General features: G+C 29.6%; 1 protein-coding gene and 2 long non-coding RNA genes across 3 annotated transcripts; all 3 read left to right on the top strand.

Annotated features, from left to right (window-relative positions):
• Positions 1 to 32721: 32721 nt before the first annotated feature.
• LOC147802451 (uncharacterized) lies at positions 32722 to 53710 on the top strand. The gene is made up of 3 exons (XR_015430028.1): positions 32722 to 32879; positions 35886 to 36052; positions 53570 to 53710. It is a non-coding gene; the product is annotated as an uncharacterized LOC147802451 (long non-coding RNA).
• Positions 53711 to 53875: 165 nt separating this feature from the next.
• On the top strand, positions 53876 to 85080 carry LOC107456035 (barH-like 2 homeobox protein). Its single transcript, XM_016073800.4, has 3 exons — positions 53876 to 54320; positions 78653 to 78887; positions 81460 to 85080. The coding sequence occupies exons 1-3, from the start codon at positions 53882 to 53884 to the stop codon at positions 81812 to 81814; spliced, it is 1029 nt and encodes a 342-aa protein (XP_015929286.1). The 5' UTR covers positions 53876 to 53881; the 3' UTR covers positions 81815 to 85080.
• A 17469-nt stretch (positions 85081 to 102549) lies between these two features.
• Positions 102550 to 132515, top strand: LOC107456034 (uncharacterized). Its single transcript, XR_001585658.4, has 3 exons — positions 102550 to 102804; positions 131891 to 132057; positions 132168 to 132515. It is a non-coding gene; the product is annotated as an uncharacterized LOC107456034 (long non-coding RNA).
• The last annotated feature ends 11664 nt before the right edge of the window (positions 132516 to 144179 follow it).

Genomic DNA, 144179 nt, shown 5'->3' with positions numbered 1-144179 from the left:
ACAAAGTAACTCATTTATGGATATTTTTTTTAATATAATTTGATAGTTTTATAGTTAAAAAATAATCATAATAGTAAAATATTTAAAGAATAAAAAAATTTTGTTTTTAAATAAAAATATTTTTTAAAAATTAAACTTTGAAAATAATTAATCGTAAATGGGTACTTGCAACTCGAGAAGAAGTGAAGTGATGGGATTTAAACCAGATTTAATTGGATGCATGTACGAGACGTCACTCGTGTTTGTCGAACCTGATTGTCTACTGAATAGACAAATTAAGGCTTCTATGCTATCAGAGCTGACCTATCAAGCAATATTGGAGCAAATAAGTTCGCAAGTTAACGTTATGTTAGTATTGTGCTTATGTTAGCTTTTTGCTCCAAAAATAGATAATAAGTCGGCCTGTCTAATTCAGGGGCTCTAAGACAAATGATTTACTTACGATGACGTCACCAATCAGGTATCCAGTTAATTGTGAACAGGAAAAGGGCAGGAATCACCATATCAAGGTGCAAGTTCATATTAAGGTGCAAGTTGCGAATTGTTTATACAATGTGGCTTTAAAATTGCAATTGTGAATTGTAAACATAATGAGGTTTTGAAATTTAAAAAAAAAAAAATAAATAAAACTTTAGGGAAAAACATTCACAGAATATTTTAAAACATTCAAAAACATTTTAAGAAATTCATAGGATTTAAAACTTTGTCAGGACAGCAAAGTATTTCAGCATTTATCCGTAAAAGTTATGATAACTTCTGATCTATTAGTTGCATCGACATGGGTGAGATTGTATTCGATTCAGCGGGGGGGGGGGGGAAATAAATTATCGGATTAAATTCTTAACTAAATTGCAGAATTACAAGAAATTACGAAAGAAAGAAAATTGTGATTGTATAATTGCAATCACTGGTTACCCATAGGTCAAATGTTTCCTTCATGAACAAAAATTGTCCTCGGTTGCAAAAACTGCATCAATTGATTTGTCCTCTTATCTTGGTATTTTTAATTCCATTCAATATATATTTTTTTAGACGACACAAAATTCTTTCCCTTCTTCAGTATTCATATTTTTATCATATAAAATCACCGCCAAAACAGTAATTATAAATAAGTAAATCAAAAATTGAATATTAAAATTATTATAATTAACCTTACATAAAAACATTGAAAATATTCGCTGGGGAAATTAAAAGAGAAAACTCAAGAGGTGAGAACAATCAACTCCAAGAAACTTTTTTATTTTTTAGTTGATCTTGCTGTGTCGATTTTTTTTATTAATGCTTATGTTAGCCTGATTTTTTATGACTTGTGCAATTGGGTATAATATAGCCTACGTCACAGGTTGTGTTGTTCCTACTAAATTTAACCCATGAACGGCATTTTCTGCGAGCCTAACTTCAAGCCACAAATAAACAAACGAAGTGTTCGATCGTTTAAATAGCTGCTCGGCAGATTTTATTGCATTACAAAGAAAAGTTATTGAAACTAAATACAACTAAATAAACAACAACAACTAAGACAAATAACAACAACTACTAATAACAATAACTAAATAAACAACAACTAAATTCCATTCGTTTAGCATTGCGTCATATGTTGTTCCTACTAAATCGAAGTAGTTGTGTTTTTTTCATATTATACCCAATTCTTTATTTGAGATAATGGTTTTGAAGTATGCTTATCAGTTCATTTTAAAATTTGAACTGAAGACAATATTTAAAAAAAATTCTAAAAAAAAATATCAGTTAGCAGCGGTCGCCCAACGCATGCAATGATGACGCATGCGCGCTGTTCACTATTACTCTTGAACACAGTTGAAAAGTGCGATAACGTCCAAATAAGGTGCGCACGAAATCAAACCTAAAACAACACCCATTTTGACAATGGGTAAAAACACTTCCTAACAATATGATATTTGCCTAGATAGCAAAATGCAAGTCAAGACCCATCAAGAGCGATCAATCTCCAATCAGTATCCCCAAAGGTAGGATTTGTTATGGGAATAGAGGATTTTGTGACCCGAATGATTTAACGTTCACCAGTCACCATTCACTACATGGCACTTTTCGCAGGTGGGGATCGAACTCACGATCTCTCGGACATGAGCCCAACGCTCTACCAGCTATAGTATTTATGTATTAATAGTTAATGTAAACGTAGTAGAGCCTAAAATAATAGTTAGTGTCGCGATTCACTCGTTTCACAAAAAGTGTTACCTCATGTAAATCTATGTTCCCCCCCCCCCCTTCAAAATATCAGAGGATCTGTAGTTTTTACCTCCCAAAACTTCGAAAAAAAGGATTTTCTTTTTCTAAAATAAAAAAACACTTGTCCAATAGTTTTTCATAAATTATAATGAAAATTTCAAGAAAATAAAAAATGTCAAGTGTGCAAGCTTGCCTCACTCTTTAAAAAATTAGCTTTTAAGCTGGCTCTCCCCTCCCACTCCCTCTCCGCCCGAAAATGCTACGTTCTACGTTTTACGTTCTATGTGTAACAAAAATAGAATTACTCTCTTTTCCTCTTTATTAAATTTAAAAAACGTTGTTTCCAAAAAAAAAAAATATCAATTACGGATCTAACTTGGCAAAAACAGGCACATTAAATTAGATCTTAAATACTGCATAAATGATTCAAAATAAATTAAACAATTCATTTACAGCACATAGCTTGTAAAACATTTTGACAAAACATCACAATACAACGGTTATTTTTATGACATCCACATAAAACCATTCTTTGTTCAAAAGTCACACCGCTCATTTCACATCAATTAGCAGAAACGGAAATTCCAAAAAGAATAACCCTCCAAAGGAATAATAATAATAAAAAAGGAGGTTTACCTACAAACCCACAAATAAACGTCCTGTTGGCGACACAATAGCCAAAAACTAATCCCACTACAGAATATTGCAAAGGACAGTCGGTTGACTATTCATTCAATTTATTCTCTTTTTATCGTCCAAAGTTGATACGTGCGCATTCAACTTTTTTTTATTCCATTCTATTCTATATGGAATAGAATAAAAAGAGGATAAAGAGATAAAATGAAAATTCTTTTCACTTGAAAGTGAATGTATTTGGTTTCGCTTAAAAAAATGAAAAGGGGCGATTTTCATTTTTGAAAGTATTACTAGCGGAACCTGTTTTATCTGTTGAAAGAAAATGAAAGCATTTATATTGTGTGCCTCTTTTTTTCACCCTTTGTTGAAAATAAAATATGATTTCAGTAATGACTTTGAGCCTGGAATCGTTCGAAAAGAATATTTTTAGGGTGCTGCTTGTGATGGCAATAGAACGAAATTCTGTTTGGATTGAAATTTATCCATACTACAGTCAACTCCCGTTATAGTGAACATGGTTTATAGTGAACTCCCGGATATAGTGAACGAAATTTTCCGGATATAGTGAACGAATTTTGTTTTTACTACTTATTGTTTTTTAATCATTTTTGTAATTTTTTTTATTGGTCATTTATTTAAATGATGAGTAATAAAATTGAGCAATTTGGAAAAATTTTGTTGAAATTGTTAGCACCACGGATATAGTGAACTCCCGGTTAGAGTGAACTGAAATTTCGGTACCTTGAAAGTTCACCATAGCGGGGTTTGACTGTATATTTATATAGACATAAAAAAATACAGAAATAAAAAAAGTAAAATGGAAAGATTGTTTAATAGGTTTTTAATGACAAAGCAATAAAAATTATAAAGGAAAACAATTAATTGAAAAAATTAACAACGAAAAAAATTTCTTTTTCAACCTATACGATCAAATTCTTAAAAATTAGTGCTATCTGATATTGTAATAATATCGCCGAAGTTAAATATGTGAGACTAATTCGTTAACACGCACACAATACCATTATCACTCTTTAAGAAATCGCTAAATTAGCAAAATTTTCCTCTAGTTAAAGATCAGAAATTTCGATGATTAACAAATTCTTTATCGTTTTATGAGTTCAAAAATGCAACTAAAAAGTATTTATTGAAACATGAAAAAAAATTATGAAATGAATTATGAAGACTGGCTTTTATTTAAAATTCGGTAGACTCTTCTAAGGTTTCTGCAATAAAATTGATACATAAGCCGTATAGACTACAGTTTTTTGTATAAACTTTTAATTTTTTCTAACATGGTAGCGAAATTTGACTTCATTAAAAAATTATTAATTCTTTAAATAAAGATTTGAGGAACAATTACTTTTCTCAAGTCTTACTATTTCTACGGTTACCGTTGCCATTTTTTAAATAAAAAAAAAACCTAATATTTTTTGCTGATGTTGGAAACTTTAATGCAGCAAGATTACAATCAAATTATCACTTTTTTTTTTACAATTCAACCTAATGATACTTAACTAAAAGTATCAGAGTGTCGCACTGAAAAAAAAATCGATTTACTCGCTTTTAGGCCGCTATTAATGAAAATTAAACAATGCCCGCAATCGACCAAATTAGCGAAATTTCCTGAAGTATTTGAATACTCCTATCATTTTTCCCGACACGGTAGCCAGATTTCGCTTCATTAAGAAACTATTAATTCTTTTGTCGTTTGCTCAAAACTTGTTTATTTTCACGGCTACCGTTGCCATTCTTTAAATAGTAAAAATAAAATAAAAGATATCGTCTGGTCAGACAAAAGAAATGTCTAATGACCGTTGAGAATTCTCCTTTTTGGATAGTGAGCCTAATTTAGTGTAACTGAGCTAGTCTGGACAACAAAGACGGTCTAAAACGAAATTAGGAAGAAGTGTTCATTGTTGGTGTGGTGTTAAATGAACCATTGCATACCATAATGATGAAATAGTGCCGTTCGAATGCACTCTTTTATTTCTGCGAATGAATAAAAAGAAAGATGTAATTTGGTTTTATCCATGTCTAATAGGCCATACTTTGCTAACACTTCAATTTGTCGTTTTCGTTTGTTTTCAACTTCAATTTGTCGTTTTCGTTTGTTTTCATACCACGAGAAATAATCCAATTAATAAAAAATGTTATTTTTCGCTTTTTTTGTATTATTTGTTTTATTTTTATTTTTTTGCACTACAATTTATGTTCCGGAATTACTTTTTCTCGAATCTATTTGATTTCGGGGTTTATCTTTTAATACCTTAGAGTTATAACACTCCAAAATATATATACTAAAAAGTAACGCTATTTTTTTTTTTTTTTTTTACAGAGATAAATAAATGCAACCTAAAAGTAAATTTTTTTTCTTGCACTCTTTTATTTCTGTGAATGAATAAAAAGAAAGATGTAATTTGGTTTTATCCATGTCTAATAGGCCATACTTTGCTAACACTTCAATTTGTCGTTTTCGTTTGTTTTCATACCACGAGAAATAATCCAATTAATAAAAAATGTTATTTTTTGCTTTTTTTTGTATTGTTTATTTTATTTTTATTTTTTTGCACTACAATTTATGTTCCGGAATTACTTTTTCTCGAATCTATTTGATTTCGGGGTTTATCTCCAAAATTATATACTAAAAAGTAACGCTATTTTTTATTTACAGAGATAAATAAATGCAACTTATAAGTAATTTTTGATTATTATTATTATTATCGCCATTAAATACAAATATAGTCCTAAGTAAACTACAAGAAAAATAACACCGATGGTTGATTATTATATTTGTTTTAATACCACTTTCCTTAATTGTCTTTCTAATTTATTTATCAATCGTTATTTTTAAATTTTGCGATTTAATATAATATCGAAATATTTATACTTTCGATAGTAATGCTTTTTTCTATTTACAGAGATGCGACTTAAAAGTAAGTTTTTTTTTTTTTATTATTATAAACATCGCCATTCCATGACAAATATAGTCCTAAATAAACTACAAATCAATAAATAAATAACACCGATGGTCGATTATTGTTACATTTGTTTTATTACCACTGTTCTGAATTTCCTTTTTAATTTATTTAGCAATCGTTATTTTAAATTTTGCGATTTAATATAATATCGAAATATTTATACTCTCTAAAGTAATGCTATTTTCTATTTGTAGAGATAAATAAATGCGAATTAAAAGTAATTTATAATTAATATAAACATCGTCATTCCGTACAAATATAGTCCTGAGTAACTTACAAGAAAAAATAACACCGATGGTCGATTATTATTGTATTTATTTTAGTACCATTTTCCTGAATTTTTTTAGAAATTTATTTAACAATCGTTATTTTAAATTTTGCTATTTAATGTAATATCGAAATATTTATACTTTCTTCGAGACCAGGTCACCCAAAAAATTGTGAAGTTGTTTTACAACATGACTTGTGTACAGTGTAGTACATTCTACGAAATATATATATATATATATATATATATATATATATATATATATATATATATATATATATATATATATATATATATATATATATATATATATATATATATATATATATATATATATATATATATATATATATATATACATAAAATACACTTTATAGCAAAAAAATCGACGCACCAAGAAGGAGTTGTCCGATTGAAGCGAAAATTGGTGGATAGGAAGACAATGTACAGAATAGTAAATGATTAAAATTTCAGAACAATTTAATAATTTATTGCAGAGTTACAGTAACAAGTTCAATAAGGTGTTGACACGCCTCTAGCCTGGATACAAGCTGCCACACGTTGAGGCATAGACCGATAAAGCTCCCGGATGGTCTCTTGCGGTATTTCCTGCGAAATTCGATCCAATTGTCGAACGAGGTCATCAACATTCCGTGCCAGATGCAATCGCCTTCCCATTATATCCCAGACATGCTCGAAGGGAGAGATATCTGGAAGGCCAAGGAGGAGTTTGTCAAGCTTGCAGACAGCTCATAGCAATGTGGTCTGGCATTGACCTGCTGAAAAACCAGCCCAGGGCGCTGCAAAAGGAACGGTAGCAAAAGTCTTAGGATGTCGTCGACGTACCGTTGTGCAGTAAGTGTACCTCTAATGACGACCTAAGGGGTCCGGCTGTCAAAGGAAATGGCACCCCAGACAATAATGCCTTGTTGAGGGCCGGTGTGGCATGCAATAGTGAAGGCAGGATCCCCCCTCTGCAGAGATGCCAACTGCTCCGGACACGCCAAAATAATTAAGAAAGCGGTAGATAATTACGAAGTAAATTTAACAATTATTTGACTATTTTAAATTTTTTTTAAAAGGTATAGTATGACATACGTTCAATAAAGTGGTGAATTATATAAGCCACCGAATTACTTAGAAATAGTGGTGGATAAAAATCTACTAAATCGATATTATTAAACCAAAAATCACAATTGATAAACTACCACCTTAAAATACGCATTTGCTGTCCGGAGCAAGTTGGCATCTCTGCCTCTGCCCTGTGCGTCTCCAAACACGTCTTCGATGATCGCCAGGACTCATTTGGAAGCGGGATTCGTCGCTAAAGACTATACGTCCCCAGTCGGCATCATTCCAGCCTGATCGAGCGTCGATTTTGCGTGTCTTAGTGCGTTCTTGGTGCGTCGATGTTTTTGTTATAGAGTGTATACATACATATATTCTCTTTTTAATCTTATAAATGTTTTTATTTTATGTAAAATGCACCTATACAATACATAACAAACCTCAAAGAATTTTAAGAATAAGTCTATTACATGTAATATTTTTAACAAATATTCGATTTCCACTATACCGAATTCTCCGTTTTATTTCATTTTATAACCGGCGTTGAACAGCCAACCCAATTTTGAGTTTACGACTAACACTGTTCAACTCTGTAGCCTAGTAATTTTAAACTAAAACCAGATGACAAGTATTGGGACAAATTAACCTTAGTGGAAGACTTTTTCATGGAACTAACCCGCATTTGCATTACATAGAGAGGAAACCCTCCCATTGTTAACCCGATGACAAGGGAATTTCAATTCAAGAATATTCTACATCAACATTGTGGTCGGCATGAGAAGGAAGCAGAATTCGTACCAAACAGCCACCTCTGGGATTCAAACCTGGTCACACCATTAAGAAGCGAACGCTTTATCCCCTGAGCCACCGTGGTTTGAACTCTCCGTTTCTGAATTTTATCCTCATAGTTGGTGATTTAAAAATTATAGAAATAACTTTTTTATTAATATTAGTCTATTGAATCTTGATATCTGATAATTTTTATAAGTTCTTAATTTTTTTTTAAAATTACGGTACAAATTAACGTTGATTTTTAAGCTTGCAGCATCTGCAATGGGAAAAAATTTGAGAAGAGTAAAAAGAAAGATTTTCCATACCAATTTTTTAAGGAGTAATGTTTTAATTAACTTTCAACAAAACTTTAATACAATTTCCCAATAAGAAGATAATGATTCTCAGTTTAAAATTCATTCTTTTAGTAACATCCACTGCCGATCAGCCTGTGTTGGTGTTAAGGAACTGGCCTTGCATCAGAAAGGTTCTGGGTTCGAATCATGGGTGATCTTTCCTTCTCTGTCCTTACTGTGGGGAGCAACGTTGGCCCAACTAATCTGGTGTCCCTGAAAGAGTGGCCAACAAATCTGCCCTTCAGATGCCTGTATGACGAAAGGAAATTCTCCAGGTGGGCATTGGGGGGGAAAATTTTTTAAAAAATAGAGAAATCAGCTAGCTCCAGAAAATTGGACCGAAAAAGCGCATGAACTGGATAATTAAGATACGGTTAATTGAATATCATACTAATATATTATCTTGAGCAGCTCATTTTATGTTTTCAAAAATTTGTTTTATTTCTTCGACCAGTTCTGGAAAATTCGATGGAAATTTGGTAATAATGACTCGATTAATTTATCACACTAGCAGTCCATCTTTCTCATTTAATAGAGACCTCTCGGCGACTTGTATTATTTTTTCTTTCACTTCTCTGCAGAAAATTAAGTAAAGAAATCTTATGAACTGGATAATTAAAGCGTAACGAGTTAAACATCATACTAACTTTCTTATCTGGAGCGTCCGATTTTATGCAAATCAAAACTTGTTTTATTTCTTCCACCAATTAGTTCTAGAAAATTAATAAATCAAATGAGCTGGATAATAAAGACTCAGTAAATTGAAAATCATGCTAGCAATTGATATTTCTTCTAGTGGAGCTGGGTTCCAAATTATTTCTTCATCTAATTAGCTCCAGAAAATCAAATGGGAAAATCAATAAACTGGTTAATACAGACTCGATTAGTAGAATTATTCTCATCATCAAAGCTGACCTCGTTGCATTACAGTGAAGTATAGAATTCTGCAACTTCCGAAAAACAGTAAAATTAGAATCAAGTTAGCTACAGAAAATCAAATGGGAAAATCAATAAACTAAATAATAAAGACTCGATTAATTGAATCATTCTCATCTATAAAGCTGACATCGTTCTTCGTTGATCATCGTTGTACCACAATCAGAGTGCGTAGCATTTTTTAAAAGGTGTTTATTTTCGATTTTCGTTTTTAAAAGCCCTAAAAGGTGCTTTTTTCATAGGATGTTTCTAAAAATTGCTTAATTTTCTCTTTACCATGTTGATTTTCGCCACGTATTATGCAAAAAGACACTGTTCATATTGTTCTATTTAAAGTTTTCCCAATTAATTCAACCCCTATCTATTTCGGCGTACTGTCGGTCCTTAGAGTATGAAAACGCCATTCGTTTTGCAATTTAAAATGTCATGATTTTTGACAGTTGTCAAAAACTATGCCAATTTTTTTTTCTGGCATGACGGTTAAATTTCCGTCAATTGTCAAAAACTTGTCAACCATGCCTAATTATATTTTTAAAAGTGCTTAAAAATATTTTTGAGTGCTTGAAAAGTGCTTAAAGGGTGCTTATTTTTTGTTGAAAAATTTGACTACGCACCCTGACAGTGAAATATAGAATTCTACAACTTACGAAAGACAGTAAAATTAGAATCAAGTTAGCTCCAAAAAATCAAATGGGAAAATCAATAAACTGAATAATAAGGACTCGATTAATTGAATCATTCTCATCTATAAAGCTGACATCGTTCTTCGTTGATCATCGTTGTACCACATTCAGAGTGCGTAGCATTTTTAAAAAGTGCTTAAAGGTGCTTATTTTCGATTTTCCTTTTTTAAAAGCCCTTAAAGGTGCTTTTTTCATTGGATGTTTTTAAAAAGTGCTTAATTTTCTCTTTACCATGTTGATTTTCGCCACGTATTATGCAAAAAGACACTGTTCATATTGTTCTATTTAAAGTTTTCCCAATTAATTCCACCCCTATCTATTTCGGCGTACTGTCGGTCCTTAGAGTATGAAAACGCCATTCGTTTTGCAATTCAAAATGTCATGATTTTTGACAGTTGTCAAAAACTATGCCAATTTCTTTTTGTCAGGCATGACGGTTAAATCCGTATAAAACCGTCAAATGTCAAAAACTTGCCAACCGTGCCTAATTATATTTTTTAAAAGTGCTTAAAAATATTTTTGAGTGCTTGAAAAGTGCTTAAAGGATGTTTATTTTTTGTTGAAAAATTTGGCTACGCACCCTGACAATGAAGTAATATAGAATTCTACAACTTACGAAACACAGGCTAATTAGAATCCAGTTAGCTCCAGAAAATCAATAAACTGGATAATATAGACTCGATTAATTGAATCATTCACAACTACAGAGCTGACCTCGTTGTACCACAATGAAATACAGAATTCTACAACTTCCGAAAAACAGTAAAATTAGAATGAACGGTAATCGGAAAACAAATGAAGACAAGTTCCTCCCCACCCCTAGTAAGTTGGGGGTCGGTAATGCTTTTATTATAGGACTCTCAGTGGGGTCTCACCGGAAAAACAACGGAAGCCCTCAAGTGGGGGGTACTCTCCGGGTTAAAAAAAAAATCCCGCAGAGGCCGTATGTCAATTTCCTGGATTGCCCATTCAGCGACTACTTTTTGCCCTTACCACCCACTTGAAGAAGAAAAGAATTGCCAAATAGATCGCCAACTACCTGAGATGGCGGAACAGGTAAGTAGTAGGGGGATATTTTGCTTGTTTGTTCGATTTACTTGTTATTAATGTTGTTAACGTAGTGAGGGGGTCTTTTAGTTCGGGGAAAGGCTAATAAGCTGTGAAGAATGGCACAAATGGTTCTTTCGAATAAAACCGCCAATTTTTCCTACTCGCATTAGTGTTCGTTGTTTTTAGTTCTATCATCCGAATATTCAAGGGCGAATATGACGATTCTTCAATACTTGATGCTCATAATATTTTTATTTATAACTTTATTAATACAATTTTAGAAATGAAGTTTTTAATGCTTGACTTCGTCGACTTAAAATTAGCAAATTGTTGGTTAGATAAACCAAATGCTAGCTACAGAAGAAAGCAGTAGCAAAAACTGCTAACTTGGATTTTCTATCGTTTTTCCGTCTTTTTTCGTGTGATTTTTACAACATGTGTAATTTTTCATATCTTATTATGGCACGCGAATTTCGACTTAGAGTTATCATTTCTTGATACTCGTCAGTAACGACGATTCCATATCCTCAAGTTTTCCGATCATTTTTTTTTTTATCAATAGTTATTTATCTTTTTTTTTTTCGGAGATCTCTTCGTGGTTTTTCAAATTTTGGTATTTTTAATAAGATGCTATTGCGAGACTCGAAATTAGAGTTTGAGTAATCACTTTTTTGATGGGCATGATTCACTACTATTCCGTCGCTAATTCACGTCATTTTCTGATCGTTTAATCCGCAGTTACTTTAGCTACTTTTCGTTTTTACGGCATTTTTACACAGTTATCAGAATTCTATTTTTAATACAATGTTATTACGACAACCATCCGGACTGTGTAGTGTTCAGGGAGCTGAAATCGCATCAGAGAAGTCCTGGTTTCGAATCCCGGATAAGGCATGGATGTTCTTTCATTATCTGTTCTTACTGTGGCAGCAACGTTGGTCCATCTAATATGGTGCCCCTGAAAGAATGGCCAACAAATCTGCCATACTTATAACATGGTGGGAAAAATCTTTTTACGAAAGTTAATTTCAAATTTGAGTAATAATTTTTTTTACGTACTCAATTCACGAAGGTTCCGTCATAAATTCACCTCGATTTTTGATTGTTTTTTGGGAATTATTAATAGATTTTTCGGCCATTTCAAAATGTTTATTTTAATTCAGATTTTTTAGTACGATATTTCGTCTCCCGTATTTCGAATTTGAGTTATCCTTTTTGACGTGTTTTTTTCACGACAATTCCATCTCTCATCTATGTCGTTATCCTACCAAATTCTCTGCAATTATTTTTAGTTTATACAGTCTTTTTCACTTGCTTTTTAAAATAACGATTTTTTTTTTAACATGATGTTATTACCACACGAGAATTTCAAATATAACTAATAACTTTATGACGCGCTCTATTCACGACTATGCCGTCGGGAATTAACGTCATTTTCTAATGGTTTTCTATGCAGTTATTAGAGTTAGTTGCCTTAGTTCAGGCCCAGCAATTTCCGCATCGAATTTTCTGCATCGCAAAATATATTGCTATACCGCTTTAAAAAATACTTGTAAGAACTCTGAATTTTAGGATTAGAAACTTTGCTTCTGATTTTGATCATTGAAATCATGCTCTCGTGTTATATCCTAAAGTAGCAACCATAAGAAGTATTTCTAACTTTTTCAACTAAGATGCAGACCACTTGACTGCGTTTTCACACCCTGTTCTTTCCTTTATTCGAACCCCAACAACAAAAACTGCGCATTCATTTTTCCGAATCAAAAGGTGGGGGATTAACCACTATCAAGTCGTTCAGGTCTCGTGCAACTTGAAATTTGACTCTATTAAATAAAGGAAGAGCAGAAACAATGATCCAAAATGGTAAAAAAGAAACCGAATGTTCGTGCAAGGAATGGAAGACGAGATGATGCCAAGTTGGCGTGTTGTCCATAAATGCCAATTAGGTGTTTATCGCGGGAAATGGTCACGTCAGCCTTTTGTTTGGGCTCATGGCTGGCTGCTGATGGTAGGACCTCCACCCTTCCTTTGCACATGTCGTCCGGTCCTTGGTCACCTTATGGCTTTCTACACTACCATCCTTCTTTTGCTCTCTTATCTTTTTGCCAAAAGAAAAGGTGCGTTGCACTGCAAAGATCAAATGCAGTTTCGTGTTTTTAAACATTTATTTGTTAATAGCATTATCATTATTCGGCAAGTTTCATGTTTCAAAAGGAAGTATTTAATTTAAGAAAAGAAAAGGGTTGAAAATTTTTAAATTTCCCTCTTACGACCAAATGGCATATTTATTTTTTTAACAATATACAAAATGCAAACGATTTATTTTTTTAATGGCATACATAAAATATATTCGTTAAATAGTATACAAATGATTTATTCGTTAAATATGCAAATTGTATCGTCTTTAAAAAAGGAATAATTTTACTATATAAATAATATAAAACTTAAGCCATTTAATAAAATATAAACGATATTCTCTTTGAATAGCATGCAAACGATACATTTTTTAAATTGTATGCAAGAGATATTTCCTTTGACTAGCATGCAAAGCAAGCGATATATTCTTTAAATAATATGCAAACGATAGGACAATATTTCAATTAATCTCATTAAAAATTAAACATTTTAATGAGATGCAAGCAGCTAATTCTTTGTATAATATGAAAACGATGTATTCTATATGCAAACGATGTATTCTATATGCAAACGATGTATTCTATATGCAAACGATAAATTCTTAGAATAATGTGTAAATTAACATTACTAATAAATCAACTAACTTTTAAATTTATTACAAACTATGGGCTAGTTAAGCAATGAGGATTAATTTAAAGATGCTGGAATTCTAATATATTGTACAAAATAGACACATTTTTTAATATTTTTTAAAATACATATAGATTAAAAGTGGAAATCGAAATTTATAATCCATCAGTTAAAAACTTTTTAATTATCAGTAATCAAAAAGGACCCTTCAACATTTCTGAAAAATATAGTTTTATTTTTTTTTATTTTTAAATTAGAGAATTTTGTATATTATTTTTTCTAAAACCTTATTTTTAACCCATAATTTAAAAACTGAAAAGTTCCCATATGACTACTAAATCTCATATCGCAATTTTAGAAGTCACAAACAGCTATTATCCCCCAATTTGGGAAATTAGGATACTTTTTGTAATATATTCTAAAATTTTGTTTGTAACCAAAAATTGAAAAATAAATAAATTAAAAAATAGATTAATTAAAAAAATTAAAAAAATACATAAATAACAATAAATAAATAAAAAATAAATAAATAAATGATTATTTACAATTTAATTGCAGCAACGATGTATCAATGTTGCATCGCATTATAAGCTCACATGAATTGCGCGATTTAATGGTCAATTTTCAGCGATACATCAGTATTTGTATTTTTTAGATTAACAAGTCTCAAATGCGATTTTATCATTCATAACCAATCATTATCCCGATTATGTTTTTAAAAAAAATACATGCAACCTCTCTAGATATATTTTATAGTAAGTCAAAGGGATTACATAACCAAGCTGTATCTAAACAAATTTAGCGATGTATAGATGTTTCATCGCGATGTAAGCATATTTTAATAAACACTTTTCAATGATATGTAAAAATTTATATTTTTGATATTAACAACTCTCAAATCGCTAATTTATGAATTACAAGCAATCAATATTATTCCCGATTTTATAAAATTTTGATAAATGTTTTTTTCAAATATGTTTTTTTTTCTTCTTTTATTTATTTATTATTATTTTTAATTCCTTGCTATTTTTTCGAATAAACAACAACATCGTATAACCGGGATTCTATAGTTTTCAACAGTAAGCTACGATGATCAATAATATAAATGGTAAAAAGAAATCTAAGATTTATATACATTGTTTCTTATGCAGGCCAAATGAGATACCTTTTGTCATTTGCCTGAGCGCAACAGGTGGAGAGCGAGCGAGTGTTTGAGAAGGAATCACAGCTCATGAGCGCAGCTAATAACCACTTTGAGCTGAAAAGCGCGTGCATTGAGATAGTCAATGACCACACATAGCTACTCTCTTACACATCAAGAAAGCCAGAAAAAAAGTACCGTTTTTGTTCCAAACCGACGAAACTGCGGGAGAAAAATAATAATAAAAAGAAAAAAAAAATATCGTCTTGTTTTTGCATTTCCTTGAGAAACAGTTAAGATGGTTTCTCACTAAATATATAATTTGTGTTTTTTGGAGAAAGTGGAGTCTAACCACTATATTTTCTAATAATAAAAATTATAATAGAATATTTTTAAATAAATAATAAAATATTAAGTATATAATAGAATATTTTAAATAAATAATAGAATATATTAAATACATAATAGAATATTTTTAAATAAATAATAGAATACATTAAATATATAATAGAATATTTTTAAATACACAGCAGTTTTAAAACTCTTGCAATAAATTTTTTTGTTCGCCGAGAAAAATCAATGATGTATCAAATTTAACTCAAAAAGTTGAAATTATTAAAAAGAAAACCGTTTCGAATATTGGCTATTAATATGATCGTTCACCATTCTGTCGATAAAAAAAAGATTAAAAAAAAAACCTATTAGTTACGAGATTTGAAGAGTACTGATATACATTGTTAAAATTTTTAATTAAAATTTAACTAAATTTTATTACCATAATTTTATTAAAATTTACAATTTCTATTATTAAAATTTAACTAAAATCTTTATTTATTTTTTGTACAAGAATTGCCTTCCAAAATTTAAATTTTAAATTTCATTCTAAAAACACGTTTCAGTTAGCTTCGAAATAGTACACAAATTTATTTAAATTTGCTATTCTTTTATATTCTCGAGGCGATTACAATTCGCTTGTAAATTTTACTTAACTTTCTTTAATGAAACTATCGATTACTTTCTATAAAAATACGTTACAATTAGCTTCGAAATTGTACACAACCTTATTTAATTTAAAATCAAAATCTATTCTCTATAAGAAATGTGTTATAATTAGTTCTTCAAACATTACTTAACCTTCTTTAGATTACTTTATATAAAAATACGTTGTTATTAACTTTGAAATTGTAATCAGCCTTATTTAATTTAACTATTCATTTGTTCTATTAAAAAAAATACTTTATGATTAGCTTATGAATGTTACCCAATCTAGAAACTATTACTTTAAAATAATTTGTAACACAAAAAAATATATTTCTATACTTTTTTTATATTTAGTTTATAGTGGAATACTATGTATTTAGTAAAATATCTAATATAGTAGAATAATGTATCTCGGTATCAAATGAAATATCTAATGTATTGGAATGATATAGCTAAGTAATATATCTAATATAGTGGAATAAACTACTTGATAAAAATAATATCTAGACAGTTTTTACAATAAGAATTATTACAGGGCAGTTATATATTTTATGTGAATTTTGCAAATTTTAGGAACTAATTTTGTTCTATATTTTTTTTTATTTTTTTAGAAAATGAAATAGTTGAGATTTCTTGCGTATTAAAAATATTAGATAATAGGCCACAATATTTAATAAAAAATTGGTGACGATATAAAAAAAATTTATGCTCGTTTCTTCATATTTTCATTAATTAAAAAGTAAAAAAAATGTATGGTCACAAACAGTGGCGTACGCAGAATTTTTTCAAGGGGGGTGTTCATAATTTTCTGAAACTACTAAAAGAAATTCGAGTCTGTAATACAGCACTATTATTTCCCTAATTTAGACAGCTAGACAATTTTGACTTTTTATTTAGACAACATTGTTTGGTTAAATTTTAATTTGATTTTTTAAGTTTAAGAACATAATGTAATATCTTCTGAAAAAAGTCCAATGTCATATGGGTGGGAAGTAACACTTTGAGGGCCACTTTCACATTCATCTGATTTTGTTATGCTAGAAACGTTTTCTTCAACGAAAGTATCACATTTCTGTACAACAGAAAAACTTACATTGATACTAGATGCTGTCACCTCACTAATTTCAGGTCGTGATTTTTTCTCAAAATAATTAAAAATTGTTAAATTCTTACGTTTTGACATCCTAAAGATCCAAGAACAGTAAATATATATACTGGCACACAAATAAATGCTATGCTCAGAGCCGGCGCTTACGCGGGGACCTAGGCCATTCAAATTTTTGGGGCCCTTCGATTAAGTTGTTTTTCTCGTATATTTTTTATTTATTCAAATATAAAAGTATTTATATATCTTTTCATTTCAGAAAGCATGTTTAAAATTAATAATTAATATATTGAATTTTACTTTATTTTGTTAAATTAGAACTAAATTTTAATCATAACATTTTGAAAAAATTTTAATATATATTTAAAATTGATTTTTTTAAAAACAATCATTGTTTTTCTTAATTTTTTAAAATTTATTTTCAAAAAAATGCATTTTAAGGGGGCCCCTAATTATTTGATATTACATCATCCACTGTACTCCGTTCCCCCTTTTATATAATTTTTCACCGCATCTCCAAAATTCTCGAATTGTCTCAAAGACGATTAAGACAGCACGTCTAGGATTCCAGAATCATCGCGTAAAGATCTCGCGAATGACAGCCAGTCTCGAAAACTATACTGACAGGACAGAAAGGAACCAGTCCGTAACAGTATCACGTGAATTTGGTTTCAAAAGTACAGCCCTATTATAGTAAATGTTTTTTCAGTATTCTGAGAAATACCGTGACAAAAAAAAGTAGGCCTAAGGCAGATTAAAATATATTGTCTTAAAAAACAATAGCTCGCATAATTTCTAATAAAATTTCTATTTTTGCCATTTTGTCTGAGCTCAAGGGGGGTGTTTAAACCCCTAAGCCCCTCCCTTGCGTACGCCACTGGCTCACAAATACCATAATATAGTAAAATTTACAGTGTTTCTAACATTTTGGAAGGACCAATAAGCTCAATAATTTTTACCGAAGCACTTTAGTAAGGATTTTGCTACTATTATACTATAAAACAAGGTTTAATAATGTGTCATAAAAATGGGTAAATGTGATGAAATGTAGTAATTTTATCACGATACTACAGAGCATGGCATAAAAACCATTCATTCAGTTAAATTTGCTTCTAAGTTTTGTATTTTTTTCTAAAGGTGTGAACGGAAAAATTACAAAAAAAATGGTTTAAGTACCGAATATTTTGATTTTACTTTTGGTTTTAATTTAAGTACCGAATATTTTACGAGAAATGTCAATGCTATACAGTGCGGTAGTTTTACCGGAATTTTTTTCTCCGTGCACATTCATAGAAAACTCTGTTTAACGTTAATCAATATCTATGAACCTTGATCTATAAATATAGTTCAACTTTTGCTATAACCGTTTAAGGTGTTAAATTGAATCATGCATCTATTAAAGTTGAACCATAATAACATATAATCACGCATTCAAAGTACGTTCATGTATTTCACCTTAGCACCATATTAAAATTTGTAGAATATTTAAAACAATCTTAGGGTTCAAAATGCATCAATATTTCGAACCACATACTTGAATAAATTAATTTTAACAAAATTACTATTAATTAAAATTTTTACAAAATTAATAACAAAATTACTAATTAATTAATTATTATTAATTAATTTTACATAATTACTATTTAATTAATTTTACAAAATTTTTAACAAAATTACTTATTAATATTAACATAATTAATTATAAATATAATTAAAATAGATTTTAGAAAAAATCTATTTTACACGTGAGCAATGTTACAAGCTTATTTATTTATAACTTACATAATTTATGTTAATGATTTTAATCATTAGCACAGAAATTATTATACAGTTTTAAAAAACGTTATGAAATAAAAACGAAACCAACGTAAAACTCATTTCATGAGAAACAAATCACGAAAATTTTTTATCTTAAAACTAGCTTTATCATAAAATAGAAAGAATGTGAAACCTTAAAAAGTTATACTTTTTATTTCAAAAACACAACAATGCCTAAAAAAGTAGCTTGTTAATTTATCTCAGAACATTAAAATAATGGTAAGTGATTAAATAAAATAAATTTATTCAAGTATAACAATCTGTAATATTTGTGTTAGATTTCCATTTATTTATTTATTTATTTTTGTGGATTGAATGTGTTGTGACAAAATTTAAAAAAAAAAAAAAAAGAAGAAAAAAAAAAGGGTTTTATTAATCAATGATCAAATAATAGAATATCATAAGAAAATTTGTAAATTTTTGCATTAGCAAAATGAATATTCAATATTTTATTTTTCAATAATGTATTATATTATAGTATTAGTAAGGGCATATTTATTTTTATTTTTGGATATGGTTACGAAAACACGTGTTTAAAAAAGCCCTTTATTTTAAACAATGTAATAGTTTTGAAATTATTACAATTATCGTGATCATTTTATTTTTTGAAGACGAAATAATTATAAAGCACTTGCGTTGTTAAAGCCTATCGAATAATAAAAATGGTTTTATTCTTAAAAGGATTTTTTTTTTTGGCATTACAACTTGTTAGGTTGTTGTAAAATAATGCATTTAATTTTTAATTATTAAAAATAAGAATTCTGAAATTGAGTGATTTTGATTAAATAATTATGATATTCAGATTGATTTAACATAAAAAATTTTGCATTCAATATGAAAACTTTAAATTAAAATTGATCTGAGATACAAAAATGTCGTATTTAAATATAAAATATTGGGCTTAAAAAACTATACAAATGAAAAAATTACACTGTAGAAATATTTTTTCTGTTGCATGAGATTTAATAGATCATAGATACTTTTGGGTCGTTGATTTCAGATCTATAATTGGTTTTTCTCTCCGTCATTTTTTTTAAAAATGACATTTTTAGTCTACTTTTTGCCGAAATGTACAAGTTTAAAAACTTAAAATATATCAGGGAATCGCAGAATTATTACTTATGAAAACGTTGTCATACGCCGCTAGTGGGGCTTTCCTATTACGAAGTAAAAAAAAAAATTTCCTTTTTTTTCTTTTTTTCTTTAAATAGCTGTAAAGTATCTAAACAATAAGCACTGTTAAAAAAAAATTCATAACGAAGTTACTAGAAACTTTTGAGTAATGATACACTGTTAGAAATTACTCGAAAAAATTGCTAAATAACAAATTATTTAATTGTTATTCTACTATATCCAACCAAACGAGTCCATTAACCACAAAAACGATGGTATCCAAAATGTTAATGATCGTTTACTGATTGTTTTTTATGCGGTTAAACAACCAGAATTTTATCCTCAGCATCAAGGCTCACTTCCTTTGAGAATCAAGTTCACGTTCTTCTAAGGCTAGAAGCTAAGCCATGTGATAAGAATTACGAATTCATATTTTTATTTTATATCTATGAATGTCTAACACAGCAGCGGGTGCCTAATAAACTTGTAGTAATAAATGAGCAGGTAACGCCTTATGAAGCAACTTATTTCCTCGCAAACTTGGTAGTGCATATTTTATCCCAAAGAACTAATCTGTCACTCTCAAGACTGGTTTCTCAATTGGGGACCCTGGACTATTGGAACGCAAAACTCTCATTCACGCATTGATCGCATCATCACAGAGCTGCTTAACTCAAACAATCTATCATTTCTCCTCTTTCACGATACATGATCGCACCAATAGATAAGTTAAGCCACAAACCATGATTCATTCGACAAAACACAACCTAATTCCAACACCCAGTATCTAACAAAAAGTCTAAAATAACCTAACTCCACTAGTTAAATTTTATTTTTACATTTTTGACACGTTAATTGTTAATGGTTACAAAACCTTATAGATTTGTATTAGAGGTTTTTTAACCATATCTGTTATAAACGGTTTCAAACCCGCATGGGTAAATAAATGTTCCTATCCGTAAAATTTATGATTAAATATATAGACAGACTATGGTCGTTTGTTTCATTGTAAGTTTGTATGAATCGAAAAAGTGTAACAATGTATTAATCGAAATATGTAAAAACGAAGTTCTTGTCTACAGCAGAAATGCAAGTAATTTTTCAATCGACTGTAACTTTTTTCTGTATTTCCTTAAAAGAAATTATAACAATTATAATAACACTGATTTGTAATTCTGAAAATCTTAAATCCAACAAATGCTATAAATGAAAATATAATCGACATTTTGGATAATATCGGTTATCGATTATCTTAAATAAGAATATACTTCACTTACTTCTATGAAAAATATGTCGAGATATTAAAGTGCGAAGTATCAATTTAAATTATATGATATTCAACTTAAACAGAAATATCATTCAATTTATTTTTATCATCTCATCTTTCAAGGTTTCCACAAATTTGTATTGGTATTACGAATCAACTTTAGTGGAAATGTGATTTAACTCAACATTTTACAAAGATTAGAGCAATTTGTACTGATACTATTATTCAATTTAAAAAGAAACATGATTTAATATTCCTTAATACGGTTGCACCAAATCTATAATGTTACGATGATTAAACTTAAAACGGAAAATATGGTTCGACTATCGACTTAACATCTCATTAAGGTTACAACAAATTCAAACTGATATTATGATTCAACTTAAACGGAAATATGGTTTAGTCTAACATCTTGTTTAGATTTTTTTTTAAAATTGCACCAAGATTCAAAAAAGGTACTATAAAGTGCCTAACTATCAACTTTGAGTGGATATTCTTAAAAGCATATTGTAAAACATCTGCTGTAATTCAATTTTGAGCAGGACTTTAAAGTCGAAACTGCGAATTAGAATTTTCCAGTTTTTACTTTTAAAAAATTTTAAAATATAATTAGCGTGTAAATTAGGACTTGGTTTTCAATTTTACTGTTAATTTATGCATGCTAGGGAGAATCAAACAAAACCATTCTTTTTCCCCTGTGTTTAAGGCCTTGAACTTTTCGAAATTTTCTACCATCCCTTATTAACATTCTTTTTCAAAAAAGAGAAACTTTTATGTTCAAATGCATCAAACACCATTTTTCGCCTTTATAAAACTTACACGCAACACTTAATAACTTTCACAAACTTTTCTCCTTACAAACACAATTACGAACGCACTGTTTAAACTATGCGTTCGTAAAAGAGAAATCTTTTCCGGAAAATCTACGACTGCTTTTAAGTGAAAGAAACAACAAAGGCGACAAAAGTAATGTTGCATTTAAAAGGATGTAGAAAGAAGAATTTATTGTTTAATTTTTTTCTTGCTGAAAAACAAAAGGCGGGAATACACACACATGAAAACGTCCCCAGTTAGAAAATTCTCTTTCTCCAGATTTTTAAAAGAAGGTCGCCCAAGCGTTTTTCTGAAACCGCAAAATGAAAAGAGACTTTTAATCTTAAATTAAACTTTTCTCACGGATGGGTTAAGTTGTGTTTTTGAACAGTTTTGTCACGAAAAGCTGTGAATCGGTTTGGAACTAATAAACTTTTAGCAAAGAGGACGTCGCCTTGAAAAGGAATTTATAAAAGCGAATAATTCGTTGCTACAAAGTTGACAACTTTTATTTTCAACTTGCAAGATTGTAATCGGTGGAAATTAGTTTTTTCATTCATTTTCTTTCGTTCTCGCTTTGCTTACAGCTTTCAGCTACCAGTCTCCTGATTTAAATGTTGCGGTAAATGGAAGGGATCTTTCTAAACATGTCTGTTCCAGTTTTTCGAAATAATTTGAGCGTGTAAGCTTTTAATAAAGATATATTGCGATGATTTAGAAAGTTGCGGATTTTTTTTTCAATAATTTGTTTGAGTATATAGATTTTAAAGTCTCAAATCATTTTATGCATTTAAGTAACATTTCAAACTAATTACTATCAGATTAAATAAATAATCCCCAAAGCTAAAGCGGTTAGATATTATCTGATTAAAACCTCCATTCGCTTTAAACATATATAAATAGGAAATAACAGTCGGCATGTTTCAAGCACTCAAAAATGACACTCAGAAATCTTCAAGCACTCAGAATTTTCAACGATGATTAACTTTCTCTTAGATCTAAATAATTGCAAACAAATGCAAATTTAAAAAATTATTCTTAAAGTTAGCCATGTTTAAAACATTTTACCTTTAACGCAGAAAAAGACAACAGTGTTTCAACACACTGTAATATAATAACTTCTAAGAACAATAAATACGAATACTAGTCTAAAATGGAAATTATGAATCAAATTAAAAATTCACTATGCAAACATAAAAACTTTTTTTTTATTTGCTAAACAATTTAGTGTTTTGTCATATAACTACATATCACACTGTTAAAAACTTATGAGAATTTTTGAGTAATAAAGAGCGGAAATATTGCTTTTGTCCGCACTATCCTCATGCTCACACCAGACCTCATGCCCTACATAACTTTTATAACTTTGACAAGAATTCGTAAAATATACATTAAGAGTGGAGATTACGGAACACTATGTTAACACGAAACTAGGCTGCTTTTAAATATTTATTTTTGCTGCTGTTTGGTAAATCTCATCCACTACTTCCTGTTAGATGCTAACAAAATACCACTGAAAATTTATTAAATTGGACTAACTTATACCCGAACTAAAATATAAAAATATAAATAAAAATGATTCATTTTTGGCAAAGAAAAAGATAAAATATTTGAGTAGACTGTATCAAAGTGATGAAAAACAATTTTTCGGGCAATCGCCTCCTTAAAAAAGACATCATTTTTTCTAAAAAGAAAAAAAAAGTAAACATAGCAGCTTAAGAATCACTCACGAAACGAAAAAGAATTATATCTTTTTCAAAATTCGTACGACTCTATTTTAACTTCTTAATGGTCTTTGTGAAACTACCTTAAGATCATTAAGAAACATATATATGATATGTGTGACAGTTACGATTAGAGTGTATGATTTTTCTGAGTTAAAGAATAAGAGAACATCAGTGACACAAGCAAGCTCACTATAGCTGCAAAAGTGCCATTATTCACGCCCCGCGTTTGATGTATAATATACGGAAAAGCCTGTTAGAAATAATAACCATGATATCACCATGAAAAAATTCTGGTATTTTAATGTTTCATACTGTGAAAAAGTATGTTTCATTTGAAAACTTTTGCCATTTCTCTCAATTTTAATGGATTTTTTTACAATTTTAAATTGTTTTTGAACCTTATTTAATGCTCTTATAATTTTTTTATTTCGCTTTTATTAAGACATTGTGTGTTGATTTCAATGTTAAAAAAGACCATTTTACTTTTTTGATTGTTTCATGAGTGTCTTAAAATGAAAGCAAATTGTTTTTGCTTGCATCAACAATTGGAAAAATTACTTAATTCAGATCTTGTAAGATAATATTTTTTTAAAAAAAAGCTTGAAGTTATGTTTTTTTTGTTGCATTATGATTACGAAAGTGCTTAGTCTGTTTTTACCTTTATTGAAATCAAAGAAAAGGAATTTCTTCAATTTTATGAAAGCTTACTATAATTATAAGACTTGGAGTTTTATAGAACATTTTTTACAATTAATGCCCACAGTAGGATAATATTCATTGGATATTCAAATATCGATTACAAAGATGCATTAGCCGACCATACTTGTAGGGTTCAAAGAACTGACCTTGCATCAGAAAGGGTCTGGGTTCGAATCCCAGACAAGGCATGGATGTTCTTTCATTCGTTGTACTGATTGTCCCTTCTGTGGAAACAACGTTGGCTCACCTTATATGGTGCCCCTGAAAAAGTTGCCAACAAATCTGCTCTTCAGATGTCTGTACTGACGAAAGGTCATTCCCCAGGTGGGCACTGGAAAAAAAGATGCAGTATGAAATTCATTAGTTAACGGTGCAATGTGTTAAATTCATAGTAGTATGAATTTTGAAATTACCACAGAAAATTTTTGTCTTTTTGTTTTATAGCACAAACCAGGACTACACCAATCCGAAGATGATATCTACCAGGATTACAATACTATATATTATGTAAATAGAATGCAGATTTAGAGATTTTTTTTATTTCCATAGTTTTTTAAAAAATTGCTCTTTTACTTCTGTTTTTTTCTCTTTCCATGAACAATATTGTTGCTATGTTTTTTTTTTTTTAATTTTAGCTAAAAATTAATTTAGCAAAAAATATTTTTTACAATGGTCTATGTTTGAATATCTTCTACAGTTCTTTTTTATGATTCGGCTGACTTTACTAATATTTTTGATTTCTTCTTTGCATGAATATTAATTTGAGATATTTAACATGTAAATAGTTTTGGTTTTAATTTTGAATTCTAAGAATAAAAATGTGATTGCGACACACCCTATTTGTTAAGTATTATTGTGAATCGAATTTGGTGAGAGAAATTCGATTCACTTTTTATAGTACTCGACAATTATTATGTCTCGAAGATCAATTTCAAGAATGTCCAAAAATGTGCCAGAGATTTTAATTTTGCAGTAAAATGTAACCAACAAATCGAATAGGACAAGTGGCTGATATGTATCAGCCGGATCATACTTATTTATTTTTTATGTTACTAATTGGAAACCCGTTCTTTGAATGGGGGTAATATTGTAAAAGTGAACAATCAATAAAACAGTACTGAACAACAACATTACGAAATCATGTACATATACAAAAATAATTAATAAGTATAAAATAATTAAAAAAATTTCATCTATTATTTTTTGCTGGTATTGCTAGTGGCTTTACGTAATAAGAATAAGCAAAACACGTTTTTAGTTGTTTATACTATCAAAGTAAAGGTGAACTATATTCAGCATCATTTGGCATGTTGCTGGAGGCCAACTCAAAAGAGTCAAAATTTGCCACAATCAAGGATTTTTTTTCTGGTAATAACCCTTTCGAAGGTCCATAAAAATACTCTCTCTAAAGTATTCGTATTGAAACTGCACAGTATTTATGCAATTTTAATAGGTACCGTATATATTAATAGTATTCGGGAATCACATTAATCGACAAACGAAGAAAATATATTCTCAAAGTCTTAACAAATCTTTGCATAAGCACACAATATAGCAATTTTTGCACAAAAATAGGCCACTACAATTTAGAGGAATAGCAAATGAAATAGGTAAGGTTATTAATGAAACCAGAACGAAATGAATGATCTTGTCAAAGTTGGAAGAAAGAGAACAATTAATTATAAGATCTAAAAGTTGATGATAAAATTTTTAAGGATGCAAGTATTTTTGGTGAAACTCATAATTGCATAATTAAACAGATAAAAAGGGGAAATGAATCAGCATTTGGAAATAATTGATTACTAAAAAGAGAATTAATTTCAAGAAAATGTGAAATACAGATGTATAAAACCCATATTAGGTTAATCGTAAGATATAGATCTGATACCTGGGTTTTATCGAAGAAAGAGGAAAATATATTAAAGGGAATAAAAAGCTTTTCATTACAAAATGTTCGATATTTTTTTTTAAATAAATGTATATTGCGACCTGCTTCATTCTGATCAATTTGACACCAAGTATATAAGATAATACTTTAACTTCCTAGCAAAAATACTGAAACTGAGAAAACAGAAAAAAAGCGCTCCCGTTTTCTAAATGGGAATTGTCTTCTAACTGTAATATTTTGTTCAAAGTAATTTATTCAAAGTTTTGTTTTTAAATCTGTTTTTCTCAATTTAAATGTTCTACCTTGCGCTCCAAAATTTCTCAACTTCTAATAAACCTATTAAGTTAAAACTTAGTTATTAGTTTGAGTACAGTTTTCCAGTACTTGTTTTCCAGTGGCTCCATCTATGGCCCAGAATTTGACTTCTGCAACACTCGTTTATAGTTCCGTCCTATAAACGGGTGTGGCAGAGACGGAACCATTCATTCATCCACACATCGTAATTTTGAACAGAACCAGAGAAGGAGCTTTCTCCAATTTATTACCCCCTATAGGTATTGATTTGTTATGGGAACATGGAGGGCTTTGTGACCCAACAGATTTATCGTGCGCCAATGACCATTCACTACACCAGGAGTATTTGACCGGCTGGTTTCGAACTCCCGTTCTTACGAACCGGAGTCCAGCTCCCTATCCCGGTCCCAGTATAGCATGTTGTTTATATTCATTGACTTGAACATTGGTATTTTTTTTGCATAGTTTTTGATAATAAAAAAGAAATTTAAATTTTAAAAAAAAATCAAGTTTTTTTTTTCCAATTTAAGAAAAAAAAATTTCTTAAATTTCTTTAAACTACTATGGTTTTAAAAGGAGAGAATGCGGCAGTTTTTATTTTTGTTCTCTATAATTTGGTTTCATGTAAATTATCAAAAAATGTAACTATTATGTGATTAATTTCGTAAACATAGCAATTTAAAATAATTTCTTTCATTTTATAAAAATTAAGAATTTTTTTTTTTTCATAAACCAGCAAAAAAAAAATTTTCTTCCAAAAATTAAAGAGCATTGTGGAAATCTCTTTTCCCAATTTAAGAGAAGAAAAATCACTTTCCAAACGACCTTTCCTCCTTCGCCGACCCTTTCTTCTCCCCCTCCCTCCTCTTACCAATATTACCCTTAATATTCTGAACTGTCATAAGGCATAGCATTTATCTTCCCCCGATTACCGTACTTAAGAAAGGGCTTTCTGAAATTAGCGGGTACTTGCCAACTCTCCCGTAATGGCCAGTAGCCCGTTTGCCCGTGTTTACGCCCACATTCGAAAGTGTGAATAGCGTATAAGAGAATAAACGTTTAAGGAAGAAAGAAATTGACCCTTTGGCTCTTTTCTTTTTTTCATTATTTCATTTCACTTCTATAAACTCTCTATCGTGAGTTTAATTCGGTTCTAAAATCGTCTGCGGAGACCACCATTTGATGCTGGCTGTCTCCTTGTAATTTAAGTTTTGCCGAACTTTCGCTACCAGTCGAGATTCATTAAATTCGCAATTTTTTTTCGCCATTTATTTATTGTTTAACACACAGTTTTTCAAACCATTTGACTCGGAATTTTTATTAAACATATTTTCCATATTTTTTCTTATTATTTTACATTAATTTAGATCAAAATAAAGTGAAAAATATTATACTTAGCATTATAATAATTTACTAGTGGGCTGCGCCCCCTGCTCGCTAATGCTCGCCAACCCCCGAAAATTGCTTCGCAAACCAAGCTCGCTTCGCTCTCTACAAACTTAGGTACATTTCAAATGCACAAAATTCTAAAAATTCAAAACAATCATTCAAATCCATATAAAAACTTTCTTTTCTAAAAAAAATTGCATCTTTTTAGTAAATACTAAGTCATTAAAATAAATTTGAAGGTATTAGAGGCTATAGAATGCCTAGGTATTATATACAATGCCTAGGGAAATTATCTAAAACTTCTCATATTTCATACCTTGCCTAAAAACATCCGGCATTATATACAATTAGTGGGCTGCGCCTCCTGCTCGCTAACGCTCGCCAACCACCGAAAATTGCTACGCAATCTTATATGGTTTGTTTCGCAAACCAAGCTTGCTTCGCTCGCTACTAACTTGCAAACATTGCAAACGCACAAAATTCTAAGAATTCAAAACAATCATTCAAATCCATATAACAACTTTCTTTTCTAAAAAAAATTACATCTTTCTAGTAAATATTAAGTCATTAAAATAAATTTGAATTCAAATAAATGACATGTAATTCGTTAAACCTATTAGAAATGTGCTGTAGTATAATTCGTGATATAAATCAAAAATCGTCAAATAAATTCGTAATTTATAAATTCGTGAAAAAAAAGCGCTTTCGACAAAATACTAAAAAAGAGATCTATCGACAAAGACTACTCACATCTGCCTAGCTTAATATTATGAGATTGCCGCAGCTGATGCTCTCTGGTTATTTTAGTTTTTAAAAGCGCTATATGTTGAGCCACCTCTTCTAGATTTGGCATCGGACATTTTTAGCGGCAATCATGGGTCGATTCGCCGTGTAAGAGAAAGAGTAACGTAAACAAAACAAGGCAAACGTTGCCACCGGCGGAAAGGAAATACAGCCAAAATTTGGGAGCCACGTAAGAGAATTATATATATTAGATGGTTATGAAATATAGCATGAGACACGGGTGTCTTTTTCCGCGTTAAGTGTAAAATCTTCCAAACAAGACTCATTTCCAATCAAAACTTTTTCAAATTTGCCCTTGTTTGTAGTTATTTAGATCTAAGCGAAACAAGTTCCATTGAAATTTCTCTAATTTACGAAATCAATTATCGATAAATTCTTAAGTGGGAATAAAAAAAAAAAATTTTTTTTTAAACTAGTACTTTTTTTTAAATTTTATATTTTTGTATAAATATAATTCCGATAAACTAAATTATTTTTTTCGTAACTACTAGACTGTTTTTTATGATTAAAAATCACCGAAATATATTTTTGCTTGTAAATTAGCGCGTCAGAAAAAGTATGTATAAAAGGGACAAGGGTGTCCCATCTGTTTCAAGGAATTAAGAGGGTATATCTTTGATCAATTTTGAATAAGGAATTGAATTTTTTAGAAAAGACATTTAACCCGATTTTTTTACAGTTTTTACTAAACATGTATTTACAATTAATAACGTTCCTCTTTAAAGAATCTGGTCCCGCAGTGGACTGATCGTTAAGACACTGTTCCCAGCTGATCACCGAAGTCAAGTATCACTGGTTGCGGTCAGTGTGCGGGTGGGTGACCACTTGGATTAGTGTGCGTAGGGACCAAGGGTGTGCGGTATTGGTCCTCGTTAAACTGTTCTACCGTAAAGAGCTCGACTTCGCGAGCAGGTCATTGAACTACCGAAGCAGGGGTGCCATCCCGTCTGTAGAGAATCAAAATTGCGATGGCATGTCTTCAGATCATCCTCAGGGATGTTTCCCAGACGGTCGCCAATAGCCCATTGTGCAGCTCTAGTGCAATGTAAATGAACTACAACAACAAAGAATCTGAGTTTCACATGGGCTAATCGGTTTTTGAGCACTGCTATATAAGGTCTTAAATTCCCAATACTAAGTAACCATTTCAGCATTTAATAAACCTTTCTGACGTATAATGTAAAATATATATAATGTTAGCGTGGTATTGGTTGTTACCGTCAGACTAGAATTACACAGATGGGCTATTGGCGATGGCAAAGGATTGATTCATCCTCAATTATGATCTGGTGACCATACTGGCACATACAAACTCAACCTTAATGCAATTTAAATCAAAGGGTAGGTAGTGGTAGAAAACACCCGCTCTACGCACCATGCTCCCAACCACTCAACCTTGCGAAGTCTTTCTCGATTCTGAAACCATCGGAAGAAACCACTAAAACAAGATTGGGGAATGTGCAATTCAACCAGATATCCAGCAAGGAGAATTGAATCACAAAACAAGCCTTGACCGGCCAAGATCATAGGTTTCAATAATTATAGGAAAACCCAGCTAAATTAGCGAAAAAAAGTTTTGCTATTTTTAGAAAGAGTTAATATAGTACAGTGCGCTAAAAAAAGAAAAGAAGAAAAACCTTAATTACCCTGGGTGTTTTTTGATGTAATGATCGGACTTTCAGATACTCAAAGAAAGTACTTTCTTAAGTCTGTGATTTTGACTTAAAATATCGCCTGCACTGACTCATAAGCATATCTGTGGTCATTCCCTCAAACCATCAAGATCGTGTCCTAGTATGCGAAAATCCGATCATTAGATTTTGAGTTATACAAACCAATTCTCACCTCTCTTTTTTTTTTTTTTTTTTTTTTTTTTTGCATAGCAAATTAATATAGCGTAAAATCTGCACTAAGTTTTCAGATCTTTTTAATCAGGGTCAGGTTTTGTCTACCTTGTAAATTAAAGGACAAAACAATGCTAACTACTTAAATTCTGAAACGCGTTTGGTTTGTTTTATTCGCGTGAGAATTGTTTCAATTTGATTGGGCGTTTGAGGTCATGTGACTAAGTTAATACGATCACGAACCACTACAAAGAGAGAGGAATATTCATGGCCCATTTATTGTATATACCAGTGGTGTCCAACTGGCGGCCCGGGGGCCGCATCCGGCCCGCGAGCCCATTTTTTGTGGCCCGCGAACTAAAATACATTAGTTGTCATTTTTTTGCGGACAATTTTCGTAAAAAATCTATGTGGGTTTAAAACACTTTTCTCGTAAATAAAAACCTAATTTCTTCGTTTCTGTGAAATTTATCATACCAAAGGTGCAAAAAAAATTAATTCTCAGGTTTTGCATCCAAGAAAATATTTATTCAATACAAAAATAATCGTGTATGTTGCTCTTTTTTATTTAATTTTTTTTTTTTGTATTTTGTGAATATAATTTAGCATGTGTGTATCAGAAATTTTCTCGAAGAAATTCTCTGATTTAACTTTTTTAAACCACTTATTTTGGACGAAACTATTTACACACACATTTGTAAATTTTAAATTTAAAATGTCAATATCTATTCTCTGGTGGTTGCAGCAGACAAATATCAATTTTTTCATCGAACATTTTGTGTGCTACTATGTAAGTTTTAATACCAACCTTTTTAAAGTTTTATATCTTAACTATTAGATATCTGTTTCACATTAATTGCTTAATGCATGGGTGCACATTAAAGTTATTGTAGCCCGAATTTTTTAATATGCAATTAAATATTTTTAAAAATCTACTTCCTATTTTAATTTGTAATTCAATACTTTTGTTTTGTAAAACTTGATAAAAATCTGACAGTAATATTTAATGTTCCTTCAAACATGAAAGAGATCTACATAAAATTGTGACAAAGTTGTGGCCCGCCATTTAATTTATGTTTTTAATTGTGGCCCCCGGCCTCATGTAAGTTGAAAACCCCTGGTATATACGAAGTTTAATTGGCTTACTTAATTATTTATATTACGAACTCTTACATAAATATTTACTGTAATGGACTATTATTTCTTGTTACACACAGACGCGCATGCTCATTAAATGTACAAATGTACAAGTCCTTGTTACGTCATAGAATAGACGAAAGAAGTTTGAGAGGCACATCAGAGAGATACTTTTAGGATTACGGTGAGACTCGAACCCTCTACCTCCCTGCTACAGAGCGTTTAGCAGAAAAGTGAACCTGCTTCGTCAGGAAGATCTCAAAACGGATTTTGTGTTGAACTAAACATAGTGCCTTTAAATATAAAATTTCTAATCGTCTAAAATTAAGTCGTCCCCCAGTGAACTGATCGCAAAGAGATGGCTCTCAGCGGAGCACCGAAGTCAAGCATCACTGGCTGCGGTCAGTAAGCGGGTGGGGAACTACTTTGATCAGCCTGCGTAGGGTCAGAGGGTGCGTGGTATCGGTCCTCGTTAAACTACTCTACCGTAAAGTGCACGATTTCGCATGCAGGTAGTCGGGCTACCAAAGCAAGGAAGCTATCCCCTCTGCAGGGTATCAAAATTGTCATGGCATGTCTACGGATCATACTCAGGGATGTTTCCCAGACCGTCGCCAATAGCCCATTGGGCAGCTCTAGTGTGACGTTAATAAAGTACTTACCCACATGTCTAAAATTAAGTCAGGAATCGAACCCGATACCTCCACAATTTTGACAGAGGTACTTGGCTGTAAGATACTTCGGCCTCGGAGGCCCAGATTACACTTCATCTTTCACTTGTCGTTTGCGGGTGGGTGACCACTTGGATCAGTCTGCGTAGAGACCGAGGGTGTGCGGTATTGGTCCTCGCTAAACTGTTCTACCGTAAAGTGCTCGACTTTACCTGCAGGTCGTCGGGCTACCGAAGAGGGGGTGTCATCCCCTCTGCAGAGGATCAAAATTGCGATGGCATCTCTTCGGATCATCCTCAGGGATGTTTCCCAGACCGTCGCCAATAGCCCGTTATACAGCTCTAGTGCGACGTGAATGAACTACAACAACAACATTCACTTGTCGTTTAACATCAACACTTCTCTCGGAGCCAGATAATCATTCCATGTTCAAAGATTATTGTTTTATCCCGGCTTGCAGCAATATCTGTAAGTTAACAAGTTTTTTTTTTATATATATAAACTTTAACGTTTATAAACTTCAAAGTTTGATTATTTACTGAAGACTTTATGTTTTAAAATATTTATATTTCATTCTGATATATATATAAGTTTTTAATTCAAATTCTAGTTTAGTTCTTAAGATATATTGAAGTTGACAATTTTTAATGATTTCTGTATAAAGAGTCAAAGTTTTGTTACGTTAATTGTTAAGTTAATTCCAGTTAGTGAAAAAAGAAGTTGTCAAACAGTAGGGTATCGAAAAAGTGTCGTAACATGATTCTAAAGAAATGGCTCGACGTTCCGATTTTATGGCAAATTTCGTTTCAATTTTCCAAAATTGTGTTTTAAATCCGATGGTGCATCGTTCCAATGTGATGATCGCGTGTTAAATATTGCGGTTCGACATTCAATATACTTGGATGGTTTCGTAATTATAATTAGATATAAGGATATTTATAGCGTTCTAAAATTCATATTAAAAGTATTGATGTGCCGCAACTTCTCGATAATTATATGATAGTACAAAATTAGAGCAGGATAATTTAATATTTTAATACCACAAATCATTGTTCCGATAAATAAATTTTTCAATGTGATAAATTATTGTTCTAATATCATGGTTCTTCACTTTGTTATGAATGATGTTTTGTTCTGAAATTCCTGTTCATTATTTTAATATGTTATGACTTTCCAATCTGACTATATAATTGACGGTTTTGACAACTCAGCACATTTTCGATATTATGGAATTATATTAAGTTATTGTTGTACTGTGAGCAAAACAAATGACCACCCTGAATAACTTTTGATCTAATAATCTGATTTTTGCTTTCTAACAGTCAGTCTTAATATTTCGGGGGGGGGGGGGTAACTTCAAATATACTAATTACGTCAAACGATATTATGAGTTACGAAAGAAGACTCAAAAACCTACTTTCTCGGAATAAACATATTTTTCCGAGTAATTTTGATTTTTCTGAGAGGGTCGCTATCTGGGATATATGGGTCCCAATAGTTTGGCCAGGAAAGCGACCCACAGTTTGGACCCCTTAATGTTAATTTAAATTTTTGAGTATTTTGCATTAAGCTATTACATAAGCGCACATAATTACGAAATTCGTTTACCCCAAAGATAATTCAATGCAAAAAAAATTTCAAATATTATATTTCATTGCGTCGATTAAATATTTCAATATTATGATTGAGCATTTCAATATTTTTTATGAAGTTTCGATGCTATAACAACATCAAAACGGTTACATTGTAACATTGTTTCGGTGTTTTGATATTTTGTTTATTCCTCTCAAATTTTTAGAAATATAGCGTCATCGATTCATATGCTAATTTATATAGCTAAAGTAAATTCCAGTTAAGGAAATATCAAACCAGGTAATTGATCACTAAAAAGAAACAACATTAGTTCTAAAGAATAATAGATCATTTACCGATATCATTATTTGAACGCAAATATGCCCAACCAAAGACCTTACAAAAACGATTTCTAATGCAATATCCGCTTAATTCACCTGTTCTGCGGGAATAATACAAAAAAACAAAGTAACTTTTCCGTGCTCAATGGTTGCCTTTGTAAAATAATACTTCCTCTGTGTTTTGATCATTTGTTTATCTTAAATAACTGCGCTTTTCTTTTCAATGAATTTTTCAATATTTGAATTCGTATTTAAGAGGAAAACTTTTGCACAGGGAAAATTTATTTCAATTTTTTGATTGAAAAGCGTGCGAAGTTCTCTTTGTAACCTAAACACGACGAAGAGTAACGCGGTAGATGTTTGCGCTGAAGATTGGGATTTTGCATGTTTTAATTGACCTTTTCGTGCTTTTATATCATTTAAGAATTGAATGAACATTACACTCCCATTTTGTTGAAAAACTCTGCATTATATAAGATTGTTCAAAAGTTTCCTCTTCCGACACAAAAAAATAATTAACCTATATATTTTTTATTTAATTTTATTTTTAGTTCAGCAAAGATTGCTTCACTGCAGCAGTAAAAATATCATGAAAATAGATAAAACCCTGAAATTCTTAACAAAATATTCAAACCTACGGAAAACTCTTAAATACCCTTCTCATAGTAAGTGGTAAAAAGTTGCTTGTTTTCGTGCATCGAATTTTAACGCGAGGTTGAAATTGGGGCTTACTTATTTCTATTTAGACATCTAAGGCAGACATGCCAACTTGCTCCGGACGGCAAATAAATATTTTGAAGTGGTAGTTTATTAATTTTGATTCTTGATTTAATAAATTCAATTTAGTAGATTTTTATCCACCACTATTTCTAAATAATTTGTAGGCTTATATAATTCACTACTTTGTAATAATTATTCAATGCTATACCTATTAAAAAGGGAGCAAAAATAGTCAAATATTTGCAAAATTTAGTTTGTAGTCATTACCGTTTTGTTAAGTATTGTGGCGTGTCCGGAGCAGTTGGCAACTCTGATCTAAGGTACTGCTTCATATTCCGGGGTGGGAGGGGGGGTAAAAAAAAGTTTTGAAATTGTTAAATATCTCGAAGTATACATCGGATCGGAAAAGGTAAAATATGCGCAGTCAATATTTTTTTGAAGATATCTAGTCATTCCTAGTCTCTATCTTCCACCTCCACCTACTTAGGGCAACTTTGTAATCAGAAATTAGAGCCTTATTTTTATTTATTTATTAATTTTTTTTTTTGATTCGGGGTGGGGGGGGTGCCTTTCAGAACCAAAATCAACCGTCAAAGGGATTAGTTCAGTAAAAAAATATCGAATGTGCATTTAATCAAACAATAAATTCACAATTTCGCAAATAAAATAAACAAATTCCGGTAAATAATTAAAAAAGCGCAAAAAAGAGTCTTAAATTTAACAAATTGAAGGTGGCAAGTAAAGGTTATTATTTTAATGTTTTCTTTCTATCGTAAACATATTTTTGAACCTTATTATTTAAAAAATGCTTGGTTTTCTAACTTCATCATCTAATTCATAGATCTCAGTAAATGTTCGAACTCCGAAAGGGTGGTCCACCACCCACGCTGCCCTCACAGAATTCACCTCCTTCCCATTCGTGTCAAAAGGTGACCATCCAGAAGACAAATAGTGACGATGATGATTTTTGGATTGACGTCGAAAACGAAACGACAGATGATGAATCAAGTACTGTATTTTCCACAACTATTCTATTTTATAAATTAAACTTTACTCTTAAATATAATAAAATAAAAATTACTTTTTAACTGAACTGGAAAGATATAATTTTTTATCGGAACTAATATGCAAAATGTAGGGGGCGTTATTTTCGTATGAAACTCCTATCCCCAACAAAACTCTCTCCCCCCACGTCTTTCCAAGTGATGTGCCATACGTGTTTATTATTACAAAATAATTTTTGGCAAGTTTGACAAAAATTAAGTTTTTCACTTTTCTCAGTCTAGATGAAAAAAGTAGTTTTTTAAGTTTTTATTTTCTTTTCTTTACATATAAATTTTGTGTTTGTTTACTTGATGTAGAACTGATTAAGATTTCCATCATGGCAAAACCAAACATTCAACTAAGCCACTACGAACAATTTCATTTTGTCTAAAGTTTTATTATTTTATTATAATTATATTACATTATATCACACAGTCTTAATGATTAATCAAATATTATGTATGCATATTTTTGTTGATTTCTAAACTTCTTCTTGTAAACAAATTACATGAGATTTTTTTTTTTAAGCATTAAATTTTTTTTCCTAACTTAGTTATTTTTACATTATACAAGATATCGTTAACGATAAAGGGGGTATAGTGACTATTGATATTCTTATAACCCCTCGCCTTATCAAATTTAATTAGCATATCATCTCAAGCATTTTCTTCATTATTGTGTACATAATACACAGGATGTTTCGTTAAGATCCCCCTTTATATGCATTTTTATAGTCCTTATCAAAAATGAAGGAAAAAAGTATACATATTGGGGTCGCTAATTAGTATTTCAGAGAGGAAAAAAATGCTATCGCAATCTGTCAAATAATAGAGCAGAAAGGAAGGTGTAATTAAGGTAAGGAAGAAACAAGACAAATTTGATTGATAAAAAAAAGACTGTTTTCAGAAACACGTTCAAGTTTAAATTAAATCTGTTTTTACGATTCTTACATTCGACTTCCTGCATTGTAATTCGTCAGAATTTGATACCGCTTTTGTTTTTACTGCATCCAAGGATAAACAAAGTTTTTACTGGACCCAGAGCAAAATTTATTGCTGACAGATTCCTCAAAGCGCAAAAAGCCTTATTTCATATTTCGTAGAGCCGACTCTTTATACAAAGTTGTAGTTTTTATAAGCATATGAAGAAACTTTCTCTAATTTTCTTTTAAAATAAAATTAATAAGCGCTATATATATATTTTTAAAGGAAATTTGGTCGAGCTTTCAGCAATCCCGAGCCTCAAAGCAATTGTCCTTCTCTCTCTCTCTCTCTCCTTCAGCCTTGATTGCACCACATGTAAATGTAAACTACATGCACGATTTTCTTAAATTGGCATATAAGAAAAAAAAAATATGTACTATTTCTTCATTGAAATTCAAGTATTTCTAAATTATCCATAGAATGAGCATGTGTATCCATTTTTACCTGACATGTGAGGAAAGAGCAGGTGATATGACTCTTCCAAAAAAAAAAAAAAAAAGTAGTACACTGCGCAAAAAGAGAGGGGAAAAAAAAACTGGCCATCCTGAATAATATCTGATTTAATGATCGCATCTTCACGTTTTAGGACTCTTTCTTAATTGGTTCGAGGGGGTGACATCAAATATGCTAATTAGTGCAGACGATGCTTTAAGTTAAGAAATTAGACACAAAAACGTACTTTCTCTGAATAAACATGTATTTTTTTTTTCCCGATGAATTCGGATTTCTGAACCATGAAATAAGGGATAACCGTCATCTGGAAACTATGGTCCCTATAGTTTGTTCAAGAGAGCGATCCAAAGTTTGGACCCCTTGATGTTTTTGCGTATTTCACCATATTTCATGAAATTTTTAAGCGAATTGAATTATTACACACAATTATATGATTTGTTTATCCGTAGATAATTCTGAAAAACAGAAATTTTGCTTGGCGAAAAACAAAATTTGAGCAAAATTGGTTGAATAGTTCCCGAGAAATCGAATTTTAAACAAGTCGTGCACATAAAATTCGATTTCTCAGAAACTATTCAGCCGATTTCGCTCAAATTTTGCATTTTGCCATGTAAATTTACACTTTAAAAAATTACCAAACAGTTCAAAAAATTTTTCTATTTTTATTAAATAAAATAAGAAATAATTTACAAAAAAATTATTATTATTATTTGTATGGAATTATTTTTGGCTAAGTGAATTTTATAATTGTATGCGAAGATTTTTCAATTCGCTCAATAAGTTCTCCAGATATGACGCAAAAAGTAAATTTTTCATTAAGGGGTCCAAACTTCGGATCGCTCTGCTCACCCAACCATAGGGACCATATTTCCCAGATTGCGGGCCACCCCTAATATTTTCTGGTTCAGAAATCTGAATTCATTGAAAAAAATTGCATGTTTATTCAAGGAAAATTCGTTTTTGTGCCTGATTTCGTTTTCAGGAATGAAATATTGTACAAAATTAAACAATATCTTGATTAAATCTGACAGTTTTTTTAGGTCGAACAGTTTAGCTCCGACTAGTCAATCTGGTCTTGACCCATTTCCTCCTACGTTCTCTGAATAAACATATACCCTTTTTCTTTTTTCTTTTTAATTCCCTGCGATTTTTTTTTCTTAGTCATGAAAATATGGGGAGTAGTTGTATCCTTGAAAATATAGTTCCAATAGTTTAGTCAGGCGAGTAATCGAAAATTCAGGCAGATTTCAGTTAATTCAATTTTTGCGTGTTTCGTCGTACTTTGGTTATTTATTTGAATTGAAGGGCTTTTACAGATAAGTTTAAAATTGGTTTATACGAAGATAGAATTCAATGCAAAAAACCATCGAAGGTAAAAATTTCTTGTTTTTATTTTGACTAGCAGTAAAAAATTTTTTATTTGTATGGGATATAAATTTTTACATTTTAAACCATGCAGTGTTAAATAACAAAATTTAAACTTAAATTCATTATTTACCGATTTCGTTTCAATTTATGTGTTTCGTTACTTCATTGGTTCCAAAGTTTTGGTGAAATACGCCATAAGTTAAATTACCATAAAGGGTTCAAACTTCCTTCCCACCTTTCTGCTTAAACTGCTTTCCAGATTTCTACGGGACCATATTTTCCTGTTTGCGGCTACCCCTCATAATTTCCATGATAAAAAAATCCAAATGCGTTCTACTACTCCAATAGAGTTAGCACTGATTAAACCCCATTCAAGTTAAGACTGATTAAAATCCGATAATTAGAGCAAAAGTTATTTAGGGTAGTATAAATGTATTTTTTTCTGTTCACTGTTCAAATCTCAGAGTACGGCACTTTCTCGTAATAGACAACAATTGATAGATTGATGATTGATTCCAATTAATAATTGTTTTTATCTGCTAGTGTATTAAATATTAAGGTTTCAATCAATAAATACAGTTTTTTTTTTTTTTAAAAAAAAAGAAGGGACTTTGAGCTTTTGCACTTACTGGTTTGTTTACGGAATAGCCACCCCTTTTAACCCAAAATTAGCACTTAGTGAAAATCTGATCATTACAACAAAAGTTATTTAGTTATTTATTAGTTAAGTTATTTCTGAGTACAGCACTTTCCTCTCATCAGCTATTCCGCATACGCGTTGAATACATCAAAAATCGGAGACTTTGACCTTAAACAGAAATATATATACACTACTCGAAACAACTTGTGATCTAATCATCGGTTTTTCACAAATTAAGTACCAGTCTTGGGTTGTAATTGATGATTAATAAGTGAAAATTATTGAATAAGCACGGAGTAGTAGGATTTGGATTTTTGACTATGGAAATAACCCTCTTATTTCCATAGTCAAAAATCCAAATCCTACTACTCCGCAACAAAAGGGCAAAACAACAAGCAACAAAAGGGAAAATATAGTCTAAAAGAAATGTGTAAAAATAGTTGCTGCGTGGATGCGAGAAAGTTATGACGTGACCTCTAAATCGCGTAATTTTCCATCACGAAAAAAGAAAAATTGTTACAGCAGATTTAACAATTGAACATTAAGAAAAATTAAACTTTTTATTGAAAAAAAAAATTTTTTTTTGCTACTTGGTGAAAAGTATTGCAAGAAACAGTACGCCAGATCAGACTGAAAATAATGGTAATTTCAGTCCAGATTGCTGTATTAAATAATATAAATGGGAATGAATAATATAAATAGGAAATTTCTCTCTTAAATACAGAAACGCTTTAACTAAAATAAAAATAAAAAGGACTGAGTTATTGAATAAGTGCGGAATAGTAGGACGGATTTGGATTTTTGACTATGGAAATAAGAGGGGTAGCAACAAAAGGGAAAATAAAAAATAGTTGCTGCGTGGATGCGAGAAAGTTATGACGTGACCTCTAAATCGCGTAATTTTCCATCACGAAAAAAGAAAAATTGTTACAGCAGATTTAACAATTGAACATTAAGAAAAATGAAACTTTTTATTGAAAAAAAAATTTTTTTTTGCTACTTGGTGAAAAGTATTGCAAGAAACAGTACGCCAGATCAGACTGAAAATAATGGTAATTTCAGTCCAGATTGCTGTATTAAATAATATAAATGGGAATGAATAATATAAATAGGAAATTTCTCTCTTAAATACAGAAACGCTTTAACTAAAATAAAAATAAAAAGGACTGAGTTATTGAATAAGTGCGGAATAGTAGGACGGATTTGGATTTTTGACTATGGAAATAAGAGGGGTAGCAACAAAAGGGAAAATAAAAAATAGTTGCTGCGTGGATGCGAGAAAGTTATGACGTGACCTCTAAATCGCGTAATTTTCCATCACGAAAAAAGAAAAATTGTTACAGCAGATTTAACAATTGAACATTAAGAAAAATGAAACTTTTTATTGAAAAAAAAATTTTTTTTTGCTACTTGGTGAAAAGTATTGCAAGAAACAGTACGCCAGATCAGACTGAAAATAATGGTAATTTCAGTCCAGATTGCTGTATTAAATAATATAAATGGGAATGAATAATATAAATAGGAAATTTCTCTCTTAAATACAGAAACGCTTTAACTAAAATAAAAATAAAAAGGACTGAGTTATTGAATAAGTGCGGAATAGTAGGACGGATTTGGATTTTTGACTATGGAAATAAGAGGGGTAGCAACAAAAGGGAAAATAAAAAATAGTTGCTGCGTGGATGCGAGAAAGTTATGACGTGACCTCTAAATCGCGTAATTTTCCATCACGAAAAAAGAAAAATTGTTACAGCAGATTTAACAATTGAACATTAAGAAAAATGAAACTTTTTATTGAAAAAAAAATTTTTTTTTGCTACTTGGTGAAAAGTATTGCAAGAAACAGTACGCCAGATCAGACTGAAAATAATGGTAATTTCAGTCCAGATTGCTGTATTAAATAATATAAATGGGAATGAATAATATAAATAGGAAATTTCTCTCTTAAATACAGAAACGCTTTAACTAAAATAAAAATAAAAAGGACTGAGTTATTGAATAAGTGCGGAATAGTAGGACGGATTTGGATTTTTGACTATGGAAATAAGAGGGGTAGCAACAAAAGGGAAAATAAAAAATAGTTGCTGCGTGGATGCGAGAAAGTTATGACGTGACCTCTAAATCGCGTAATTTTCCATCACGAAAAAAGAAAAATTGTTACAGCAGATTTAACAATTGAACATTAAGAAAAATGAAACTTTTTATTGAAAAAAAAATTTTTTTTTGCTACTTGGTGAAAAGTATTGCAAGAAACAGTACGCCAGATCAGACTGAAAATAATGGTAATTTCAGTCCAGATTGCTGTATTAAATAATATAAATGGGAATGAATAATATAAATAGGAAATTTCTCTCTTAAATACAGAAACGCTTTAACTAAAATAAAAATAAAAAGGACTGAGTTATTGAATAAGTGCGGAATAGTAGGACGGATTTGGATTTTTGACTATGGAAATAAGAGGGGTAGCAACAAAAGGGAAAATATAGTCTAAGAGAAATGTGTAAAAATAGTTGCTGCGTGGATGCGAGAAAGTTATGACGTGACATCTAAATCGCGTAATTTTCCATCACGAAAAAAGAAAAATTGTTACAGCAGATTTAACAATTGAACATTAAGAAAAATTAAACTTTTTATTGAAAAAAAAAAATTTTTTTTGCTACTTGGTGAAAAGTATTGCAAGAAACAGTACGCCAGATCAGACTGAAAATAATGGTAATTTCTGTCCAGATTGCTGTATTAAATAATATAAATGGGAATGAATAATATAAATAAGAAATTTCTCTCTTAAATACAGAAACGCTTTAACTAAAATAAAAATAAAAAACACTGAGATTGAATGTTCCACATCTTAAGGACACTAATGGAACCACTGCTTAATAGATCCTTATAGATAGTTATTTTTATCTGCTTCTGTATTAAATCTTAGGATTTTAGAGCCATTAGACACAAAAGAATTTTTTTAGAGAAAGGGATTTAGAGCTATTGCACAGAATGTTTGCTTACGGTATCTTCTTTTCTCTGTATTTCATTGAGCGGTTGCAATTGTCACATTCTCAGAACATCTGGTGTGGTCTCTTCGTAACCTCTCCCATCACTAAACGTTGTTCAGAAAAATATCAATTATGTTCTAAACTGTCTTCCAAATCTCTTCAGGTTTCAGAATTCCCCCTTGAACAACTTCTTTTGAGAAAAGAAAATGCAAATTTGTCATCAGGCTGGCCAATTTTTGACTTGGAACTATTTTGAACTGACCCCGAAGAATCCTGGATATAATTGTGGTGAATCCCTTCTCTTTATTCTTTTGTGCAGCGGTAGTCTGTGTATAACTGGGTGGGCTTCAAATTAGTGTCACTTTGCATGAGGAATCGCATGGTTTCTAGAGGAAGTGGACACATTTCTGAAGTTTGCATATTCTTCAACCTTTCTGGCATTTACATTTTTGCCATCCATTGGAAATGTCATATGAACGGAGATGCCAACTTGTAAAATAATATTTTCTAGTGGTGACGAAATTTAACTTATTTTTGCTTTAGTACTTTTCCATTTAAGTAGTTTTTCCGCCACTACATATCAAAAATTCAAAATATCGTTAGAAATGTAAATTTGTTGCAGTTATCTCGTGGTTATTTTTACTTTAGTACATTTCCATTTAAATAGTTTTTCTACCACTACATATCAAAAATTCAAAGTATCGCATGAAATGTAACTTAGTTGCAGTTATCTCGTGGTTATTTTTACTTTAGTACTCTTCCATTTAAATAGTTTTTCCACCACTACATATCAAAAATTCAAAATATCGTTAGAAATGTAAATTTGTTGCAGTTATCTCGTGGTTATTTTTACTTTAGTACTCTTCCATTTAAATAGTTTTTCCACCACTACATATCAAAAATTCAAAATATCGCATGAAATTTAACTTTGTTGCAGTTATCTCGTGGTTATTTTTACTTTAGTACTCTTCCATTTAGATAGTTTTTCCACCACTACATATCAAAAATTCAAAATATCGTATGAAATGTAAATTTGTTGCAGTTATCTCGTGGTTATTTTTACTTTAATACTCTTCCATTTAGATAGTTTTTCCACCACTACATATCAAAAATTCAAAATATCGTATGAAATGTAAATTTGTTACAATTATCTCGTGGTTATTTTTACTTTAGTACTCTTCCATTTAAATAGTTTTTCCACCACTACATATCAAAAATTCGAAATATCGTTAGAAATGTAAATTTGTTGCAGTTATCTCGTGGTTATTTTTACTTTAGTACTCTTCCATTTAAATAGTTTTTCCACCACTACATATCAAAAATTCAAAATATCGCATGAAATTTAACTTTGCTGCAGTTATCTCGTGGTTATTTTTACTTTAGTACTCTTCCATTTAGATAGTTTTTCCACCACTACATATCAAAAATTCAAAATATCGTATGAAATGTAAATTTGTTACAGTTATCTCGTGGTTATTTTTACTTTAGTACTCATCCATTTAAATAGTTTTTCCGCCACTACATATCAAAAATTCAAAATATCGTTAGAAATGTAAATTTGTTGCAGTTATCTCGTGGTTATTTTTACTTTAGTACATTTCCATTTAAATAGTTTTTCTACCACTACATATCAAAAATTCAAAGTATCGCATGAAATGTAACTTAGTTGCAGTTATCTCGTGGTTATTTTTACTTTAGTAGGGGAGAGTGGGGTCAATTGTAACATGGTACGATTGTAACAGAGCAAAAATTTCGAGTGTCGGGTTCTATATTTGGTTCCTAGGTGGCGCACAAGGTGTATTTAATAAATCTACATGTACACCCCTGCTGGCAACCATTTTTATGTACTTTTGAAAGAGTTACATCACAAAAGATATTTTTACGCTGCGTAAGTACTTTTTTGGGTATTAGAATATTATATTGTAACATAGTAATTTTGTTTAAACAAATAAAAATTATTAACCGAATATGTAAATTGACACCTTAATTAACATTTCAATAAAAAATAATTAGTTTTGTTAATTAACTAGCAATGTTTTTAACAAATGAAGCTGAAATGGCGTCTTGGGGACGATTGTAACAATATGTAAAGGGACGATTGTAACAGCTGAAAATAAATAATCTTATGCTTACAAACCATTACTTAACTCTTTAAGAACCACCAATAGTTTCCTATATCATTTATATTATGTTGCATGTGCATTATTTTATTTGTCACCTTTCACAGCATAAATTAAAATTTTTAACCCCTTAAAGTTAAAAGTTTAGCCCTTTAGGTCTCTGCTCATTTACTCCTAAAATATCACTACTATTTTGATCAATAAAAAAATATATCACAACTATGATAATATGTATAATTAACTATGTTTAGTTGAATTTATGAACTGTTACAACTGACCCCGTGAGTGGGGATAATTGTAACAAGTGCACGACTGTCAAACATTGTTGATAACTAATATAATAACATTTAAAATAAGGTATTTATTTCTTTTTCTAGTAGAGGATAGTCTACTTTACTCGTCTGTCAATTAATACTAATAATATATTGGATTTCTTGTTAGTTAAAAATAATTAAGTAAAAAATGTTACAATTGACCCCACTCTCCCCTACTCTTCCATTTAAATAGTTTTTCCACCACTACATATCAAAAATTCAAAATATCGTTAGAAATGTAAATTTGTTGCAGTTATCTCGTGGTTATTTTTACTTTAGTACTCTTCCATTTAAATAGTTTTTCCACCACTACATATCAAAAATTCAAAATATCGCATGAAATTTAACTTTGTTGCAGTTATCTCGTGGTTATTTTTACTTTAGTACTCTTCCATTTAGATAGTTTTTCCACCACTACATATCAAAAATTCAAAATATCGTATGAAATGTAAATTTGTTGCAGTTATCTCGTGGTTATTTTTACTTTAGTACTCTTCCATTTAGATAGTTTTTCCATCACTACATATCAAAAATTCAAAATATCGTTAGAAATGTAAATTTGTTGCAGTTATCTTGTGGTTATTTTTACTTTAGTACTCTTCCATTTAAATAGTTTTTCCACCACTACATATCAAAAATTCAAAATATCGCATGAAATTTAACTTTGTTGCAGTTATCTCGTGGTTATTTTTACTTTAGTACTCTTCCATTTAGATAGTTTTTCCACCACTACATATCAAAAATTCAAAATATCGTATGAAATGTAAATTTGTTGCAGTTATCTCGTGGTTATTTTTACTTTAGTACTCTTCCATTTAGATAGTTTTTCCACCACTACATATCAAAAATTCAAAATATCGTATGAAATGTAAATTTGTTACAGTTATCTCGTGGTTATTTTTACTTTAGTACTCTTCCATTTAAATAGTTTTTCCACCACTACATATCAAAAATTCAAAATATCGTATGAAATGTAAATTTGTTACAGTTATCTCGTGGTTATTTTTACTTTAGTACTCTTCCATTTAAATAGTTTTTCCACCACTACATATCAAAAGTTCAAAATATCGCATGAAATGTAAATTTGTTGCAGTTATCTCGTGGTTATTTTTACTTTAGTACTCTTCCATTTAGATAGTTTTTCCACCACTACATATCAAAAATTCAAAATATCGTTAGAAATGTAAATTTGTTGCAGTTATCTTGTGGTTATTTTTACTTTAGTACTCTTCCATTTAAATAGTTTTTCCACCACTACATATCAAAAATTCAAAATATCGTATGAAATGTAAATTTGTTACAGTTATCTCGTGGTTATTTTTACTTTAGTACTCTTCCATTTAAATAGTTTTTCCACCACTACATATCAAAAATTCAAAATATCGTATGAAATGTAAATTTGTTACAGTTATCTCGTGGTTATTTTTACTTTAGTACTCTTCCATTTAAATAGTTTTTCCACCACTACATATCAAAAATTCAAAATATCGTATGAAATGTAAATTTGTTACAGTTATCTCGTGGTTATTTTTACTTTAGTACTCTTCCATTTAAATAGTTTTTCCACCACTACATATCAAAAGTTCAAAATATCGTATGAAATGTAAATTGGTTGCAGTTATCTCGTGGTTATTTTTACTTTAGTACTCTTCCATTTAGATAGTTTTTCCACCACTACATATCAAAAATTCAAAATATCGTTAGAAATGTAAATTTGTTGCAGTTATCTTGTGGTTATTTTTACTTTAGTACTCTTCCATTTAAATAGTTTTTCCACCACTACATATCAAAAGTTCAAAATATCGTATGAAATGTAAATTTGTTGCAGTTATCTCGTGGTTATTTTTACTTTAGTACTCTTCCATTTAGATAGTTTTTCCACCACTACATATCAAAAATTCAAAATATCGTTAGAAATGTAAATTTGTTGCAGTTATCTTGTGGTTATTTTTACTTTAGTACTCTTCCATTTAAATAGTTTTTCCACCACTACATATCAAAAGTTCAAAATATCGTATGAAATGTAAATTTGTTGCAGTTATCTCGTGGTTATTTTTACTTTAGTACTCTTCCATTTAGATAGTTTTTCCACCACTACATATCAAAAATTCAAAATATCGTTAGAAATGTAAATTTGTTGCAGTTATCTTGTGGTTATTTTTACTTTAGTACTCTTCCATTTAAATAGTTTTTCCACCACTACATATCAAAAATTCAAAATATCGTATGAAATGTAAATTTGTTACAGTTATCTCGTGGTTATTTTTACTTTAGTACTCTTCCATTTAAATAGTTTTTCCACCACTACATATCAAAAATTCAAAATATCGTATGAAATGTAAATTTGTTACAGTTATCTCGTGGTTATTTTTACTTTAGTACTCTTCCATTTAAATAGTTTTTCCACCACTACATATCAAAAATTCAAAATATCGTATGAAATGTAAATTTGTTACAGTTATCTCGTGGTTATTTTTACTTTAGTACTCTTCCATTTAAATAGTTTTTCCACCACTACATATCAAAAGTTCAAAATATCGTATGAAATGTAAATTTGTTGCAGTTATCTCGTGGTTATTTTTACTTTAGTACTCTTCCATTTAGATAGTTTTTCCACCACTACATATCAAAAATTCAAAATATCGTTAGAAATGTAAATTTGTTGCAGTTATCTTGTGGTTATTTTTACTTTAGTACTCTTCCATTTAAATAGTTTTTCCACCACTACATATCAAAAATTCAAAATATCGCATGAAATTTAACTTTGTTGCAGTTATCTCGTGGTTATTTTTACTTTAGTACTCTTCCATTTAGATAGTTTTTCCACCACTACATATCAAAAATTCAAAATATCGTATGAAATGTAAATTTGTTGCAGTTATCTCGTGGTTATTTTTACTTTAGTACTCTTCCATTTAGATAGTTTTTCCACCACTACATATCAAAAATTCAAAATATCGTATGAAATGTAAATTTGTTACAGTTATCTCGTGGTTATTTTTACTTTAGTACTCTTCCATTTAAATAGTTTTTCCACCACTACATATCAAAAATTCAAAATATCGTATGAAATGTAAATTTGTTACAGTTATCTCGTGGTTATTTTTACTTTAGTACTCTTCCATTTAAATAGTTTTTCCACCACTACATATCAAAAATTCAAAATATCGTATGAAATGTAAATTTGTTGCAGTTATCTCGTGGTTATTTTTACTTTAGTACTCTTCCATTTAGATAGTTTTTCCACCATTGCTTATCTAAAATTCAAAGCATCATATGAAATGTAAATTTGTAGCAGTTATCTCGTTGTTATTTTTGCATTTAGTACTTTTCCGTTTAAGTAGTTTTTCTACCGTTACATATCAAAAATTCAGGGTATCGTATGAAATGTAACTTTGCTACAGTTATCTCTTGGTTATTTTTACTTTAGTATTTTTCCATTTAAGTAGTTTTTCCGCAACTATGTATCAAAAATTCAAAGTATCGTACGAAATGGAACTTTGCTGCACATTTATCTCGTGGTGACACATTAAAAAGGTAGGCGTAACTATCCTTATTCTGCAAGTTTTGCTACATAATTCGCGACCAATTTATTATAAGTTTTGCAGACAGTTGAGCAGTTAGCGTCCCTGTATGAATATCTGCTCGTTTATTTTTTATTTGTTTTTTACAAATTTATAATTTAAACTTTAAGTCCAGTGTAATGAGTTTTTTTGATCCATATAATCTTGCCCGTTTACGTCGTGCCTGATTTTGCTGTCAATTCCTTTATAAGTATCAGCTTGTTCCAGCAACGTGTCATGTTAAACTAGCCATTTAAATTTAAAAGCGCTATTTTGTTTACTTGAACTCATTACCCATTAAATTTATTATCATTTGTTTTGTGAATTTGAGTTTGTCATGGCTGTTGGTTGTCATATCTTTTGATCCATTTAGTGTTGCACGTCTAGTAGTCTAGATCAGAGGTTCCCAAATAGTATTCCATGCAATCCTTAGACTCCATGGAAGTGTTAAAGGAATTCCGCGAGTTAGTACTTTTTATAACCAGTGATGAGTTTTGAAGCTTCAGATTACATTTAAATCCAACCTGTAACTCATAATTTATTTTATCCTTCAGTTGCTTCCATGAAATTATTTCAAGTAAAAGACAGAGAAATGGAAATTGTATTTTCAAAGGAATGTATAATATTTCTTATAACAATATGTAAAGCAAATTATGAAAATAACAAGCACTTATAAAATACTGCATTAATATTTACCGTTATGCTTTTCAAATCCAAATAAAATAACTAATATATTAAGTAAAGCATAATTAAAACATAATTTAAGATAATTAATAATAAAACAATTTAATATTTGAAAAAAGTCTTTTATAGGTTATAAACGTTCATGATTACCTTGATAAACTTTATAAAATCTAAGTTCCGCTGAAAGAAGTTTGATTATTTAGGATTCCGTAACCGAAAAAAAAATTGGGAACTGCTGTTCTAGATCACCTAAACTTGTCAGCTTGTTCATGCAACTTGGCCATGTTAAACCAGTCTTGTCCAATTAAATTTAAATGCATTATTTAGTTTTCTTATGCGTTACCAACTTAAATGTATTTTTCCGTTCATTAAAATCTGTTATTTTTGCAATCCAATATATAATCTATTAAAATTTGTTTTGTGAATTTAAGTTAGTCATGGCTGTTTGTTAAATTGACCATTTAAATTCAATTACTGATCAATTTAAATCTGTTTTGACTGTTGTTTTAACGATTTAAATTGCTGCCTTTTAAGTTGTTTTTTGCTATGCTTTCCACTGTTAATTCAAAACTGTTTTGCCTTTTCGGAAGTGCTGCTTTTGCTATTTGTTGCCTTGTCTATTAACATGTAAGGTTTTGGCCATTTAAGTTGTACGTCTTTTCCATTTAAATTTGTTGTCATTCCCATTTAAAAATGTCAGTTTTTGAAAATAACCATTTTACTATTTTAAACAATGCTTATCTACTTCCTTCATTAGTTTTTTTGACAATGACGCAAGAGGGTTTTGAAAATAACTATTTTAACACTTAAAACAATTCATATCTACTTCATTATTCATTAGTTGTTTGACAATGATGCAAGAGGGTTTTGAAAATAAACATTTTACCATTTAAAACAATTCATATCTACTTCATTATTCATTAGTTGTTTGACAATGATGCAAGAGGGTTTTGAAAATAAACATTTTACCATTTAAAACAATTCATATCTACTTCATTATTCATTAGTTGTTTGACAATGACGCAAGAGGGTTTTGAAAGTAACTATTTTACCACTTAAAACAATTCATATCTACTTCATTATTCATTAGTTGTTTGACAATGATGCAAGAGGGTTTCAAAAGAGGAATCTCTTTTTCAATACTGGTAATAAACTATCTAAATAATTATAACATGCCATTTTTTTTCTCTGTTCATGAGTAAAGGATTTAGAATAAAATGAATAGAAATCAAATCTAGTATTCTGTTAGAATATTCCTTTTAATTGAATTGTAAAATTTTAAGGTAAAGAATAAAAATTATTTTGAGGCGAAGTATTTTACATTAATTGGTAAATTTATAGTACATGAATCAATCTTGCACATTTTTACACTGGATATTTTATTTTATAAACGTCGTTGAACAGCCGACCCAATTTTTGGGTTTACAATTATTAATGTCCAACTACGTAGCCTTGTAATTTTGAACCAATTCCAGAAGACAAAGAAACTCCTGGATCGAGTATTGGGAAAAAATTGCTTTCCAGGAGGACTTTTTGATGGAACTATCCCCTCATTTGCGTTACATGAAGAATAGGACCACGAGAACCTCCCACGTTTAGCCTGACGGCAAGGGGACTCTAACCCATAATCTGTCTACCACTGAGGATATTTCACTTTAGCACTGTGGTCGGTGCAAGCCGGATGCAAAATTCGTATCGACTAGCCTTCGCCGGCCATTTACAATGGATAGGAAATGTACGTTACATGGGACCAAAAATGGGGGATTTATTATTATTTATTATTTTTTTCCCCATTTTGCAAACATTAATTAACCATGAGCCCATGTTAAAGTATGCATATAAAAGCAAAACATTATAGTATTGTATTATTATTAGTGATAAAAAATAACATTATGACTCGATAATGTCATTTTTATCGCTATTAAACGCTTATTTCATAATGATTTCTGATTTCATAAATATTATTATACTCAAATATACAAATTTTTTAATCTGTTGTATGTATTCAATTAAATACTTTTATTGACTACTATATTTTTTTCTGTCTAAAATGGTTAATATCAAAAATGTTGTATCGACCATTGAAATAATTCGTCAATTCAAGATTGGACATGAGTTTTAAGTTCATTAAATAGTTTTTGCCTTATTTCAGATAAAAAAATATTCGTTAAATCACGTAATTCGGTAAATACAGTTTAGTTAAATCTGCTTTGAACTTTATTACAATTAAGTTAATTATTGTTATTGTTATAATGGTTAATTGTTATTTTTCTAAGACTTGCAGTTCTAAAATAAATGATTTGTGGCGTAAACAAGCTAGTACCATGAAGTCATCTTATATTTAATGAAACGGAAGAATTCTAAGCGGAGGAGTCCGAAGCAGATTTGATTAACCTCTATTTACCGAATTAAAGGATTCAACGAATATTATTTTTACCTGAAATGACGCAAAAACGCGATTTAATAAATTGAAAACTCATGTCCAATCCTGAATTAACGAATTATTTCAATGGCCAATATAACATTTTTGATATTTTCCCATAAACAAAAATTTTTTAATACAATTTTAATAATATTATATTTTATACCATTTATTTTTCAATTATTTTTGCAATTAAAAAAAATAATAAAAATTAAACTCATGTGTTTTTACTGCAAATTGAACAAGTGTTCTACATACAATCGACATTGGAATCATTCGTTCTGTAAAAAATTAACATAAATTTGCTCACGGGAAAAATTATATCAGCAATGGACTAAAAAAAGTGAAGAGATACAAAGCAAATATTTATTTTCTCTAACAATCCTGGAATCAAGTTTCTAAAAAATTTTTAATAGAGTGAAATATATCGGCACATAAGTAAAATGAATTTAGTGCTTTAAAAATTCAGTGAATTTTTTTCTTCATCTAAGTAAAAAGTGCATAATTTCTCGTTATAGGTCCAGTAGCAGAATTTACGGAGGCGCTATCTTCAAAAATCTAAATTTAACCACAGAGATTATTAATGTATAAAAATGAATTTAATCTACCATATATGCAGCAAAATTTTTAAATATAAATCCTTAAAAAATATACATAAAAACTTCATGCTTAAATTAAATTTAAACTTTATACAATTAAACCAATAAATAAATAAATGGAATATATCTCTATACAGTTAAATCTGTTATCAATAAAAAAAAATTTTCATTTTTTTTCTTTTTTTAATGCTGTGTTCTCACAATTTAGGTTTTGAAATTTTTATTCGAAACAAGTTAAGAGATGTTTTAAGAGGAATGTCTACGATTTCCCTCAGTTGTTTGCTAACTAAAAAGAAAAAAAAAAAATTTAAATTTAAAATAATCTGCAGATATTGTAATAATCTAAAACTCCCGCTGCCGTGCTAAAGGATTTTTTTCTACTGGGATTTTGGGTACTTTTATTTGGCTGCATTCTCTATGAGATAAATGTAGAAATGTTACAATTTCTGGGATTACGAAAATACCTGACTAAATGAATTTAATTTCCGTTAAATCGAAGTCCGAACGTATTTGTTCTCATGCAACCATAATTTTAATTATTAATATTTTTATACTTACTGATTGTAAGTAATTTCTTTCCTGAACCTTCCTCAAACTTCTCTCTTCCAATTTTTTTTAAATGTAAATGTGATGATTCATTTAGTAGAACTTTTAGTTAATAAAATTAATAATAATAAATGATAGTTTACATTCAAATGGTGCGTGTATTAAATAATTAATAAATAGATAAATTATAATAAAATTTGTGATTAAATTTCTGACTTGCAAATAGAATCGTATATCGTAATAATATAGTGATAATAAATATTTTTATTTAAGTAACCTGAAAGCAAATAATTAAATGAAAAATAATACAATAAAAATACGCATCCTCCATTAATGACAAATAAAAATATTTTGATTCGAAATTTGTCGCGATAAATATTTTTTAAATCTAAATACAGTTTAAATACTAAATATCGAACATAACAAAAGCAACAAGTTTTAGAGAAGAAAAAAAAAAATCCTTTCGTGAAACTTAAAACTAAGAATATTCTTTTAATCTTTATTTATGAAAAAGAATGTAATACGAGTAATCCATAGGTTTATGTCCTCTGCTGATTTTATTATATCAAAAATAAAATAGGAGTAAAAATAATAAAACAGCAAAACTCTTAGAGGAAGGGGAAAAAAAGGTTGTAATATTAAAAAAAAAATGAATAAAAAAAAGCGCATTGAGTTGTATGTTTACCTCTTACAAGGTTCATCCCTGTTGAAAATAATATTCGAGCGGAACTAATAACAATAAAATAAAAGAATAAACACTCCATCTAAATAATTATTCTCTTTCTTTTTCCATCTATAGATCAACGCCTTCAATGGGCCGCACTCAAAGCAATCACGTCAATAATTGGACTATTCAGTATCCAATACTATGACGTCAGGAACTCGAAAGCGCTCTGACTGGTTGAAATTATCTCCTCCCAGAATATCGCTGTAGGCGCGGGGGATTGGGTCTCGAAACCGGCGTTTTGAGTTCAGTTGTAGCCTGGTCGTTGCGAGCGGCGGATTGATTGCACAATCTTCAACCGAACTGTTGCCAAAAACGCCGACATTTTCAACTAAATTGTTTTTAAATTTAACTACGGGATCGCATTTCCAATACGGCCAGCGGGCCATGACTGTCGATTTACTCCACAAGCAAATGCCACCGGATCGCCACCCCACCAGTGAGGAACATTCTTCTGCAGACGATAAGGGTCGTGTGAGTTCGGAAATAATGCGACCTCTGTCAGGGGGTGGGATGCCCTCTCCTAATTCTAGTGCACCATCCTCCTTTTTAATTAAAGACATTTTAAGCGGCCCTGCTGCCCAAAGGCCTGGGCAAAGGAACTTTAGTCCGCCGTTGGGATCGAGTCCACCGATGCCGAGTGGTCCGCCACCCCCGCCGATGAGTGTTCTTCATCATCCTCTCCATCCCCATCAAAACCCCTTTTTCAGACCAATGTTGGACGTTCGGAGACCCAATGGGGACAGTCAGTTCTCACATCTGGAAGAAGATGGGGATGTTGACGATGGGGACGTTTCAGACGATGAAACAAGGGACGGAGGAAATGGTGAGTTTCTATTTCTGTTTATTCTTATGAAATAATTCCAAGTGTATACGAGGTGATTTTATTAATGTGTATGAGACATGTCTGATTAACTATTACTCAGAATTCAACATTAATAAGAATATCTGGCGATACCTAAAATACTTGATGTAGTAAAAAAAAATGTATGAAAGAATACGCAGTGTACGTGAAATAATGTGTAATTTTGTAAGAGCGTATGAATAAACGCGTAGTGTGATTATGTTAAATGTATGGAGAGCAAGTAGTAATACATGGAAATGCATGAGGGAATATGTAGTTTTGTAAAAATGCATGAAGGAATACGTTAAATATATAAATATGTTTGCAGAAATCTGTTGTAAATATGTTAAGAAAGTGTGAAGTTATGTGTAGTAAAGCGCACAAGTGCATGAAAAAATGCGTAATAAAATTTAAAGATGCATGAAGTGATATTAGTAGTAATACGTAAGAATTTAAAATTGAAGTGATATTAGTAGTAATACGTAAGAATTTAAAATTGAAGTAATGAAAGTAAACTAGCTTTTAAGCGCCATTATGTTTCAAAGCATTTTAAGAGAATATACTTGTCTAACGAAGCTAATGGTCTCCTAAATGGACCTAAACACACCTGTTTTAATTGTATTCGCAATGCTATGTATCATAAATCCACGTATTTAATGATACACTAAGCGTAAATGTAGTACTAAACAGAAATTTTCTTCCATTAGCTACCTCTTTAGTTTTAAAGGAATGATATCATTGATTACTTTCTAGACATGCGTAGTTATTCCCAGTTGCGTTATTGCTTTCTTTCTTTAAAGAGATCAGAACCGCACTTATAGTTCAAGTGACTGTTAATTAATCATTATATGTGTTTCATAGTCTTCTTAATATGAACATCCAATTGGAAATGTCCTAAAAGTGAAAAATATGTAACAAATGTAATTAAATAATTAACAATTGTACTAGCAGTGAAATGTGAGTGACAAGTGTACTAAGTCTGAAAAAGGAGTAGCAAGTGTACTGAGATTGAAAAATGTGTTACAAATGAAAAACTAAGCACAAATTTGCGAGAATTTAAATGTTGAGTGGTGTTTAGTTCGTTTATCAGCTTATTATTTTAACTTTCGGTTATTGAAGTAGTAAATGTAGAAGATTAGATTTTAAATTTAGCATATTATAAATCTACTTTGATTGTTACATTGTTAATTGGATGATTTAATTTCTGAAACAGCAGAAATTAGTTACAAAATCAACAGGTTTTTGAGTATTTTCATTTTTGAAACCAGTAATTTTTTATTGAAAACATTAAAAAATTTGGTTCATCTCTTAAAAAAATAATAGAGTAAGAAAATTTTAAATTTTATTGAATGGATATTGAAATTTAATAGTGCCGGATAATTAATCGCATTGCCGGATAATTCATCGCAACTTGTTTAATCTGGCTCCAACTTGTTTAATCTGACTCCAAATGCAAATGCGGTTAACTTCGTTTGAATTTGTACATTTTGGTATTAGGTTATAATTTAGAATGTATGTTATTATTATACTTGATTTAGTTGAAGAATATTGGTGTTAGGAACAATTCTTAATTTAAATTATTGATCGTTGATTTATTTTTAATTATTGATGTCTCATCAGCAGCCATGCATATTGCGGCAATTATTATTTTAGTTTATTTAGATTCCGTTCAGGTTATTATATTTTGTTAAAATTTAATTAGATATTTATTTTAAATCAAAAATTTTAAGTATTTTTAAAATTTTAATTTTCGATCTATATAAGAGAAGGAATAAATAATTACCCTGTAAAAAATTCTAGATCTGAACCTGAGTACTCAAGGTGTCTGTACTTATTACCGTAAAATTTTGAAGAGAAAGAAAAATTCTGATTAACTTTGATTTTACAGTAATAGTTAGTGTAATATCACTAATTAAATAAATATTACTGTAAAAAATTACGGTGAAATTTTATACTAAAAGTGAATTTTACAGATTCTGGACTTACGGTGCTAGTATTTTTTTTACCGTAATATGAAATCGGAATCTTTTACAGTTGCTAATTTGAAACAGCATAGAGCAAAATCGGGGTATTCTAGTTTAAATATCCATGAAGCTGAAGTTTTTAAAAACCTTAAAGCTCTAAGGTTATTTATATCGGGTGCAACATTGACTTAGTTTATGAAATAAACAATTAAATGTAACTAAAAAATATTTATTGGACGTTTTAAAATATATTTCCATTAGAAATAAGTATAGATATATGATATAGCTAAAACAATTTTGTAGTTTTTAAAAAAAATAGATGTTCTAAATTATTTTTAATTTCATATTAGTAATTCGATTTTAATTAGGCACCATGATATGTTGGCATGTTTAATGCACATACAATAATTTTTGTTTTAGGATGTTGTAGTAGGTATTTGTCAATTCCCATCTATGACAGAGTTTTGTCTTCCAAGGATACTAATTTATTAGTAGCTAGGTATTTAGCATGAAATATGTCAGATTTTTGATTAAGTAGTAGAATTTTAATTACATTTATGATTATTTTTTGTTCTGATATTTTTGGCAAAAAATTGATTTGCGTTTGTGGGGCACCTTTTGCAGTGTGCCGAGATAATCATTATCGGAGTATCAGTTATCAGTATATTAATTTGAATACAAGTTCGAAATTCATTGTTAATCGACCTAACTTTTAGTTCGATTTTTTTTTCTTTATAATTTTTTTCTTCTTGTTTATGCGAAGTTAACACATCATCAGGAAATTTTCTTAATGTTGGAAGTTTTATTTTAAAGAAAAAATATAAGAATATTATTAAAACAACTAGTATTTTTTCTCTTTTAGTTTCTTGCTATTAGAGTAAGTAAGTTCTATCCGTGAAGTTCCTTATATGTTTTTACAAGATATGTTATTGTAAATGAATGAAACTTATACTATAATTATGTTTAGAAATCATAAAAAAAAAATTTAATTCCGCGTCATTTGCATATGATAATGAAGAATATTTTTCAAGTTATATTAAAAACCAAGAAAATTTTTAAATAATTGAAGCTTGCGAACAATTAACATCTAAATTAAACCCTGATAAGTTTTATTATATACAATCATTACTTAACCAAATCTTATTTTTCTTGATTCCAGTTTGGGTCATTCTAACTTTTTTATTTTTAACGTTTGCCTTTGAATTAAAATTAAAAATTGTTGATGTATTCTAAAGTTGATTTCGAAATTTTTATATAGGAAATGTATGTAGTGATTTTTAAAACAAAAGAAACTGCAATTTTTTCAAATGTTGTTTTTATGACGTTTATCAGTACAATCAGGCTCAGAAATTGTAGTTTAAAATGTGTGTTAAGTTTTTGTAACAGAACAATCAGATTTATACTAAAGGTTTTTAAATGACAACGAATATTAAAACAATTTTGTTTAAAGTACTGTTGCCATCGATATTAAAACCACAATTTGTATAGATTTTTCTTTAATTACACTGCACAGAACTTGTTAGAATAGTTATAAATTTGCGTAGAATAATTATAAGTTATCGTGATTATTATTTTAGTTCATAAGTTATTTTTTAAAAAAAAGTTGCAACAGTTAGTCCTATTGCAAAAAATATATTTTGTTTAAGATATTTCAGCAATTTCGTTTGAATCTTGTTAGGAGTGTCATTTGTTTTAAAGTCGAGTCGGTGTGAATGTAATCATATGAAAGATCGTTTATTTTGATTTTGAATGATATTGTTTTAATGGATGAATATTAATCTAGATCACAGCAACTTAATATAAAGTTCTGCGAAATAATTAAAAAAAAAATTTTTTTTTAATTTCTTTTTTTAGCAAACAAGAGTTTAAATGAAAATCATTATAAAAACCATATATTCTCAACGAATGCTGAGTAACATTGATTTCAAAAGCTTTTTAGATTGGCGGTGATTGTCTTGAGTTATTTTTTTAATTATTTTTTTTTATTATAAACTGCAATTTGAAAAATATCGTTTGCTCTAAATCTAAATGATTGTCGTTTGCATTAAATTTAAATCATTTCTGTTAGCATTGAATTTAGACCTTTGTCGTTTGCTTCGCATTTATCAATTTTACGAATTTTAAATACCGTTACGATTCGCACTCGGAAAGTGAAATCGCTTGCTTTAGAATTATTTCTATTAAACTGTAATTGTAACTTCATTCACATTGAACTAATGCTTGCTAAGTTGAAGAATTAAAACTAATCTTCTGAATCAATCAATTGTTCAAAAAAGTTCTTGTAGTAATTTATTCGAAAAGTTTATGCGATGTTGTGTTGAATTGTGTCAAAGAATTATTTTAAATTGGTGTCAATAGTTTTATTCATTTATTAAAGTTAGTAAATATTTGTGCTGAAGGCTATTTCGCATATTTTCCTCCTCTTGTTAACGAGCCACCATAACTAGGCATAATCGAACAGTTTCATAGTGACCTTCTGTGCTTCCCAGCTAACAACAGTAAAACTCCGCCTTTTAATTAAATCTAGAAAAAAAAGTGTCATTACATTTTGAAAAATCAAATGCGCATTAACACCCAAATCATAGAAAATCTAATTTCCCAACAACCCGTAACTGTATTCGATATTTCTAAACGTCACGTTTGAGAGTGAACAATAGCAGCCTCGGGCCCGCGCTACTGCCATTAACCTAGTATTAATATTAGCTGTCAGTTAAACCTATCACGTTTATTTTTTGTTAACTGCAGCACAGCCTTATGAACATATTTTTTTAGTTTTTGGCTTATGGCAACGCATATATGATAGTTTTATTTTCCTTATTTTCATTTACGTGTGAAAATTACAATCCCAATCGACAACGGTGTGAAATCAGCTTGACTGCGCCTTTTTTTGCTGACAACCTATCATTTATTGGGTGGATGCAGCTTAGGCTGAAAACATAGGTTTTTGTTACTGATATAGCTAAAAGCTTTTAACAAATGGATGCCGATTTGTTTAGATGAATATCGTGATTTTTAAGTCAACTATTCGTCAACGAGGCTCGTAGAATTATTTAAGATTTCTCATTCATAAATTCTAACATTTCATTTAGGATATTTAAAATAAGGTCAAAAAGGAAGATAGTGTTAGGATAAACATGATTTTTATATATTTATAAATGAAGGTAATTTAAATAACGAATTTGTTAATTAGATTTTATATTCCCTCAATATAGCATCCTAGTTTTTGATTTTATCCTAGTTTTTTATTTTAGTCAATTCCCAGTTTTTGAGAAAAAAAAAAAAAAACATTGATGAACGATTGATTAATTTTTAAAAGCAAACACACTCATAGTGAATAGATAATTTAAAAGAAAAAATTTCCAATTTTTAAAATATAAAATTTTTTTAAAATTTTTTGTTGAAAGCTTGAAATTTTAATTCATACAACAAAGCAATAGATTTTATAAAAGAAGAAACTCATTATATAATTGAATAGCTTCAGCAAGGGAATAAATAATAACAGTAGTTATAAATAATAATCATAAGAAATAAATGATATTAATAATAAATCTTCATTGATTTGAATTTAGTTTTTGGAGACAGTTGTTTAATAAGATTATGTTAATTTTTTTTATCTATTTGTATGAAATCAGAATTCAAATAATTTTTTTAACAATTAAAAAAAAAACTGATTTGAAAAGACAGATGTCTAAAAATTATCAAAGTGCATTAAAAATACGAGCACTGCTTGAAAAGCTCCACAAAACAGCTCTTTTTATTCTAATTCAGTAAAAAAAAAAAAAAAAAAAAAAAAATCTTATTTATTTAAAATTATAAGTTTAGAAAATCTAGATAAACAAGAACATGCCATTTTTATAAGTTAATGCATGTTTTTTAACCTAAGCTCAACCAAAATAAACATTCCATCCTTCAAGAAAGTTCTCTTCTTCGTTTTCAAATTTAAAAATGATTATTTAAATACTGTGCAATTCTTGAGCGGCGTTTTTTTTTTCCCTTAAAAAAAAAAAGTATGTCGCCAAGATCATCCAGCCATGAAGGAGGGGGCGTTATATTTTAAACGTCGCGTATTAAGTATTAAAGAATATATAAGGTAAATGATAATCATAACCTTGAACATCTAATTCATATCGTTTTTTAACCGCCAGAAATGGTAAATGAAATGCAATCCTTGGGCACAGCGGGCCCTATCGTTAGCGGAAAAAAGAATAAAAAAAGGTAAATTAAAAAAAAAAAATTCATGAATGCTAGACTTTATGCGCGTCAGCAGCCAGGCATGGAAACGACTACTGCTTACAAACGTTTCACCGGAATTATCGTTTTATGAAAATACTCATCATCTTTTTAGTTGTGCAATAATCATAGAATAATACTTCAAACATTTTATGCGGTTTAGTAGTTTTATGGCTTAGAGTTTGGTCTTGCGTTTTAAATATACTTGTTTTTGCTCAAGAATATTGGAAAGACGAACCGATTTGCTTATCTTTCGTGAAAATAAATCGTTAAATTTTTAATCTTTTATTTATTTTAATTGGAGCACTTGCCCAAACAAATATCTGACATTTCACTAATTAAAGCTGTTATATAAATAATAACAGCGATTTTTTTTTACATGGCCGCGATTTTGACAAATACAAATTGTAACTAATGTGCCCATTCGTTATGATGATAGTTTTATGTGCTTTGATTTTTTGTTTGATGAAAGTTAATTTTTGTCAAAATGGTGGCTGTGTCTTAAACTATGATTCAACTGGTCAACATGTTTCATTTTCGCGCCCTAAAAAGTTGCAGCAAATTTGCCCAAGATTATGGTTCGACTTAAAACCCAAGCACGTTTCAATTTAACACCTTAAAAAGGTTGCAGCAAATTTTGTACGATATTATGGTTCAGCTTAAATCGAAGCCGCTTTCAATGAATCATAAAGTTGCTATAATACTAAGAATATTATGGTTCTACTTCTCTTAAAGAAAAAAACTGAATAGTGTTTACGGTTTTATAGTATATGTTCTCTTTCTTGTTCATGTCTATATTTCCTTAGCTCTGTTTAGGTATATCGACTTTTATTTAATAAATATCGATTAGTTTTAGATTTTTTCACTGTTGGTTATATGATTGTAATCTATTTCTTTATTTTGACCCTTACGTTTTGCTATAGATAAGGCTTTGGATCCCTTTTCTTATATGAGAATTTTTAATAATTTTTTAATCTATACCATCGCGTACTTAAATCCTGTCTCGAATTTAACTTTTAGTCTCTCTCTTGATTTAATCTTGACTCTTCAATTTATCTTTAGCTGAAATCTTGATACTATTGTAAATTAAAAAGCAGTTTTCATTTTACACGATTCCATTGATTGATCGGTACACAAGCATACAATAAGAATTCGTCCACCCCCATCCGAGTTCATATCAGGTATATTCGGGGTATAATTATCCTGTCAATTTACCACTTTACCCCAGTTTCGAATGTACTTCGTATGAAAAATGATGGCATTGCCAATAGAGCTTGTCAAAATTTGCCTTAAATATTTTGTCCGCTTTGTTGCTGCATTGTTGGTATAATTCCTTGACTTATTCAAAGAGCATGTGGTAAATAGTGCTAAAGTACCTCCCATATACATGTTACCTACAGCATTGCTTAATTATCTTGGTTCGGACCACACATGAGCCTAACCAAACCTTTCTGATTGGTTACAATCCGGTGGCGAAATCGATGGTTAGGATCTGAGCATTTGTCGTTTCAAAATTTTTCGCATGTTTTATTTTATTTATTATTTATTTATTTATATGTTATTATTAATTTTATTTCTTTTTTGCGTTATTTTTTAAATTTTTTTATTTGTTTTTATTTATTTTTTTAATTGTTTAGCTTTTTTTTATGATGTTCAAGCTATGAAACCGGAAGTGAATTTGAATGTATTATTACATTAGAATTTGATCTTTTACTCAAAATTTTTAATAATTTATTGTATTTAGAGTGATTAAAAAGTTTTTTTTTTTTAATTTATGTAAATACATTAATGATATTAAGTGTCTAAACATAGCACATTAATATTTAAGAAGATAGAGAGCACTTTCCTTCGTACGAGATAACCCAGCTTGTATCCCCTGCGATAGCTGGTCGATATATGAATTCTGCACGAGGCTAGAACTAACCATAGTACCGAAGTAAAATATCCCCAGTGGTAGACGGATCATGGGTCTCTCTTGTCGTTAGGCTGACCGTAGGAGGTTTTCGTGGTTTTCTTCTCCCTGTTATGGAAATGCGGGTTAGTTCCCTCCGATACTCCTCCACGAAGGCAAATTTCTACCAATGTTTCATCAAGGAATCCATTTGTCTTCTGGATTGGGTTCAAAATTGCAAGGCCACGTAGTAAATGTGTTTAAAATTGCAAGGCCACTTGCTTGGATCGGCTGTTCCAAGACAATTATAAAATAACTTCAATTAACCAAAAGCACAAGCGTTATAGTTCTTATATACGCAATTGGTCAGAAGTATTGTATTTAGCCTAATGTGCATTTATTCAGAAGAAAAAATAAAATAATGAATAAAAATATTATGTTTTGTACACCCGCAAGTACTTTACTTCGTCTAATCATTATTCAGTGCAACAGCTGTACTTTCAATCATAGATAATTTAGATTTCAAAAGCCTTATTCCACTTTAATTATCTTTTTACAATAATTACATTGATATATTTCGTAACATTTTAAAATACTTTTGATAAACATTTAAATGCTAAATTAAAATTTCCTTTCTAAATATAAATAGACCATGAAAAAAAATCTCATCTGATAATATTTGTACGTACATTGTATATTAGAACATTTCTATTTAATGCAGTTAATTTATATTTTATCGTATTAAATCTTGAAATTCTAATCAATTTTCTATGCCTTGCTTAACGTTGTGTTTTGACGGGTATATTAAATCAAGACTGCTACATCTTATGTTTCGGCAAACGAAAATAAAAAACAAATATTAAGATATGAATAAAAAAAAAGATAAAAATAAGATATGTCTATCTTTAATGACAAGCTGACACCGTATCTTCTCATATTTCTTTTTTTTCCCCTGAAGCACATTTTGTGATTGAACAGGACGATATTAAAAATTACTGACAATCCGCCAGTTCTAGTAACACTACACGATGTAAAGATGAGTTGTTCGTCTCCTACTCTAAAATGTCGTTTTGATTTATTAACGCTCAGATTGCTTTTGGATTCTTATTTGACACAATGACTAAAACAAAAAAGATTGTTATATGGCACGCGCACCTGTTATGCGTCATTAAGAATAGATATTGAATTTACCACATGATTCTATGGGTTTGGCAAATGATAGAAGTAAATTTAAAGTCGGGAATATTCTCTTTAACCGTATTCCGCTGAAAGAGGAAATAGGCGGGATCGCGAAGTGTACGTTACCCTGCAATCTATGAAAAAGTAGAGTTTAGGAGAAAGTAAATAAATAAGCAAATAAAAACCACAAATGGTGGGTTTCGATTTCATCGGTAGACTTTGGCGCGCGTTATTTACTTTTAGTGCGGTTGCGCCTTTCTTTGATCATTTATATTGTTCAATTTATTTCTAAGAGAAAGAAGCAAACGATTTTTATAAAATAGCTCTTTTGAATTGATGGGATATCGCTTTAAGTGTTACCATTTAGTTCTATCGACAGAAGGAAAGTAACTGGTTATAAACTTGACGAATATGATTGCTATTCTATAACGTTATTAAATCTAGAATAAAAGAACTAGGCATTTTAAATCACTTATAATGCTTGATTATAATTCTAATGTTTTACTTCATATCGCTTGAAATCGTGTGTATTAATAAACATAACTAAGAACGATAATTTATGTTTAGTCAAAACATAAGTATTGCAAATATCTTAACTTTTCATTTTTAAGGTTATGTGAATAAATTTAATATTCATACACAGAACAGAGGAGGTTCAAAAGATATAGCTTTCGCTTTCCAAAGAGGTGAACCGGGTTCAAATCCCAGCAATGGCTGGTTGACACGAACTCAGTACCCGGTTCGTACTGACCGCAGTGTTGACGTAAAATATCCTTAGTGATTGACGGAACATGAGTTAGAATCCTCTCTTCGCAAGGCTAACCGTCGGAGGTTTTCTTGGTTTTTCTCCATGCGTCGCAAATTCGGGTTTGTTACATCAAAAAAGTCCTCCACGAAGGCAAATTTCTCCCAATACTTGATCCAGGAGTTCCCTTGTCTTCTGGATTAGATTCAAAATTACAAGGATACGGAGTTGAACATTGATAGTCGTAATCCCGATATTGGGAAGGTTGTAAAAATATCCATACACAATTTTATAAATGATTTCACTGTATGTACCTCTGTATATATAATTTCAGCAACATGAATACAAAATTATTTAAATTTCATTGCTTGCAAGATTCCTAAAAATTTAAAAATAATTATGACTATTTTCTACAAATATAAACAAACAATAGTTGATAATAAACTTTCAAAAAGTTTCGCTTCAGGAAATATATTTCCTGATACCCTTTTTTTTGTATATTAAGTGTTTACGACGTCTTTATTACTCTTAAAAGTTTTCCAACTTTTAAACGCATTTCTCAATGGCGCAATTTTTGAGCGTGGTGAGAGTGTGATTTTTTTTACTTTTATTCGAATGGCTGATCATGCGTCGCCAAATATATCATGAAACATTTGCAAAAGAAGCCGGCAAATGGCTCTTCCACATTGAAACCCCACAAAGTGAATAATTGGTTGCCAATAATTTGTTTACTACTAACTTGAATGATTTTACGAGATTGAATGAGGAAAAGCTCAGAGTGTAAGAAAACAGAGTCATGGTGCATACTTTTGAACGTTAACATTCAAGGTTCAGCAAACATAAAAGAAAAAAAGAAGAAAAGAAAAGGTTAAAGTAAGATATATTTTATCAATATACAAATTAGAAGTGATAATTGCATGATGCTTGCTTATTTAAAAAAGCTTTGATTTACATAATAAAGTTCGTAAGCAGGGTCTAGCACGTAATAAGTCTAAATCAGAATCTGCCATTGGTGAATTATGAGAATTGTCTGGCTCTATTAAAATAAATCTGAATCAACTGTTGGAATTTGTAATAAATAACCTGATGAAATTAGCAAGAAAGGCCAGTTTGTAGTTGTAAAGCTCAATTTCTGAATTGTAACTTTAAAGGATTAATCTGCCGACGGTTGCAGAAAATAATTAACTGTTAGAATTAAAGGATGGTCAGGTAATGGTTATTGATATCGTATGATTTACAGTTGAAATTTTTCAAGCTGTTGGCCGCTGGAAAAAGGGAATTAACTGTTGGAATGCAGAATTAACTGTTGGGATTCAAGAGTAATCAGAGATCAGTTTTGGAAAATTAACTGTTTAATTTTTTTGGTTGCAAAAAGAACTTACTGTTCAAAATTGAAGAACTGCTATATAGCGGTGTAATAAAAATAGCAAAGTTAACTGTTCGAAACTTTTTAGAATAATCTGCTGGCTGTTGTAAAAATGATGAGAATTTATTGTTAGAATTAAAGAAAGCACAAATTGCTGTTGTAGAGTCTATATAATTTACTGTCGGAATTTTTAAAAAATAGTCTGATGGTGCCGTAAAAATAATTGGAATTTGCTATTGAAACTTTTGAATAATAGTCTGAAGGAATTTACTAGAATAGTCTGAGCTCCTAAGAATAATCTAACTAATTATCTAATAGACTAGTGTGATTTTTTGGATGGTAACAGGGCAAAAAAAAATCAAGCATGTTTAAATTCCCTTATTTAGTTAATTGAATGTGTTATGTAGTGAAAGCTGTAATTTTCCAAGAAAAAAAAAAACATTGAATTCTTTTTAATTATGTTAATTTTCTTTGATTTGCTAATGCATTTAGAAAAACCTTTTAAAAACCTAATAAATCAATACAATTGAAAAGTGATACAAATTACGATAGGCATGCGCAATTGCTAAACGAGTCACAAAAAGAACTCAGAACAGAAAGCAATCTTTTCAATATAAAGTTTTAAACGATTAAGCCCGTTAACCTTATCATTGTTAAAATACTTTTTTCCTTTTCTTTTTTTTCTTTTGGTTGTGATTCGGAAGTCCGGTGTATGTACGGTTTCCCAACACCATGGGGGTTATCCTATGTATGGGATTTAGAATAACAGATGACAAGCGAGCTGTGGGTTTAATAATCGCATAGAACGGTTTGCTACTATGAACCTTTTTTTTTTTTTTTCTTAATGGAATAATAAAAAAAGGAAAAAAAAATTAAACTTTATCAAGCCGCATTAACCTAGATAAAGTTTAATTTTCTAATATAACTTATTGTCTATTATTTGTTCTCTGTAAGTGTTGTATGATTTAGGTACTGATTATCTAATTTCGTAAAACAAATTTACGCTATCAATTTAAATATTTTATTTAATACCACAGTAGTTACTGTTTTTTCCCCCATGATTTTTTTTTTAAATTTAGCTTTCTTTTCTCAATTAACCTATTTTCTTGGCTGAATGTTTTTATATCTTAGGAAGAAGATGTTTAATATACAGCATAAATTTACTTTATATTTACTACTATTTTTAATAGCATCAAAATTCATTATTTGCGAAAATATTTTAAAATAAGTATAAATTCGATAGGATTGTAAGAATTATACAAGTTGTTTAATTTTAAAAAAAAATAATTTCTAGTTCGTGGTTTTTATAGTGTCAGCTAAAATCTCCACGGCATGGGGAAAAACTTTGTTTTACTTTTGAATTAATTTTTTTTATTGAAAGGATATCTTTAAAACTTTTTTTTTTTTTTTTTTTTTTTTTGTCAGCTGTCAGTTCTGTCGATGAACCATGTGGCTTATTTAAGAGTAATAAAAGTTAATGAATCATAACATTAACTTTCATGAAACTTTTTGATTGCCATTAAAACACGTGGCTCATTAAGCTTTATAAAAATCAATAGTGTCAAATATATTAACTTTTATGAAACTTTTTATAATAAACTTTAATCAAAGTTTTTGTTATTATTTTTTCATTAAATTTCTTTTTCTAAACTTTTAATATTTAGCATTTTTTACAAGCAATTATGCTGCTGCTAAAATATTAAAAATTGTGCTATTAGTTAATAACTTAAATCTGTTTAAAAAAATCTTTAAAATCTCTGTATATACAACATTATTGCACATTTTTTCCAAAGACAATAATTAAAAGAACACTATTAAGATCTAAATTATATTCTGAATACATCTATGCTACTGTCGTTGTATGAAACACCAAAATATATAGAATACCTGGGCATTTTTCAGAATGCTTCATATTTTTCATGTTTTACTGGTTTCTCATTATCTATTCTATAGAATGTATATACAATGTGAGAAACGTTAAATTGTTTCATACTTTGTTGACCAGTTTTCGGCATTTTATAAAATTAAGAAATGCCGAAAACTCGTCGACAAATGTATATAAAATACCGGATATATAGTATGTACTATACAATACCGGATTTCAAGCTTTGCCGTTAGCGAACTTATTTTTCGACCTCCACCGAAAAATTACTTTTCTTCCTTATTTTTACAAAAACATTAAATTTGGGAATAGGCTACTTCATAATCCACCAAAATACGCCAATCTGGAAACTATATAAACAATTTAAAGTATAAAATAGAGCGAATCGTTATTTGCATCTACAACCGTAACTTATACCCTTGACTTCAATATACTGCCGTTTGATCAAATCGATGTTTATTTTTGTCAGCTTTTTCTTGTTTCAAACGTTGTAATTCGCGAACTAAAAATGAATGAATGATAAATGATAGATATGAAACGTGGGAAAATAACTGGAAAAAAAGAAAAAAAATCCGTGAAAGTTATCGAATTCCAAGCTTGGTCGCCCATGCTTATAACCCATATTTGTTTCAGATGAGGAGAAAAGGAAGACAAGTCTTTTGTAATAGGGTGATATATCTATATTATTATATAGTTAATGTAACAATTTTATACACATGAAAACAAAGTAGTAGGTCTTCCATTAAAGTATGTATTTAGAAACTAAATGTTTTTTATCTTTCAAAATAAAAGAGCGATTTTTTATAGAGATTTTACTAGTGACATACTGTGCGCGATAAATTAACCAAACCACACTAAGTGACTTTTGATTTAATGATCAGATCTTCACGTTATAGGACGCAATCTTAATGGCTCGAGGGGTTCACTTCAAATATGCTAATTAATTAGTGCAGACAATATTTTAAGTTACGAAATCAGATACAAGAACGCACTTTCTCTGAATAAACATACCCCCCCCCAACAGATTCGGATTTCTGATCCCCTAAATATAGGGGGTAGTTGCAATATGGGAGTAAGGTCCCCATAGCTTGGTCAAGAGAGCGATTTATTAGTTATCATTTGTATGCACAAATTATTATTTAGTTAATATGAACACATTATTAAGTTAGTTATTATTAGTATAAACATATTATTATTAAGTTAGTTATTAGTATAAACATATTATTAAGTTATTTATTAGTATAAACATATTATTAAGTTATTTATTAGTATAAACATATTATTAAGTTAGTTATTAGTATAAACATATTATTAAGTTAATTATTAGCATAAACATATTATTAAGTTAGTTATTGTTAGTATGAGCACATTATTATTATTAAGTTATTATTAGTATGCACACATTATTATTATTAAGTTATTATTAGTATGAACACATTATTATTAGTAAGTTAGGTATTAATATAAACGCATTGCTAGCATTAAGTTAAAGTAATTAGCGCTTTTTTAACTTGTTGATTCTTAGTTTTAAGACAATGTCTTACCATATTTATTTAAAGAAAAATGATGGTAAATAGTTTTGATAAAAGTTTTATCGATAGAAATATTTAAATTTTGGGTATAGTCTTAAGATTAAAGTGTTTGAGTTATTGATTTTTTATTGTAAGTCAAGATAACTCGAAATTCAAAAAGTTCAGGATGAAATTAAATTTTATAAATTTTAACTGGTGATTACATAATTATTTTATGTATCAAGTTCCTTTGCAGTCTTGTTTTTTTTTAGAAAAGATTTATCAACTTCGTTTAATTTTTTAATAAAGAACATAAAATATTTTTTTTTAAAAGAATTCGTGTGAAAATTTCAGATTCAAATATTACCCATATATTTTTTCTACTTATTAATATTTCCAGTTTCTATTTTTGATAATATTTGTTATTCGTTTGCAATCTTACTTTAAGTTCATCGCAGCTTTTATTTTCATATGAGTTTATTTAATACATAATTGTTGACAATCATATAGCATCGACCTTTTTTATCCAGCAATTTGAATCAAATAAAAGCTAACCAGAATGTGTTTAAAAAAAACAAACCCGAAACTACCTATTCCGTCAGCAAATCAGCGATGCGATTCTCTATGTCAAGATTAAAGACTTAGATTATGAGTTTAGAAAAAGACAAAATGAATCATTTTTTTTTAAGACTTACATGTTACATCCACCAGTGAATCAAATAATTATTCACAATACACGCAATGGAAGATTTATGTATTTTGTAGATATTATTGAAATAAGTTTTCTATAATCATTCCCTTTAAAAGAAAAGGTTCTTAAAGTCTGACTTTATTGTGTTTCAAAGAAAGTTCCAATCGTAAAATGAACAAAAGAAAGCAGTAATTGCTTCTATTCCATTTACACGATAGTCTAAAATTTGAATCCCGTAATTTTCGCAATAGAATATTTTTATAATTAAGTAGGAAATATGCAATGAGATATATTGGAAAAGCGTATAGAACTAACAAACTCAGCTTTATGCAACCGAATGGATTCAAAATTTTAACTGATATTTTTGGATTTTCATGTTCAATTTTCAAATCAAATGCATTTTCGTAAAAAATATTTTGGTTGCTTTTTTTAAACTTTTTTTTAAAAGCCTATTAATATATTTTTCATTACGGAAATTATCATTAGAATGCAGTTTCAGTGAACATTCTGTGGGAACTAAAACATTTTTAATTCAGTAATCCATAGAATAATCGCAAAGAACTTAATTCTCGTTTTACAAATTGTTGTTTGAGTAAATTTATGAGATCATGCTGTTAAAAGTATTTGTTACGTGAGCATCGTTTCATTTTTTTTTTCTTTTTACGTTTTGAGAACGATGTTATAAAGAATTCTGTGAAAGTTTAAAATCTTTTTAGTTTCTCTTATATAAATTTCACTCGAGAAAACGATTTCATTAAGAAAATTATGCCAAAATTTCAAAATTTTTAGTTTCTTCTGTAAAAATTTTACTTTAAAAACGGATCTCACAAAGAATTCTAAGAAAATTTCAAATCTTTTTTACCTCATTTACAAACATGTAATTATATCTAACGATTTCGCAAAGCATTTTGCGAACAAACACTGCATTCAAAAATAAATAAAGTAACAATGAAACTAAATGAAAATTTCACTTTAAAAAATTATTTCACAAAGAAATCAGTAAAAACTAAATGTTTTTTTTTTATTACTATTACAGAACAGAAACTAATTCCAAATTTTACCAATCGTTATCTGAACATGACAGTTTTAAAAAAGTGCTAGTCATGTGATCTTAGTATTAGTCACATGACAGTACTAATTTTAGTAATTATCAGGAGGAACGGTAAAAGAACTTTGTTACTTTGAATTCGATAAAACTGCACGATTTTTTTAAGCGCATTACGCAAATATCAAAATTATTTTGTTGTATTATACTATAATTTCCATAGGCATTTACTATATTAATTTCTACTTAGAAAACAATTTCTATCTGCCTTCTGTGAAAGCCACAAAACTCTTTATCTCAATATGTAACGGTAGGAAAAAAAAAAATCTAATTCATATTTCACAAATGCACTTGTGATTTGTCATGTGAAACTTACGTTATGGGTACTTAAAACCCATTTCCCTAAAAAGCGGGTCCCATTACCTTTAATTGTTTCAACGGCTGGCAGCTTCTCATTGTAGTGTCCATTTCATACATCCTGTTGCTCATTGTCCAGCCCGTAAGGTCCGGTTAGGACGTCACAGAACAGCCAATTAACACCACAAGTCCAACAGTCGGATATTTTATTCCAAATCAACACCACATTTCCAATAACATCGGGATATCCATTTCGAGTTCTTAATGAGGTATGGGTGTTGTTTGCAAAGTAATTCGTTGAAATCAATGGGTGATTCAGACCAGGTATAATGATCGCGGGGGGTCAGTCTGGTCTGATTGTAATGACAATGACATGTATTTATGACACGTACTGGTCAAAAGAAAGGCCAGGATTGCGTGTTTCCATGACTACTGTAGCACGTGCCGTCCGACACGGTTATAATGAGGGGGGCGCGTGTCCCCTCTTTTTGATCGAAAGAGGGACTTGTGTGTCCATGTGTTGTGTTTGTTGGGAAGTTGACTTTACAATAAATGACACGTGCCCGCGATTCCGAAAGCGCACGCTTGTGCGTTTTTGCAGGTATGGGGGGGTGCGTGTAAATACCAGGATATTATGTGTTCTATCAGTGTTTGCCTTGCCCCCTGAACTTGATTTGATTTATTTACCGATTACGGATATTTTAAATCAAAAGTGAAACCGCTTGTCGAAATAGTACATTTTTTATAAGCACGCAATCTCAAATATTACACAAAGTATAATGAAAATAAAACGTTTGGCCATGACGTACGTGCTAATTTATTAAAATTATTATTATTCTGGAATACTCTCTAATTCCCGGACTCCTGAAAAATTCATCTATTTACCTGTTTTTAATAAAAATTAAAAAAATAAAATTTGACTGAAAATAAAAGGAGTATTTTGTTTTTTACAAATTTATTAAAAGAGAGAAATATGTCTTAATCATTTGCGTTTTTATCTAACTTTCAATCTTAAAAATAAACTAGGATTTGTTGAGTATTTAATTTTCTAAGATTAGTAAAACAATTTTTTAATTTTAAAAATAAAATATTTGTTTTATTACTTATTTTATCAGACGAGACAGTAGTTTCGCCTCCCATCTGAAAACTCAGAAATTGCAGGAAATATATTCTGTGCAGCATCATATATATATATATTAATTTTATGAGGGCCTCTTTGCAAATCAACTGCAACTCCCACGCACTTAGAAAGCTGATTGATAACCTTTTATGAACTAAATATTTTTTTTTAAACGCTTAAAGTATTTTCAAAGTAATAATAAAAGGAATGCATTTAAAACAAAAATTGAAAATATTTTTAAAAAAAAGTTTCTTTCAAAAAGAAAAGCACAAAAAAAAAAAAAAAATTCTTTGCTAAGAAAACATTATCTTCCCTTTCAAATCTGATTAATAGCAAACGAGAAAACATTACTCAGATTTCTAAATTTATCTGTTTTTAATGTCTTTTTGAGCAAATCAATTTCAACTTCTGCACACTCGAAAAAGCTGCCCGATGACCTTTTAATTTAAATAATGGAGGATAAAAAAACAGGATCAACATTCCACTCGACTTAGTTCTCTTTTATAACCATATTGTGCACATTTGAGTGACGCAGACGATAATTTACTCTTTTACAAAAAAAGTAGACGATTTCCTCATGGTCACCTGGTGTGTGTTATAAAAATAAGTCTTTAATTCCGAATGCAAATTCTTTTGTCTTCCCACGATTTTAAAGGAGTGTTTACACCCTTGACTGCTCCCTGTGCTCAAGAAAGCAAAACCGAAGACCCCACAGAAATTGGAAAATGTATAAAACCGCTCTTTTGCCAGATCTGGGTAATTGCTCGGCGGAGGTTTACCGACCGATAGTCCGAGTTGGATACGGCCACCGGAAGCGTGGCACCGTGGGAATGGCCGCCGTCTGTCCGTCCGTGTCGTCTTAAATGCTTGCGTGTGGTGTTTATCTTAAATGCTCTCTTCTTGACTTCCGCCCCACTCTCTTTTCCTCTCTCTTTCTTGAGGGTGGTTGAGATAGATCGCATGCAACGTTTTTCTTTTTTAGGGTACTAGTACCGTACTATAATGTCACGCAGATTAATTTTTTTCCGTTATTTAATAAATACCGTCAAAAGTGCGATATTAATGGGTCTTTAATAAAATAAATTTACCAAAAAAAAAAAAAAAGATCCTCCTAGTTCCTAGTTCAAGAGCTCCTAGTTCAAAAATTGGCAACCAAGTTTTGATTATCAGTTTTTTTTTATATTTAGTTTAATTTATAAGATTTTTCTTTTTTTAAGAAAAATAATCTTGCTAAAGCTTTGACAATCTTGTCCAAGTAGTAAAGTTTGACATAAAAAATAATTAAATTATGACTAAGAATAATTAATGGGTCTTTAATAAAATAAATTTACCAAAAAAGAAAAAAATTAAAAAACTTACTATAAGGTTGTTTTTTACTCCTAGATCAAAAATTGGTAACAAAGTTTTGATTACCAATTTTTTTATATTTAGTTTAATTTATAAGATTTTTATGTTTTTAAAAAAAAAAAACCTTGACAATCTTGTCCAAGTAGTAAAGTTTGACTTAAAAAAATAATTAAATTATGACTAAGAATAATTAGTGTAAAAAATACATCGCTTCAGGAACTTTGTTGTTAATGATTAAGTTGTTAAAGATAAAGTAACGTTTTTAAAAATTATGCGTTACTAATCGTTTTTAAAAATTATACGTTACTAATCGTTATTGAAAATTAATACGTAATTCATATTTAAAATGATTGTTGATTCAAATTTCTTGTAAAAAATTTGCAAAAATAATGACTAAGTCGTTGTGGAAACTATTTGAAATTGCATTTTTGTTTTAAACATTTTTAATATTTTTCATTAAATTATATTTTAATTATTAAATTTTATATTTATATATATATATTTTATATATATTTATATTTTGTATATATTTTATATTTATTATATTATTATATTATATTATATTATATTTTAATTAATTAAAATTTATTTTTTGTTATTTTTACTTTGTTTAGATCTTTGAAAAAAAATTGTGAAAAGTGCTGTATGAACATATTGAAAGTACTTGTTACAATAGCGTTGACAGTTCGCAATCTTCTAAAATTCAAGAGAGGAATAAAACGTTAATAAAAAGTTAATAAATATATTAATAGATTGAGATTAATAAATTCATTAAAATAAATCTTATTGTTAGAATTTTATTAATATATTTTGGCAAAATACGCATAAAAACTATTCGTATAAAATACAAAACGTATAAAAATTCTGTGTCAATTTTGCAAATTAACTTAAAATGGCTTAAAAAAGTGAATGGGCACATTAAAAGAAGAAAAATGTTAAGTTTAATGAATTAATAAAAAAATGTAGGAGTATAAGAAATTTTTACCATCCTGATAAACTATGCAATAGTTTGCGAAAATTACGAAATCTCACAGAATTGAAAAATGAACATAAATACTTCGCGAAAGACTTGCACTTACGTTATTTTTTTTTCATTTGCATGACAGAGTTGGCATCTTTTATAAAATAAATTCATATCATTTAATAAACTTCTTCATTATCATGAAGCACAATTATCCAAAATCTATTTAAATAAATTTAAACGTGTAAAAAATAATAGAATAAATTTGACATAATTATTTGATAATTATTTTGTTAAGCTATAATCCAATTTAAACTTTGTCAATAAAAAAAAAAAAATTCTTATACATTTTCGTTATCAAAAAGCTATTATAAATCTTTTGCTTGAAAGGAAATTTTTTCATTTCACTAATCAGTAACGATATAAAGGTTCTACAATTAGTCTTATGTTAACAAAGTACTCAATCATTGAGATTTTTTTGAGGAGAATATTAAATACGTAGCAATGAAAATTGTTTATCGTTTGCTATTGTTTATCGTTAAAATTTTTTTTAAAAAAAAAACTAAATAAATCGTTTGGTACTGAGACATCTATATATGCTATATTATTTCTAAGTCTTCACATTTTTAAAACTGATTAATTGACCATTGGGTCAATTTCTTTTAAGTAATATTTTAGATCTTGGTCCATTGACTGAGGATACAAAACGCATGTGAGAGATAAATGTACTAATCGATCGAACAAAATGCTGATTATCTGATCAGCAAAAGGAAGTCGCCATCGAAAATTTCATTGTTTGCGACCAACGACCATCAAAAGAGATATCACCACTAATTGTTGTTCGCGAGTAAGCCTCCGTTGTTTTTGTTCGATTTGAACAGGAAACAGGGATGGTAGGAGAAGGCAATTTGGAGACAGAACGAAAATAGTTACAAAAATATCATTATGAAATACCTGATTGTTTTTATGGAATCGCATTAAATATTAAAACTTCTTTTGAAATGCATACAAAAAAACGAAAATGGAACAATTTGTGCAAAAGAAAATAATATTTATATCGTACTTTGTTCTTTTAAATACAATGCTTTCAGCCATATATTGAACGCTTATCTAAACAATTAAGGTCCGAAAATTCCATTTTTAATAATTTATTATTAATATTTCAATTTATTCCTTAAACTATTATTGTTCATGGTATATTTTGTTGTGCATTGAATGAAAAAAGTATTTTATTTATTTTATCTCCATTTATGTTTGCGTTTTAACGTTTATTATTGTTTTGACGAATAATTTATTTTCGATGGTAATTTATTTTTGATTGGAAAATAAAGTTCTACATTTTTTTTTAAATCAAATGGTTTTTTAGAGTTGCGTTTACTTTCTTTTAAAATGGAATGAATTAAAGGCTAATGGTAGAAAATATACAATTATCAGTTTCGTTCTTCTTTGCTGACACGTGATTTTTCAGTATTTTTACTGAATACATCTAGCTTTTTTTGAGCCTTGTTTTCAGTATTTTTTTAGTGTGTGTGATTAAGCATTAATGTCTCAAAATATACTGACAAATTGGCAACTCTATGCCATTTTAGTATTTTTTATTCTGATTGGGCCACGCGTGTATTCTCTGCCGCTTTGTGTATTTTTTCAATCGTCTGATTTAGATATTGAGTCATAGTTTGTTCAGGGATTGCATGATCGTCTGCTTTATGCATTACGTTAGATTTATATATTGCTCTGATGTTGATTTACTGACATATCATTTTCATTTTGCACCGTTTGTGACATTGTTTTCTGATTTTTTTATTTTATTTGATTCGTGTAGATCAAGGAAAAGAGTAGCGTTTACAGGGAAACAATTTTATTTAATTCATAACGATTAGATTATAGACTAAGTAATTTTTTTGAAAGAGAGAAAAAAAGTGCGCTCCTGTAAAATAAAGTGTAGCACACTGTTTCATTTACAGTACATAATTTCCCCTTAGTCTTTTGGTTTAATCGAAAATCTTTAAAACTGTAAAAGTTTCAGTAAAAAAACCTTTTTCTGTTTTTTTTTCCCTCTCTTTTTCTTCCAAATAGCTAATAATGAGTTTTATAAAATCTAATGAAAAGCGCCCGACTTTCAAATGGCCCTAGGGGGGGGGGACCCTATCAAAATGGATTTTAAGTATCGAAATGTGTTAAATAGAAAGGAACATTTTAAGAACCAGAAATTAAAATTATAATTAAATTTTTTTTGTTCCAGAAAATTGCAATCTTTCTATTTTTATCTTGCGTATCCTGAAAATATTTGATTGTATGTAAATTCAAGAATATTTCACAACGATTAAAAATAGACTTAATGTCTGTGATTATACAAAATAATAAATAAAATCTATATTTCTTATTAATGGATGTTTATTTAGTCAATCACTAATGCAAACTACAGCACTCAATTTACCTCCAATGTAATATAGTTTCCCATTTTATTGATTACTAAACTTTCTCATAAAAGCCCCCAAGTAGGGAATATTTTATGTGGTACACAACAGCTATTAAAAAAAAAATTTAAAAGTTCCAATATTTCTTCGATTATACGCCTAGCAAAGGCTGGATGTTATAAAAAAGACGAAGAACGAACAAACTCTGAATGGAAGAAATAAAAATCGAGACGGAGGTACCAGAGATTGAAAGGGGCATTAGTAATAACCCACAAAAAGGACAATTTTCATCAACCTACAATGAAGAAAAAGAAAATTAAAATGAAAAAAAAAATTCGGGTAATTGACCACTGTCAGTTTTTTGAAGTGCTTGGCGACTATAGGTGTATAATTTCCCCCGGCGCCAGAATTTCGACGTTGGTAGCCGACGTTGTCACCGTCCTCCCTGTAATCATCTACATTTTACCTGCCCGAAAAAGTTTACCCGAGCCCGGCCCTTTTGTTTTCTACTTTTCTATCATCTTCCCCGAATTTCCTATTCACAATATGGGCCTCACTTAAAACTTCTTTCTTTTTTCTTGGCGAACGTTTTGTTAAGTTCGGGAAATTAGTTGGAAGGGGGAGCTAATTCATTCATTTGATTTGAAAATGTGGGATGATTTTGGCTATTTTGTAGGAATGCTGTCTCCTATATTTCGCCAAGTAGGCTTTCGCTTATTGTTAAAAACTATTACTGATTTTTTTTCTTCTTGTCTATGACATAATAATTGCAGCTAAATGTTCACATATTTCTAGTTTTATTTAATTAAAGTTGCATAAGTATTATATTCTGTAGGTTTTGTTGTGTATTTTAAATTAGTCGGTCTTTTAGTTCTGCAATCTTTCATTTATATTTATTGATGACAAAAAACTTCTAAATATTTAATCACTTCAAAATTAAGTAAATATATTTCAATTTGAGAAAAAAAGATACTTTTATATTATTTATATATAGCTGCCAACTTTACTGGATTTACCAGTAGACTCGTAGATTTTGACAGTTTCTACTGGTTTAATAAAAATTCTCCCGGATTTTGTACACTTTTAGATAATTTCTTAAAAATAAGTAAATTTCCTAAGGAAAAAAAATACTTATTGAAATCGAATTTTTACATAATAATTTCTACTTTTACTTTTTATTTTATTATTTATTTATTTTTTTGAATAAAAATAAATATTACTAATACATTATGTAGCGAGCTTCTTTAATAGTAATCAGTTAAAAACAAAAAAATTCAGAAATTTTCAGTTTATTTTTGTCCAGAACTACAACCTTAGACTATCAAAAATAGATTACTTCAATAAAGTTCGTCAATATTAAAGATTGCAGTGAGTTTAAATTCGTAAATATTAGCTTGATATATTTGTTTATATTACATTTACTTTCAGTAGTTAAAAAAAAAGGAACCCTATTGTTTTTTCGTATAAGGAATATTTATGTATTGCATAAAATATTTATTAATTCATTGTGAAATCTATAGGATATTTTTCTTTTTGTGTTTGGTTGCTATGCAATTTGGTTTAATAACAAAAAACTTAGTTAATTTTATTTTTCTCTTTTTTTTGCAGACGATCATTCTGGTCTGGAAGAAACAAACAGTAATGACCCATCCAGTAGTCCACCTTACAATCTAAAAGTTAAAAAACAGAGAAAAGCAAGGACGGCATTTACTGACCATCAGCTTCAAACGCTGGAAAAGAGCTTCGAGCGACAGAAATACCTCAGCGTCCAGGACCGAATGGAGCTAGCGTCCAAACTCAATCTCACAGATACTCAAGTCAAAACATGGTATCAAAATAGAAGGTAACATAATCTTTATGTTTTAAGTTTGAATTTATTTTAGTGTAAAATTATTGAATTTAATTTTATTTGCATCATTAAATCAAAACAATTTTAATTCCGAAAATTTTATTCAAATTTTTTTTTTATCTCTCTGTTTCAATTGTTGCGCAGTATGTATACCTTGTATCGGATATATTAAACTCTTAATGAACTTTAAATTTTTTTTTTTCTTTCCAAAAGCATATTTTTTGACTCTCGCTCCCCCTTTGTTATCAAAAATATGCAGATCACAAAAACATTCCATGCTTACCTAAAAAATAATTATACCGGAAGTCGTTTTTGCTTTGACTTTTATTGCAAGAATTATTTGTTAATAGATATAGTTTCACCTAAAATGAAATTTATTGCATAAAATATTGAAATTCCTTAAAGAAATACTCTTGCGACTTTGGAAATGATGAAATTATTCAAATAATTATGTTGAAATTCGCTAATTTCCCTCTTAAGTATTTTAATTCTGTTTTGCTGCAATTTATTTCCATTGTTTAACTCTTATAATCTATAAAGACATTTGCTATTATCAGGTTTCGTTTTGCTGTTATTGTTTAGTTCTTAATTTAATTTAATGTAACTTTGGTATAAGATTAAATAAACTTTAAACAGTTATGGAATACAGTGTAGCAGTCATAATTTTTTACCTTAAAAAATTGGTTGAATTTGCCTTATTTTATTCCATAAAAAAATTAAAGCAGCAATTTAGAAAACGATTATGAATTTAGTGCGTTATTGATCGTTTGCTGAAGGAATTGTATTCTTTGTCTTACTTCAAAGTTTTTTTAATTATTTTTTTTGATTAATAAAATGTTGCAGGTCAAAGCATTTTTCTAATCACGAATTATTTACAAATGGTTTGTTCGATTTTGAGAAATTCGGAAGTTCACTTCAGTATACTTTCATACTAAGTTTAAACGTAGAATTTACCTTCATATTACCATTGAGAAACATAAACTTTAAAAATATAAACAGAATTTAACAAAACAATTATAAGTATCGTTTATTATTTATTGGATCGTTTGCTGAAGAATTTGCTTTTATTTTAACATAAGATAACAGCATCCTTAAACCTTAACTGTCTTTTAAAGCTAAAAATATCAATATTGAATAACAAAATAGCGTCGTTTTGTGAAAAGTTTCTTATAACAAAGGATTGAATTTTCAAAAATTACGAGTTTATCAATTTCGACTTAGTTATTTTAGTTTTATTTCCTCCATTGTTCAATAAATTTGTAGGCATTTCGCTTTGATTCTTCTAAAAGAATATCAGGTTCCGTTTTGCTGCCATTGTGCGTTTCTTATATTTTATTTTTATGCTACTTGGTATCGGATCAATTCAACTTTTAAACAGTTATACTGTATTGTGCAGCAAGGATAAATAATTCTTGTCCTTTAAATTCAATCGTTCTCCGACACCGGGTACTTCTACGCGATCGGAAATAACAAAGAGTTACATTTCTATAGTTTGTGAGTCAACCATTGTGAAAAATATCGTTTATCAAAATAGCTTGTGATCATTTATTGCCTATTTTTATAGCTTCATATGAAAAAAAAATCTTATATTCCAAGTTTAAACATATTTATTATACACGAATAATAGAACGAAAATAGTTTCTCTCGAAGTTAGAAAAAAAAAAAAAAAAAAAAAAAACCGAATTTTTTTTTCATTTTAATCTTTTATTTTATTTTTAATTAATGTTAACTCGTAATGTAACAATATTAGAACACTTTGCTCATATGTTTATTTTAAAAACACGTTTAAAACTATTTTTTTAAATTTTTTACCAATGATAATATTTGAGAATAATTTAGCTTAAAAACCTGTAATTCTATTCAGTAACAAATGAACATTTAAAAAAGATTCCGAGAAGTCGTTTTCACAAAAATATAGTATTTAACTTGTAACTAATATCATGATACCAACTCATTAGGGGCTTATTTATGTATAATCGTTTGGAATATATTTCTTCCCAAAAAAGTTGCTTTACTGGAAATAATTTTTATGATATCGCTCATATTCGATAAAAATTATTTGAGAAATACTTTTTTTTTTTTTTTACTTGTATTGGAATAATTTAAGTAAATATTTTTGCACTAAAGATTATTAAAATAATTTTTTTAAACAAATCGTCTGAATTTTTCAAATTTTAAATAAGTTGTCTGAGTTACAGTTAAAATATTGGATCGTCTGATTTTACAGACACTGAACTATATTGCAGCTGATTAGGTAATTTTTTCCGATTAGCTGTAAGCTTTTTATCTACAAAATAGAATTGTTTAATTTCAAAAATATAATTCAATTGATCCCTTAAAATATTTTAAAGTTCTAATCGAAATAATAAATAAAGTATGAAATAAACAGTAAAACGGATAATTCTAAAACGAATGCTTTTTCATTTAAAAACACTGAGCGTGTTTTTAAAAATTTATTCTATATTAATAAAATTATTGACAATAATATCGTGAAACTTTATGAACTTCAATTTTTTTAACATTTATTTTATAATTTATACATTATTTCTTTTCTTTCTTTAAATAGGACGAAATGGAAGCGTCAAACAGCTGTTGGTTTAGAACTTTTAGCCGAAGCCGGTAACTATGCCGCAGTTCAGCGTATGCTTCAGTCTACTCCTTACTGGCTGAATCAATATGCCGCTAATTTACCTTTTACCGCTGGATTACCAGGAATGGACATGTATTACCGACAAGGACTTGGTCTTCAGAAACCAATGGCTTACAGGATGTATCCATCTGCTCCAACGACAGCCATGGGATTGCCAGTCAATTTCTCTTCATCTACTGTGCCACCAATGGCTGCGGCAAGTGCCACTTCACCCACCTCATCTTCGGCGTCATCTTTACCTTCTTATTTCGCTAGGGAACCCCCTTGCTGAAAATAGATTGATAGCTATTTAAAAAAAATTTAATTTATTATTGTGATCCTCCGTCGAAAAATGACCAGAACTTGTAAATAACTCTTGGACTTTCTCAAACGTTCCAGAACTTGTACATATTTGTATAGAACTCTTGGACTTTCTCTTTGTCAACTATGAAAGAAAAGGTGGCTTCTAATATGAGTTGATGAATTTGGCTGACTACTAGTCTATGGCGCAGGTTTTGGCGAAAAATGATAGAAATGGCGATAAAAATCCAGGATTGAAGTTAAAAATAGGAGCTGCCTCAGTGATAAGACAAGAGTAAAAGAATGCCTGCACGCCAGGTTATTCACTTTCTATGGACAGTTACAGAAAATGAAAAACCATTTTGCAATTTTTTTTTTAAATTTCTTTTGATGAAGTTGCATATGTACATTAAAGTGTACATTTTGATGTACATTAAAGTGTACAATTTCTGTACATTTCATTTATGGCGCGCGTTTATGTAAAAAATAGAAAATTATAGCATCGCTTAGAATGCTGAAAAATGAATTACTTAAAATGATTTCTAATATTAAATTTTTTTATGAGTGTTTTTGTTACGCTGCATAAAATTTAAAAAAAAAAAATTTAATATTTACATGAAAATATACATTGTTTTTGAAGACACATTCATTTTAATTTTAAATTCTTAAAACAGATTATGAAGAATTACTTATATTATTACAATGTACTTTTATGCAATTTCAAAAGAATTAGCTTGCATTCTTTTCAATTTTAACTCATATAGTTTTTAATTATATTTTACAGCTAAACTTATTAACAGACCTAATAATTCATGATTTGATTTTAAAGGGTTAGACGATTAAAGGATTAGTGTAAGTTATAACTTTTCTAAAAGTATTAATTTTCTCTCTAAAATAGTCAATTTTTTTTCATCGAAGAAATAAGTTTTTTTCTGTGATCTCAGTTAATAACTAATTTAATATCGAACAGTGAATTTAATAATCCAATACTACTCGCTAATACGTAGCTATTTCACATCCATGGGCAAGAAACGAGACAGTAGAATTGTCAATTAATCCAGATATTCTTGCAATAACTACTTACCTTTTCGCTGCAAAAGTTTTCAATTGTGCGCACTACCTGTTATTTAATAATTCTTTTCAAATTAGGCATGCACATTTTCTGTTTTCTTTCTTTCCATTTTGATTTATGCATTTTCATTATAAAATTGCAAATTATTATATTCTCTTTGTGTTTTTCTTTCAATTAGATGCATCGTTTTTATTTATCCATTATGGTGTTAGGTATAGTTTTTATTGTTTTAAAAATTCTTTTGTTACGCTTCCTATACAATTTCGCTTCGGTTTTGGTGCTTTGTATTTCCAATTTTTTTGTGTGCTTCGTCTCTTTTCGTCTCCCTTTATTTTGTGGCGTTTCAGTTTATAGAGTAATGATTAAATTTTCTTTTGTCTTTTAAGTTTAATTTTTGTATTACAATGGAGCGACCGTAGCTGCTCAACAATTTGTAATTCAATACCTAATTTTTGTTTTTTCTTAACGTAAAGCGTAAATATACAGAGCCAGTGAAAGATAAAAAAAATATTTGTGCTTGTATTGACCTTTCCAAGCATTGTTTCGCCATCACATTTTTTGAAATTTTATTATTTTTTTTAATTTATAGAAGCAGCATTGATATTGTGAATAGTTCTTTTAAGACCCCAAAAAATCTTTACACTTATAGTTGTATTGATCCAAGATTTCTTTTGACAGCACAAAAATCTTTACACTTATAGTTGTATTGATCCAAGATTTCTTTTGACAGCACAAAAATCTTTACACTTATAGTTGTATTGATCCAATATTTCTTTTGACAGCGCGAAAAATCTTTACACTTATAGTTGTATTGATCCAAGATTTCTTTTGACAGCACAAAAATCTTTACACTTATAGTTGTATTGATCCAAGATTTCTTTTAATAGCACGAAAAATCTTTACACTTATAACTCTATTGATCCCGGATTAATTTTGACAGCACAAAAAAAATCTTTACACTTGTAATTGTATTGATCCAAGATTTCTTTCACCAGTGCAAGACCATTTCAGATACAACTACAAAAGTAGTTGTATTGATCATTTTAGGATTTATTTGTTTATTTATTATTTTTTTGTCGATCTTTTAAAAAAATCAGTTTTATGAAGCATGCACCGTATTGAAATTGTCGCAATGATTCACTTAGTTTGAACACAAAGAAAAATGAATTTATGCAAAACTGTTTTAACTATATAAATCTTTATTGTTTCTAAACAGTTAGTTACACTTCTTCCAAAAAAATCAAATCTATTATTTATTTCAAACTTAATTAAGCAAAAAATTGCAAAATGAGTGAATAAACTGTAAAAAATGATTATATATTCAGTAATTGTACAACTATTATAATTGTACAATTATTGAAGGAATTTTCCTCTTTTAATATGAATAAATAAAAGTGAAGTTACAGTTAACTATGAATTTTTTAGGCTGTAGCTATACAAAAATTTTACAAGAAATAAGAATAAAAGGAATGCAACTAATGTAAATTATGAAATTTATTTATCTTTATATATTAGCTCTTTTTTTTTTTTTTTTTTAAATTTTAATATTGTTACAGTTTTAAGTTGAATTATTTCAAGAGTCTGCTAAACAAATAATTCAAAAATTGCTACATAAAATTTTGATAATTTTATTGTCATTATTAATATTTTTATTGCTTCAAACTCTAAAAAAGAAAAAATTGCTATATGTGCTATATATTTTCTTTCAGTTTATTAATTTCTCTTCATGTCCCCGGAATGTAAAAAGTGGTAGCATGTTTTTAATTTGAAAATGTTAGTTAATCGTATAACGACTAGCATACGGTTAATAAACTACTTTTGCTCTTGTATTTTTAAAAAATAACTGGCTATTTGAATTTATAAAAACATGTATTTATTTGATTTATAATACTATTCTGTCAACCAATTTTTAATTTTCATAACCATTTGGCGCAGCTGTCACATTCTCACTTACAAATGTGTATTTTAACTCATTTTCAAAATCTTGTGTAAATTTGTTTTATTGTATAAAGATGCCATATTATCATATTGTAATATAATTTCACTGTTTAAAAAAATGTATTTATTTATATTTCAAATAATATCCATAATATCTGCATAGCAGATTTATATGCAGTGATACGCATTTGATTTGCAAAAAGATTATATGACTGTCGATCAGTTGAATAAAATGTTTTTAAAACATACATTTGTTCATTATTTCTTGCATCTGAGTGAAATAAAAATCACACCTGACTTAATCAATTGTTTGAAGTTTAAAATATGATAGTCTTCATTGAAATAATTTTATATTTTAAACAAACATTATGTATATATTCTGAATTGAAAAAGTTTGATTTACGTACAGTTATTTTTAAATTAATCAGATATTCTTTATTGAAATTTTTTTATTTTCTGGACATAACACAGCATATTGAATAAGAAATACTTTCGTCACTTAAATCGTTTTATTTCTAAATAAAAAAATTTTTTTAGTGAACCATATTCTTTGAAATAGTTTTATTTTTTTGAACGAATAATTTTGAAAGTATTCTAAATTGAAAGCTCTACTTTTTTTTTAATAAAATTGATATTATACATGGAACAAACAAATATGTATACATTTTTCAATTTTGGAGGGAATAAAAAATGAGATATTTCACTAACTTGTTACTTGAAATTCGAATGACTTAATTTTTAGAAAAAATGTTTCGTACATTTTGATTTTTTAAATTTTTTTTTTCCAGCTGTAATTTTAAGATACCGAAATATCAAAATGAAATTTTACTTTAAGTCAGTCTTTGGAAAACCGAATGAATTAAAGTATTTTTATCATGCATACTTTAATAAGATGATTTCAATTTTATTTTGTACATTAAAAATAATGTACGATAAATTGTATACGGTATAAACTGTATAAGAAGAAAATTGAAACAATCACCAAAACCAGTTTGATTACCTAAAAAAACGTCTTTTTTTTAAAAAATTCTTTGTTCAATTTTTCTTTATTTCCTCCGGCATTCAATAGGTTTTGCTGTTTTCATTATCCTTCTGTATTATGATGACTTTTGTTAGCGATTTATATTTTTTCCATTAAATTATTAATTTTCAACCTGCAGAAATATATCTTAAGTGTAGTCATCGAACAACACACTTTTTATAATTGAGTCATAGCTAACCAAACTAAATCTTAACAAAATTGAGTCATTCCAGAAAAATTAATCATATTGAGTCATAAATAATTCGTAACGTACTGTACTGAATCATAGCAAATTGAGCCAGTAATATCTCATCGCTGATCAAGTTAACAAATTGTGTCCTTAACTCTTAGAGTAATCGTTCTGAGTCCTAAGAAGATGTGCTATAAATTACTCAATACTGGATAACTATACAGATTTAAATCTATATCATAAGTAAGACCAAAACTTTGTCAAAAGTTAGAAATTAATCGTTAGAAAGTTAGTGAAATTAATCTTTCAGAATTTTTTCAAATTTGGTCTGAAATTATTTACAAGGTTTTACATCTCTGTGTAGTTCTACAATAATTATTAAATGTGAATTTAATCATACAGACAAGAGCCAGTCTTAAAAAGGTTGATTTCTTACAACTAGCTTTTGATAAATAAAAAAAAAAATTCTTACTTACGGTATAGATTTAAGTCTGTGCAATTATTAAAATTCACTTCAGTACCAATCACGTCAAACCAGATGTGAAGTAATTCACAATATATTTTATATTTTAAACTTGGTTTACATTATTTAACAAATGTAAATGATTTATAAAAAAAAATCACGTGTCTCTCTCTCTGTCTAGTTTTATAATAATTACTAAGTGCAAAATGAATTAATCATAATAATTTCGTGCACACTGAGAAATGATTTACGCATTTAACACGTTTCTCATTTCTGTTTTCTTGAAACTTTTACTCGAGGGAAAAAATTAGATTTAAGATTAAAATCCCCCAATACGAAATGTGTGAGAGAAAAAAAAATTTACATTTTTATTTGTCTTACAAATCAGAAAAAAAAATTTCCTTTTAGCTAAATCTGAAATATAAAACTTTAGATGCATTATTTTCGAAAGCTTTAGGGAGAGGATTTTTTGTACTAATAGAAGTTTATAATAAAACTGATATACCAAACATTTTTCATTTTAAGTGAAAATACCGATTTCTCCTTTTAAATTTACTTGAAAAACTCAGTTTAAATTTTTTTTCATTTTCTTTCAATGTCAGGAAAAAGTAAAAATGTTCAAATGGATTTCTTGAAATGAAATTGAAGGAGCAAAAATATTTTACATAAAATAATAAGTGATTTTAAACATTTCTTGTAACATTTCATCGAGTAATTAATATAACATCAATTGTATTAGTTTACTGTCGCTACTATCATAATGTTAATATTGCTAGTTCGTTTTAAATTACATGAGCCGGGAAAATTCTAATGAGGCTTGAAAATTTTTTCTTAAAAAAAAGAGATGAAAAAATTTACTTTTTATGATGATTTTCATATTTAAACTAAATAAAATTATAAAACTAAGATTATGAGCCCTTTGACAAAAAATTTTTATTTAACATATTTTTCATACTTTCGTATTTTATATTAATTTAGAGCGAAATAAGTGAAAAATATATTTAGCGTTTTCATAATATATGATTATGAAGTGCAGCATGGACACTGGTGTCTTTTTCTTCTCTCATTACATAATTATATTCCAAATTACGGAATACGATTCTATACGAAATTGTCCAAACACAACTCACTGCCAAAGAATAATTTTTCAAATTTGCAATTATTTAGTTCTAAGAGATACCGTTATTCATCATTGAAATTTCTTTAATTTGCAAAATCAAGTATTAATAAATAATTATTGATAAAAAAAAATTTAAAAATACTTTTTGAATTTTATATTTTAGTACAATTATGTGATAAATTTATAATTCCGATAATTTAATAAACTTTTACGCAACTATTAGATTACTTTTAATAATTAAAAAATACCAAAATACATTTTAACTTGCAATTGGTGATCTGGAAAAAATATATTAAACGAACTCCGGCGTCTCGTTTGAGTCATAGGGTTGGGGCTGTGTTATAAAAATTTACCTTTAACTGCACCGAAGTTAAGCATCACTGGTTGTGATTGGGTGACCACTTGGATCAATCTGCGTAGGGACCGAGGGTGTTCGGCATAGATCCTCGTTAAACTATTCTACCGTAAAGTGCTCGACTTCGCTTACAGATCGTTGGGCTACCGAAGTGGGGGTGCCATCCCCTCTGCCGAGGATTAAAATTGTGAGGGCATGTCTATGGATTATCCTCAGGGATGTTTCCCTTACCGTCGCCAATAGCCCATTGTGCAGCTCTAACGTCATTTGTGTTTCACCACCCCTTCCATTTATCTACTGATGCAAATGTGCCATTGTGACATCATCGAAACGGGTGTAGGTTTTCATAAAAAATTTCTATTTGCAGTTTTGATCGTTGTTTTTTCAGGAAATTTAATGTTATCACAAAAAATTACTGTAGTAATTTTAGGCCAAATATTTCGTTTAAGTACTTTTTGGTAAAATCAAATTGCCAACTGTGAACTATGAAACCAAAATTAAAATAAATAAATAAAATTAAGTAAAAAATCAAATTTGTGGCGAAGGTTTGTCAATGTGACACTCAAATGCGCATAGATTTTAATAATAATTTTACCATTTGTGGTCTTATACGTTGTTCTAAATTAAAATTAATATTACCCCAAGGAATTACTCATGTAATTTTACACCAAATATTTTGTTTGATTTTATTACTATTTAGCTGGTTAAAATTGTCTACTGCGAACCATGAAACCAAAATTTAAATAAATAAATAAAATAAAGAAAAATCAAATTTGAGGTGGTTGATCATTGTGACCCCAAAACGCGCAAAGATTTTAATAAGAATTTTACCATTTGTGGTTTTAAAAATTGTTTTAAATGAAAAGTAAAACACAAGGAATTACACTTGTAATTTAAACCAAATATTTCTATATACTAACTCAAATTGTCTACTGCGAATAATGAAAGCTAAATTAAAATAAATAAATAAAATAAGAATATTAAAATTAGGTCTTCTAAATTCCATCGTAAAGTTAAATTTGTCATTTTCTAAGTTGATTTTCACCTTAATTAAATTTATTTAAATAAGGTGAAAATAAAATTTAGATTTACAATTGAAACCTTTTGACTGACACCGAAACGCCTATAGAATTTGATAAAAATTTTGCTATTTGCGAGCTTAAACGGTGCGTTTTATAGAATTTAATATTATCGCAAAGATTTACCAAATTTTTCGCATTTTATTACTTTTTAGTGGATTCAAATTGCCAACTGAAAAATCCTGAAAACAAAATTGAAGTTAATTAATAAAATAAAATAAGTCACATTTGAGATCTTTTAAATTCTACCACAAAATTACGTATTCATTAACTTGTCACTTTCTAAGTTGATTTCCGCATTAAAACCGGACCCTGATACCTAAAAAAGAAAACGATAATTTGGATTTACGATTGAAACTTCTGCTCTAACACCGAAAAGCGTGTAGATTTTAATAAAAACTTTACCTTTCGTAAATTTAAACGTTGTTTTTAAATGAAAGGGATTCTACCACAAAGAATTACTTTTGTAATTTTCACACGAAATATTTTGTTTTATTTTTATTACTTTTTAGCTGACACAAATTGCCAACTGAAAAACCATGAAACCAAAATTAAAATAAATAAAAAGAATAAAATTTGAGGTCTTCGAAATTCTTCCACAAAATTACGCATTCATTAACTTATCACTTTCTAAGTTGATTTTCACCTTAAAATCGACCCTGATACCTAAAAAAGAAAACAATAATTTGGATTTACGATTGAAACTTCTGCGCTAACACCGAAAAGCATGTAGATTTTAATAAAAACTTTACCTTTCGTAAATTTAAACGTTGTTTTTAAATGAAATGGATTCTACCACAAAGAATTACTTTTGTAATTTTCGCACGAAATATTTTGTTTTATTTTTATTACTTTTTAGCTGACACAAATTGCCAACTGAAAAACCATGAAACCAAAATTAAAATAAATAAAAAGAATAAAGTTTGAGGTCTTCGAAATTCTTCCACAAAATTACGCATTCATTAACTTATCACTTTCTAAGTTGACTTTCACCTTAAAACCGACCCTGATACCTAAAAAAGAAAACAATAATTTGGATTTACGATTGAAACTTCTTCGCTAACACCGAAAAGCGTGTAGATTTTAATAAAAACTTTACCTTTCGTAAATTTAAACGTTGTTTTTAAATGAAAGGGATTCTACCACAAAGAATTACTTTTGTAATTTTCAGACGAAATATTTTGTTTTATTTTTATTACTTTTTAGCTGACACAAATTGCCAACTGAAAAACCATGAAACCAAAATTAAAATAAATAAAAAGAATAAAATTTGAGGTCTTCGAAATTCTTCCACAAAATTACGCATTCATAAACTTGTCACTTTCTAAGCTGATTTTCACCTTAAAGCAGACACTGTTACCTGAATAAGAAAACAAAAATTAAGATTTACGATTGAAACCTGTAGAGGTGGACAAAACTGCGAAATCGTGACCATTAAGAACTTATACCCGTTCTTACACCCTAATAACAGTAATAATAACGGCTGGAAGAGCGGTATCAAAATGAAAGAAAAACTGTGAAACTGCTTCTTTCTCACACATTTGGAAAATGAGACGCATACAATGCATAATATGCATACAATGATATACAAAATAGAATAATGCGACATCTTGCCGAAAACTTGAACTTTTTTTGCCATTTTCTGTTTTATCGAATAATCGCCATCTACAGTCGCGGTTATGATTTATGGGTGATAGTGGAATATGAGATTTTATTATAGTCTGCGGCCGAATAGTTCTTTTATATCTTTTATTTAACGTTTAGCTTTTTTTTTATTTTTAGATTTTTAACTGTCTTCTAAGACAAGTAAATGGAAACAGTTGAAGAATCAAATTGTAATGAGAACTTGATTTGAATTTTTAAAAAGATGGATCTGCAATAAAAAGTTATTACACCGCCAAGTTCACGTATTCAGTCTTATAAAAACATCTGAATACCTGATTTTGAGATGGACATTAGGATTTATCAAAACTTTTAATCGAAATTCATGCCTTCAATTCGATAGAACGTATCTCTTTGCAGTTAGAACGTTTTCAGTTTATCAAAAAAATGTGACCAATTTTATTTATTTACTTATTTATTTTATTGTACCTAAAACATAAATTTAAAATATTTTTCAGTGTTGCTAAGTCAGCGTGGGGTCGCGAGGGATAGGGCGTTCGCCTCCCAATTGGTGTCCCAGGTTCGAATCCAAGCTGTAGGTGGTTGATACGAATTCTGCTCCTGGTTCGCACTGACCACGATGCTGACGTGGTTTTCTTCCCTGTGAACGTAAATTTGTATTAGTCCCATCAGAAAAGTCCTCCAAGAAGACTAGTTTGTCCTAATGTTTTATACAGGAATACCTTGTTTTCTGGGTTGAGTTCAAAATCACAAGACTACGAGGTTGAACATTAATAGTCGTAACGAATTTTCAACGCCAGTTATAAAATAAAAAATAACTACTAACTCAACAGTTATGACTTTTTTTTTTGTAAGAAGAGATACGGAAAAAAAAAAGAGACATATTTAAATGGAAATCTTAGCTTCATTGAAAATTCTAAACAAAAATGGAACATTCGTTTTTATTTCTTTATTCTAAGATGATTTAATTGAAATAGACTAATTGTTGCTGTTGGTTCGCGTCACACTTGAGTTGCGTAATGGGCTATTGCTACTATAAGGGAGGATTCCTGAGGATGATCTGAAGACATGCCATTACAATTTCGATCCTCTGCAGAGGGGATGACCCCTCTGCTTCGGTAGCCCAAAGACCTGCGCGTAAAGTCGAGCACTTTACGGTAGAACATTTTAACAAGGACAGATCCCGCTTTCCCTCGGTTTATTTGCAGACTGATCAAAGCGGTCACCCACCCGCACATTGATCGTAGCCAGCAATGTTTGACTTCGATGTTTTATTGGGAATCATGTCTTAGCGATCAGTCCACTGTGGGACGAAATACACTAATGTGACAGCAAAATCAAAATTTAAATCATACTTACCTCATAATTTAAATCACTCATGTTATAATCAAACGCAAATGAGTTAAAAATATTTTTTTTAAAGTTTCAAATTGAAATTCTTACTTTTTATGCAACTATGAATCAATTAAGTGCTTTATTTTCAAATTCATGTATATTTTCTTAATGTTCAAACTGAATCCAAATATGAGCCATTTCATATTGTATTCAAACTTTAGCCATTTACATTTAATATTATTGAAATTAACGCTATTAAATTTTCAAACTGAAATCTCATAATATTAAAAATTTGTATATTTTTAGATTTTCAACCTGAAACTCTCATATTCTATTCAAATGTAACTCAGTTAAAAATAGTTTCTTTTATTAAATTTATATATATGTATATATTTCAAGCTGAAATGCTCAGATTTTATGCAACTATGAGTCAGATAAAATTCATCTTTTCAAATTACTGTCTATTTTCAAATATCGAACTTTTATATACTAGTACTGAAGCATACTTTCATATACTTCAGTTATATAAAACTGAAACATTTTTAAATTTAACCCAAATTTTAAATTTTTAGACTGACGCTCTCATTATATTACTCAAATAGGAGTCAGTCACATTTTAAATTTATACATATATTTTATATTATTAAACTGAAACACATTTATTGTATGCTAAACTGAACCTGATTTTAAGTTTATCCATGTTTTTAAATTTTCAAACTAAAATTCGCTTGATAAGCAACTATTAATCGGAAAAAAATTTTCAATTATGCCCTACAGTTTCAATTGCGATTTTTTTTTAAATTTGACTTTTCAAAACTTATCGCTACGATCTCTATCGACTTATCACTACGTCAAAAACCATCCACAAACTGATAATATATAACTTATTACAACTTATCTTCTCTTTCGTCTTCATCATAATACAATGACCAGTAGCTGTAGGAATAACTTGTCTAAAAAAAAAGTAATAAAATCTTTTTTTTTCCCGAACAAAACAAACAATAAAAGAAAAGGGCACTTTAGATAGTAGCCCCATCCTGACCCTCTACAAAAGATAATTTAGCTAACAAAATAATCACTTGGCCAAATTTCAGAAAGATCAGACAGACACTCAGTCGGTGTGGGAGGAGGCCTTAGAGCAAATAGAGTTTTCGAACGTTTTTTTCTTTTTTCTTTATCATCCTTTAAATCAAACCGCGGATCGTTAGGAAGTAGTAAGGTATAATCAAGCACCGAAGAGACCTGTAATAACAATAAAAACCTTCGAGCCTGTACTCGCTGACATTCCCACGAGAGGGGTGGTGGGATGGGGCAGTCTCCACCCCCACACAGTCCCATCTGGAGGTGTGAAACTGTTCTTACGCTGTAAATACCTCTTGAATCATGAAGCTTTAAAATGAATAGGTCTTGATTTCTTTTTAATATCGTTTCTTGGGTATTTGATTCTTCAATGTATTAAAAAGGTACATGAGAAAGTGGTTTGAATTGCACAAAAAAAAGGCTCTTTTTAAATTCTTAGTTTTTTAAAAATGTTACATATTAATTTATATTAAATAGCAAGGGTACACGAATAAATTTTCTTAGAGTGAGGTGCAAGAAAAACGAGATTGATCGAATAGTTCTGGAGGAATGCGAGTTTAAGAATACAGCTCTTTTGAAATTTTATTACTCAGAAACTATTCGAGAAATGTATTGATTTTTTTTTTTTTTTTGTCATTTAAAATAAAATTTAAATCTGTGTACCTTCCAATTTAAAAAAATTTCAGCCACAATTTAGTAAAATAACAAAAACTAATAATTATTACTCGCGATACTGTAACTCAGAACTATTTTTAGAGCTAATTTTATAACTGATTGCAAACTATATTTCGATTTTCTTGAAAAACTTCACGTGTTAGCGTGAAATATGCAAAAAATTCAAACTTAAATTACCCTCTTGATCAAACTATTGGGATTATATTTTCCATATTATACAGCCTCACATATCTTGATGATTAAAAATCCAAATCCGTCGTAAAAATGGTATATTTATTCAGATACGGAAAGTTTTTTTTTGTGCCTGTTTTCGTAACTTAAAATATCAACTGATTAATAATTTAATCAACTAATTAAGAATATCATCAGCTAATTAATAAACATATTAAAGAAATCCCTTTTTAATCATTAAGTTCCCCTTTTATTCATTTAGTTTGTAAAAATTCGATCCTTAGAACATAAGTCATGCAGATTGATATCATTTTTTTCTTCACAGTACATAACTCATCAATTCCTGAATCTATCTTAAGTTAAATTGTTCAAAGCAGTGTATCCAACAACACATACAGCCTAAGTAACGAAAATTGTACAAAGAAAATACTGAATAATCCAATTGGAAGTAGAGCCATTGTAATAGCGATAACTATTGACCTGGTGTTTATTGTCAATTTGTTTAGGTATGATTATTCATTCTACATAAGTAGCAACTTGACATCTGTTTTCTGTTTCTCAACAGGAAACAGATATCAAGTATATCATCAGAATTATAAAGTAAGAATAACGAATGTCTTCCTATAGTGTAAATACAAGGAATTTTTGCAACTGTACTCGTATAATGGGTTTCCAACTGGGTTTTAAAACCACATTGACACTTTTACAAGTCAAATGTTTGATTACTTTCCATAGAACTTGAATATGAAAGAAACTATATAATTACAACTGCAGAAATATGGTACTAAAAATTAGCACTGTGCCTATGCAAACTAACTTCAGTACTTATTTTTATGAACCTGTCAGCTATAGAATGGGTAGTAAGAATAGTGAATACTGACTTCCTATAGTGTAATATAGAAGAGTTTTTACACGTGTGCCCATATAATTGGCTCCCATGGGGTTCTAAAGAGATAGCAGATCCATTGTAATTCTTTAAAATCTTGACTTTTCAATACTTTTCAACGAAAACTCTTACAAACCTATAATTATAGAAGAAATATTTTAACAAGGAGTAGAATTGCAATGCATGGTTGTAAGGAAACTAAACTTTCAGAATTATCAGCAATACTTAGTTTTAATTATTTGTACGTTATTTATTAGATAATAAATTTAATATGCTTTCGCACGGTGAAAAAAATTCTGGCAAATTTACCGTATTGTATGGTAATGACATTTCTGGTAAAAAAAAAATATATAATTCCGGTTATGAAAAAAATACATAGTATTTCTAAATTATTCATTCGGTAAATTTTCCGTTCATATAGTAAAAGTTTACCGGAAATTCTGGTTTTTAAAATTATAGTTCTTATAACCACACATTTACTAAAAACCGAATTAATGGTTTTTATTCTATGCTGTAAGATATTATGATAAAATTACGAAATTTTTTCACATTCACTACATATTATCACATAATATAATGGTTATGGTTAATTTAACAAAAGTCATTACCAAAGAGCTTCGTTAAAAATAACCGAGCTTTTTGATGTTGACATAGAGCCAGAAACACGGTAAATTTAACCATATTCTAGTAGTTTTGACAATACTTTTTTTTTCTTAGTGCAATGATTTATTTATTTATTAAATTTTGAAACTAAATTCCGGTGTTAGAAAAAAATGGATACAGAAAACAGATTATTCAGAAAACAGATTCTGGAAACAGATTATTCTGTGAGAGAAGAGTTTTCCAACCTGTTAAGTTAAACTATGTGGTTCCATCCCTGCTCGCTTAGTCCACTAACCCCGTGATTACTTCGCAATCATTTTAGTTTCTTGACCATTCATAGATAAATTCTAGACCTTAGCAGATCTATTCTTAACCAACGGGGGAGGGGGCCTTTTCTGGAAACAGATTATTCCGGGAAAGACGATTTTTTAAGACACTTTTTAAGAAATTTTAAGTGGCCCCGCACATTGCTCGCTTCACTCACCCATCTCCACTCATGCTCAGCATAAATTTCGATTTTGCAACCATGTACTTAGTATTTCCAAATCAATATTACGTAATAATGCCTCTTTCTTGAAAACCAAATTCAACAATTTGGGTCGTCCAATCAGAAAAGATGTACCTTATTCTACAATATCATTCCGAAATCATTAGAAAAAAAATATATTATACATTTGCCAGTTTTCGGTTTTCAGAAAATATCTGTCTTTTTGCGGCATTTGCATTGAGAGAATTCACTTTTAATAAGTTTAAACAACAATAAAAATCTATAATCTAAAAAGATAGCAAAATGCATAGTATTTAATGACACATAAAAAATAACTCACCATATAGTTTTATTGCTTTAAATGTTTTAGAAAAAAAAAAAATTCGTAGAAGTTTTGAAAGTTACTAAACGCTATTTCTCCGTAATAAAGCGATGGCGATGCGTTGCATTAAGCTAAATGCTTTTGACTACAGCCGTATCCTCAAACGAATATAGATAGTAATTTCTCCATTTTTACAAAAGATCCCTTTGATGGAAACCCATTCCTGGAAACTGGAATAACGAACAAAAACTCGAATAACGAATAAACAAGTTTAATTTAATTTTTTACCCGCTGTTTTTTTTCCCCTCCCAAAATTAAGATTTTGTATCAAAATTAAAAATTTTGCAAGTTTAATTTTTTTTTAAAATTGTTTTTCTGATTAAAATTTTTACGAAAATAAAGAGTTTTTAGTACCTTACGTAAGCATAGCTCATATCCCTTCTCGAATTGTCAGCAAGAATAAGCAAATCACAAAACCCTTAGTTTAAATTTTATCCCAGTAAAATCGGGACCTGCGTCTGTGGAAGCAAATCAGTCTCAATATCATTTAATAAAATACTTTTTTATTTTAATGCTACTGACTGTGCTCTATAAAATAAAAATGAGTGAGAGTGAATTTGTACTCAGCCATTCTCAGGAATCGAACCCATGAAGTCTGAAGGGCAAGCAAGCGCCCAAATTCCTGTCCAATCTAGACATACTGTGGAACGGTTTTAAAATTAGATTACGTTGAATTTTACTCAAATATTCCTTAACTACAATGTTTCAGTTGAATTTATGCTCAACTTCATTTACTAACTCCCTTACTGCAATTTTTAGTCGCATTTATGTTCAACTTTGCTCATTGACTCTTCCATTACAATGTTTTAGTTTGATTCCGGTTCAACTTTGGAACTTTAATCAATTACTTCAGTGTTTCCCAAACTTATGACTTTTGCGTACCCTTTTTAAATTTTTCGTAGCGCTGTGTACCACTAATAAAAAAGTGAATGTAATTTTTCAAAATATGTCTATTTTTACTATAAAAAAATTGCACAAAAGTTAAGAATCACAACTGGCTCTTAACACCGTTAATTATTAATTGTTAACTCAGCAAAAAATAGCCAATAGAAAAATACGTAATCGTAAATTTTCATGGCTAGCTTTGTTTTTATATAAAATTTGTTTGAAATTTTTAAAAAATTTTTTTGTTTCGTTTGTTGCAAGATATTTCGCATAAGAACGTGTACCCCCTCTGAACTGTTCCCGTACCCCTGGGGGTACGCGTACCACACTTTGGGAAACACTGAATTACTTATTTGTTACAATGTTTAAGTTTGATTTATGTTCAACTTTAAAACTTAATGAATTACTAATTTGATACAATGCTTCAATTTGATTCCGGTTCAAATTTAGAATTTCAATGAATTACATTTGCTACAATGAATTAAGATTTATTCTGGTTCAGCTTTAGAGCTTTAATGAACTATTCATTTTCTACAATGTTTTAGTTTAATTAAGGTTCAACTTTAGAAATTTAATTAATTACTCATTTGCTACAATGTTTCATTTTGATTTCGGTTTAAATTTAGAATTTTAATGATTTACTCATTTGCTAAAATCAGTTTGATTCCGGTTCAAATTTAGAAGTTTAATGAATTACTTATTTTTTACAATGTTTAAGCTTGATTTATGTTCAACTTTATAACTTTAATGAATTACTCATTTGCTACAATGCTTCAATTTGATTCCTGTTCAAATTTAGAATTTTAATGAATTACTCATTTGCTACAATTTTTTAGTTTTATTCCGGTTCAAGTTTAGAACTTTAAGGAATTATTCATTTTCTACAATGTTTCAGTTTATTTTAGGTTCAACTTTAGAATTTTAATGAATTACTCATTTGCTACAATGTTTCAGTTGTATTCCGGTTCAAGCTCTGAACTTTAAGGAAATTCATTTTCTACATTTTAAGGATTGGTATTCATTTTCTACAATGTTTCTGTTTATTTTAGGTTCAACTTTAGAACTTTACTGAATTACTCATTTGTTACAATGTTGCAATTTGATTCCGGTTCAAATTTAGAGTTTTAAAGAGTTACTCATTTGCTATAATCAGTTTAATCCTGGTTCAAATTTAGAACTTTAATGAATTTTTTATTTTCTGCAATTTATCAGTTTGATTTAAGTTCAACTTTAGAACTTTAAAATGTTTCAACTTGATTCCGGATCAACTTAGTACTTAATTACTTTTTTACTACAATATTTCGGTAAGATTTATGTTTGACTTTATATCAAATTGTATCTTTACTAAAGAAATATTAGCCGAATCGTTAACTGTTAAACCGCTGACAAATTTCAAAAATAAAACAAACAATAAAATTAAATGGTTAAAATGATGAAACAGAATTTGTTTAGCCTTGAAACTACTGTGGGAGCAAAAGTAATTTCTTCTTCACTTTTTCTTAACTACCGTTTATATCAATGGTTTCGCCTTCTTAATCCATTACTGTGGGAACAAAACATCTCAACTCCACTCACCTTTCGCTTGAGGGAGTTAGATAAACCTTTTTTTTTTCGACACTCAGAAGCAAGAAGGTATATATAGCGATCGCGAAACTAAAAATAAACAAACAGTACCACGGATGAAATAAAAAGATGTGAATAGGGGGGGGGGGGGACAACTCATGACTGTAACCGTGAACTACCGGAAATCTAAAGCGTAGGTGGTCATCAGATTCTTGTGAGCCCTATTATTTGGGACTGATTTGTAATTTAACGCCTCTATGCCGATCTTTATGCGGGAATGGTGAGAAAAGGGACAGAAAAGCAAAATGGAACCTTAACGACGCGATTCGATTTTTTTTTTTTATTCCATTCGATTTCGAATTTTTTATAAGTATAATAGCCGTCGAATAAAGTATCTGTAACATTTTAACGCCTTTAGTTTTTCAGTGACCAACCTACCAGATGTTGTGTTTGTCTCCACGGTTTGTTTATTTGTTTTTTTTATTTCGGAAACTTAATTTTTTTTTTGTGTTTGATTGTCTTGTGGTAATAGAGACACATCCTTCTAAAAAAAAAAAGAACAAAAAAAAATGTATTATTTTTATACATTTTTAAAATATGCATGTGTGATGTGCAACATTTTCTTAAAAGGATAAGTTAAAGTTCAGAAATAGAACAAAAACACAGAGTTTTTTTTACATCGATGTGCATAAGATTCTGCAATCCTTAAAATGTGCCTGCTTAGAAAAATTAATCTATAATTTTAAAAAGAAAAAAATTTTTTTAGCGATGCTCAGGTTGATATATGGGTTCGATCCTCGGACCGGGAAAGGTTGACTCAGCCTTTCATCCCTTTCTGCTGACCACCTAACCGGAACATCTGCTCCTGCACCCCAGAGCCCAAGGTCAAGAAAACTGAGATGGGCACAGTAGGCCTTGGCCCTCTATGGGCTGTCGTGCCATTGAGTTTAGTTTTAGATTGATATATATATATATATATATATATATATATATATATATATATATATATAGATAGATAGATAGATAGATAAAATATGTTAATGCATGAATAAAAGATAAAGTTTGTAAGCGGCGTTCCATCCAGGTATGTAGGTTCTGAGTTATAAACAGTCACCCTGTAAAAGAAGGAAAAGCATCAAAAGGGTTCATCTTAATTTACGCTTGTATGTTAAACTCTACAAGCTATTTTTTTTTATGATTTTACAATTTATATACTTCTTTTTTATTAATTTTATAAAATTCTTTGTTATGGACTTTATTGCTTACATTTTCCAATCATCATTATTATTAAAATGTTTTTTCCCCCCACAGATGGCAGAACTGAAATGTAATTTGCTTTATATATTTTCTAAATATTATTTTGTACGATAAAAGCTAAAAACTCATTTTTATATTTTTTTTTCTTAAAAATTTTTGCTAACTATTAGATTAGTATATAACTTTAACACATGTTTATATATTTTTTATTATTTTACTTTATATCGGAAAGATTTTTTTCCATTACGTTATGACCACCCTCCACCTATAACAATGGGCGCGCCCAGCTTTTCATGGTTTCTCGCCCAGGAATGGGGCCAATTAGGTCCCATAATCCTCATTGAACAATCCCTGACGTCTGTAAGCTACTTCAACATAGTTGCACACCAGGTTCACCCATTCATGGCAACAGTTTTTCCTGCGGGAGATGGTGTTTACCAACCATCTCATAAGGGTCGAATCGTCATGGATTGGTTCGAGAAACATTCCAGTGACTTTCAAGTCATGTCTTGGCCCCCAAATTCACCTGAACTTAATCCAATAGAGCATTTGTGGTCCTACTTGGAAAACCAAATTCGTGCTGCCAAGCTACCCCCTCGCAATGTGAGGGAATTGCAGGTACCAGATACCTCAGACTACCTATCAACACCTTGTTGAATCAATGCCACGGCGTGTGCTAGCAGTTTTGAGGGCTAAAGGTGGTCCTACATGTTATTAGCAGGGTGGTCATGAAATAATGGCTCTTCGGTGTGTATATATATATATATATATATATATATATATATATATATATATATATATATATATATATATATATATATATATATATATATATATATATATATATATATATATATATATATATATATATATATATGTATATATATATATATATATATATATATATATATATATATATATATATATATATATATATATATATATATATATATGTAGTGCCTGTTCCAATCTATAATACCAGTTCCTGTGCTGTAAGCTGATCTAGCTAGAGATCCAACCAGATTATGTAAGCTGCAAGTTAGACCCCGTGCGAATTTCGCAAAGACACGAGAGACACGGGAGCGCGTAATGTAACTAACAAAAAAGAAGACGCTGATAAATTCCAGAAAGGGGCAGCAATGATGATTTTCTTTTAACTTCACGATGACCAACTCATTTATTTTGTGTTATTTCTGTGTTTGTTTATCGTCCATCTTTATGTAAATTTAGCGTTTAATATATGTTTTGTTAAAGTACAGTGTTTCTCATTTTCAAAGACGACCACTCATGTCGTCCCCACATATATATATATATATATATATATATATATATATATATATATATATATATATATATATATATATATATATATATATATATATATATATATATATATATATATATATATATATATATATATATATATATATATATATATATATATAAACATATGAAAACATTTTTATTTTATCTTATAAACAGTGTTGAACAGTCTATCCAATTCTGAGTTTGCGACTATCAATGTTCAATGTAATTTTTAAACCAATCCGGAAGACAGGGAAACTCCTGAATCAAGTATTGAGAGAAAGTAGCCTTCATGGAGGACTTTTTGATCGGATTAACACGCGTTTTCTTTACATGGAGAGATAAACCATGAAAATCTCCCATGGTTAGCCTGACGGTAAGGAGATTTTAACCTTGATTTGTCTATCACTGAGGATATTTTACGTTAGCACTGTGGTCGGTACGAGGTGGGAGCAGAATTCGTATCAATCAGTCATCTCTGGGATTCGAACCTGGTTCACCTACTTGAAATGCGAATGCTCTATCCCCTGAGCCACACCGTCTTAGATTCAACTTCTATAGTTTCCGTTGCATGCAACTCTCTTGATAGTGTTTAAGGTTTTTAACTATTCAATGTTAAATCTTGATTTATTAAGGAAATTTTTTGTCTCCCACACTGTGAGAACTGTTTTGTAATATCTCTCCAAATGTGATGTTAAATCATCGAAAAAATTACGCGAAGGAGCACTTAATTCTTGATTAACACCGAATTGAGAGTTCCTAAATGATTTAAAAAGTGTATTTTAAATCTAAACACTTGCACCAGAATTAACCAAGCTAACACCAATTTTTTCCTAAATGCTTTAAAAAGTCTATTTTAAATCTAAACACCTTTACCAGAATTAACCAAACTTACATCAATTTTTTCCTAAATGAATTAAAAAGTGGATTTTAAATCTAAACGCTTGAAGCTGAATTAACCAAAATTACTCCCATTTTTTTTCCTAAATGATATAAAAAGTGTATTTTAAATGTACCAGAATTAACCAAACTTACACCAATTTTTTCCTAAATGCTTTAAAAAGTGTATTTTAAATCTAAGCACCTGTACCGCAATTGACCAAATTTACTCCAATTTTTACCTAAATAATTTAAAAGTTGTGTTTTACAGTCACTCGAAAAAAAAATTTTTTTCCTAACTTAAACAAAATGAGAATTATTTTCTTTTCTGAAAGCTCTGATTGTTGGTGCGCTACTTTTTTCTTATCGCCAGAAGTTACGTTGGCAATTGAGAGTTAGTTGTTGTTTATGAATAGTTGTGATTTGTTTGAATAATTGGTTGTTTGACGTTAAAATAGATACGTATGTTTTCAGTTGTGTTATAAGGATAAATATATTTTATTTTTTAAATATCAGTGAACTGTATAAAGTGATTTTTTAATCCACAATTTCGATCTGCCTCAATTCGAGTTCAGCTTTGTTCAAGTTCGATTTTATGTTCTCTTCGCTACACGTAAGTTTGATTCACAAATAAATTTTATTTTTAGGAATTATTGTGCATATAATTTTAAATTAATGATTCTTATTTTATATTGCATCGTTGTAGCGTAAAATTACATTTACTGACTCTTATATGAATCTTATCTTACAATACTTAAGAATTTTAGTTGTACTGAATGTAGCAAAAATGGTGGCGATTATTTTACTCCAAATAGTGTAATAGAACATTCTTGGTGTGTTGGAAAATGTGGTGTACAGTAGGTGCTACAATTTTTGGTGTCAAGATGCACAAAGCAAAGAAAAAAAAAACCCGGGTACAAGTACCTATTCGAATAACCATTTCTGTACAGTGGTTATTAATAGCAATATAATTTTTTGATCATTTATTATTCCCATTTGTTATTAAGAAAAGTATTTTTAATAATTAGCACTAGTATTTTAAATACTAATGCGACAAATAGGACTTTTATGTAAACTTTCAAGCAGGTGCAAAAGAAATTTTTGTTTAAATGAAAAGCCTATCTGTGAATAATTACGGTACTAGTGTAATAACAATTAAAAAAAATAGTGCAAATAAATAACTAGTCTATAATTACTTCAGTACAGCGGTGTGTATATTTTATTTCTCATCGTTATAATTTAATCAAGTAATTGACATCTGAAAATATTGGAGTTTTGGGATAATCATCACAATCGTCTACATCCTTCTTATTTTGTCAACATACAGCGAAAAGTTTGATGAATTTGTATTCTAAGAAAAGCTTTCTTTACCATTGAAACTTTTTTCTCCAGCTATCCATCTTTTGTTGTTTCTTACCATTGTTAGAAACTCCTTTGTAAATAGTTACTTCTATTCACTGTATAGTCTGATTTTAGACAGGTATATCCATCTCTTAACCAGCAGGAGTTGCATGGATCTGTTTAACCAGGGGGTTCGGACAACGCGTGGAATACATTATTACTGAAATCCACACAGACAGTTCTGAGGAAATTTTGGATCTTTTTAAAGAAGTATGAGGATTAGGTGCAATTTCTTATTTTCTTGGATTTGTTTGTAATGTGTGAAACTTAAATCTTTTGCTTCCGGTGTAAAATGTCGAACATGCAACTGGTTTAAAATAGATGTTCTTGGGTATATTCTTTATGGAATTTTAGTTGTTAAAAGTCATTATTATTGTAAAAAATTGGTTTTTTGAACCGGAAATAATGGGAGTTGGAGTATTCATATACATTATTTCATCACAAAATGTAAAACACGAATCATAACAAAATCGCAAAATTTCAATGTATTATAAGTTTTAAAAAAAAATAAATTGTGTCTGTGTGTTTGCAGATAAAGATAAGAGCATAAAATTTAAATAGAACAGTTACTTGCTAATACTCTTAACAAATGTCCGAAATCGTTAAGTTATACTAAAATATTGCTATTTAGACAAATGAGGAATTGTTTTCAATTTTTTTTACACTGAATAGAATAAAAATAATAATTGATAGGGCAAAAAAAAAATTGATAGGACAAATAGTTTAGAAGTTCTATCAAGTTGTTATTGCCAGAAAATTCAACTTTGTACTTATTTATTTACGTGGTTAACTTTCTCGCCAGACAACGAGGCATTTTTTTAAACGCAACATTAAATCAAAGACAACATCAAAACTAAGTCAATATCATATACCTTTGTCAGATCGACTTAATTCCGATTTTATTTAACGTAAAGTAGTACATAAGAAACAAGGCCTCACATGCCTAAATAGCAATGTCAGTCTCATAAATAGGTACAACTGAAAACTTTCTTATCTCTTATAACATCTACACAATTGTTTCGGTTGATTTGGTTTTGATCCCATTCAATTTAGAAAACGAAAACATGTAAGAAACAACAACTCACTTGCCTTGATAAACTACTGAAAGATTCTGGATCAAATTACGGCATCACCCGTTAAATCCATTTTAAAGTAAATTCATTTTTTTACCTTAAATTATTATACCGTAATTTTTACTGAAATATTTTTCATTAGAGTGATTCAGTAATTTTATAGTAAATAGTACAGCGAAAATTACGGTATATCGGATTTTTTGTTTCATAATGTGATGATTTTTACGGTAAAAAGTACCGGTATCCTGATAACCGGTACTTTTTACCGAAATTCTGCACAAACACTTAAACATGTTCAAATACAAACTGTTCTTCGTACACACAATTTTTTATAACTTTTTAAACTATGACTCCTATCGACTTGAGATTGGTCTACTACGTAAAAAGTACATCGGGAACAATACCTCATTTGTCTAGAAAACAATACTTAAGTCTATCCCTCATTTTCCCCATGTCTTCCCATATTATAAACCAGATAGAATAATAAAGTTCCCCACTATTTTAATACCATGTTTATATCGTGTATTCTGTAAAAAATTCCTGATCAAATTACGATATAAAGTAACGGCACTTTAGATACATCCTTCGTAAAATCCATTGAAGCGTAATTTTTTTTAGTTATATTTATTCAATTAGAGTGATTCAGTTATTTTACGATATTTATTACTGCAAAAATTACAGCATAGGCGATTTTTATTCCGGTAAAAAATATCGGCATTTTGATTACCGGTACTTTTTATCGCAATTTGACCCGAAAATTTTTCACGAAGTACAAACAAGCATAAAACTGTCACGCTTTTGTCACAAAGTGCACATTTATTATACATTTTTATTTTGAACCGCTCTACTTTGGCCAAGCGCTCTACTATAGCAAAAATCATGTGATTTACTCCTTTTCTTGTGGATATCCTGTGGTCGTCCTGCTGAAAGGGACGTACTTTACAAGGCCAAATATAGCGAAACCTTCGTGTTCATATCTGCGTGAAAGGCTAGACGAAGCAGATAAAAACTTAAAAGAGCTATTAATTTGATTATACACTTTTAGGGGACTTTTAACTTAAATGCACGGACTATTAATAATAAACAATAAACATCTTTGTACGTGTTTTATCCTAACACAATGTCAACCATTGTTGATGTTAGGAAAGAATTTCCGCTACTCTCTATTTTAATGACATCTTTTTTAGTAATCTGGGGTAATAAAACTCGTTCAGAATGGCATTTTAAGTTATTTATGCATGCGTTTAAAATAAGCGGTTTGAAATTTGGAAGACGACGGACTATTTTAAATATATCTGCCTTGTTTTGTGATATCTACACTGTTGTGATAATGTTCAGTGGTATTTAAAATTCAATGTTCTTTAGATTTGTAAACATAATACTAAGAACATCGAATTATCCTGTTTCAGAATATTTTAATAAACCTTGTTTGAAATCGCATTTTAGTTTAAAACCAGCTTTTGAAATAATTGGAAATTTCGAAATGACATTATTGAGTCTTTTCAATATTTTTGCTTCGTTTTATGATATCTAAGTTGTAGTGATATCGTTCAGTTGTATTGGAAATTCGATGTTCTTTATATTTGTAATCAGAATGTAAAAAACATCGAATTTAATTATTCAAAAGTATTAAAATAAAACTCGTTCGAAGTCGCATTTTAAGTTATATCAGCGTTTGAAATAAACGTTTTGAACTTAGGAGACGACAGAATATTTTAAATATATCTGCCTTGTTTTGTGAAATCTACATTGTTGTGATATTGTTCAGTGGTATTTAAATTTGTAAACACAATATAAATCGAGCTAATTTGTTCAAAAATATTTAAATAAAACTCGTTCGAAATCGCATTTTACCAGAATTTAAAATAAACGTTTTGAAATTTTTAGACAACATAATTGAGTTTTTCAGTAAATTTCCTTCGTTTTGTGATATCTAAAGTGTTGCGATTCAGTTGCATTTAAAATACGATGTACTTTATTTTCTTAAACATTTTATAAGAACATCGAATTAACGTGTTCAAAATTATTGTAAAAAAAAGATTCCAAAGTGACATTTTTACTTATTTATACCATCATTTGAAATGAATGGAGAAATTTGGAGACTGCATAATTGAGTCTTTTCAATATATTCAATCGCTTAGATATCGATATTAGTTTCAATAGCAAATTGTAGTGATATCGAAACAACATCAACAAGACATCAAAATCAATTTGATTGCCGATTGATGTGACTTGAAACTACACTCTCAGAAATAACTCTCACTTTTGACGATTCAGCAATCCTTGAGCAGCATTTCCTTAATTTTGAGAATCGCTTCGGCACGAAATCACGTGATTAGTGACGAAACGTGAACTCGCAAATGAAATAGTAAATTGTAGTGATATCGAAACAACATCAACAAGACATCAAAATCAATTTGATTGCCGGTTGATGTGACTTGAAACTACACTCTCAGAAATAACTCTCACTTTTGACGATTCAGCAATCCTTGAGCAGCATTTCCTTAATTTTGAGAATCACTTCGTCACGAAATCACGTGATTTGTGACGAAACGTGAACTCGCAAATGAATGACTAAAATGTTTCCTCAATTCGAAACCTATTTGTAGTGTATTGTGAGCGATTGTTAACTAGAATGACGAATTTAGAATAAAGACTGGACAATCGAAAATAAACTGACGAATTACGCTGACCCGGTTTGTATGGTGTCCAAGAAGTTGGCCTTGTACTAGGAAGATCCGGAGTTCAAATCCCTCTTCGGGCATGAGTGTAATTTATTTATCTGTCCTTGTTGCATCGTGCCGTCTATATGGTGCCCACGTTAGTGTTTTTTAAAAAAGTTAAATACATTTGGCATTACAAGTTTTTTATTTATCGTGGAATACTATAAGCATCTACCAGGAAATTGTTTCGTCAAAAACGAAGAAAGTTTTGTGATTATCGAGTATCCATTTTTTGCTTTCTACTTTTTTCTCTTAATTTTTGATATAAATTCTAAAAATATGTAATAATATTCTAAGAATGTAATATTTATGCTACCGACATCACTTTGCAATGCGCTGCTCATACTCTCCAAGAAAAAATCAAAAAACCACAATTTGAGGAACATCATTCAGGAAACAAGATATAAGTATAAAATTATATAATCATCTTTCTGTAAAAATATTTGGGCTTTAAAACTGGGAAGCAAATTTAAATATTTTAAAAGTTATTCAATTTTTTTTTTAAATCCGCCAAGCTGGCGAGATTTTTTTACATGTAAAAGTACTTAAAATCAATTGATAGTTTGAAGCATTTGAAAATTTTCTAGAATATTGATAGTGCAGAATTGTTTTTCAAACATTAAAACGTAAGATCACTAATTCTTTTTATTTTCACCAAACTGTGGATTTTCTTCAGTTGCCGTTTTGCTCTGTTCTCACAATTAACAAATAGAAGGAGCTTAATAAAGATAGGGAAAACTTAACCTTGCAGTTTCGATTAAATGTTATTAATGCACATCAGCTATAAATATCATTTACTAAAAAGCATTATTTCATAAAAACGAAGGACATATGAAAAACAGCCTTGAAATCATCGAATTTTTTCTCAATTGCTTTACAATTTTATGAGATCAAAAAAGCAGGTGAAGGATTATGAATATAAAAAAATTATATTAGACACTTATCTTCAAAAACTTTGACTTACCCTCATATTGTAATTTTGTCTAGTTTTAATTAGTAGCGCAAAGGATGTTGGTTACAGATGATCAAAACATAGTTACGGATAAGAGTTAAATAGAAATAAATATAGCACATAGGGATAAAAATAGCGCATTAGTAATAATAATATGCTATTTTCATCACTCCTGTAAGTTTTCAACAGTTACTGATGATTGTTAGGTCAAGTTAAGCCTATCTGTAAGCATTATCGCACTCTATGCTTTTTCCGTAAATGGCGCAAAACGTCAACATGGAGAAAAACCACAGATTTGTGAAAATAAAAGCGTGTTTGGTCTAACTTTTTAATGTATCAAAATCTACTCTAAAGCCACATTATCTGACAGTGATTTTGATAAATTACATCAATGATAAAAAAAATTTGCCAAATTGGTGATTTTAAAAAAAAGCTTAATTTTTAAATAATTTAAGTTATTTGTCCGTTCTAAGGCCTCTTCACGTATAGATGGTATATCCACAGCTTTGCTTCAGGCGCTTAAACTGTGGCTTTTTTGTTTTCCTTAGCGAAAGAGCTTCAAAGAACCACCTTAATTTATTAAATAGTACAAATATGTAAAAAAAAAAAAAAAGAATGTTTGATCTTTACTGTGACAATATTTTTCTCTCATAAAGTTGTTACTTTATGAACGCATAAATCAGTGGTGAGTGATTGTTTATCAAAAGTGTATAGAGATCGAGGCAGTGAAGCGCTGAAATTACCACACCATTAAACAGTAGATATATGTTTCAAGGTCTGACGATTTGTCACCATTAGGGAGCAATTTTAAACATATTTATCATTTTTTCGGTAAAAATAAATATTATAATTACAACTGTTACTTCAACTTAAATTAGATTTGTGAGGAGATATCTTATACTACCTCTTTTACAATCTATTAAGAAGATTTGGAAGAAAAAAACAGTATATATATATATATATATATATATATATATATATATATATATATATATATATATATATATATATATATATATATATATATATATATATATATATATATATATATATATATATATATAAAAATAAATAAATACAAGAAAACACGAAGAAAGTGAAGAAAAACAATAAGCTGCAAGTAAGCTGAACTCATTAGATAAGTTCAAAATGAAGATAAAACAAAGAAAAATTATAGACATATTAAAAAAAAAGGGGGGGGGGAATAATAAGTAAAAAAAATAACGAACAGTTTTAAAATTTTTTTTTTTAAAAAAAAGGATGAAATTTTATTTAAAAACACCGGGAAAAAAAAGATATAATCTTTTCCTCTGCTCACACGATTATATCCTCAAAACAGAGTGCTTTCTGATATTGTATCAATAAAGCCAAAGCAAAATATATTAATACAATAGTGTATATATATTTTTGTAAAAAATTTTTTTGAGTGCTCCTCACACTATTGTATTAATATATTTTGCTTTGGCTTTATTGATACAATATCAGAAAGCACTCTGTTTTGAGGATATAATCGTGTGGGCTGATGAAAAGGTTATATCTTTTTTTCTTCCTGTTCTTTTAAATAAAATTTCATCCTTTTTTTCTTCCTGTTCTTTTAAATAAAATTTCATCCTTTTTTTAAATTTTTTTTTAAAACTGTTGTTCGTTATTTTTTTACTTATTATTTCCCCCCTTTTTTCATATGTCTGTAATTTTTCTTTGTTTTATCTTCATTTTGAACTTCATATATATATATATATATATTATCTAACAAACAGTCTTGTTGACCGCCATAAATAAGTCAAATTTGTAACCCAATGTATTTAAATACTATTCTAAATCATTAAGTTAGCCGAAGAAAAAACACGCGTTTATCAGAAATTTTTTTCATACTATTATGTTATTTATTAAAACTTTTCTTAATGAGTGAAATAATATGAAAACCTTTTTATGTGTTTACCACTATGGGAAACCATTGAGGCATTTTTGTGATAATTAAGTTTGGATGTTTAACAAAATTAAATAAATATTAAGTTATATAAAAGAATAAATGCTCTTGTGTGTTGATATTTTTAAAAAGTGTTAAAAAAAACTGGCAAGTATACTTAAAAAATATGCATATTTGTTTTTCCTAAATTGGGTATGTTTTTCTTAGAGATAATTAATGAATTATTTTTTTAGAGATAAATTATTGTTTTTCTTAGAGATAAATTTTAAAAAAATCTTACATTTATTTTTTTTTTGAATGATAACATTGGGGAAGAATTTTTTATTTCTATTACATGAGATATTTTTTTTTATAGACTTAAGATAATTACGTGTCGTTAAGATGCAATCCGTTTCTCACTCCAAGTTAGTTATTTTTTTCAAGAGATATTTTCAGTTCATTTTTTTACTCAATATACAAATCTAAAAATTGTTATATGTAGCAAGAGATCGCTTAAATAGTGCAACAAATTTCTAGGACAGATAGGACACACCATTAGAATTAAAATTGCACACGAACTCACGCAAAGAAATGTTATACGTCACTAGGGTTGTTTTGCTATTATAAACTCTTTTTTCGTGTATCTGAGCATGTCATAATGGGGAAGCGCCCATAGCCGCGTGCGATGGCATTTCCAGGCATGGGTACCTAAACAATTTAATCCTGATGATGTGCCCTAACTCCCCTAGATGATAGTAGTGATATTTATGTGATCACCTGTTTTATATAACGTATTTAAATTTGCACATTTCGACAAAATAAACGAAAAGTGTGATTTTTTAAAATAAAATCTGCAGCCATAGGAGCAAAACTAATTTCAGATGTGCAGTCCGCAAGATTAAGTATTTGTATAAATGCAACAAAAATAAGTGTAATATATATGAGAAATAAATAAATAACGTCATATATGTAAAAATAACGTGATATAATAAATGGCAAAAAAAGCACGAACTCATCCTTCTCTGTAAATTGACCACTAAAGTGACCACTAGTGCGCCACATGTGATCAAGATACGCATGCTTGAAGGTATATGTTAACTACTTTTTGACACAATTTTTATAGTTATTGCTTTGCTTTTGTACAGTGTACAAAACAAAAGAGCGAACACTATAATAACTTTTGATTTAATGATTGGATAATCTAGTACGGGAATGATTTTTCCGTACTAGAACTTAATCTTAAGTGTTCTAACTTAAATATGTTAATTAGAAAGGACAGTATTTCAGGTTATGAAATCAGACACAAAAATCTACTTTTACTTTATATTCATATTTTTCTCTCGATAGATTTGAATTTTTGACCTTCAAAATGAAAGGGAGACAAGAAAATAACGTTGGTCGGGAGTTTGAATCTTCGAAGTTTTGCGAGAAAATTGAAAGTTTGGCCCTCCTTAATATTTTTTTTCCTTCGAATTTTGTGACACATCCGGGACAGCTCAAGCTAATTATAAAATTTTGCATACAATTAAAAAATATTTTTATCCGAAAATGAATCCATTTAAAAATTTTATTTAGTTTTTTTATTATCAGACTGACTAATGGTTGAAAATTCTTGAACTGTGATATATAAAACAATTTTCCACCAATTTAATCTATGTTATTTTAAACGATAAAAACCAAATCTTAAAGAAAACCAGTCAATTAGTTCTTAAAAAATAAAAATTTAGAAATATGATCTTTTTTTTTAATTACTTAAATATGCAAAAAGTAAAATTTACATTAAAACCCAACTCTTTCGACCACTCTCCTGTTCTAAATTATTGGGACTTAATATTAAAAATTGCTCCAACCCTTTAAGCTTTTAACTTAAGAATCGAAATCCACCGTTATATATAAAAAGAGTATGTTTATTGGAAGAAAATTTGTTTTTGTGTCTGATTTTTTACCAGAATACGTTGCCAGCACTAAATAATTTCTCTTTTATATTATTTTATATCCGTTGTTGTACAACCAACTTAATTTTGAGTTTACGACTACTAACGTTCAACTCCGTAGCCTTGCAATGTTGAACCCAATCCAGAAGACTATAGAACCACTGGATAAAGTATTGGGAGATATTAGCCTTCGTGGATGCCTTTTTGAGGGAACTAACCTACGTTTGCGTTACACGGAGAGGAAAGCCACGAAAACCACTTACGGTTAGTCTGACGGCCAGGGGACTCTAACGCATGATCCGTCTATCACTGAGGATATTTTACGTTAGCACTGTGGTTAGTGCGAGCCGGAGTTCGTATCGACCAGCCATCGCTGGGATTCGAATCCGGTTCATGTTATTAGGAGGTGAACGCTCTATCCCCTGAGCCATCATGGCTCGCTCGCACTAATAAGCATATTTTGAGTTAAGTTCCCCGAGTTTTAAGATTGAGTCCTAGTTCGTGAAAATAATATCATCAAAAATATTAAGGTGTCCACTTTTTTACTTTGCGTGTAGTACTTTCCCTTTTTGTGACACCTGAAAATAAATTCTTTTATAATGCTAGGATTCTTTTCTAATACTGATTACATATTATCGTGAATAAATTCTATTATAATACTGATTACATATTATCGTGAATGTTTCGCATTCATCATTGGAATTCAAGAGGGAAGAGAATTTTATTACAAAAAAAAGCGATTGGATTGCCACCTAATGTATTTTGAGGATGACTGAATTTTTACAAATTAATAACATTGAAAACAGGTACCCCCTCCTTCTCGAGAGTTATTACTCAGTGAAGATGGGTCATGTTGTGGAAAAACAGTTTTTTCTTCAGGATCAGCTTTAATGGGCACATAAACCGTTTCTCTCTCTTGATCTTTATAAGTTTTTCTTCTTGAAAGTCGATTAAAAAAGGACACTTTTGTTTAGAAAATATGTATTTATTATAAATTTATGTTTTTCTTTAATCTGATATTAACATGTTAATCGCAGAGAAGCCAACTGCTCCGGACACGCCAAAATAATTAAAAAAAACGGTAAATAACTACAAAGTAAAATTTGCAAATATTTGACTATTTTTGCTTGCTTTTTAAAAGGTGTAGCATGACATAAACACTATAAAGTGGTGAATTATATAAGCCAACGAATGATTTAGAAATAGTGGTGATTAAAAATCTACTAAATTGAATTTATTAAACCAAGAATCACAATTCATAAACTACCACTTTAAAATATATATTTGCTGTCCGGAGCAAGTTGGGATCTCTGTAATTGTAATCACATTCAAAACTCTTGTCCGGCCAGTCTTGACATACGCTTCTGAAGCTTGGACAATGACAAAACTGGAGGAAAATTATATCGCAATATTTGAGAAAGATTTTGTATACTTAGTGGTGTAAATGAAAACAATAACTGGAGAAGGAGATTTAACTTTGAACTGTACAAGATTTATAAACAACCTGATATTATGAAATACATAAAAATAAATAGAATGAATTGGATCGTTCATGTGATTCGAATGAGTGAAGACAACACAATAAAAAAGATACTGCTTTTTAGACCCACTGGAAAAAGAAAGCGGGGAAAGCTGCGGTTGAGATGGGCTGACTCAGTGGAGTCTGATTTTCTCGCAATTAATGAAAAGAATTGGCGATCAAAGATAAATCGGAAGTCGTAAAGGAGAAATCTTCAGAGAAAGGCATTGGCTCACATTGGGCTGTCTGGTCAACTATGATGATGATGATTACTCATACTTTATATCTGATTTTATTCATACCTTTTATCTGATTTTATTTAAATGCATGCCTTTAGTGGACTTTGTGCCAGTAAACCCTACATTCAATCAATCAATCAATCAATCATGATGATGATGGCGACGTAATCGCATTCATATGTTAATTTATGTGCGATTATAAGTTAATGTTAATCACATTTTATAAATATGTTAATCGCAACGAAATTGAAGGATACTCTAATTTGAAAAATAATCAAATATACTTGGAAAAAAAAAATTTAACTTGGCGATTCAGAATATGCGACACAAAAAGCAATAATAAATGAGAGGTAATAACCTTATATAATATAACATTCGCATTGAAAACAGTTTTTATTTCTCTTAACCTTTATAGTGTTAAAAATTTCGATATAAGTGTTAGGATTTATATCTAAACAACATCAAACCTCTCTCTTATTTTTCATTTATTAATTTTTATTAATTTTGACGCTAAGTCAAGAGCGAGCTTAAAGAATCAAGATTGCAAATGAAATAAATTTTTCTACAACAATGGATAAATAATTGCTATTTTAAAAAGAAAATTGCAAAAAAAAAAAAAAAACCACTTAAATTTGCAATAACTTATTTTGCACTATTTTCAGAATTAGCGTAGAAGACGCTGGTTATAGATAGGCTAAATTTAACCTAGTAGCCATTTTTCTCTGTTGAATACTCACATTAGTTATGAAAATAGCATATTATTCGCAATAAAGCGTTCATGTGGCGACAGAGCTTAAAAAAAAACAGCCCTGACATCAGGGTATACTCTTCGGCGATTTTATTTTATTTACCTTTGAATCAACCTCGATTAAAAATAACTTTCTATACAATGTAACTGCAAAAAAGAAGTAACTAGTATTTATGAGCTACTTGTGTATTTGAACGGCGCCAAAAATAATTTGGATAAAATCGTAAAGATCTGATTTTTCAGACCCTCTCTTATTTCCAAGTTACTTTTTTGAAATAACTGTTTATAACAACATTTAACTTTTATTATAGATATAACGTCGTGCTCATTGTATTTTCCCTTTAGTGTATCGCAAGCGTTGTATTATTTCTTCAAAATCGAGTTATCATAACTTATCGGCTTTTTTATTTACCTTAGAAACAACAGCCTCTACAAAACATCAGCTACGTTAGAATGTTGGTTGGTTGGTTCTAATGCCACTTGCCACACGGGCAAGCCTGCTTGGTGAAATCGAGCAAATTATAAGGCAGAATGTGCGATTCTTGTTTTTCAGTGGCGCCATCTATGGCCAAGAATTTGACTTCTGCCACACCATACGTCACACCTGTTTATAAGGCGGACCCATTCATACATCCATCCATTCATTTATCCGCAGATCGTAATTTTGACCTGAATCAGAGAATGATAGATCTCCAATCCAGTACCCCCAGAGGTTTTGATTTGTTATGGGAACACGGAGGACTTTGCGACTCGACAGAATTTTACCGTGCATCAGTCACCAACTACATGGGGCGTCTTCGGCCGGCGGGGTTCGAACCCACGAACTCTCGGATATGAGCCCAGCACCCTACCGACCAGGCTATCCTGGCCTGCACGTTATAATGTAACTACTACAAACGAGAAGTAATGAGCCGTAGTGGCTCAAGGGATAGAGCGTTTGCCTACCAATGAGATGAACCGGGTTCGAATCCCAGCGATGGCTAATCGATACGCATTACGCATCACGCTTACATCGACCACAGTGCTGAGATAAAATATCCTCAGTGGTAGGCGGATCATGGGTTTTTAGAGTCCCCTTGCCGTCGGGCTAACCGTGGGAGTCTTTCGAGGTTTTCCCCTCCATGTAACACAAACGTTGGTTAGTTCCATCTGAAAGTTATCCACGAAGGCAAATTTCTTCCAATACCAGGAGTTCCCTTGTCTTCTGGATTGGGTTCAAAATTACAATGCCGCGGAGTTGAACATTAGTAGTCGTAAACCCAAAATTGGATCGGCAGATCAATAACGGTTATAAAATTATAAAAAAAAACGAGATGTAACAATTTCTGAGCTATTTACGTAATATTTTAACGGCTCCAAAAATAAAGTCGATAAAATCGAATAGATCTGATTTTATTCTCAAGTATTCTACAAATAATTATTTATTTTAATAGAACGTCGTACTCATTATATTTTTTCTCTAACATCGGATGGATTGTATTTTTCCTACAACATCGAGCGAATTGTATTTTTCGTTTAACATCGGGCCATCATAACTCATCGGCTCTTTTATTTTATTTACCTTAGAATTAGCCTCTATTAAACATCAGCTAAGTTGCAATGTAACTACAAAAGCGAAATAACAATTTATGAGCTGCTTTCATAATATTTGAACTGCTCCAAGAATTATTTCGATAAAATCAAATAAATCTGATTTTACTAAAAGTCAGATATTCTCAAATATTCAACAAATAGTTTATAATAACATTTAAATATTTTTTAATTCAACGTTAATTCATTGTATTTTTCCTTTAACATCGGGCGCATTCTATTTTTTTCTATAACATCAGGCCTCATTATATTTTTCGTTTAACATCGGGCCATCATAACTCATCGGCTCTTTTATTTTATTTACCTTAGAATCAGCCTCTATTAAACATCAGTTACTATACAATGTAACTACACATGAGAAGTAACAATTTATGAGCTACTGCCCTTTTTTCCCGGGTAGTGTTTTTTCCATCAGACAGACTAGGCCAGGAAGTGCGCTTTATTGCGCATGTGAGCCTAAAGTCGACCTTCAGGCCTTGCTTTTTATATCTCATTTATTTATTTATTTGGCCGTCACGGCAAGATGGTTTAAGTGACAATGATGCCAGCAACAAAGCACTTAATACCCACAGACCCTTGTCGGAGGCATTAAAAAGTACGCCCAGCGTTTTACTAATTAACGTTTAATGGCTTCCTTTTAAGCAACCGGGAAAACGATTTGTGCTTTTAATTTATGATTAAGCTTTTTTGTTTTAAATTTCCATCTTTTGTTTTAATTGGGTTTCAAGTTTCGCTTTTACCTTAATAACTATTATTTTGCTGTAATTAGCTTATCTTTAAGCTATTAGTGTTTTCGCTATTAAGAAGATTCTTTGGGGGAGGCTTAATTAGTTTATGGATAAAATTTGTTTCGTCTTATGGAATAAAGCTTATTCGCGTTATAATAAGTTATTTCTTATAACTGTTGTAAAATCGGGATAGTTAGTCATAAGGGTGAATTTTTTTTTTTTTTTAATTTTTAGCCAAAAATGAAAATGGCGCAAAATGTCAATATGAGGAAAGCCAGATTTTTTTTCATTTTTAAAGAAAAGTGTTTGTGATCTGGTTTTTCAATGAATAAAATTGTTCATGATCATAAAAAACATATAATACAGGAAAAAATATTTCTAATTTTCTTCAAGGCGGAAAAATCTTGCCAAATTTGCGGTATTATTTAAAACATATATGTTGTGATTAAACTTTTTCACTCTAGTAATAATTAATTTTTCTTCGGAAAAATTAATACCCAGGATTTTTTTTCTTCACAGAAAGCTTAGATAAGGCCTTGTAAATTATAGCTGAAAACTCTCCTAGTCACCACTATAAGTTTCCTCCTTTTTTTGAAGGAAATGAGAGTGATTTGAGGGGAAGAATTTAATTTCTTCTAAACAGGCAAATGAGATAATGCAATGAGGTAAGATGGACATAACTCAAAATGTGTATTTGAGAAAATAAATGTAGCTTAAAATGCGTATTTAATAAAATGGACACAGCTCCAAATGCGTGTTAAAAAACATGGACGTGGCGCAAAATGCGTGTCTAAGAAAATAACCCGGCTCCAATTTGTGTTAATGAAATGGACGCAGCAAAAATCGCCTTATTCACTATTCATTCCAAATTTAACAACAAAACGGGGAATTTCGTACTTATTTTTATTATTTATTTATTTATTATTTATTTATTTATTATTATTTTTTTCATTTTAACACTAAGCACGGCGCAAAGTCCCGAACTTAGGGGTCTCCTGGTAGCTGCATATATTACAATTGCAACTTTTTATGTGTTTCCTCGAATTTGTACATACTTCGATATATATATATATATACATTATAAACCAAATTTGAACCCAATCCGGAAGACAAGGGAACTCCTGGATCAAGTATTGGGAAAAATGTGCCTTCGTGGAGGACTTTTTGATGGAACTAACCCGCATTTGCATTACATGGAGAGGAAAACCTCCCACGCTTAGCCTGACGTCAAGGGGACTCTAACCCATGATCCGTCTACCACTGAAGATATTTTGAGTCAGCACTGTGGTTAGTGCAGGCCGAATGAGCAATTCGTATCGACCAGTCATCGCTGGGACTCGAACCCGGTTCACATCATTGGAAAGCGAACGCTCTATTCCCTGAGCCCTCGCGGTGTTTTTGGTTTGTAATATCTTGTTTGTAAGGTCTTGAGATATTGAGGTCTCTCTCAACCTCATTCAATATCCATCTTTTTCTCAGTCTTTCTTATTTTCGTTGACCATTGTTCTATCCGCTAAAGATATTTTTTGTGCAATTGCTTTCATCCATTCTCTCTGTGTCCTAACCATTATAATATTTTTGATTTTATACAGTTTATAATATCCTTGTGCGTAAGTTACAAGAATTCTATGAAAGTAGTTCTATTATCTCTTGTAAGATAAAAATTGGCTACCATTAACTGTTCCATTTGAACTCTTCTAACTCTCGTTAAAATTACTTTCTTACCTTTTCAGTTATAAATAAAAAGACATTTAAGAAATTTTAAAACGTTTTCATGATTTGATTCCTTTTAGTTTGCGCCTGTTAGCTTGCTTTTATCGAAAAGTGGTGCCGACTGGTTTGTGTAGTGGGCAGGGAACTGTCCTTGCATCAGAAAGGTCCTGGGTTCGAATCCCGGGCAAGGAAGGCATGGATGTTTCTTTCTCTCTCTCTGTGTTCTATGTCCTTTCTCCTTTGTGTGTGAATGTGACCCGCCCTATAAGCGGGTTGTGGTTGTGTGAATGGCGTGGCAGAAGTCGAATTCCTGGCCATAGATGGCGCCACTGAAAATCAGGAACAATCGCACCCCCACTGCCTAAACAGGCATACGACAAAAAATAAAAAGTAAAAAAATAAAAAATAAAACAAAGTGGCCGGTACTTTGATTGGCTAAAATAATAATAATAACTTTTGTTCACAACATTTAGGAAACAAAACTTGTATCATCAGACTCAAAGTTCCCGTTGAGATCTGGTCACTCTAGCTCAGTGATTCTCAACCACTGTGCCGCGGCACTTTTGTGTGCCGTCAAATTCTTAAAATGTGCCGCCAAATATTAGAAATGATACAATAAAAATTATAATGCTTTTTTTTATTATGAGTAACGTTTAAATTAAAGATAAGTGTATACATATGTATACTTTTTATAATTTTTCCACGTTTTAACTGCGTGAACATCTTTGTCGGCGATTGTCTTGTCTCTGACAATCTTAAAATAAGATGGAAGTGCTTAAATTGCATATGACAAACAATTTAAAAAAATGTCGTAAGTGCTAATCATTAAAGTAAGCTATGCAATAAATAAACAAATTAACCAAGGATAACTAAAAAAACAAATATATAAAAAAACAAATTAACAAGGGATAACTAACAAAAATTAAGCTAACAATTAATAATTAGCAAAAAAACTAGTTAACAAGAAATCACAAAAAAATAACAATTAATGTAAAAAAACTAACACTTAATAACTATAGAAAACAAGCTAACAATTAATAACTAGCAAAAAAAATAAATAACTGCTACTAACTAATAAAAAATGGGTCGAAGGAAATAATTAATCCCTTAATAAACGTGCTTTTGTAGTATATATTATTTTATTTCACATTCAAAATTATTATCACAAACTATTTAACACAGTGTAAAATAGGTAATTAAACAACTTTTAATCTGATTTTTTTCATTGTGTGCCATCAAATTTCGAAATCGTTAAAAGTGTGCCGCAACAAAAAAAAGGTTGAGAATCACTGCTCTAGCTAGTCAGAAAGTGATAACTTTTTTGTTATAAGTATGCTATTTTTATTACTGCTCTAACCTTGTAACATTCATGATTTTCAGATCAAGTTCAGCCTATTTTTAGTCAGCCTATTCAAGTCAGCCTATTTTTAGTCAGCCAAGCTCAGCCTATGTTAATTCAGAAATGGTGCAAAACATTAATGTGGACAAAAGCTATAGTTTTGAGAAATGAAAAGCGTTTGTGATCTTATTTTTAATATTCAAAAATTGATTCAACGCTGCAATATCTAGAGTCATAAAAATTTGCGAAAACCAAGAATAAGGCTGTGATTTTATTGATTTTCATCTTGATATAAAAATCTCGCCAGATTTGCGATTTTCAACAAGGTTCTATAATTTTTTAGACATTTGAGTAAATTATTAATACGTTTTAAGGCTCAGAAGATTCTATATGACAAGATGGTATTACATAAAGTTTTGCTTCGAGTTTAAATCAATTAAATTGTGTCTTCTTTATTCCTTGGCGAAAGAACTTTGAAAAACCCCGTTAAAAAAAGCGTAAAAGTAAAAATTGGCATTTCTCTCCTATTTTTTGCTGGATATTGTACGTGTAAGGCACGTGGCCGAGATACTTCCTTAATCACTAATTTAAACATTTAGTTTTGACAACACATCAGGCCTCTCCGCGTCACTGCCAATTCTAAATTGGAACGCATAATTTCTAAACAATGGTAGCTAAATCCGTTTCGTGCACCCCTGCAGCCACAAGGAAATCCCCAAAACATCCCACCCAGTTCAGGATGGAAAAAAAAGTTCCTTTTTTGGTTGTAGTGCATAAAAACTGTACTTGTGCGTGTTAGTAGAACAAATGGATTGGTGTTCATTGCCAATATGGTCACGTGCCAGGCATGCGCGTTGACGGGAAGTCAGGTGCCAGGTAAGTGTCACTGGAATTATCAAGCAATTAAGATCGTCAGTGAGTAGTTTGATATAAAGATACAGATGGCTAACAGGACATACAGCGTCCGCTGACGCCAAAACAGCTGCTGACTTCCGTATCAAGCGAATACTCCCTCGTAATCACTTTTGCTAATTGTGGAAGGTTACACTGCAATATGTTCTGCGAACTGTGAAATTTCATCTTTTTTATTACACCCCCAGGTCACATCCTTAAAGGGAAAGGATTCCCATTTGTGAAGTAAATATATAGTTATTTTTTAACCGGATGTGGTAGTTAATTGCTATTTTGGAGGAAGTGCTAAATAGGTGTCAAATTTAATATTTGATAGTTTTATTTGAAATGAGCTACTTAAAATCTGGGAGAGCTTGTGCCAAGAAAACAAACACGGATTCTCGCCTGACGCATGGCATAAGAACATATCCCAAACTTTCTTGGATTTTTTGACAATACGGACTGAATGAAAACTGTCCTTTCGAATTTGACTTGCTGTAGAAATGCCCTACTTATGTGTGGCTTGTGATGGAATCAAAGACAAACTAGGTCAAGTATCGAAATTTCTGAGGTGGAATCAATGATCAAAGGTTCAGGTACCAAAATTCCTGGACACCTGCAAGCTTAAATGTCAAACAAGAAGTTTTATCTGAAGCGAACTAAACTGAATTCAAATCAATGAAATATGTAAATATACTATTGCAGAAATGTTTTTTTTTTTTCACTTTTCCATCTTTATGTTTGATGTCTGTGTGAGGACGGTTATTATTAATTAAGATTGTGTTATTTTAGTTTTACTAATGGTTAGGTTTAAATGTGGCACTTCTGCTTTTTATCATTGACGACTGATAGATTTCGAATGCTGATAAAATACACTCAACCTATCTCACCAAAGGCTCAACTAGATCGGTCAACCTTTTTCGAGTATTCATCTCCTCTCCGTTTTTCTTGCCATATAGACAGATTTTGATAATTTCAAACACCCACATCTTCCTCTGTAATCATTTATTAGATTTTGATTGTCTTTGTCTATCTAAAGAGCTTAACATTTTCGATCATTTCAATGAATATTTTTAATGAATACTGTTACGCATATTTTTCCCTAATTCTATTTTTCTGCTGGTTCTTAAGACTTCTATAAAATATTAGTAAATCAATTAGTAAACACTTTGTAAAACCTTTAAACTACGCTATTTTTATTATTTATTTATTTTTTAACTTGAAACAGTTATTGACGGATTCGAATATTTGAAAAATGTATAAATATTTCATTTGAGATTAATCATGTATTTTTATGATTCATTAAAGTTGCACCTTCTGTAAATAAAAAAATAAAAAGTTATATGAAAAATAGTGTTCAACTAAATTATTTGTCCATCGATTTTGCCAATTAAGCACCATTTCATTTTCAAAATATAATAGTTTTCATGCGTGAAACTTTTTCTGGAGTCTTATTTAAAATAATTTAAGCAAATTTAAGAGGAAAATAATACCATATTGTATAAAATTTCTATGATTTGCGTAAAATAGGTTAAATAGGAATTTGCAACCTTAATAAATATACCTTTTTATTTCGTCTTTGACAGAAATATTTAAAATATATATTAAAGGCACTATTTACGAATCACTCCGCATAAGGAAACAGGAGCTATAAGCTATTGATGTTATAATTATCGACACCTGATAGGAGATTTAAAAATAAACATCTTTGGAACACAAAAGAGGAGTAAAATATGTGTACACCCTTTAACTGATGCTTAGGAACAACCTTTCAAAGAACAACAAAGTTATTTTGGAACATTTCTTAGAATATACCTGTTATCTTCAATACCAATCCTCTCTAATATGCCTGCCATAATTCAAGTTTTAATATTATCGAGATATTTTTCGCCAAAATCGCCATTTTATTATTATTTCCTATAACGCAGGATACGTCTTTGGCGTGCTACAGACCGTGACAACGACATCAGTTTGGCACACATCGTGTCTCTAATGCATTACTTTCATGCCCAAGTGAGCGAGTTAAAATGTGTTCTTGGTCAAAGGATTATGAAATAAATGCTTCTACAGTTGACAACTAAGAGATGAAAAGGAAGAGGGCATGAAAAGGATGGGCAGGGGAAAGGGCGGTGGGGATGGGGGAGAATATTTAATAATTTATCTAAGATCAAAACAGGATTTGAGGTATCTTGCACTGTCTATTAATAACACGTGTAGAGAAAAATGGGCATTTAGTTGATAGAAAAATTTTGCCGCAGATAGATTTCGGAAAATAGAATGTTAAGTTTATAGAGCGAGTTTTGTAGATAATGAAACTGAAGTAGTGCAAGTAGTCGAAAAGGTATGGCCAGTTATTTCAATGTTGGAAGCAAAAAGTAAGCATGTAACCGAGTGAAGGGGAAAATGGAAACAAACGTTGCTTTTCCGATTATTCCAGTTAATGGAATGATTTCTGAAATGGAAAATAGCGTAACTAAATGTTAGTTATTAAAATACGCCTTTTTTGAAACTAAATTCCACAAACTATTCAACAAAGTTTTCACAAATAAAAAATTCGAATGCAATTTTGCAATTTTAAAGAATGCAAAATTGCATTCTTTAAAATTATGTGAAAATTTTTTTTAATACCTTACAATTCAAAACCGACTATTATTAAACTATTATTCCGACTATTATTAAACAAAATAATAAATATTTACTAAGCCGTGGTGGCTCAGGGGAGGGTGCGTTCGCCTCCCAATGAGGTGAACCGGGTTCGAATCCCAGGCATGGCTGGTCGATACAAATTCCGCACCCGGCTCACACCGACCACAGCTCTGACGTAAAATATCCTCAGTGGTAGACGGATTATGGGTTAGAGTCCACTTGCCGTCAGGCTAACCGTGGGAGGTTCTCGTGGTCTTCCTCTCCATGTAGCGCAAATGCGGGTTAGTTCCGTCAAGAAGTTCTCCGCGTAGGCAAATTTCTCCCAATACTTGATCCAGGAGTTCCCTTGTCTTCTGGATTGGGTTCAAAATTTCTAGGAGTTGAGTATTAGTAACCATAAACCCGAATTTGGGTCGACTGTTCAACGACGGTTATAAAATATGAAATAAATATTTACTAGAAGATATTTTTGCATGGGATTATCTTTGGATAAACAAATTTTATAATTGTGTGCAAAAATATTTCAATTCGCTTAAGAAGTTTGAGATATGGTGATAAAATTAACAATAAGGGGTCCAAACTTCTTCTGACCAAACTATTAAGACCATATTTCTCAGATTGCGGACTACCCCTTAATTTTTAGAGCTCAGAAAATCGGTCGAAAAAAAGTTATATTTATTCAGAGAATGTATGTTTTTGGGTCTAATTCCGTTACTTGAAGAAATATCGTTTGCACTTATTAATTAGCTTCTTTGCAGTCACCCTTTTGAACTATTAAGATTGAGTCCTAGTGCATGAAGATCCGATTATTAGATCAAAAGTTATTCAGCTAGGAAAAGTTATCCGCATTTTTTTTACGCACTGTACATAGAACGGTACATTTACAGTTTATAGAATTGCAGTTGTTAGTTCATAGAACGATTTCTTTTAACGGAGTTTGTCAGAAAGAAAGTGCTAGTATATGTCAGTTATTTTCAGTTTACTGTTGGTCAGTTTCTATGAATGCAAATTCGGATGCAATTAGTTTGCAACAAGACCTAGATAGCTAATCTAATTGATGTTATCTAAACCATTAATATCTTAAGACCAAAAAATTTTCCATTTTTAATTAAATCTCTACCTTTAAAATTCTCTTATAAAAATAACTATTTTACTTTTACCCGTTTGGATATTATTAAAGATCTCGGTATTACTTTTTAATCTAGTCTTGATTTTTCTCACCAAATTAATAATTTTGTTTTCAAAGCTTATAATAAGCTTGGATTTATAAAACGAGAAAATAAAGATTTTACAAATTAACAAACCTTAAAATTTTTTATTTTTATTATTTCTACTTTTGAATATAACAGTATTATTTGGGGGTCATTATTATCTCTCTATATTAAAAAGCCGTAAGGGGCACCAACGCCGTCTCGGTTTTGGATGTTCAACTTAATGTTGCATTACATTTTGTTGCGAAACAATTGAAGTGGTCAATGTTAAAAGGGGGTATGTTACAAGTGTGTACTATCGAGAAAAACCCAAAAAGATCGTTTTTAATTGCATCCAAATTCTTGGATTCTCTTCTTTAGGCAGTCTAGAAAATTACTCGGTATTTGATAATCGGTGATTGATATTCCAAAAACAACAAAAAAGTTATTTTCGCAAAAATGGTACATTCCCGCTTTTAGCATTGACCACTTCAATTACATGGCTTAGAAACTTGAAATTACAAAGAAGTGTACGATGATTCTAAAAAATGAGCATTCGATAATTCGTTCGAGAATTATTGACTGTTAAGCATGTAGGAAAAACATTGTACGGGCCATTCTATAGGCCTCGGGAATGCAAATTTAGAGTTGTTGAAATTTTGTATGTTGATAAAGACCATATTTTTATTAACGAATAGTTATTTTTTTTTTTTTTTTTTGAAATTCCAATTTGTTTGAAAGTTATTGCGATTTGAGAGTGCTTTTTTAAAAAAATAATCTTTGTCACTTTTTTGTTTTGTTTTACATTACATTTTGCTTTGCTGCTCAAAATCTATAAGACTTAGAAACTTGAAATTGGGAAAACACGTAGAAAAGAGTACAAGAAGTATGACGAAATAAAAATAATAAGATTCGACAAAATTAATTCAACGACCATAAACTGTTAAACTTGTAAAGGAAAATACCATGTTTGGTTGATGTGTAACTTAAATGCAAGTACGGAATTGAAATTTGACTTACTGAATGAGTTTTTTTTACTGGTGAACTTAGCGCAAATTTTGTTTCAAAATTTCAATTTGTTCAAAAATTCTTTTTCTTGATTCTTTTTCAGATTTTTTTCTTTAAATATTGACTGTTTATTTTATAAAATTTATTTTTCTTTCACGAGATCTTTCTTCATTTTATAATTTCGAGCTGAGTAGATGTCAATCAAAAATAGCAAAAAAGGAGAGAAAGAGATAGATTACGTGTTGCCAGACATAAATCTTAACATCTGCAGTGAAAATTTGAAAAAAAAGTAACAATAATAAAAAGGAAAAACGATAGATTTGTTATAAGCCCTTATTTGAATTGTTATAAGCCTCGTTAGTAAGTAAATTTACTTCGTATTTATTTCTTCTTATTAAGAAGACGCCTTACCACGGAAAAAAATTTTCGTCGCAAATTCTCTTTATCCTTCATTACTAATTTAAAATTTAAAAGAAAGGAAAAATAAGTACAGACACACCTAGAGTAGTAAGTCATGAAAATTCTAGTTGCTGAAAGAAGTACTTTAAAATATTAAAATGCAAGCAAATTATTGGAAGAGAACTTCACCGTGGCATAATCCTAAGTTATGTTCTAATAATTTATTTTCATTTGTATATTTTAAAATTTTCTTTTAAGTATTTGGAGCTACGTGGCTTACTTTAGGTTTGTCTTAACTCACTTTTTCTACACTTTAAATTTTGAATTAGTAATGAAGGGGAAAAAGAATTTGCGAGGAAGCTTGTCTTCCGCGATATGGTGTCCTTTTAAGGCGACAAGGGACTTTCAAAGAAGCAAAAATTTTTCAAAAAATCGATATTTTGCATTTTATATTTTTGAAATCTAGGCATTTAACTGAACATCTATAAAAAAAAAAATTCTGGAATAAGAGCAAAATTGATGAAGTTATGGCCATTTCAGTTTTGACCACACCCCTTTTTTTACCTTTTTTTGCCTGCTTAAAATTAGTTAAAATTGGTTTCTTTTTAAATTAGTTTTAAATTAGTTGAATATTTTTTTTTTAAAATTTAAAGTATATAATTATTAAACTAGTTCCTTAGACAATATTTATAGGTATTTATATCAAAAACAAGAAATATTTGTTCAGAAGTAAAATTTGCAATGAAAAAGTAGTAAAAGTCATTTTTCTCAAAATGTCCTTTTTGACAAATTTACAAATTTCGAACTGTTCCAGCGTAATGAATTTTCATTCTATTGATCTGAGAATTTAATGCTATATATTAATGAATATTATTAACATTTTGTTGGAAAAGTTTCTTGAATTAAGAGAATAGAATTTTTTTTATACATGATATTTTATAGAGGTATGATGATTTTTTCCTAAAAATGTAGGTTTTTTACTGTTTTTTTAATGTTATTCGTTTCTATAATAAAAAATAGAAAAAGTACTCCCAACAGTTTTTTCAATATTACCTAATATGTAATATTTTAAAAGAATTTTGTCATTTTGACAAAATTTCAGACGCGAGGAGTAATATAAAAAAAACATAAAAAATTCAAAAATTTAAATTTTTTAATTTCTTAAAATTTGAAATACTTTTTTGAAATTTTGTAATAACAGTTGTTTTTAACAATATAAATGTATTCTTAAAACTTCAAGCAAATCCCTTGATAATTTTAAAAAAAAATTTTGAAAGTCCCTTGTCACATAATTTGTATTGAAAGCTGTTGCAAACTTGAAAAGAAGATTGAACACATCATAAGGATTGAGAATTTCAGAACAACCTATGGCCGAAAATATCATCGGGCACCGCCTTATGCCACTTTCCTGCTATGTTCTTGGGAATCAGTACTTTTATTTATTTATATTATATATTACTAGTGGACTGCGCCCCCTGCTCGCTAACGCTTGCCAACCCCCGAAAATTGCTACGAAATCTTATATGGTTTGCTTAGCAAACCAAACTCGCTTCACTCGCTACTAACTTAGGTACATTGTAAATACACAAAATTGTAAGAATTCAAAACAATCATTCAAATCCATATAACAACTTTTTTTAAAAAAAAAAATTACATCTTTTTAGTAAATACTAAGTCATTAAAATAAATTTGAATTCAAATAAATGGCATATAATTCGTTAAACCTATTAGAAATGTGCTATAGTATAAAATCTTAAAGCGTAACAGCACGACTGAGACTCATTTTTCAATGAATAACTAATAACAATAATAAAACAAATAAATTCGTGATATAAATCAAAAATCGTCAAATAAATTTGTAATATATAAATTCGTCAAAATAGCGCTTTCAACAAAATACTAAAATAGAGATCTATCGACAAGGACTACTCAATTCTGCCTAGCTTAAGGTTATTTCAGTTTCCGTTTTTAAAAGCGCTATACGTTGAGCCACTTCAGCTAGATTTGGCATGTGACATTTTTAGCGGCAATCATTGGTCGATTTTCTAGCGTTGCCATTCGGAGAGTTGTAATGAGGCTTTTTTTCGTCGCCGTGTGAGAGAAATATATATATAGATTTGTGTGTTAATTTTATGTTTAATAGTATTTATTTTATCCTTTATTTTATAACATTCTTTGAACAGCTGTCCCAATTTTTGAGTTTATGATTACTAATGTTCAACTACGTAGACTTGTAATTTTGAATCCTATCCAGAAGACCAGAGAACTCCATGATCAATTAGTACTGGGAGAAATTTGCTTTCGTAGGACTTTTTTGATGGAACTAACCCGCATTCACTTTACATAGGAAGGAAAATCACGAAAACATCTCGCGGTTACCCCAACGGCAAAGGGACTCTAGTTTATGATGTCTGTCTACTACTGCGATGTTTTACGTCAGCGATGTGGTCGGTGCGAGCCGAGTGCGGAATTCGTATCGAATTTCGATTGCTGGGATTCAAACCATGATTACCTTATTGGGAGGTGATTGCTCTATCCCCAGAGCCACCACGACGCTAAATAGTAATTATTGTTGAAAACATTGCATTCGACTATGGTAAAAAAAAAGACTTTTTTTATCGTAATATAAAATTTTGGTGACTAACTTGAAAAACTCGGTAAATTGTAATGAAACAACTACTTTTGAGTCTATTTGAATGCAATTTACGATAATAGTTATTAAAAGACATAAACATGGGTTTGAGTGGTATGCCTGATAACTATTGCCATTTTATACTTCAGATAAAAGCATTAAAAAGTTTTTAAAAAAATAGTTAACTAAATAAAATTATCTAAATTTTCATGTGGCTGACACCTCTACGACTAAAAGCAATTACAGCTTATAAGTTGTACTAAAATCTTTATAATATAATTTTATAAATTTTTTCAAATTTCGAGCGCAACTTTTTGTTTTTTAATCTATCCCTCTAACTTTTCGTTAACTTCATCATAGTACTAAGTATTCGTTCAAAAAATTGACTTTAAAAAAAGCCTTTGTACATTAAACTGAAATTTTGTAAAAAAATGAAAAAAATTTCGTTACGACAATGGATTTCTTAAAGTTGAATTTTGCGGCAAATTAGGGAATTCTGGAAAATTGAAAACGTTTTTACATACAGTATGATTAAGAATGTAATTCAATTCTGTTTTTTTTTCTTTTCAATCTTTTCTATTTGGAAACTATTTTCACCCTTTTATGGTTAGCTTTTGACTTTTAAAGGGGTAGCACTGTAGGTCCTTACTTCAGGAGAAGTAAAAGAATGAGGTGAGATAATCAGTAAAATGACCATAATGTAGAAAGTTATTTATTTTTCTTAAATGGCTGAGAGAATTACCATCCTATTTGCAAAATAATATCTTTCAACATGAAATGAAGATTGTCTGTCGACTAGCAATATCAAGCTTTATTTAATGGTTAACCATCAAGCATTTAAACAACATGTCCCATTATTAATTGATAGATATTATTGCAACAATAATGCCAAAATTATCTTTTTAGTTATAGCAATTAAATAACTTTTTATATATGAAGTAATGGTTTATTGTTGATCCAACAGCATCAAACACAGATTTATGGTTGATCATAATAGCAGCGAAACAATTCATGAGGTGTTGAAATTTTACTGGTAAAAGAAAATTAAACATATCATGATGGTTAACCATCATATCAATAAAACAATATTGTTACTTTTAACAGTAAAGCAGCAGTGTTAAAAAAAATAAGCAATCAAACATTGAAACAACATTGTTGAAAATCATAAATACATGTTGGAAATTGTTGGATGGTAGTTTTCATTGAATTTGACTTTGAACCATCTGAAACTACACGAAATCAACATAAACCATGGAAATTTTTTGATGGAATCATCAAAAATTTTGACTTGAGAAATATAGCTCAATACTTTTAACTCTTTTTTTAATTTGCAAAAGAAGGAAATATAATTTTATAATATATCATCAAAGCCTTTTAACTATAATTTAATAAATTTTACTTTAATTAATAACTGCTTTCGTTCTGTTATTTTTAGAAGTAGCTGATAACTTCTATGATTATTTATATTTAAATTAGTTTTTAGCAATGGTATTTTACAACGACATGCTTGGTTACATAAGAACATGCAACAAAACTAAATTCTTCTCTGATGTAATGTAAAAGTCGATTGAGTGTTATTTATTTTTTTTCTTTGACATTTCATTTAAAACCGATTTCAGAAAAAAAAAATGCAAGATATTTTTTTATAGGTATTGATTTTCCAAACTTAATGTATTTGCTTCTATAGATAATAATGGCATTTTTTTTGCAACTTTTTGTGCATACTTTAAGTTACATTACATTATACTTAAATCTCCCATTTGCGAAAACATCTTTAACATTTTATTTCATACGAATTTACCTTACTTAACGACTTTATAATGCTCTGTCCTTTCAATTTAGGAAAAAAAATGTATTTTTTTCTAAAGTCTTACATTCACGGTAAGTTAAGATAGAAATTGTCCGAATAAAACGTTCCATTATGTCATTTTTCACGCATGAGGATTTTCGAAAGAAAAAAAAATTGTAACCTATAATGAACATCGTATAATAAGCCTATAAAAGAAATTACTTTTAACATTGTTATAAAGGCATTTTTTTTATTAAGTTTTCAAAATCTTTTTTTTATTAAAATGTTTCTTACATTCCTTTCTTCAGCTTTCGGAGAAAAAAGCAGACAACTAAAATGTAAATTTGTAAATTTTAATTGTAAATATCTATTCTCCGATGGTTGCAGCCGACAAACCTCAATTTTGTCATTGAACATTTTGTGTGCTACTATGTAAGTTTTAATACCAACCTTTTTAAAGTTTTATATCTTAACAATTGTAACCTATCAGTTGCACATTAATTGTTCAATACATAGGTGCACATTAAAGTTATTGTTGCCCGAATTTTTAATATTCAATTAAATATTTTTAAAAATCTACTTCTTATTTTAATTTGTAATTCAATACTTTTGTTTTGTACAACTTGGTAAAAATCCCGAATAAATCCCTTGCCCGAATATTTAACCTTCCTTCAAACATAAAAGAGTCCTACATAAAATTTTGATAACGTTGCGACCCGCCATCTGATTTATGTTTTTAATTGTGGACCCCGGCCTCATGTAAGTTGGAAACCCCTGTTCTAAAATAATATTTCGAACTTAATTGCCGTGTTTCTCTTTATCAGGAAAAAGATAAAAAAAAGGGCTACTAGCCTCCGAAATTTTGAGAGGTATCATTAAAAATTGAATTGTACCAAAAAACAAAGACTGATAAAAATTTTTTTTTCCGAATTAGGAATTGAAATTTATAGCAATGGTGGAAAATTCGTATTATTTGTCACTCTTGTTTAGTAAATAAATAGCGTCAATAATTATGCAAATTTCACCAATCTACAGTTCGGTCAACGAGTACTTATTCTTTTCCTTATATCTACGTATGTCACGCTTTACCGTCACGTACTCGCTTGTCATCTTGCGTCACATGATCGGTGTCATCGGATACGCATTTACTATAAATCACATTATAGGAATATGATTGAGACTTCGTGATTCCATTTGTGCGAGCGTCGTGATCATTTTTCCGTAAAATGAAAATTTTTCGTCAAATCTCAAAACAAACGGTTAATAATATCTTTTTCAGGGAAAAAAGATTTAAAGGACATCTTCCATCAAAAAAGTAACTATTGTGTTAAGGCAACGGACAACACTGAGAAAACGAGCCGACAGAATATTTTATGGCGCCTTGGCGGTCAAATCCTGGCGAAATTATTCTTGATACAAAATGATGCCATAGAACAATGTGGAAAGGTACTTTGATACGAACATTTTGGTAATCATTTAAGAGTAGATAAATTGTCTATGCTTAGACAATGGCGAATAGATGTGTATGATTTTTTTTAATGTATACACTATTTCAGGTACTGTTCTTCTGTTGCCAATTGCCCTTTTGTTGAATCATTCATTTTGAGCTGCAATGTGAGAGACGGGCTTGATTGATTTATATCGCCACCATGGTCGCCAGCTTTGTGAATTTTCCGAAACTGTTATAACCAATTATTTATCTGTGTTTAACTGTGGACGTCGTCGCTTGTAAATCATTTTCATATTTTTATTCATCCAGTTGGAAAAAAATCTTCTAAATATTCAATTCACTGTTTTCTTTGTTTCAAAGAATACTCGAATTAGATTTCAAAATGTAGGTGGACACTTTTAAGATTTTTTTTTTATTCTTTAGAGATGTCGATTGTTAATGAAAACAAAATATTTTTTTTCTAATCACCTATAGTAAATTACGATTTAATTTATATATTTTTACCAGATTTTAAATTTTTTCTGTTAAAATATGATGCATATTTATATGCTTAAAATTCAGCATTTATCTTTTTAAAGTGATGGAAAAATATGTTTGCTTATGAGTTGTTCACAATTTGTTCATACATTTTTTCTGATAAATTTTCCATATAGATTTTCGTTTTTTATGTTTATAATAAAATTTATCAAAATGGAGAATTAAAAGAAAAAATTAAACGAGATCCGCTTTTTTTTATTTCTGTACTTTATTTTCTGTGTTTAATTTTTTATTTACTCGAGTAAATAAAAACGGGACAGTAGTAATTAATTCGTAGGGTGTCTGCTCTTTAATTTAAAACATCAACTAAAATGTGTTTTTTTAAAAATTAAATATTTAATACATATATATCAGTATATTATTATTATATTAAATATATATTATTATTATTATTATATTAAATATATATTAGTAAATAAAAATATGACAGTAGTAATGAAAGTGTAGAATGTTTACTCTTTAATTTATTACATCAACTAGGAGTTTTTAATAAATATTTTTATAAGGTTTTTTAATGGGACAAGATAAAAAAAAAAGAAACTTTAGAAAATGCGTTGTTGTGACGTCACAATATAAAAAGGTTAGTTGGTTGATAAGGAGAGTTGAACAATTTATACTCTGCGGTTATAATTTTGCGAATCTGTCATATTTTTTATTAATTTCCATACAATTATATTTATAGCGTGAACGATTAAAAAAATCAACTATGATTTATAGTTTTAAAGTTAGGTTTTTTTTTATTATCTTCATTTCAATTAAAATTATTGAGTAAATATAGAATTGTGCGAAGTCATTATTGTTGAAGATTTTTTTTCATGCAGGGAATTCACACACAAACATAAATTTTTCTAATTAATTCCAAATCTTTTACCTTAAATAATAATTCTACAGTTCGTAAGGAGATTTTCTCATATTTTTTTATTTACTCTGTTCGTTTCATTCTGTCATTTAATAAATTCGACAAACAAAGAAAATAAAAAATCGGCAATAATTTATCAAAAAGCACAAATGCAATATTTAACGCATTTTAGCATTCATTCTTCTATTAGTTTTAAAGTTATAATGGTACATATCACCCTACAGAAATATGCATCCCATTTCTTATTATAAAAATAAATTTAACAAGAAAAATTGTGAAATATAAAATATTCCAGTTAAGTGCAATTTACGTTACAAAATGTATTTTTGTCTTAATTTACTAAAATAAAAGAAATAACCCAAACAATTTCAGCAAACTTCAGAAATACAATTAAAATTAATAAATAAAAATTAATAAATAAAAATTAATAAATAAAAATAATGTACCCTAAGTTAACTAGTAGTTCAGTTATCCATCGCAACGAGGGACTGAACTTACTTAGACGAGAATGTTGCCAATTTGCCCAACTTTACCAAAGTCAAAATTTTTTATGGTTTTCCATTGATGGACCAACATATAACCTTGATGATAGCCATCAATAATTCTATTATGAACCATTATATTTTTGATGGTAGCCAATATAAGTAACCATCACTCCAATGTAGGAATTTGGACTGATTTATGGTGGTCCAACATAAGAATAGGAACTTGTTTTGATGGTTTGTTCAAGTTGATCAGAAATTTCTATCATAGTTTCTTAAAAATCAAATGTTAGAACGATCATGAACTACCATCACCCCAATGTAGGAATTCAGACTGATTGGCCAACATAAAAAAAAAAATACAAATTGTTTTGATGGTATATTTCGGCTGAACCAGCAATGTTACCCATAAAATATCATGGAAATGTATTGTTCTAACCATCATAAACCATCACGGATCATCATGAATTGTTGGTTCATGAGAATCAAACTTCTCTTGATGATTAACCATTATTGTATTAAAGTAGCATTTTCCAACATTGAATGATGAAAGTTTATTAGCATATCAAAAACCATGAACGCAAAATGTAAAATTCTGGATGATTATGACCTTCAAATGATGTTGGACCATCATGAATCGCACTAAAACCAACATAAACCATCAAAATATTTTGATGGAACCATCAAGAATTTTAACTTGGTTAAAGAAAAAATTTCACCTTTTGCTTAATTAAGCACTAGAAAGAAAATTATATGTATTTATCATTAAAAAATAGTTCATGACTTTGTTAAAACAACTTTCCTCTCTTTAAATAATTGAAAATTGTTTGCTAAAGAAATGCAATTTTATAATAATTATGTACCGTCATGTGGGGTTACTTTGTGCAGGATTTCGCAGTTTTTGAACTTTGACATGTAAAAAAACTATGTTAATTCAAACTTTAGTAAAATTTATCGATATTATATTCATAACTGGACTCAGACGAGTGAATTTGATCAATATTGGCATTATTTGTATGCAATATTTACAAATAATAAGTCAAAACATACCTTGCACAAAGTAGCCCCCAAGTGAGGCTACTTTGTGCAGCGATAGGAATTCAGTTTAATTATCATGTTTTTAGTAAAATATTGATATAAAATTGTTAAAAAAGTTAATTGTTGACATTTTTAATAACAAAAACATCAAGATATGTAAAGATATAAGTTTGAAAATAATTTTCAGCGTTAAAAAACCTTTTTTTATAAAGAATTTTTTCTTAAAAAGAATGTTTATTTCAAAATATTTGAGTTTAAACAAAAGGAAACCATATACACTTTTGTTCATAGAAATGTATGAAATTTCAAATATAATAATTATTACATATTCATTAACATTTATAATATTGATAAATTTGAACATAACATGCTTGAATGAACATGACAGAGCTTGCTCTTCAGTTTCTGTCAAAAACACCTGATGTTCTATAAAATATATTTTTATGTGTTAAATCGTTTGATTAATTCATTAGAAGAATATTTGCAGAAGAAAAATAATAGTTTACCAGCACGTTTCACGTGTTTCTTGTGAATTTTATTAGAGATAGTATTTCAGTGGATTTTGTACTTCCGAGAAACTTCTACAATCGACATACCACCAGGAACTGCTTGCAAACATTGTTGCAGCTTTTTTAAAGTGTAATCACGGTAGTTTCTCGTTCCAGGTATTTTTTTTATAACGTCTGACAATTTTTCTGTCGAAAAAAAAAACGAATGAAACTTTGCCCCACATTGCATATTTTTTTTCATTTTTCGTTTATTTGTTATAAATTTTCAAAATCTTTTAACGCTAACATGATATAATTGTTTATTAATATATAAATAAAAAATTTGCACTTACGACAATTGTTTTATCAACGTCTTTGCATTTCACAGCTAAAGTTTCCACGCACACTTTTCGACGTACGACGCTCTAGGAAAGTTGTTGACATTGGATAAACAAAACACACTCTGAGATTCTTTTAAAATTCGAAATTTTTTTTGTAGTAATAGAGGAGACTTCTATCTTCAAATTCCACACATTTTTAACGTGAAAAAAAAAAACATAATACTGAATAGCAGCACTTGAAAAGTGCCAAATTCGAATTTGCACAAAGTAGCCCCCGCTGCGCAAAGTAGCCCCACATGACAGTAATAGAAAAATTATTATAATCTTATTTATTAACAGTTTTTGTAAATTGATTTGTAGTTAGAAAATTAACTTTCTACATCTTTATGTTTTAATTTATAAATAAGTAGACAGTTTTTAAAACATGCCATTCATCGGATAATTATGAATCATTTACAATAATAAATCGCATTTTTATTTTCACTGAAAGATGTGTAATTTTAAACAAATACCATAATCACATTACTATTTATCTTATATTAAGAATTAGACGGAAAGAAACCTGAAATACTCATTTAATGATTCTAAAATTTGTTTGCAAAAACCAATTATCTTCAACGATTTTTCCTTCTCGTAAATGATGCCAAAGACAAATATAACAATTTGATTTCGATTCCTCAAACAAGTAAAGGAAATATTAAACTGCCATTTAATATCTATAGATAAAATTCAAATCCATACACATCGCTGATAAAAATAATAACACATTGAGTGTTATATCAAATCATGATAATAACTTTCCCTTCAATATTACTTATATAAGTAGTAATTGCTATTGTGATAAAGCAGCTCGCTTAAACGGTTTAGATAAAATAAAAATTAACCATTAAATATCGTGATAAAAGGAATTACATCTTTTTTGACATCTATTTTCCTTTATAATATCAAGGTCAATTTCAAGGTCGTTGCTTGTTTTATGGTTGACTGATCTATTTTAATGTCTGATAGACTTTAAATGTTTAACAAAAACATAATTTTGTTTTAAATCAGATAGGCCATCTATCAAATTGTTCGCTAATTGTACTATCTTAAGTCGTTGATCACGAGACTTATTCAGTATTTTATTCATTTAGTAGAATGTGGTATAATTTTTTAAGGAAACCGTTTTATGGATAATGTTTCAATTTGAAGGAAAAGTTACAGAAAAAAACATAATATGTCTTTATCAGTTTCTGAATCATATTGATATAAAATGAATCTGTTTTTTAAAATAATAGTTCTTTCTATCTTTATATTATTTTGTTATTTAGTTTAGAAATAAATGTTATTTAAAAATTATTCGTGTAATTCAATTTGAAAAATATTTCTTGCGTATGAATTGTTTTAAATAAGTGCAAAATTAAACGTATTTAACAAATGAAATAGGGTTAATCAATATAAAAATCATAACTATAAAAATATAAATTAAGTACAAGTAGTAATGAGTTTTTTTTTCAAGTAACATCAATATTTGCTTATTGAAATAATTGTTTAAAGTAAAATGCTAATTTTTAAATTATTTTTTATTACATCTTAACGTAGAGCCTTTGCAAAGTGTTATTTAACCATTGCTCTTATTAGTGTTTTTTTTCTCCAAATCAAGCTCAAAATTAAAGTTACTAATTTAGAATTTTTAATGGAAATTTTTTTCCATGAAATAAATTATTGCGCATCATTGTAAAAATATTGTAAAGTGTAGCCCATTGAACAAACTCATTTCTAATAATAGCAATAATAATTAAAAATAATAACAATGATAATAGTAATTAATAATAATTATTAATAATAATAATCTTATTGAAAAACAATCCGATTACTTCAGCTTGAGTATGAGATTTAGTTCTTAATTAAATTATTATTTTTTTTATTGAATATTCATTTCTAACCTTCAAACTACGATAATAATTTACTTTTTCACTTTTGATGAGAATTTTAAAAATATGTATGCGTAGCAATTGCAATGTTTAGTATTAAAAAATATTTTATAAAGGTTATAAGAGTGTAAAAATGACGTCAACATCGCCCTTGTTTCAGAACTTTCTCGCTCATTATCTTTTTAAATCTAGTCACAATTACAAATATATAAAGTAATATGATTTAGTTTTTTAGCATATTAAAAGAAAATAAAAATTTCTGCAAATGAAAACCTTAATTCCTATTTTAATAAAAAATAATAATTATAATTTTATGTGATAAGATAAAAACAAATGATTTTCTGCTTTCTGTGTAGTATTCCACATATTTTTCTTTCTAACCCTATTTTAAAATTAGTAACACAGTTCGTCAATAGATGGCAATGCAGAATAATGTTTTCAAAATAATCAGTATTTAGAACAACTAATAAAAGTTTTAGCAAAGATTTCATTGAGGATGGTCTGATATGCAGGGGGGGGGGGACATTGCTTTATAGTTTTTACAGTCAGTAGCATCGTCTGATGGCAAACTTATTAACTGATTTTGAAACTTAGCGGAGAAGAAATTCTTCCGGTTAATTGTTAAATCTTTGGTCCTTTGGATTTATCAATGATTGTTTTTGTGTGTGATGGTTGAAAGCAAAATATCAAAACCGAAAGTAAAGGCATCACCACTTGGCTCCCATTCGCAGGAAACATTCAGCAGAGCTAGAACGGAGTGGATCCTCTGAACTGTTTCGTTCTCAATGCAAACATTTGCCTCGTATTGAGGAAATCTCCAAAGCTTGAAAAGAGGTAAACCTTCTCACGATTCAGAACCGGTATTTTTTTACGCTCAGGACAAATAGGAGGCAAATATTTATATTTTACCTTTAAACTCGCTTAACAGTTAACTTAGTTGCGTCACAAAATGAAAAGTTGACTAGCTGTCACTTCTAGGGTATGCACCCTAAGTGGACTATTATGTGGAGTTTCCGTTATGACTTAAAATTCGATTTCATATTTCGTTACGAAAAGAACATTCTGCATACATGCCTCTCTCGTCATGGTATAGATCGCATCGCAGATGATCATCTTCAGCAGCTAACAATTCGCATGGAGTGGCCAGCTCACCGGACTTGAAACCTATCAATCATCTTTGGGATGCTTTAGGAAGACGTGTAACTGCTCTCAATCCTCCTCCTTAGACCATTGCCTCGTTTGCAACTTTGCAAGAATGATGGCTCCCATTTCTAAAGGAGTTGGTGAATCGCATAATTGAAATTGTCATACATCGCTGCATGTGCTACGCTCCTGCTAGAGGTGAGCATACTCCTTACTGTTTCCACTTATTCTATTCCAAACTGACACATATTCATTTCATAAAAATGCTAATTTCCGTAACACCATAAATGTCTGATTAATATTTTTTTTGTTATTTTATACATTATTATGTGCACTGTGTGCCAGTTTCATTAACGTCTATGCGTAACTTTTTAAGTTTCACTCATTCTTAATATTTTTCCTTAATTTATGATAACTAGTGGACCATAGAGCTGTGATGGCTCAGGAGATAGAGCGTTCGCCTTCCAATGAGGCGAGCAGGGTTCGAATCCCAGCAAAGGCTGGTCGATGCGAATTCCGCATCAGGCTTGCACCGAACACAGTGCTGACGTGAAATATCCTTAGTGGTAGACGGATCATGAGTTAGGGTCCCCTTGCCGTCAGGTTATCCGTGGGAGGTTCTAGTGGTCTTCCTTTCCATGTAACGCAAATGCGAGTTAGCTCCATCAAAAAGTCCTCCACGAAGGCGAATTTCTCCGAATAGTTGATCCAGGAATTCCCTTGTCTTCTGGATTGGGTTCAAAATTACAAGGTCACGGAGTTGAACATTAGTAGTCGTAAACCCAATATTGGGTCGGCTGTTTAACGACGGTTATAAAACAAAACATGTGGACCATTGAGAAGTTGGATAGTCTTTGATGGAGTGGTATATTGAATTAGAGAGTCACTAAAATAGATGGATTTTATTTTGTTTGGATCATCAATAAAAAATCCCTGTTGTTTATGCTTATATTTATCTAACGCAAAGTTTGGTCAATTCCTAATGTGTGGTGGTGGTCAGTCTTGATGTTTTCAAGGACTACAACTTTGATGGAAGATAGTTATAGTAACCATCTTATTCATATTAGTCTCTCATAAGAAAATCGCCAGTTTCGTATCTGGTATAAAATAAAACATCGAAGAAAAAATAATAGCATTGTTTTAATGATAACGATGGTATTATAGCAAAATAATAGCATCGCTATTATCTTACGTTTTTTTATAGTCAAAACAAGTTTTATTTTATTTTTTATCCAGATTGCTATTACATAACACTTACAATTTATATTATAATAAAGAATGATATAACTAAATAAACAGTCTTAATTTGAAGAAAAAAAATGAAACAAGCCATAATCAAAACAAGCCTTATTTATTTATTTATTATTTCTTACACTATGAGCTGATTATAACTCTCCTTCTTTACAATCAACATCAGCTTTATATCATAATCGAGTTTATATATCAGTTTTATATCAGAATCAAGAATGATATAACTAAGTAAATAATCCTAATAAAAAAAATGAAACAAGCCATCATCAAAACAAGTCTTATTTATTTATTATTTTTTACAGTATAAGTTGATTATAACTTTAGCTCATTCCTTACAATCAATATCAGCTTTATATCATAATCGAATTTATATATCAGTTTTATATCAGAATCAAGAATGATATAACTAAGTAAATAATCCTAGTAAAAAAATGAAACAAGCCATAATCAAAACAAGTCTTATTTATTTATTTATTATTTCTTGCACTATAAGCTGATTATAACTTTAGCTCCTTCGTTATAATCAATATCAACTTTATATCATAATCGAATTTATATATCAGTTTTATATTAGAATCAGGAATGATATAACTAAGTAAATAATCCAAATAAAAAAAATGAAACAAGCCATGATCAAAACAATCCTTATTTATTTAGTTATTATTTCCCACACTATAAGCTGATTATAACTTATTCTCCTTCTTTGCAATCAATATCAGCCTTATATCATAATCAAATTTATATATCAGTTTTATATCAGAATCAAGAATGATATAACTAAGTAAATAATCCTAATAAAAAAACGAAACAAGCCATCATCAAAACAAGCCTTATTTATTTATTTATTATTTTTTACAGTATAAGTTGATTATAACTTTAGCTCATTCCTTACAATCAATATCAGCTTTATATCATAATCGAATTTATATATCAGTTTTATATCAGAATCAAGAATGATATAACTAAGTAAATAATCCTAATAAAAAAATGAAACAAGCCATCATCAAAACAAGCCTTATTTATTTATTTATCATTTTTTTACAGTATAAGTTGATTATAACTCTAGCTTCTTCTTTACAATCAGTCACTCGCAAGACTTATTACCAGTCTATAGAACATATCGAACGAAAGTATAAACATTCCACTTTCGCATCCTTCCCACACTTTTTCTCTACTTATACCCTAATAATAAATGATCTGAATTACACCTCTTATACGAGTGTTTTTGAAAATTGCTGCCTTCTATAATTTTATCAACGAAGCATCACTATAATATATTTACAAAGGATGTAGAAAAGGAAGAAAAAAAAATCGTTTGAGTACCTATATTAAATTCCAGGCTTTTTTTTCTTTTCTCCTCCAGTTTTGAGAAATCTATGTTTTTTTTAACACATTTAAACTCTCTCAAGTCGTGTGAATACAAAGCTCAGGTTTTTCCACTAGGGATTGGCGAATAGAGAAGAAAAAAAATGCAACATTTTCTCTGCCAACTCAACCAGAAGAAAAGGAGTTCTATTAGTTCCAGAAGGAACTCACAGGAGTAGAAAAAAGAACCATGTCACCATGTGAGAAAATCTTCAAGCAGTAAATTTTCTCTTCTCCAAAATGATAGAGCAATTGCTATGATTCTGTACATGATACGCCTAATAAAATAAACAAAACGTAAAAATAGAGTCAAGAAAAGAAAAAAGCGGTTTTCTTCGGTATTTCATCTTTAATCATCTTTTCACACAGCATGAAAACGCTTGATTCCAAATGACATATTCGCTTGTTAGATTCAAGGAAATGACACAAACTTAGATTAATCCATTGTTTCAGTTGTACCGTAATGCGACTTTTGAGTGACTGAATCCGTCATTAATCTTCTAATATTGTTATTTTCAGCGAAATTTTATTTTCAAACTATATATTCGAGTTTATTGCTTTTAAAGAATGATAAAAGAATTTTATTACGAATATCCATATAAGTTTTCTAGTTAAAATATATTTATAATAAGTCTTCATAAATTGAGTTTTTAATTATGCTTGATTCTAAATGACATATTCGTTTGTTAAATTCAAGGAAATGACACAAGCTTAGATTAATCCATTGTTTCAGTTGTACCGTAATGCGCCTTTTGAGTGACCGAGTCCCTCATTAATCTTCTAATATTGTTATTTTCAGCGAAATTTTATTTTCAAACTATATATTTGAGTTTATTGCTTTTAAAGAAAGATAAAAGAATTTTATTACGAATATCCATATAAGTTTTCAAGTTAAAATATTTTTATAATAAGTCTTCATAAATTGAGTTTTTAATTATGCTTGATTCTAAATGACATATTCGTTTGTTAAATTCAAGGAAATGACACAAACTTAGATTAATCCATTGTTTCAGTTGTACCGTAATGTGACTTTTGAGTGACTGAAATCTCTCATTAATCTTCTAATATTGTTATTTTCAGCGAAATTTTATTTTCAAACTATATATTCGAGTTTATTGCTTTTAAAGAATGATAAAAGAATTTTATTACGAATATCCATATAAGTTTTCTAGTTAAAATATATTTATAATAAGTCTTCATAAATTGAGTTTTTAATTATCTCTTGTCTTTCTGATGATATTGTTTTAAAATAATTGGGAAAAAAGGAAGCTTAATCTTAAACCGGTTATTGCTGTTAAAGAACTCGAATGAATTTTGTTGAAATTGGCTACATGGGCTACGATTATATTACGATTACTTTACAATACGATTATTGAATAACTAAATTTGGCCTTCAGCTGATGACACCGTTATTTTTGTATCATATTTTAAATAAGTTAAAAAATATGTAAAAACACAAAATTCGATTATTGATTTTTTCATAAAAAACAACAAAAAAACAAAGAATTTCATTACAAATGGGCACATGAGCTTTTTGATTAAGATGTATGAGTAAATAAATACCGAAAACGTAAAAACTAATTAAAAAAAAGAGGTTTCTTCGGTATTTTTACTATTATACTTTTAATAGTAAATCAGTTTTTCATGAAATAATGGAAAAGCTTGATTTCAAATGGTATATTCGCTTGTTAGATCCAAGGAAATGGCGCAAACTTTAATTAATCCATTGTTTCAGTTAATGCGAATTTTAAATTACTGAATCCACACTTAATTACGTTATTTTTAAGATATTTAAGACAATTTTTTGTAAAAAGAAAACTGCATTCTTGGCTATTGCTTTCAACGAGCTTATTAATAATGAGCTTCATTACATAAGTTTTTTGATTAAGATATTCTTAAACTGCATTTCCATGTAGCGAATTTAAGATTACCGAATCTGCTCTTAGTTCAACATTCTTTGTTTGGATGATTTGTATAAAGAGACATATTTTTTTATTTGTTTTAAAATTTAGTTCATTTAAAAATATTCTCTGATTCTTAAAACTTTATTTATAAATTATAAGTTTATGGAAGTAAATTTATACGGAATCTGCACATTTATCTTCATTGCTGAAAATATAGTCTACGCTCTTTAAAAAAAAAGAAGAAAAAAAACATCACATCCACCTTTTTATTTTAGCGAACAATGCATTGAACGAAGTCTCGTTTGATATTTTATGGACGTAGCATTAATTAAATGATCATCAAAACGCTCGAACTAAGAGGTTCCTTCCAATATAGCAAACAATTTTTACCTAGATATTTTTTTCTTGTTTCCGATAATATCTCTTCAAGACAAATGTTAAATTTTCGAATTCTGAGTGTATGCTATTTAACGAAAATCATTGCCTACAACATACATTATTGTTAATTGTCTTATCTAATTCATTATTCTAATTAATTATTTTTAAAGTGCAGTGTGGTTTTATAATTAGTCAATCATTAATTATGAGTAAATATTTGTAAGTTAGAGTGGGGTCAATTGTAACAGGGTACGATTGTAACAGAGCAAAAATATCGAGTGTCGGGCTCTAGATTTGGTTCCTAGGTGGCGCATAAGGTGCATTATAAATCTACAAGTACATCCCTGCTGGCAACCATTTTTGTGTACTTTTGAAAGAGTTACATCAGAAAAGATATTTTCACGCTACGCAAGTACTTT

This window comes from Parasteatoda tepidariorum, chromosome 10, assembly GCF_982258835.1.
Source record: "Parasteatoda tepidariorum strain Cologne lab strain chromosome 10, Ptep-v5.0, whole genome shotgun sequence".
NCBI classification, from domain to species: domain Eukaryota; kingdom Metazoa; phylum Arthropoda; class Arachnida; order Araneae; family Theridiidae; genus Parasteatoda; species Parasteatoda tepidariorum.
The sequence above is the reverse complement of the archived record's forward strand: the minus strand, read 5'-3'. Positions and strand labels throughout refer to the sequence as shown.

What these genes read in the sequence shown, in the direction of transcription:
- LOC107456035 (XM_016073800.4), top strand. Translation starts at nt 53,882, where the DNA reads ATGACTGTCGATTTACTCCACAAGCAAATGCCACCGGATCGCCACCCC. An exon ending in AACAAGGGACGGAGGAAATG is followed by an intron (nt 54,321 to 78,652) that starts GTGAGTTTCTAT and finishes TTTTTTTTGCAG; the next exon opens with ACGATCATTCTGGTCTGGAA. An exon ending in ACATGGTATCAAAATAGAAG is followed by an intron (nt 78,888 to 81,459) that starts GTAACATAATCT and finishes TTCTTTAAATAG; the next exon opens with GACGAAATGGAAGCGTCAAA.